The sequence below is a fragment of the Haemaphysalis longicornis genome, unplaced genomic scaffold, assembly GCF_048455015.1.
Source record: "Haemaphysalis longicornis isolate Haplotype H1 unplaced genomic scaffold, Haemaphysalis longicornis Haplotype H1 scaffold_1, whole genome shotgun sequence".
NCBI classification, from domain to species: Eukaryota; Metazoa; Arthropoda; class Arachnida; order Ixodida; family Ixodidae; genus Haemaphysalis; species Haemaphysalis longicornis.
This window is the reverse complement of record NW_027526203.1, coordinates 457086435-457210255: the sequence shown is the minus strand read 5'-3', so window position 1 is coordinate 457210255 and position 123821 is coordinate 457086435. Positions and strand designations below refer to the sequence as shown.

At 47.0% G+C, this 123821-nt stretch overlaps 2 protein-coding genes across 2 annotated transcripts; one reads left to right on the top strand and one right to left on the bottom strand.

Moving 5' to 3' along the window:
* Positions 1-4061: 4061 nt before the first annotated feature.
* On the bottom strand, positions 4062-17781 carry Vps24 (vacuolar protein sorting 24). Its single transcript, XM_077687876.1, has 7 exons — positions 17752-17781; positions 17097-17249; positions 16947-17007; positions 16640-16819; positions 16439-16560; positions 16221-16335; positions 4062-6063 (listed from the first exon to the last, which is right to left on the bottom strand). The coding sequence occupies exons 1-7, from the start codon at positions 17764-17766 to the stop codon at positions 5921-5923; spliced, it is 789 nt and encodes a 262-aa protein (XP_077544002.1). The 5' UTR covers positions 17767-17781; the 3' UTR covers positions 4062-5920.
* Positions 17782-18518: 737 nt separating this feature from the next.
* On the top strand, positions 18519-118549 carry Mino (glycerol-3-phosphate acyltransferase mino). Its single transcript, XM_077687877.1, has 22 exons — positions 18519-18868; positions 78854-79041; positions 82510-82620; positions 90827-90900; positions 91008-91112; positions 91176-91219; positions 91306-91384; positions 91439-91535; positions 91606-91742; positions 91815-91911; positions 93189-93318; positions 93402-93484; positions 93583-93696; positions 93761-93956; positions 94032-94102; positions 96164-96464; positions 99528-99670; positions 99749-99826; positions 100133-100246; positions 103472-103595; positions 112465-112533; positions 117438-118549. The coding sequence occupies exons 3-22, from the start codon at positions 82606-82608 to the stop codon at positions 117608-117610; spliced, it is 2244 nt and encodes a 747-aa protein (XP_077544003.1). The 5' UTR covers positions 18519-18868; positions 78854-79041; positions 82510-82605; the 3' UTR covers positions 117611-118549.
* Positions 118550-123821: the final 5272 nt, after the last annotated feature.

The window sequence follows — 123821 nt, the reverse complement described above, 5'->3', positions numbered from 1 at the left end:
TGTGGGGACCAATGGTTGGAGACACAGAGAGAGAGAGAACAACTTTATTTGGCCAAACAAAATTGAGGCGACTACGGGCCGGATGGGGTGCTTCCCTCTTCACAAGACCCATATGCTTCCTCAGCTGCCTGGCCGCTGGAGATCAGGACGAGCTGGTCTTCCAAGGCGGGGCTGGTTAGCAAGCTCTCCCATCGCTCGTTAAGGGGTATGGGAAGGGTGGTGGAGGGTTGGATAAGGGGTGGGGGGATGGTCTTGGTGAACTTGCACTCTCCGATGACGTGCCGGAGCGTGCCCAACTGCCCACAGAAGCTACACTCTTTTTTGTATCTCTCGGGGATACATTCTGCTTTGGAGATAGGGGTGCGGGAAGGATCCTGCTTGTATTAGCCTATAGATCGTTTGCTGCGCTCTGCTGAGCGGTCTGTGCGGGTCAGGGTACCGCCGTCTGCCTTCCCTGTAGTGGCTGGTATGTCCTTGTAAGTCGTTATGGCCTGCGGCTCATGCTCGTCTGCCCGGTGTTCAAGTTCTCGGGTGAGCTGGTGGGCGAGTTCCTTGCCCTCCAGCCCCAAGCCGGTGTCCATAATTAGTTCGACTTTCTGCTCAGGTACGCGGCGTATTCCTCTCTCTAGTATTCTGAGTGCCGTCAAGACACCTGCCCTTTTCTATAGTTAGCATACGCTTTTTGCATGTCCGTGATTATTTTGCTCGCGTTAGGCAGCGTGAGCGCCAAGGCTATTGCCGCCTTTTCTGCTTCTTCCAGGAACGCCGTTTTGAGAGAGGCGCACGTCACCAGCACGTATTGCGCCGTGACCGATATCGCGGCTTGTGTCGAAAACTTGGGTAGAGAGGCGTCCGTGTAGAGGGTGACCCCCTTTGAGTCTTCTTGTTCTTCCGCTTGTCTTAGCATTTCGATGAGGGCCTTGACCCTGGTCTCTCTGCACCCGTCGTTGCGACCCGGTCTCATGTTTCTGGGCAGGGGTTTGCTTTCGATTTTCTGAGCCCAAAGCTTGGGTAAAGGTCCCATTTCTTAGGACTTGTTGGTACCCGGATGGTCACTGCTACATATAATGGCCTGCTGGAACCAGCAAATCATTAGCAGAAACCAACTAGGACTAACTACAGCTCAACTTTCTGCACAGTAACATGAATAACCTGCTCCCGAAACAAAAGGATACAAGAGAGCACTGTGTATTCGACATCAAAACGGTCGGCATAATGTCATCCGGAGTTGTTCATAAACATGAACTCGGCCACATTTCGCTGCATCGTTGTGTACATGGTACGTAGGACTCGCTGCTTCGAACTTCTTTGTTAGAGTTCGCGTGTTCTTTTATGCTGTGTACTAAATGCCTGATGACGAAAAGACACTGCCTGCATGACTGCTGTTCTGATATAATTTCGTAATGGGAATATTCAATGGCCATTGTACAAGAACCTTAACTAGGGAGTAACGAAACTGAGTCGCTGTAAAAACGAAAAGAGAAGTGTGCATGGCAGTTGCAACATTTGCTGGTGAATAAAATATATCCGAGTGCATCATGTGTAATGTGAACGCCATGCTGTTCTCGCTGGAGGCACATGCCACTGGCGATATGTTTTACCCACCAAGTGACTAAATTCTAGCTGGGACCAGCATTACATTCCCAGCTGGGACCAACAGCTTGCTGGTGCCAACTGGGACCAGCAGAAACCAGCACATTTTCTCTTTGGGATACCTTTCATCTTCTATGTAATATCTGAAAGCCAGCGTGTGTACGCTGAAAATTTCTGCCACATTATATATATGTGATTTTAATAAGTGCAGGTTTAACAAAAGTACCCTGATGAACCATCCTTTTATTTTCTCATTGCAGTGCTCCCACGCGCCAAACGCGGCGTTGGAAAAACAACGCGCACTATGGGCAGCTGATGAGTGCTGCGAGTTTTTTATTGAATAAATTAAAAAAAAAAGCCCACTAACTACAGAACAAGCATCAATGGTAGGACTACCCCTGAAGAAGGCTTTTTCGATATTTTTGTTTCAAGCAGGAACATAAAAAAACCGTTAACTTTTTGCCGCCTATAGAATGTACGCGTGTGCCTCGCCGCATTTGCTTCAGGCGCACAGTCAAGCGGGGGAAGGGAAAAACTTTCCCGGTGCCAGTCCGTCAAAGTAATTCCTCTTTAACTAGAACTCGGCATCAAAACTTTTTCTCTCCATGCATGCGCGCTATGCATTTGCCCCCCCCCATCTCAAAACGTTTTTTTCGGGGGACGGCGGATATCTCAAAATGTTGACAGAGAGGAGACAAGGCAACATCCGCTACAGGCAGGTATTAAGGACCCCGTTTGAACGCTTAGCTCCCACTACGTGCCGAACGTGTGGAGCGAGTATGCGCGGTGCGAGGTCAATGTCCCCATTACCGGAATGCTGTCTGGTGCTTACATTGTTGAGATAACTGTGGGCGACGCAGCTGATCATGCAAACAACAAGGAGCCTCCAGAAGTGCGTACAATGACAGAAACAACAAGCATATGCGGCGCCTGCTTCGCAACACGATCGAAAGTAGCAGAGGCGACCAACTATTGATGCGCTGCATTGAGCAGCTCGAGAACGCTTCTGGGATGCAGATCCCAACGCAGAACAGGCTAGCATCAAGCAGTTCTTTCTTCTGCAATTAAAAAAAAAAATTTCCTGCGAATCATTTTGCCTTTATTATGAAAGCTCCCTTGTGTGGTGGAGCTTTTGTTAGCAGCTATTTCAGTGACCCGGCCACAAATTTTGGGCACTTCACTTAACTCAAAACTCCGCTTTTCTCAAAATTTTCAGATAATTTTGTGGCTTTGAGTTAACGAGAGAGATTAGCTGGTTATCAAGAACATTTTCAGAATACACATCAGGTCAGGAAATGTGAGGGAAAGTAATTCTATGTCGGGTCATACTAGTTTAAAATTTGCACAAGCGGAGTTATAACGTTCTGCGCCTACTTTCTAAATTAGCTGCCCAAAGGCACAGGTTCGATTCCCACCTTGGCGGCTGCTTTTCTGATGCAGGAGAAAAGAACACCCGTGTGTTCGAGATTTCGGCTGGTCAAAATTAATTTGGAGCCCTCCACTGCAGTGCGGCTCATTGCCTGTACAGCATCAGCGCGTTAAACCTCATAATCAATCAATAAATCAGATGCGCGCAAGCACAAAACACCGCAGCGAGCAGCGCAAATCTTGCCCGCGCAGGCTGGGAGCTAGTGCCGAAAAGTGGCGGCTGTTCAGTGGTTGAGGACAGCGGCGCCGCCGCTACACCGGTTTTATTTTCTGCACGAAAGTCGTCCCGGCAGAACAATGGTAAATGCCACCACTCAGGCCACTCAAACTCCTTGTACACTCCAACGCAGCCTCGAGGTCCTCGAGGGCAACGAAGCGAACTGGGAACAGCGCATGGTGTAGCGTGTAGTTACCTACAGAAATGCGTGGGCCTATGAATACCAATGAACCAGCGACACTTCTAGTTCAAACCTAATTACCGTGCACCATACCTGAGAGGTCCTTTCCCACTACATAGTCTATACGGACTAAACGTGAACAACCACCTGTAACACTTCGAGTGTCACACTTTCGCTAAATACGAAAATTGTATTAATAGGTAACGCTACGGCCTTCATACGTTGACATAAAATTCCTTAAATTGCTCCTGGAAGAGATGCTTTTCAAGCAATTCATTCGTGTATAGCAGTGCAGCAGACTCTAAAGGGGCTCGGTGTATAGCACTCCGCAGTGATACATGGAGGTTTGTAGCGGTATTAATAAAACGTGCACATCCTTTGTGCTTGAGCACAGAACATGGAAAATAACAGAAAGCGAGCTTTTAAAGAACACATGTGTAGGTCTAACGTATGAACAGATTATCACAGCCTCAGAGCCTTTGTTTTGGCACGTTGAAAATATATAATCAATACTGCCATCCTGATGATGAATCGATGAAGGTCACTGAACAATATAACACTTAACAGCAGCACGCTTAACCCGGCTGCTAAGCTACTGTTCCATGTTCCACTGAGCTCCATGTTCCAGAAACAAGTGAAGTGTGGCATTTAAAACAATTTTTATTCAACAGCGTAGTAATTCCTTGGAAAAACAAAACAATCTAGTAACTCAATGCAGTGCAAGTTTTTCTCAACCCGCGAGAGCATCAAACAAGTTGCTTGTCACTTCACGGAGAGATGGGAAATCTGTTAGTTCAAAAACAATGCGCAGTACTGATGATACCCATTGCACAAGATGCAAGCTACTGCAGGCTTAATTTTCTTTGTACAAGCAGCAGCGTTCTTGTGAAGTGTGGCTGTTTTCACACTTGGCCTTGAATGCGCTAGAAGCAGATGGGTTCCAAAATGACACCCACAGGCACCTCAGGCAAGAAACTTTACACGTGCCAGTATGCTACAACAAAGACGTTCATTCGGCCTCTGGTGTGCACGGACTACCGTTTGCAAGCAAGGGCAACGCACGCACAGCTGCTGTCAAAAGTCCCCATACCATGGCACTTTATAGGGGCCGGAAAATGTAACTAAGGCGACAAAGCTAGGGAAACCATTTTCCTTGATTACTAGCCCTGTTTTAGCATGTCCTGGAAACTTCTGACAGACTATGCTACTGGCCACAAAAGCTTGCAGGAAGCGAGCACCAAATACCTACACACAGTAAGGGGCACTCTCATTTGTTGGTGAACTGTGTAGTTATACACGCATAACTGTAAATTTTACTATGTACCTACTAGAAGTTTATTTCTGAATCTTGAACAGGAATACCAGGTGCCATTCACAGCACCACCTCACCATGGCACACAGCTTTACAGTGTGGTGGTTTCATGCTACTTCAGTATATTAAATGTTACTTTATTCTGTAGTCAATGCCAACTTTTGTCCTTGTACAGGCATCGTTTGTATCATATAGTACACACATTTGCATTCTGTTAATTAAATGCTGGCCTGCTGACTTGCACAAGTGGGTAGCAACAGTTGACTGCGTCAAACTTGACGAGGACAGTGGAAAGGGGATGGCACTTTTTCAGTACACACTAAAATGTGCAAACTGGGGTAGATTGACCACAACACAGACTACACACATCTAAGTTGAACCAAATAAATTATTTAGACAATTTTTACAATGGTCCTCAGCATCCCTTCAATGACGTGCTGCAAGTTTTTGTGGCCGGTGGTGCTTTCCCCTAGTTACATGTTTAGGAGTGGAATAAAAACTTGTGGACATTGATGGCTGCCCCTTTCTCCCTGTACCATAAAACTTGTGCGTTTACACAGCATTTGTATAAATTAGTAAATGTGCGCAGAACTTTGTGTAGGGTTCGAAAGGGATCCAGTGAAGAAAATAGCTGCAAACTTCAGCAACAAGCTTTTGCATTCGAGCAGTCCGCTCGAGTGCTGCTGAAGAAATTCACATTTTGCCCATAGTAAACATATGTACTATTCAGAATGACCTTTCCTTCACTGCCCAAAGGAACCACACTGTCCACATCATTTGGCCCAAGCAAGCAGTGTGGCTTCTTTTTGGTTTCTGACTTCACAACTTTGCTTCGTGTGCACAGGACACAAATGCAAAAGCAGACAAAAACCAGGAGGAACAATGTAGACCTTGAGATGTGCCCCCACAGGCTTTTTTTCTTCTTCCACTTCAAAAGCCTGCGCAACAAGCTTTGCCTAATTTCGAACAACAGCTATCAGTGGTTCGGAACTGCATGTTTCCAGCACCAATTCCAACCTGCTGACTGCCTGCAAACAGCTTGTATGCTGCAGGAGAGAAGCTGTGCGTGCGGGTAGTACACGTTTATCACACTGCCAACAAGCTAAGACAAGGAACCATGAGACTACTGTGTCAAGATCAACTGATAACAACCACCATTCGGATATTGCCCAAGCCTTGAAGTGAGGCTTCAGCTCCGCAGAGCCTGCAACCGCTCTTGCATCTTGGTCACGTCGTCTTCGTCGTCAGATATGGCAGATGATGGACCAGCCTCTTGGATGTCTTGCGACGGTAACGACTCCGTGACAGCTGTTGGGGCCTTTCCGAGTTGCCCTGAAGAGGGAGAAAAGACGAAACTTCAGCGGACACTATTCTGACGCTGGTTATCCTGTGCACGCTATTTTTTGAAGATGCAGTAGCCCCCCTCCCCCTCCACAGTAATTCCAAAGTTTTAGCTGTGCACATCTAGTATCAGTCAGAATTCATGACTGATGCATGGTGAAGGCGACAGCAGTTAATTTGTACCACCTGGGCACTCTGTGTACACATAGGAATGTTTCTTCAAGTTATTATAAGGCAAAAGCAGTATTCTGGTGAGCATGTTCCCCAGAATGCTGCTGTGTCCCAGAACCCAGCAAACAATTTTTAGTTTTGAGTTACCTGCAGATACTAGAGCTTTAATTAGGTGATTGAGGGCAATTCTTTTTGTTGGTTTAAAGGAATGTAAAGCTTTACCATACCACACTTAGCGAAGTGAAAGTGCTGCTATTTTTGTGCAATGTCTCCGAGTTTTAAAGGTTTGGACCATGTGCAGGACATGCCACAATTGAAGAACTCTTCGAATATCTGTGTAAAAGGCAGTGAGAGGGTATTTGTGTTGCAACTGTGGAAACTGCTGTGCTACCAGTTCTCTGGGTGCATTTCATTTGCCGGTATGTTGAAACAAATATCACACGCAATAGGGGACAGCTCCTACGGTGGGACTACATCAGAAATGGATTACTTTAATCTATCGCTTAACAAAACTGCTAATTCGTCTACATAGGCTCTCATGTGCAAGGAGAAAGGAGGAGGTATTGATGGACGTTTTGAGTATGCAAGAACAGATGAGGTATCATTTACAATAAAAGCATATGGGTGATACGGGTGATTAGACATAGAAGTCGTCTTAATGGCATACACCAGTGATGTGTAAGTGCGCTTGTTTTCGAGGCTCCACTTTAAACTCTCTACATGAAAACTTTCACCAGGGCTCACCTGGAAAGCTCCGGTTGCAAGACGGAGCCCCAGGTGCAATACTGGGTCTAACATTTTTAATGCGCTTTTACACGCTGACCCATATACACTACCGTAATCCAAACAGGACCCTACAAGGCTTGTAAAAACTTGAAGCAACAGTTGTCTGCTCCATAGGAGAGGTGTGAGAGCACCTTCAGAATGTTCATTGTTTTTAAAGGGGCCATGAAGACAAAATGCAAGTTTGGTTCAAGATTGCCTCGTTAGAATCATGCTGACCCCACTTTCAATGTTTGGTGCTCATTTGGTGCTCATCGCGTTCGAGAGTAGGCAGATTTAAGGTGTTCGTGAAGGCAGTAAGGCATTAAAGGAGCCACGAAGACAAAACACAAGTCTGGTTCATTCAAAAGATTGCCTCGTTAGAATCAAACTAACACCACTTTCAACGTAAACTTCGGTCAAACAAGCTATACAATTAGGAAAAAAGGGAATGGCCATGCGACCCACTAGCTCATTTCCTGCAACAGAACCTATAATGTCATACCAGACAGCTCTGCGATTGGCGGCGGCCGGAAAAAGTAAACACAAATTAGGCAGAGCTTATAAGCTCGCCGAACGAGCTATTTGCACTTAAATTTAAGGCACATTCTTCTTATATCAGTACGAATGGCGGGACAAACAGTGGAAGTTACGAAAGCACACGTAAACATAGAAGTACCAATGCGTACTGCTGTTGGTACTGTGCACACTATGCTTGGTTTAGATGCACAGAACTGCGGGGCTTTGGGGTTGTCTCAGACGACACTGGCCGACTGGCGCAAGCGACGGTGTCTTACGTGGCCATATTTGCCGAGCGAGCACCATGTTTCGCGAAACGATTATTTTCCACATGAACAAAAACAAGTCAGGTTTAAATACAATCACAAACAAACCAAAGGCAGAAAACGGCTTGCCGCAGTGTGGTGGCACTATCTAGGTTGACTAACAGTAAACAAGTCTCCGCTCCACACCAAGTTTAGCTGAAAGGCCTGTTCTTATGATGTCATTGCAAACGTCAATCAAACACACGTTTTGGCACGAGCATCACAATTTTAGCTTCACTTGATTAATCTTGCAGTAAATGAAGCATCGTGTGCTTCCGGACAAGCGCTGAGGGCAATATACATCACGAAATATTTCGAATAAAACAAACTCGTATTTTGCTTTCATGGCCCCTTGAAGCATTTTTGTTTAAGCTTTTTAATGTGGGGAATGAATGTAAATTTCTCATTGAGTACTATGCCTGAAAACTTGTGTTCTTTTAGTACAGGGATTAACACACTATTGAGCTGAATATCAGGACCAGGGTGAATCCCACATCTCCTTGAGAATACAGCGCAAACACTCTTTCCTGGGTTCAGTTTGAAATCAAACCGTTGTGGTCTACCCAGCTAGCGAGATTGTTGATACCAAGTTGGGCTTGGCGTTCGGAAACTGACAGGTTACATGATTTAAAGGATATCTGAATGCCGTCTACATACATAAATAAGGAAATGGTTGGTGGTAATGCCTTTTGGAGCAAGTTCATCGTAACGATAAACAATGTGCAACTTCAAACTCCACCTTAAGGCACACCATTTTCCTGCACATGCATCCTCAAAAGAGTTGAACTAACTTTAACACGACATATTCTCTCAGACCCGCAACTAGCAGGCGTGTTCAACATGTTACCTAACACACCAAAGGACTTAAAGGGGCCATGCAGACAAAACACGTTTGGTTCATTCGAAAAAAATTGCGTCGTTAGAATCATACTGACACCACTTTTAATGTAAACTTCGCTTAAATAAGCTCCATAATTAGGAAAAAAAAGGAATGGCCATGCGAATCACACGCTCATTTCCCGCACTAGAACCTATAACGTTATATGCACAGCCGTCCGATTGGCTGAGGCCGGCAAAAGCAAACGCAAGTTAGGCAGGCCTTATAAGCTTGCAGAACGAGCTATTTACACTTAAGTGTAATTCATATTCATTTCACAGTAGTAAGGATGGTGGGGTGAAATAATGGAAGTTGTGAAAGTACACGTAAACACAGACATAAACATAAACACACATAAACATAGTACACACTGGTACTTCTAAACGTAAACAGACGTGCCAGTGTGTACTGCTGTTGGTGCTGCATGCACTATGCTTTTTCTGCCCAGCGGTGCGATGCTTGGGGGTTGTCTCAAGCGACACCGGCTGACTGGTGTAACTGACACGGTCTTACGTGACCACATTTGCCGAACATACCCTATGTTTCACGAAACGGTTACTACCTACCGTAACAAAAACAAGCCAGGTGCAAATACAAAATTTAAACTTAAATTGATTGATTTCTCAGCGAACAAAGCATCACTTTCTGCCAGAAAAGAGCTGGGGGCACTATAAACACCAAATCTTTCGAATAAAACAAACGTGTATTTTGTCAGCATGGCCCCTATGAAGGGACACTGAAGTGAATTTGTCAAGCTCCTGTTTTTGCTTGCACTGCGTAGACCGGCTCAAATAAACACACTTTTCACCGTTTATCTGGGCGATAAGGCGCTATTTATTTTATAAAGCCTGAAAAAAGAACGACTACCATGCGTGGTTTGCGGAGGCCGCCCCAACTAACAAAAATGACGTCAATACAAAGTGCAACGTGATTGGACGATGTCCAAGATTAGAAATTAAACCAGTTTTGGTTCTGTGAAACAACACGCTTAGCATCCAACGGTATCGTTGGCTGGGCATTCTCGATATCTCAGTAATCGGCACACCATGCTTCTGCCATGCTGTCGGCTGTAAATTGCGTCCGATAAGCTTACCAGCACTGCTTTGAATAGTAACAATCACTAGCCTAGGCATGCGCAGTGGATGAACGCCCTCCACGTGCTCCACCTTTGGAGCTTGCTTGGCTCATGCCTGTATCGTAAGAGGCATGTTCGCACCAGGCCAAGGGTCAGCTGATCTGGGACTGTGCCCGCAAGCAGTCGGTGCTAATAGCAACACCACACCAACGAGAATGCGCGAGTGCGCCAGTGTCAGACTGCCCGCATTCTGCGAACTTGCTCGTGGAGCAATGAACGTTACAGCGCAAAAATGGTGAATTTAGTACAGAAAACATTGCCTAAAAACAAATAAATCACTTTAAAAAAAACACGTGCTATTGGGGATTCGATTGGGCAGACGTGACAGGTGCCTGTCACGTCTGCCACCATATTCGTCTTCATAGTGCTAAGTCTCCCGTTAAAGAAAGTGCCCCGTGCGGGGAGAGTGCTTGGTGAGCATGGTGGCACTGCACAACTGTGATTGCGATTGGTCTCTTATTTAATATTGTAAAGGTGCCAAGTGAACTTATGGTGGCCTGCTTGGAATGTGGATCCCTTGAAAGGTTGGTGATCCTGCCTGATAACCATCAAAGGGACACGAGTCAGTTGTAAACATTTTCCCATTATTTTACAAGATTAAAATCTAGGATGCGTTGGCCATGTTCTGGGCTTTTTCAACTAATTTACATGCGCTTTTTAATAAACAAGGTGCACTCGAAAGTACCCTGTCCCTTGCACCATACTCCCCACTAATTTGCTGACTTTGGCTGCGACAACACGCTCACAAGTCTGCAAGACTAAATTTAACGGGTCGCTGGCACGTTTAATCTGTACAAACTGCATGTGAATGAAGAAATATCGATATAAGCCATGAAATAAGTGAAAAACTAAAATTTTAAGGGTTGAGATAGCATGAAAACACATCCCAGACCATCGTGATGTCCTTTCGGTAGTTGGTGCGGCGTAGAGTGCAAAGGAAAATTATGGGCTCAATAAGAAAGGATGGAACTATATCTAGCACTAGTCCTGTTCGTTATTAATGTCCATCATATGTTTTGTGTCTTTTCTTTGTTTCTGTAAACATAAACCAACTCATTTATGGCACGAGTTATTACGTCAGTTACAAATATTATGCACCAAGCCCCGAAACTAGGTCTTTAAGCCTAAGTGTCAGTGAAGGTGCAGGCCAACGAGATAATGCAGCAATAAAGGATGGAAATATATTATTTATTTTCATTTCGCAGAGGACGAGCATTTTTTGAGCCTGTCCATTCGAGCTTTTTTTACCTTCAGGTGGTAATGATAACAGCAGAGCAGGCACATTTTACCTTTCGAAACCAGACTGGCAAGCAGCAAGAATTTTCCTGGTGTATGCCACTGGTCTGTGGTGTTTGGCACAATGCTTATGCCACTACACCACATCATAGTTTGCTATAGGCACAAAAGTTATGGGAAGCAGATTATCGCTGGGAGAACTCAAATGAGTAATAGCTACTGGACGCATCTAGCACTGCTTTCATGGTACAAGCACCTATGTTATGCTTTCATGATAGAAATGCACACAATTGTGCTATATCACAGAGATGATGGGCCGTATCCTGAGTCCCTCCTCCACTCTGTTTGCTTCCTCCACTCAGCTGAGGGGAGGATTCCGCAATGCATATGCACGGGGAAACCGATTTCAAGGATCTCCTCCACTGGAGCTCGAGTGGAGGAAGGACTCAGAAAACCAGGGTATGCCTCTGCATTTCACGCATTCAAATAAGTTCAGTATTCAGACTTCACAGTCATCATACAGTCCTAAGTTTAGTCTCAAAGTGCAATACAAGTCTCAGAGAAGTACCTTTTAAAGGGTTCTTATGACACATCTTTTCAAACCCTTCCATGTATGTGTGACAGTCCTAAGCTTTGGGTGACACAAGTCTCAGAGGAGTACCTTGAGAGGGTACTCCCCTAAAGGCCAGTTCCCACTTGCAATACGAGCGAGCGATTTTGGCCTTTATTACCGATTGGTGTAACTTAAGTCACCCAAGACACAGCAACTAGAGTGATTGGTTTCAATCCATTTTAGCTGCCCCTGTCAATTTTGTAGCGGAACAGGGAGGCTGACGTCACAAGATTGCCAGGTGTCACATCTTGCCAAAGCAGCCAGATATTAGGTCTCTTCGATTTGGCCTGCACTTTCTGCATCAGTTTAGGATGAGTTCAGCCAGTTCAGTGCAGGCGCCGCCACTGCAGAGCAGGTCCTGCACTTTAGTCGTCTGCTTCTGCACCTCCTCCCTGGGAGGTGCAGGGAAAGCCGTGAACTCATCCTGCACTCCCTGCACCGTCGGTAAATCGAAGAGAAAAGTCCAGGCGCCGCGCGCTGCACTCGAAAATCGAAGAGGTGAGTGCTGCACTACCTGAATAAGTGCAGCGAGTGCAGCAAAATCGAAGACACCTATTATTTACTGGGAGGACATGGCAACGAAAAAGCAAAAGTGTACGCTGCACGCGTCAAATTCAGTTATCTCTGGTGATTGAGTGCTGCCGCAAACAACTGCCATGCCATTCTCTGTTGAGGCGATGAATACAATTAGTAAAAAATTATCCATTTCTGTTTCACAAGTGCAACGACACAAATTTCCATGATCATGTCTTTGAGAAAATTGGTGCGAGGTTGGAGTACTGAGCAGTACGTGCACATATGGAGTGTTTTTGTGAGGCCTAGTTCCAAAGCCACTTTCGAACAATCGTAGACACGCACTACTACTAGCATGAGCCAGAAACTGAGCAAAACTCCCAATGAGTGAAGCTGCCAAAAGCAAAGGCTCCACCATGTCAAAACTGCAGCTTCTGCAAAGTCTTATTCATAACCCAGAAACAATAACTAGAAGAAAAAAAATGCCGCAACTGTCGCCCGTGCCACATTCATGCAAGAGGGAGCGCCTCGGTGGTGGTTGCTCCAGTCACATCGCCAAGTGGGAACAGAGTCTTAAAACTTTTTTTATCTCATACACGCACGTGTGGGTGTGTGTGCGTGGGGAGGGGGAATCTGGCTGCATAGTTTAATTCCACACCTGCACTCCTCACCCATTCACAATGAGTCTGAAGCCTTCATTTGTGTCTAAAGCATGGAAGAACGGAAAACGCTCTGCGCCGTTTGCAGCCACCTCATGAACTACTGCAGTGATGTTACGCTGGTTTCCAATAGGGTTTGGTGCTTTCCCCGATTCCAAATGTTGGCGTTTTCATCAGTTCTTGTTGGCTTCTTGTTATTTTATAGACAGCTTGTGCCAATTAAAGTGGTTGCAGTCCCGTAATAAATTCCACCTGGCTTACTTGCCAGTGTGCCCTCACAGCAGAGGTGACATCAGCAAGAAAAGTGGCAAGAGGGAAACGGCACTATTGAACACAATTTTCATGTGGAAAAATAGATAAAAATCTGCGGGACAAACTCTAAAATAAACTACATATTCTGGAATTTAACCTAATAAAGGTAGCTAGGCAATATTTATAACTCTCCCCAGTGCACCTTTAACCCCTTAAGGGCTGATTAAGCAAAATAATTATGTTCCAAAATGGCCAATTTTTTTAATGATGTGATATTCTTCAAAAACGCACTGAAAACAAAAAATATCATCGAAAAAATTTTACGGCATATTATAAAGTTTTATTGGTCATTCTTCGCTCCACATAATACACTATACTTGGGGCACATCAGATGTATTTACAAATAAATTTCTGCAAATCCAAAAAGTAAAGGTTGGGTTTCAATTGCCGTGCAGATAATGCACTATTCCTTGACAGTTCCCCTGAAGCTAGGTGATGCTACCATCTGTGTGGTAGCATTCAGAGCGTGGCACTGAGCATTGAGCCTCCTCAGTATCTATCGGGTACCATTCACGGGAGCTGCCCATCATATCATCGCGGTTGTCTTCCCGTTCAAAGTCGCTGTCCGTAAAAATGTCATCACTATCTGCTTTACTCGAAGAATCAAACACACCGCTGCCATCCTGATCGCTATCGCTTTCATCACCTGAAGAAGACAAATTTATCGCACCAGAACGCAGCACGGATGAAGCCATGTTTGTAAAATGTGCGGGAAACAAGCCACCCATTCCGCCATCTAGTGTGTAAACTCTCATTGAATACAAGCGCCAATGGCAGACCCCGTGCTGCCATCTATGTTGTAAATAGAAAAGCACCGTTTGACGAGCTGGGCTCGTCACAAGCCTCTTGTAGCATTGCAAGAGACCCATGACGACCATAGCTCGTCATAAGCAAAATACTGGCAACTGCTCATGACATTCGCTACAGCATACGACAGTCGGCATTGTACACATGGAACGCATTAAGTTAAAGGAGCACCAATTCCAAAAGTAGCAAAAATTGAAAGATCACGACGATCAGATCTGTCATTGCAACCAGCAGGTGTATCACAGGACGTAAAATTTCCGCCAAGTGCACCAAAATTTGCACCAAATTTCTGCCAAGTGCACCAAAAGCATGTAGACACAAATATGTATGCAGATTTTTATGTTCAACTTCTTCACTTAAGTGTTTTCTGGTCAAACACTTTTAAAGGGGCCATGAAAACAAAATACAACTTCATTTAATTTAAAACAACACGGCTTTAGTACCTCACTTAACCTCATTCCAACCACGAAATACATTTTCTAACTGAAAAAAAAAAAAAAAAAAGAATGCAGCTAGAATTAAAGAACTTTCAAATTTCACGCCACAGTGACATGTTATGGGCAGGAGTGACATCATATGGGCCAGCACTAAAAACAATGTTCAGACTGTTAACTGCATGTTAGCATTCAAATGGTGCGATCAAACGGGACTACAATCGCCTAGTCATGTGTATTAGCAATGGCTCAGCTCGGCGGCTGCCAATCGCACAATCCAGATTCTGTAACATCATACAAGAGTTGCCAGAAAGTGGCTAGGGAGTCGCCACTGCTCCACAAGTTTTCATTAATATCTACATTATTTGTAGCAAGTTTGCAATAAAGCTGGTATCACTGTTATCGGGAAAAAGAAGTCTTTCTAATAAACCAAACTTGTATTTTGTCTTCATGGCCCCTTTAAGTGCCTTGTCATTCAATCACAATCTACCCAAAATGTGTTGCAGGGTTTAAACAAATACCATTTTTGTCCCGAAGCCAAGTTTTTCCCGAAGAGCAGTTCCTATGGTCTATTATAACAATGCTATCAGCGACTGCATTTACTTGGTTATTTACCAATCTAATAAATGCTTCTTTCCATCTCAGCTAGATCACCCTTGTTTTCTGCACGGAACAGTAGAGCCCTCTACCAGAGCAAAATCAAAACACGTTACGTCGATAGGCTTAAGAGTGAAACGTTGCGTACAAATTGTCATTTCATAAGTCTCTTGTCTCTGTTTTATACCCCGGCTACACTAGGGTCCGAATGTCATTTAAACTAAATGTCATTTGACTCAAATGGGGTGCTTCGAATGCCATTCAGAATACGCCGTGCTGCACTACAATTTCGATGGCATTTGAAAGCTTTAACAATCGCTCGCCGTGCTGCATGGCGCTGCTTCTGTCGAGTTCTGTTTTTACACAATAATGCAACAATCAAATTTATCAGCAATCTTCGGCATTAAAATGATGCCAAACTATCAATAACGTAAGCTTTGACATGGTTTTTGCTTAATTCTGAATTGCAATCGAGGTTTTTTTGTGCTGTCTGGCCACACAGGTTTGTCTCTTGCTCACACTGATGCTGAGAGTACGGCCTTATTACATCTTGATATCACGATTTAAGTGAACGAGAAGTAAACTAAGCCCCACAATTACGAATATTTTGTTTGTTTTAAGCACTCCAGTAATGTATTTGTTTATTCTGACTTGGAACGCCGTGTGAGAGAGTGCTAGAAATGGCATTTGATAGCCCCAAATGTCTCTCTGGGAGCTCATTTGGCTCGAATGTCATTTGAGCCGAATGGCATTTCAAAACCCAGTGGAGCAGCACAACTTCGCATTTGAGTCAAATGACATTTGGTTCAAATGACATTCGGACGCTAGTGTAGCATGGGTATTAGCTTGAAACATATTATAAACAGTATTTCTTTATTGTTGTGTGCAAATAATGCAAGTTGCATGATTGTGATTTAGTGTCATGGTTACCAGCATTCTTTTTGGCCGCATACTTAATCCGGTGAGGCTGGTGGATCTGAAAATTCTGGTTTCAAATATTCTACGACCTCGTCAGCAAAGCCGTTTCGCTTCAAGGTGTTTTAAGTGATGCCTTTTTGTATGGGATAGAGAACATATACTTCTCAAAAAATAGATGGGCAGTCTCTTGAACTAGCAAAGCATCGTTTATTCTATTTATATATATAAAAAAAAGCTTGAACCTGCGATTACGTAGGTTGACTGCTCAAGCATACTCATGCAGGGCTCACCTGCTGTCAGCTCCCACAAGACTTTGTCAACTTCTTCCTCAGCCTCTTCCTCCAGTCCCTCCTGGTCGTCCAGGCCTTCCATGGTGTCGTCGAGCATTTCCTCTATGATCCCTGCCTTTACAAAGGATACACACAAAAATAGCCCCATTACCGCGTGCTTTTAACACAAAACCCGCGTTATGCTAGCATCTCAGGATTATCTGTTCAAAAGCACTCACTCGCATCATTTCCTTTGAAAGGTCTCGCATCGTTTGCGCCACTTCTGGAACTTTGATGAGCTGCTGCATGCTCTTCATAACCTCGGTGCTCCTCTGCATTGAGCCTGCCAACCGAAGTGTCGCTGGAAACGAAACTCGGGTAAGAGGCAGCTATGACCAGCGCCGCTAAGCTGTGGAAAAGGGCAGAGGCCATCGAGTTACCCAGCTGGTGATTCATGCTCATCACGACGCTGTTCAGCTGCGCCTTGGAAGCATGGATCCGGTTGATGGCTTTGCGAGCCCGGAGCACTTCTTTAGCCAGGATGAGGCACACTTCTTTGTCATTCTTTTTTGCAGCTTCTTTCAGCGATTTTTTCACGCCTTCCTCTTGTCGCTGAATAGCTGCCGAGATGTGGTCAATCAGGAGAAACAGTTCAATATTTTACGTTCAACTCCTGCTCAGATAAAATGACATGCAGCGGAAAAGCTATGTGGCACAAGAAAAATCACAGGGCGACAAGCAGCAAACCTCTGATCTGGCGATCAAGCTGGTAACCTTCTTTTCTGAGCTTAGACGTCCATTCTCGGACCTACAACAGAACAACGCCAACGCTAAAATGAGCACTTCCCGTTACTATTCACTTGCACGTATGATCAATTAAAAATTTACAACCAGTACCTGTTCTTTTGGTGACCGCTCTGGCGTTTTTCCGAAGAGCCCCATATCCTGTTCTAGCACGTTTAATACCACAAAGATCACATAAACGGTGCTATCGGCCACTTCTTGCTGGCGATTGACGCAGCCACAGGCCACAACAGCACGGATTTGCGGCTGCAAACAGGAAGATGGCAATACAGCACAGCAGCGGAAACTTCCGGTCATTTGGTGGGGCGGCGGCCACTGGCGGCGCCGTCGCACCATGAACAGCACATTGTCGTCTGCTTCCATCTGGCTCTCTCTCTGCTGTATCTTTGCGTTTACTTGATACCTAATTCTTGTCTGCGCCGCACCTTACTTTTGCAAAAATTTGATCATGATAAAAGTTTCAAACGATAGAGCCATTCACACACGCCGCTTAATTTAAATACGTCGTCATTGAGCGTGTGTCATACGGTGGGATAAAAGTTTCTTCCCATATGCCTTCCGCACGGCAGTACGTGCTTTTTTTTACGTCGTTGTTGAAGATGCATAAAAACACTTACGCTGTACGGAGAAAGATATTAGAGTTCAGAATAGAACAAACTTGAAACCGGGTTGAGGAAGAGGAGTGTTGGAGACCGCAAGCACTTGGTCTCCTTGATTAAATGTCATTAAATTTGGACTGACAACTTACCGAAAGCAGCTTCATTTTTTTTTTTTTTACTGCGTCGTACCTCCTCGAGAATTCCTCGTGTCGGGCTACGTCAGCAGAACATGCTTTACGGCAAAGCGAACTTTCACGCGAATGATATGTTGAGCTCTTAATCTAATATGTAAAAATTCTGGGGGAAAATTGTAACGCGATTGGCCGCCAAGGTGCATACGACTCTATCATTACGCCGAGTTTCATTTACTTGTCTTTAGTTTTAACGATTGGAAATGCCCGTCTGTTGCCAATGCATGTTGGGCTTATACGGGAGGAGTTTTGTTACATAAAGCCTCTTTAATTCGTACGTGATTTCGGAACTATCCCGAACGCGAGTACTGCGCTACTCCATATTCCGGGCAAAACCGCAGCGTAGCGTACAGTCCCACGTTTGCTGCTCGGATAATTAAGCTGTAGTCCTTCCAAGTTTCAGTCATAGCTAATCGAAAAGCATGTTGAAAAGAGTGACGTTGGGACTGCGTCCGGTCAATACGATTGTAAATGAAGTAGTAAAATTGCGAGTCAAAGCGAATTTGTCAGCCTTCAGCCTTTTTCATTTTGTTCCAAAGCGCATTTGTCATTAATTTTGTAATGCCATTTTTATTAGTTCGTTAACCATTTATAAATAACTTTGTTTTGTCTGTTGCATGCCTGTTGCAACGCCTCCTAATTGCTGTTGCAAGCGATCGAGCGCCGATAGGCTGAGCAGACGACATTGGTTTCTGTGCGGGAGAAGTCTTAACCAAACGCGAACTGACATTTCTGAGATGGTCAAAACTCAGAATTCTGCCCAGAACTGAGTACCCATGAGTTCTTATTGCGAGGGCATGCAGCTGTCGGACTGCCGGCGAATTTGTGTATTCCCGTTTCCTGTCCCGCGAGCACCGCCCTCTCGTGGTCGCAACGTTGCAACGTGCTCGTGTCGGCAAGCGTCGTTCATGTGGTTGAATTCCTCATGGTCCCCGCCGTGCACGTTCAGCATGTAAATGAATGGAGTGGTACCTGTGGGAGTCTCACGATCCTGTGATTAACTGTGTCTTCCAAGCGGTGCTGACGACGTCCCCTGCTGTCTCCTGACGAAGGAACGCCTGACAACTCGAGCAAGGTAACGTGACACGCCATTTATTGCCTGACGTTTAATGTGCGCGTTTTGGGGTTGAAGTTGCGATAGTAACAAAAGCTCGTGAAACAAGCTAACCAAGTTTGCAACACAAATGAAAAAAAAAACTAAAAAGGCTGCACAAGGGGACATGACTTGAATTTGCCTTGTCTTCGTACCTTGCGGTATGCGCGGTACGCACCACTAGTGCCAAACGCGAGGAACAACCGCGTATGATAGTGGCTGGTCTGTAAAGACGTGTTGAGTCGTTTCACTGCCTTTGTGAAACATTCGCGAGCTACTGGCTAACAGAAATTTTGATTGGCAATTTCTAAGGACGGTGCTATATATGTGTTAGAGCTGTGCATGGGCCAGAAATTTGGGACCGAGCCCAGCCCGGGCCCGGGGCTTATCGCGGTGTGCCCTGCCCGGCCCGTTAGAGAAAGCCAACGGGCCGGCCCGGGCCACCCCGGCTGCGTATTTACAACCGAAATACTGTAGGGGCCCGCACCGGATTGGGGCACGTTTGGCAACAAAAACCTATCTAAAGCCGATAAGAAACATATCCTAAGGGAAATGACAAGCAAAACTAACCTTAAACGGGCAAAAGAACCCCAATTAAAACTAACAACCATGCACATATCGCTACCGCAGCTGGCTTTCGCTCAGCTAGATTACCGGAGAGTCCAACCGACCTGAAGGTGACAGAACCGCCCAACCTAAAAAAATATGAACCCCCCCCCCCCCCTTCCCCCAACCACGGATAAATTCATAGTAATATCGAAAAATATTCACGAAAAGTAGCCGAAACCGAAATGGACCAAACCACTGAAAAGTAAAAAAAGAAAGCTGGAATCGACCTAAAGGAGGAGAAGACCGCCCGAAATTTTGTTTATATAATGTGCCATAAATGGATTACATGCATGATAAAAAGAAAGTGGTCTCAAATAATACATTTGCTTTGAGTTTGCCATGGAGTGCACCGGTTCTAATTAGCTGCTCAGCTACTTTTGCAAGCACAGTGCCACTAACAATGTTGTAAGCTCGCATATCATTAGCACAAAGATGAACCATAGAAAAAGTCACCTTGTCTTTCGCAGCTGCATGAAGTTCGACTCTTATTGGCTTCAAGAAAGATGTTATGCTTGCGTTTCCAGAATTATGCTTGCATCAGCGTGTCTGCAGGTGTGACGAGCCGGTCTTTGAAGATCTCTACATGAGGAACGACTTGCACTGCACATGTGCCACCGGTTGCAAAGTCGCACTTGTCCGGCACTGCACTTTTTCCGTCAACTTTCTCTACTGTCTTGTAGCGGCCGGTTGAAATACCTACCTTCAACACTTCTGAGCTTTGCGTGTCCATTGCTGCCATCAAGCATTCGTTTTGCGAACGTCGATGGCGAAGCTCAGACTGAGAAATCGCTCTCGACAGACAAGCTAACAAAAAGATCACTGCGGCTGCAGTGTACTGCTGACAAGCTATGACAAAAAAACACCGGCCTTCTGAATGTACGGGAAGGGGCGCAGCTTCTGAGGGAGTCATCCGGGCCCCGTGCCAATCAGTGTTCCCTGCGAGAAGGCATGCCCTCTCGCGATGCATAGCCTGCTTTCTTTTCAAGCAGAACACAACCATGCAAAACACCGCGGGCCAGACATTGGTGAAGCTAATTTTTTTTGGGTGAGCTATAGAACTCAGCTCATGGCTGTTCTTCCAAAGCAGACATCGAAGGTGGCACAGGATGCAGTCGGTGGATACAAAAGGGAAGAGGCGTTTTCTCCTGCCGGTTCTAACTAAAGCCGGAATGGGCTCGAGCAACTGCGGAAAAAAACCAATTGGATTGCGGTCGTGGCTTGTGAAAATTGCCAGGACAACTGGTTGACAGCAGCTCCAACAGCTGAAGCTGTCTTCGAACAAACCAGGTGACTCCGAAGAGTCACCACTACCCTTCAAGAGAGGCTGGCATCTCACAATGCAAAGCACTGCCCCAGCACCGGTAGGGAAAGCTGTGCCTCCAGCTGCACGTGCAGACAACCATCTCCCAGCTACTTTGGCCCCCCGAGGTAGCCGAAAAATGGAGTATCACATGGCAGCGATGGCCCCTGACCGCCACCAAGTGCTCTTCAAAGGAAGGAAAATATGTCTGTGCGGCGTGGGAATGCGAATTGCGAGGGAGGTTCCGGGCCTCCACGCGAAACAGCGTTTGTTTGCAGTACCGGAAAAGCAGCACTCGCTGCTTTTTTTTTTTTCCCCCGAATTAAATAGTCTTTTTTTTTTAAGTGTGCCTGTGCGTCAGCTTATCACTGACTTTTCGGATATAACATGCGACCAGGCATCACCAGGCTGAACAGCATGCACGTTTGGCTTCAAGGCGAGGGTCATATTGTTAACATATACTCCTCTATGAAACAAATAACGGTGTGATCTCGGAAAGGCCGTAGATTTTATACACCGCCAAGCCCGTTTTGCGCTGAAACTGAAATCGCTCCGAGTTGTTTTTTTTGTTGATGTGTACTTGCTTTGCTGTTTCGTCCTTATACGTTTCCAATCCTCAAGACTTTATAGGTCTGTTGAACTCGGTCTCTCTTTTGTAGCGATAATGAACTTACACGCGTGCACTCGTGCACATTTTCTCGTACCGCTTCACTATGTTCCATCCCACCTCGTATCGCTTATGTATGAAGTTTTAATAATATTAAGTGTTACTCTTAGGCGACTGTTGGCGCATTTAAACCACCCTACCGCCCTTTGGCACTGCCTTTCATGTTCGTCTGACAGCCACGACTCCTGAGGGCACCAGTCATCTGCGACCACCAGCTACACTCGTCACGATGTTTTATTTATTTTTATTTATTTACAACATACTGTGGTCTTGAAAAGACCAAGCAGGAGAGGCACAAAAATTCAGTGGCAAATATGTAAGCGTGATAGATGACAGTGACAACAGAAACAAAGAGCAAAACTAAAGTTGAGTTGTCACCTCAGTCTTTTGTTTGCTGAGGGCAGGGAATGCAAGTCTGAATAGGGCATTGCTACAGAAAACAGATGGAAAGGCCTCTCTACCTGTTTTCTGAACTGCAAACATTGCTATAGCAGTTTGCAGTTCAAAGTGTTCTGTCTTGGAAAACTTCTTTGTGCTATCTTAGAGCTAGAAATTAGTTACGCTGAGTTGGCGTTCATTCCACTTCCATAGGCCCTGTGTCGCTCAGCCCCATGGATTCTACAGTTCATCCCAAGACATGCACTTTCAGACCTCTCTCTAACTTACCGGCCTGCCATATGCCCATATATGCCTCAGAGCCTAGTGATAAGTCCCGTGGAATGTAAAAAAAGAGACCTGATCCAGGCCTTTACCATGTAAGCAACGTGTAGGTTCTCTGCTACTATAGAAGACATAAGTATCGCTTCACTGTACCGGGCGAACCTGGGCCGTCAGAACGGCCCGGCCTGGCCGTAGCATTTACATTTAGGTCGAGTCCGGCACGGGTGAAAAGATAGTCTGGCGGCCCAAGCCCGGCCTGCGGGTGGGCTGGTCTAGGGCTTTCGGGTAAGCCCCAGCCTGTGCACACCTCTTAATATGTACTACGTAGTGGAGTCCCTCCAGAAATTGCTACACGACGATGATGATTAGTGGCTCTCCCTTTTAATCGGGACGTTGGTTGCCAGCAACCGACATTGTGCGTTCCTGCACGTTGTGCGTCCCTGCAGCCATGAGAGATCATGCGAGATGAGCAATCTGGTGCCTGAGAAATCTTACTAAGGTGAATAAAGCCACCATGTGATATTATTTAGAGAGTTGGTGATAATCAGGGATGGGCAGCATTGGGGTTGTATAGATACATACTTGCTTACACAAAACTCAAAAGTAAAATAAGAAAGAATGACTTGGCAGGCCGGGCACAATATGTACAGGGTGTTGCGACGATAATTGGAACACTGTAAAAATTTTTCCTGAGCGAACCACCGCTCTGTTCGCGCTCAAACTTGCCACGAAGGTCGCATTTTGTGGTCTATTTTGTTTGATATCGGGAACAACGATGGTGCTTACCTGTGTATTCTGAAAATAAATAAAAACGATTTTCGCCTATGGGAAAATGGCGGCTGATTTGGACGTGCGAGCCAGCGCAAGTTGATGCTTGAGCGACAGAACCACCTGCAGAGTGAAACGCACGTTTGGGATTCACGTATGGAGCTAAATGGTGCAGCAGACGATCAGAAAATTCACCTAGAAATGAGCTAGCAGACGATCAGAAAACCCGGTTTTCGGGCTCGCACGTCCAAATCAGCGCCATTTTCCCATAGGCGAAAATCGTTTTTATTTATTTTCAGGATAAACAGGCAAGTACCATCATTGTTCCCGGTGTCAAACAAAATAGACCACAAAATGCGACCTTCGTGTGTAGTTTGAGCGCGAAGAGAGCGGCGGTTCGCCCATGAAAAAATTTTAAAGTGTTCCAATTACCGTCACAACACACTGTGGTGCTGAAGTTGAAGTTTTTTTTTTTTTTTTTTTTTTTTCTGTATGCAGGGCGAAATGACGGAAAGGCTGGGGGAAAAGCAAAAGGCTAAAAACTTGACAGAGGCTTTCCCCCCGGCAGCAGTCTTGGCTGCTATGCATTTGCATAGGAACATAATATGACAAGTTACACATCACACATCTTTGATACAGCACACCAAAATAATACATATTTCAGAATGGCACACATGTACAAAAAACAGTCCCTAAAAAAGCATACATCCCGTAATAAACCAAAACATACAATGTTAGCATGGTACTTTTATATAAAAGCAAATAAAAAATACAAGTTTTGCCCAAAAGTGAAGCACCTGAAAAAAAAAAAGACAAGTTCGAGCATGCTATTTACAGATACACAGTCTGAAACATTACTAGAATTGTATGTCATTTTTTATAAGTAGTATTTTATATTTCTTCTTTGATCTTATATTACTAAGGTCCATGAGGTGGCCCACTTTATTTAAAGGGTGGGAACCAAGTAGTTTACGTGTTGCTTACCATAGTTCGTTCAAATGATTGGTCTCTTTACTTGCGGTTTACAGAAAGTATAATGCGGACTTTGGGCACAAGTGTTGCTGACATATAATTTGTTGCTGCTGATGTAATGGAATAACTTGAGATAGTAAATTTGGGTTGCTTGCAAATTTCATGTTTTTTAAATAGTGGGATAGTATGCAGAAGTCGAGGTGGGCCTATATATCCTTCAAATAGTCTTAAAATCTTTTTCTGGAGTATGGTTAGTCTGTTGTAGTTTCTACAGGTCGTGGTTCCCCATACTAGTGTGCAGTAACTTAGACTATAACAGCATGTAATACAGAACTTTCTTTAACCATAAAGGAATAAGTTCTGACAATTTGTATAAGCAACCCATTGATTTACTAAATTGTACAGCTAGTTTATCAACATGAGTGTTCCACCTTGAACCACATGCCTAAGAATTTTTCCGTTTTTACATGCTCAAGCTTAGCCCCAAGAAAAACTATCAATATTTTTATCCTTTTGTTTGTTAACAGGTGCAAGGATTATGTATTAGGTTTTTTTTTTTCGTGTTCAGCTGTAACTTATTTATGTGAAGCCAGACGGATAATTGTTTGAGGCAAGCATTCACTATGTTTTGGAGTTGGGTAAGCGACGATGCTGTAAAAAATATATTGGTGTCATCGGCATACATGATAAATTTGGGGAAGTCAGGAATATGGCACAGTTCATTTGTGTATATGAACAGCAATGCCCAAGTTCGGATCCCTGGGGTACACCATTTCTTATGCCTAACATTGATGACGACGTTTGGTTCACTTTCACAAATTAATAGCGGTTAGCTAAGATGCTTTCAATTAATTTTAAAGCAACACCTCGAACACCGTATTTATGTAATTTAGTCAAGAACATCGTGGCATACCGAATCAAATGCTTTGCGAAGGTCAACAAATAGCCCTAAAGTGTACAGTCTATCTTCAAAATTAAGTATAATGTCATGTTTGATACTTAGCAGCGCTTGTTCCATTGATTTCCATTTCTGAAAACCATACTGCATATTGCTACTTACCTTATATTTATTGAAAAAATTCTCTAATCTGTTATTTATGGCACCCTCAAATGCTTTCGACAAGACAGGCAGGACAGAAATCAATCGATAGTTTGACAATTTCTTTACGTTACCGCTTTTATGTATGGGAGATATTCTGCTATTTGAAGACGGCCGGGGAAAATTCTAGTTTCAAAAGTTGCATTTAGGATGGCAGTTAAAATTGGAGATATGATGTCAGACACATATTTAATAGGGGTTGCTTTTATCTTGTCAAAACCGGAGGCAACAATAATCGTAATGTTGATGCTTGTTTAAATTTCAGATGGTGTGACAGGTGTTATAGCTACTGAATTCATAACCGCAAACTAGATCAACTTTAGTCTTTGCACATCGACATCAGCAAGAGGTGTTTCATTGTAATTATCACTATTTACAAAATGTGCTCATTGCTGAAGCAGCACTGTCACCTGTCAACACTCCAGTGGGCGTTTTTATACGAAGTGTAGGGCTACTATGCTTCATTGAAGTCAGATTTTTTTTTACCTCATTCACACTTTTTTTGGATCATCACTAATTTTGGAGAGTAAGTTTTCATAATATCTTACTTTCTCTTTTTTTATCTCAGCGTTTAACTGATTCCGAAATTTTTTATAGGAGTTGAACATATTTCTGTCATGAGTTTTTACTAAGGAATGATGCATGTTTCCTTCCTTTTAATTTCTTAAAGAAATCTGCGCTAATCCAGGGATTTCGTGTTTTACTAAGGCCTGCTATACCTCGCTTGAGAGGAAATGCTAAGTCATAACATGTAAAAGCTTTTCAAAGAACTTGCTGTACGCAGTGTTTGGGTCTTTTTCACTGAATATGTCAACACTATATTGTGCTTCGGACGCCCGCGTAATTCTGGCCTCGATTGGAAGCTCATATGCCTCCTGTGGACAGCCATAACCTATTTCATCGCCATGACTACAGCGCAAACTTTGTCCTACGGAAACCAGGTGCGGTACTGTTCGTACGAAGGTCACGTCAGCCCGCCACCGCCGCCACCATGGCCGCCACCAACCTAATCTAAAAACGTTGGCCGCCACCAACCAAGCTCGTGGCACGTGACAACATATAGAAGGCGTTTCTGACAGCGCCTCATAGATGGCGCTATATGGGTAGTGCGGGGAGAACAAAGACAGGATGAGCCATACTGTGGGCGGTCGGAGACCCACCGCCGCCGGAAAAACCCCAGAGTAGGAGCACGATCCAGAGCCAGAGCAGCGGAAACACATAAAGACCTTACCCTCTCTACGAATATGCACCCATAGATTCACAAGGAGAGGAGGAAGGCTAGGACGGACGTCATCCGGAGGAGATTTAACAATCACGACAGTAGTGTATGTCGACGCGGCAAGCTACCATGCCACTACGATGGCCTCAGTGGTAACTGCCAAAGAAGGAAAAATTTTAGACTGACTCTCCCAGAGAAACGCCACAGTCAAACAAGCCGAAGTGGGTGCAATACTTTTGGCCATTCGGCTGGGAGAAAAACAGTTAAGAAGCCTTAACTCCTAAAATACGGCATGACTAATCACCGCTGGTAGAATTCCCAAACAGCTCATATACATACTGCCACAAAAAATGGGAACGTTCCACGATATCACATGGACCCAGGGACATGAAGGACTGGGAGGGAATGAGGCGGCCAATGCGGCTGCGTGTGCACTCACATACCACGCAGCCGACGGGACCACCACGCGTCCTTATACACAGCGCCCACCTATGGTGAAACTCTACGCATAGCCCGGCAGCTGAGGGTTCAATTTCCACATCCACACAAAGACCTCACGGCCTCGGAAGCGCAGATCTTGCGAAAAATCCAGACCAATACGTACGTACACAAACCAGATGGTCCAAGATACAGCGACACCAAAATCGAGACCACGTCGGCATCGGGGTATGCAGTGTCCGCTGAAGGTTGATCTACTGCGCATTTTTTCGGGGCTGATGGGCTGTCTGGTTCCATAGGTGTGTTGCATGGTACAGCAGACGGAGACTGGTGTGGAAGGATCCTGCCTTGGTTCTTCATGATGGCGGCATGGAGCGCAGGCGATGGCGGCACCCCGCCATGCCACCAAGCGGCCCACTGCTCCAAGCGAGCCGCTTGATGCGGTGGGTCCTCCTCCTGGGGATCGCGGCAATGCTAGGAGGAGACAGTGCGAAGGAAGGTGGCCCTGAAGGGTAAACACAGCCAAAAAAAAAAAACGAAGAATTTGGAGAGCGGCTACGGCAACCAGCCTTCAAACCGATCTTCACCTTCTTCCCCAAGTTTAGTTAGAGTAGAGTCGTTGGACCGCAAGCTGCCCCTCTTCGATAAAACGTGGTTGTTTGGGGGAATCCTGTCAATCGACGCACATACCCACAATAAAAGGCTGATGGCCGCCAGGGAGAATTGTCAGGAAAAGGTTTGACCACCCAAGCAAGCGGGTGTTTGCCGTGCTATGCACAGCGCAGCAGCTGCACAGAATGCACAGAATGCACAGAGGCGGAGGTTTGCTCATATTTACGTGGCCTCATTGTGCAGCGTATCGCAGTAGTTCCATGGGCTGGCCAAGTACTTCGACGGATGTGACATTCGGCGTCGCGCTGGTCAAGCTGAACTGCAGCGTGTTTGAACTTTCATTCGTGTGACCAAAAATTCAGTGGCTAGTCAGCGCATGAACCGTTGCGTTCGTGTCCTTTATTGTCTGTTCGTCTCGAAAATTTCAGCGCTCTCCGTTTAAACATGTACCGGTACCAACTAGCCCAACCCCAAGCTTTACTGAGCTCAACATGTTATGTTGACCATGGAGTAACAACTAATTAAAAAAAAGCAAACAGAGTAGCCAACAGTAACCAAGCGGCGCTTCCCGCGACCATTCGCATTCTCTTATATTCAGTTCTTCTGTTCCCTTCCCTCCCTCCCTCCCTGTTCCTTTTTCCTTTGTTTCCCTGGCACCTTTTTTTAGTATTCTGGTGTGTGTGCGTGCGCGTGCGGGCCCTCATGCGTGCGCACATATTATTAGTAGTAGTACCTTGTAGCCTCTCTCTCCTTTGCCTCTCCTATCTGTCTGACATCCCCTTCCCCTCCTCTCCACACCAGCGGGCGTTCCGGTGTCCGCCCCTACGTGTGACAGATTACACCTGCTGGTGGACCTTTCTTTCAACTTTCCTGGCAAGAAATTCATTCATTCTTGTGCACGCGCACGACATGGTGCCTGACCCCAATATAAATGCATTTCGTCACCGCCAGGGGTTTCAACTTTTATGCAATTTTTATTTTACGGCTTGGGGTAAGGTCCAGGTGTAGGAGAAAAAAAATGCTTCTAGCCTTGTAGATTTCGCCGCAACCAGCGAAATAAAACACGCCTTTCCTGCCCCAGACCCTTGCTGCATGTACAAATACCCGTGCTAGTGATTGGTTAGATGGAGGGTCACCTGGCCCGTAAGGCGGGGAAACGCTCACTGCACCCAGCGATGAACCGCGCAAACTGAGGACGCAAGGATGGCGGGATGGCGCAGCGATATGGCCTACAACCGAATGCTTTATTTCCACAATAGGCTTCTAAAGGCACGCCGAGTGTAGTTGATGCGTGATTGATGCTGCATCTCCTTCGAGGATGAGTGCAGTCGCCCAAATCTTTAACTAGCGGGCGCGAGCTGCGACTTTTCATGCCTGAGCGTCGAATGGCGGAATCCAAGTTGTAAACAGGTCAATATGAAGTTCATGCTCAGGAACCGCGATCAGCTGGGCCCATCGTCTCTCACTCTGTTCCTTCTTACGAGCAAGACAGAAAAATCGCCGCTCGCTCACGCTAGTTAACGATTTGGCCGACTGTACGTGCTTATGCGTGCACGCATCTCCAGATGTGTACACTGCCAAGTCCCGGAATCAGTGGAACATTTTTTGTTTTGTGCATTACCGCCGCTTCTCGGCACCTTGGAGCTTGCTTTCGCAGGAGCCGATTAACCGTACGGGCCTGGCGCTTTCTGTGCTACTGATCTTGTTTTTGGGACGTGAATAGAGAGATTCGTAATTTAACACCAGTTCATCTTTCTACGACAGGTCGCCTGTATTGATAGGGAAGCCACAACTATTGAGTTATTCAAGATTTCATCGCGGTCAACTTTATTTCATAAAGCGCCCATCTGATTGATTGATTGATTGATTGATGGTAGGGTTTAACGCGCCGACGCAACGCAGGCGACGAGGCGCGCTGTAGTGGAGGGCTCCGGATTAATTTTGACCACCTGGGGATCTTTAACGTGCGCCGAAATCTCGTACAGACTGGCGTTTTGGCTTTTCGCCTCCATCAGAAAAGCGGCCGCCGCGGATATTGTGTACTCTAGAAAATAGATTCAATGTACAGCGCCCAGAGTGCGGAGCCCGCGACATCCAGCGCCCCCTTCGGCAGATATGCGCAACGCTGGGTCGGTCCCCGCAAACCGTTATGTTTCTGGCTGGGGAGCGCTCCTCTTTTTGCAGCGCGGATGAAGCATATTAGTTGCCCCTTTTGGGTTTAAAACGAAGTAAGAGATTGTACAGTAATCTTGCCACATAGTGCAGGTGAATGGAGAAGGATTTATCCGGTTGAATTCGCGTATGGGAAGGTATACAGGGTGTCCCAGCTATCATGCACCAAGATTTCAAAAAAGAGTAATCGCGTGACTCGAAGAAAACCTAGTGCACAATGTTTGCAGTACTGTGGAGAAGCGGGCCGCGTTTTTTTCGTTAATGAGACTTAACTAATTAATTGTAATTAATTATCTAACTCGAGAAGTACTGTCCTAATCACTAAAGTGTCGATGATGCACTTGTAAGGTACCCACGAGGGGCAGCTAACTGCGGTATTTTCAGCGACGAACTAATTGCGTACTCATTTATTCTGACTGATAAAGAAAACCCGCGAAATATAAAAAATACCGCGTGACGGCGCCTCCGCGCGCATTAGCGCGCACCGTAAAGCAATGCCCTCAAACAGGCTACTGAGTTAGCCGGAATGAAATAAACAAACGAAAGAAAGAATAAATGGCGACCGAGTTTGTGCCTTATCTGCACACGCGCCCCGCGAATCTTTCTGCTGTTGCTCCTTCCATGCATTCCATTATCAAGGTGATGCGCTGTCTCTTCAGGCGGGTGACAGGCGAAGCAGTTGCTTTCAATCAGCTTATTTAGGGACGCTACTTTACAGTGCGCGCGGAAGCGCCGTCACGTGGTATTTTTCATATTTCGCGGATTTTATCAGTCAGAATAAATGAATATGCAATTAGTTCGTTGCTGAAAATACCGCAGTTAGATGCCCCTCGTGGCTACCTACAAGTGCCTCATTGACACTTCAGTGATTAGGACAGTACTTCTCGAGTTAGATAATTAATTGCAATTAATTAGTTAAGTCTCATTAACGAAAAAATTACTACCGGCTTCTCCACAGTACTGCAAGCATTACGCACAAGGTTTTCTTCGCGTAACGCCATTGCTCTTCTTTTAAATCTTGGTGCATGATAGCTGGGACACCCTGTATAAAGGCCGCATAGGTGTCATGCCCAGAAGAGAAACGCTTGTACAGCCTGCACTCTTAAAAAAAAGGTCGGCGCACTTGCTAACAGAACACCACTAACAGAACACCAACCAGTTACTTGTCCCAGTATTGACTAGGTACTTGGTTGCTTTTACTAACTGGTCATGCATGACCCAGTAGTAAAAAGCTACGCGTAACAATGTGGATCTGCTGAGTGCGCAGCGCGACATAGACACACTCATCACGCACATATCACACGTGGACAATCAACAACTGAATTGAGCAAGAAAGCCAACGGGATGCGCGAGGAATCCGCTCTTCTTGCTTTTATAGCCAGCAGCGGAAAGTCCCCTGAGACAGTCGGTGGGCTTGTCGTAAAAATCAAATAATGTGAGCGTATACAAGACAGCATGTGTGGATTTGCAAAAACTTTTTAATCGGGATTTGGTGTGGAAAAAGAGCTGTAGCTATTATGTTCAATAATACATAGAATTTGTTACTTCAGTGAATGTTAGTATCAAACCAGCAGCAGTTACTAAGTGCACGGTCAAGACTAGTAACGGTTCCACGCTTAGTGGTAGGACCTAGCGTCACTAAATAAAAGCCTTTATTTAGTGACGCTAGTAGGACCTACCTACCGTTCTGGGGGGGGGGTAGTAAACTCCGTAAAGAGCGTTAAGTAAACTCCGTAAATACAGCCGTTACTACCCTTTTAGGAGCTTTTTTGTTAAGGGTGTGCCTGCGGGCAAAACTTTCTCGAGGCCACCATGTTTCCCTTCATAAAAAAAAAAAAAAAAACGTAATTGGTAATGTTCAATCCACAAAATAGGAGGCTTTGTCTGCAAATATGTCAGACGTTGCGCGATGTTTCCGCGCGAGGTATTCCATCCGTGTGTATTTGCGACTGCAGAACTACTAACTGGACCACATGGGTGTTACATATGGGTCTTTGATCCGAATGGGATGTTCCATACATGTAACAGTATGAAATTCACATTTGTTTGTGTATAGCGAAAGTTCTGCCGCTAATAAGTGCCCACTCCACCAAGAAACTTTTGGGCTTCCAGGTGTAGCCGAGTACGCCGGCTGTATAAAAACACGCCCTCAAAAGAAACTCTTCACGAGAAGGCTCTCACAAGAACATCTAAAGGCGTATCGGAATAAATTACGGAATATTCATATTCGAGTATTTTTTTCCTCTCCACGCCAACGGGTCTGGCGTGACACCTCTTAGAAAGAAATACTTGTAGCGCTTTTATTACCGTCAATACCTTTGCAGCAAAAGTCAAGGGAGAAAAAATTAGTTCCCTGAGGACACCCATCACTGGTCCGGAGTGACCGCAATCACAACGGATGGGATAAATAAAGTTTATCCTCCTCCCCACCTCCCCGAGCGCGAAAATATTGTCCTGCGTTCATATATTTCCAACTTTTATTGCGGAACGTCTTATCTCTATTTTTCTTTGCTTTTCAGTGCGTTAGAAACAATTTCATTATTCTTTTTGGAAGAGGCGGTTATTTTATCCAATAGCTTGCGACACATTTGAGAACGTTAACGCCTATACGTGTCCGCACCATATGTGTTTATATGTATTCAGTACGGCGACGTAAGCACGTGAAATATCAGGTGAAGCCGAGTAGAACTGCTGTGTGATAACCTACGCTTCTATAACTGTGTCGGGGGCCCTCTTTGTTACCAATTTAATGCGCACTTATGTGTATTTACCACCTGCTAACAAGAATACTAACAAGCTGCTCGTACTCCACGGCATCATGTTATCCGCTCGCCTAGTGTGGGCTTTTGAAGATTCAGTGACCATACTTCGTATCTGCGAAAAAAAAAAAAAAAAAAAAGACCAGAAGAATCTGCGGGAGAATGCAAAACCTTGAACACACGCTTCCCAGTTGCGTCAACCTACGGCCCGGCAGCAAGGCGACAGCATTTTATCGGCGCCCCGTTTTATTTGGAGGATTCCCCCTACTATAATAAATTTCTGCATGACTCCGTTGCACTATGTAGTATATATACATGCAAATAACGTTATGACACACGTTTTTGCGAAGTTGCGTTCACCGACGCTGAAGGCGGTGTGCGCGGCGGGACCGACCCTGAGTTGCGCGGGTCTGCCGCGGCTGGCGCTGCGCTCGCCCGGCAAACTTCGCTGTCCAGAGCCTATTGACATGGTATTTGGATTGGATTGGAAAACCTTTATTTGTGCCTGCAGTGAGCGCTCGCGGGCTCCGACGGGGCCTAAAATATCTGTTGTACGTTCCGCTCCTTATCATAGCCGGCGTTAACGATTCTCCTGGAAGAGTCAACTGCCTGCCGTTAGGTTAATGTAAATAAGCTGTGCAGTTTAGAAACATCATCTCGTCTCTCTCTTTTAACGTCCCATTAAGTAAAGCTACCGTGGCTTTTTTTTTTTAATCGTTACAAACACTTTGGCCTCGGAGTCCGACGGGCTGAGCCTAGGTCTCTAACCTCAGTATACTTTTATCCAGCGTGAAGCGCCAAGAGCGCCTTCGTCGTGCCTGTCAGTGGAATCACTCTGGTTTCCGAGGGAAGCTGTAGCCTGCGCTCGAGAGGTATGATGCAAGCTTTCATTTGTAGGAGACGAATTAAAGTTATCGCGATCTTTTTTTTTTTTTTTTTCCGTCACACTTTTTTGTGTGTGTGTGTTGAGACGAAGCAAACTGTATAGCCACTGTTCCTGCGGTCCCCCCCAGCCTTCGGCCGCAGTTCAACGAACCTCCGACGGAGTGTATAATGCATGCTTTACTGATCGGGTTGTAAGAGGGCCAGAGCTGGGGCGCTGTTTCCGGTCGTAACGAGTACCGATCGCTCGGTCTAAGGAAGTAGCAGTCGGTGAAGGCAGCCGGCTCACGAGCAATCTGCCGGTTCTGTCCCAATTTGTGTTTTCACCCCTCTGAACAAGTATTTTTTTTTTTTTTGGAATAAACGTGCGCAAGGATTACTGACTATGAAGCGCACGTATAGCGTCCACGTGTTCGCGCGCGCGCGTGTCGTGGTTAATCTCTCGAGAGGCCACTTGACAAGGGTCGCTCTATGTTTAGTGCGCCTACCGGCTATCTCGTCTGTTTGGATCTGAAGATAGGCTGCCGGCGAGTGGCCAGCTCATATATCGCCGACAAGTCCGCGATGCCTTTCAGGGGGCCACCGAAAGTCTGTTGTGGTGGTGTCTAGGATTCCGTTGAAAAAGCCATTGGAATAGGGCTCCTGCGCTGGAGTTTGGTAAGGCTCCTAAAACTTTAGGAACCTTAGAATTTGGCGGCATGCAGCGCCCCCTCGTGTCCGACACGTCTAGGTAGTACAAAAGCAGACGACCGTCGCCGCCCTCCATGTGTTTTCAATTACAAGCCAGAGTCAACATTGGTTGTACTTAGTTTAATCGCTTTGTCGCGCGTTTAAATGACTGCATACTGAATGAAATTTTTATTTCATACCGCTGTATCCTTCGAAACGCCGTAGGAGTAAAAAATACGTTAAATGTAACCTACCAGGGCATCCAGTCGGGGAAAATTTATTACGTGTCGCATTTTGCGACCCGCATTGCAGCACTTTGCAGTCGCAGCCTTCTAGTATGGTCCCTAGAAATATGTGCTAGTCTGCCGTCCGCCGGCCGCGAAGGGGGCTCCTCCGTGATGCATGCAGCGGCGGCGCTGTAGTCAATCGGAGCGCGCTGCCGGCCGGCGCGATGGGCAGCTGCGGACGGCTCTGCCGTGCCGCTGCTGCCTTCGTAGTTGTGCCCTATTTCTGGGCGGATTCAGCCCATTTTAACTGCCTCTTTTCGAACCCTATCCGTTTCTGTCGACAAACCAGATAAGCCAAATAAGTTGGTTCTTACTAGCACGAAGAGTTTTAACCGAAGCGTGAAGTGACAGGAGTACGTTTTCGCGTATGAAGGATCGAGCTTTGTAAAAACCGCGGAATCGTGTCGCTACGCTAGCCCCCGAGTATGTGTCGAACCGATTTCGACACATACACGGGGGCTTCGGGAACACTGACGGCACGGCATCGTTTTCCAGCTTGGAAACATCATGCGGGACTTCAGCTACATTACCAAGCAAACAACCGTTCTTTGTGAATACTCCCGCCGTTATTAACTGATGGATCAGTCAGCGCGTGAAAATGTGTGTGTGGTGTGTCGGCGCTCCGCTTTTTTGTATGGCTCTTTGGAACCGTGTTTCTTTGCAAGTTTACCAAGATATTGTCCCCCGTTCGTGTATGTAAATAAAGCAGCTCGAACCGGTGCTTTCTGACCTTTCGCATCGTTGATCCGGAGGCCCTTAAAGGAGTACTGACACGAAATTTTTATGTTACGTTTTTTTCGCTGCTATGCGTGCCCACCAGCCCACTAATCATAGAATGACAGATTAGACGGTCGAGCGCAGCGTAAACATTCATTTACGGCGTCGTTTATTCGTGCCAGTTTCGGTTTCGACTGAAAAACGCCGAGCGGCTGCCATGACCGCATGTATAACATGACGTCACCATTCTTGCCGTATCGCTGCCTCTCTGGAAGCGCTCGCGAGCGAGCGCACGCGCGCGCCCAGACCGGCCGAGGTTTTCGCCGTCCCCACAGGCCCGGGCAGCATGACGTCAGTCCCAAAACCATGACGTGTACAGACGCCCGAGCAGCGCGCGCCAACCACAGCCAGCGCGTCGGCTTCGTCACGGGAGCCCCGACGTCGGCAGTTTGGGGCACGTAGCAGATGATGTCACGTCAGCCCGCTCTGGGCTTTCTCGTGCGGGTGAAGATTAAAATGGATTTTAAATATGTTTCGCTGAACGGTTGCTGTTGAAACTTGCTGGGAGATATCTCCTGATAAAAAGGAAGCGTTTTACATAGTTATCTCAGCTTTGAAATTTCGTGTCAGTACTCCTTTAAGCGCACGTCTTCGCGACCCCTCAGTTACGTCCAGTCAACTGGGAATCTGTTAAATGTAAATGCCGAATAAAAAAACAAGACGTGTGCACATGCATACGAAGTTTTATCACCTTCAGTCATCAGATACAGTGATTTCTCCATAACTCGAACTCGGATATCTCGAAATGCCGGTTAAGTCGAAACCTTTTTTTGCCGTGCATATACCTGCCTAGGCGACATTTTCCACCCTTTGTCTAGAAACTTCTTTTCGGGGATCACGGATATCTCAAAATGTTGACAAAGAGGACGCAATGCAACATCCGCTGCAGGCAGCTGATAAGCTCTCGGTTAAAGCTTAGCTCCCATTACGCGCCGAACACCGTCGCGAACGGCAAATTTGCGCGGGGTACGCACTGTGCGCGGCCGATGTCCCGTTAGCGGAGTGCTGTGTCGCCTACGTCGTTGATATAGCTTGGGAAGACGCTTCTGATCATGTGGACGACGACGTGGCTCAAGAAGTGCCAAAAACGGCAGGAACAAGAAAAACATATGCTTTCCCAGCTTGACAGGAAGATAGAATATGGCGCTGGCGACCAACAATTGATGCGGCATTGAGAAGATCGAGAACACTTTTTGGGACCAGATGCGAAGGCGAAACAGGCGAGCATCACGCAGTTCTTTTTCCGCAATACCAAAAAAAAATTGTTTTTTTCCGCAAATTATTTCGCCTGTATTCCGGAAGCGTCCCTGTGCATTGGAGCGTTTGTTACCAGCACTAGCTCTTATTCCAGTGATCTGGCCATACATTTTTCGCATTTCGCTTAACCCAACACTCCGCTTACCTCGAAATTTTCAAAAATTTCGGTACTATCAAACCTCTTTTGCGTGCCTGTAATTTTCGTGAATAGCACGATTTGAAACATTCGCCAGCATTGGGTACGTGAAACTTATTTTTAATAACACCCGGCTGCAAATCAGTAACTTCGCTTGCATTCCTCATTGCACAGGTTAATTCTTTTTGATCACCCACACACTCGGAGCGAATTGCGAGACGCACGCGGGGAAAGCAACACGGGAGAATATTTGTGTTATGGCCAATCATTATAATCGCGGCTGTTTGAAACCAAGGAGTAAAAATATTGAGGTTTATTTATACTGTCATGACCATATATACCTTGCTTTATCCCCCCTCCCCCCGCACTCTGCCCAAAGTATATAGGAACAAGTTTTTGCTGGCACAGCATTTTACTCAAGCTTTCGCTTTTCTTCTTGTCAGCCTACCAGCCGGCTGTGCGCTTGTCACCGTCAATGACGTTCGGGAATGACCCGATGTGGATCAAACGCAGCTTCTGGTGCCACAGGGAGCTCTTTTTGAACGGGATCTCAATGTCTAAACATTGATGGTTGAACGCGAAGCTTCCTTGTGAGCGATTCCTTGTCGTCTGAGTTTTGACTTTGACTCTTTCCGCTTTAACTTTTACTCGCACGCATTTTGGACGTATGATCGCGCCGGATTTGACATCGACCCTTTGCCGTTTGATTTCACGCGAAGAAAGCTTCGTGTTCAACCATCGTTGCGGAGTGGATGAATGGATAATTTTTGTGACTAATTACATCTGCCCGCCCATGCACTCCTCTCCAAATCCAAACTGCTTTGACCATGTTGGAAGTGCGAAATGAGGTAGACGTCGGCTTCATAACGCGATGGAGCCAGCTTCGATTCTGACCACGGGAAGCGTTTTTTTCCCTCTCACTTTACTCACAAACATCACCGTCGTCAGAGACAGTTGGCTTTCCCGCAGTGCTTTTTCGAGGCGACATAGGCCATCAGTGAGACATAGAAAGCTTTACTTTATTAATTGTCCAAGCGGTGGTAGTGAAACGGCTACGCTGGTTGCTGCGGTTTCATCTTTCGGTCTCACTCGCGAAATTCAACGGCCGCAAAGAGGCTCCGTAGCCCAATTCGCGAAAAACTCGGGGCGTGAAACTAAAAAGTCTTATAGTACTATTGTGCCTTAAATTGTGAGCTGATGTACCTCGTACCATTCGATTTCACCGCTCAAAGTGGCCGAAAAACGCCGATGCGCGCTCGCACTCCGCGGCAGTAGCGCGCGGCACAGGCCGGCCTGCGGCCGCTCTCGCTCCAGCCGCTCGGGTGCTCCGATTGCTCGCAGCGCCCTCTGCGCAGCGCTGTGCGTGCATCAGCGGCGCGGACACGCCTTCCCATAGAGAAAGCGCGCGGACGGCAGACTAGCACATATTCTAGGGACCATACTTCTAGGAAAAGCGCGGGAATTTCACTGTTAAAAAAAACATGAAGAAAGGCAAGCACTGTGTGACGAAGAATGACCACGAAAGCTGTTTAGTGTTCGCTTAGGTAATGCGAGCAATTTCGGCGAGGAATTTTTTTGCTCATTTCAGCCTGTTTGTGGCCGGAAGATCCACTAATTCCGCATGCACTGTATTGGCGTCACATGGTTGAGGACGTCACCGGAAGTGGATGTTGCGTCATTAGTTGAAGTGATGATTACTTTAAGCTACTGTAGCGCTCGTGGCACCAACTTCGCGCGCGCGCGCGAGAGAGAGAGAGAGAGAGAGAGAGAGAGAGAGAGAGAGAGAGAGAGAGAGAGAGAGAGAGAGAGAGAGAGAGAGAGAGAGAGAGAGAGAGAGAGAGACTTTATTCTCTGAAAAGCAGTGGGCCGCCAAAAGTTCTTGCGTCGATTTGACATCCATGCCAGAACCCGGGTTCAACCAGTCCTCCCAGGAAACGATGCGGGAACGCAGGTGGGGGGTAGGTCTGGCGGATGACACTCCCAGTAAAGGTGTCGTACTGACGGGTAGGAAGGGCAGTTGGGTGTAGGGCAAGTGGGACGCGAGAGGATGTCATGTGTGTAGTGGATACGGGATGGAGTGGTAAGAGAGGAGGTTTGTGCTTTCCTGACCACAGATGCGGCTTCACGGGAGAGGGTGAGGTGGGGGACCGGGAAGCACTGCGCGTAGCGCGCACAGATGCTGTCGGCGTGGCTGATGTGAAATCTTTTGAGTGCCAGGGTGGTACACATTTGGCCACTACATGGACGGACCAGGGGAGAGTACTCGGATAAGCGCGTGTGCTCGAGCATTGCCGTCCAAGTTGGCATGGCCGGGGACCCATACCAGCGCTATCTTGTGGTGAGGATGCGCGCGAAGGGCGCAGTTGAGGGTATCAGACGTATGAGGGTGTGTGGTGTATCGAGAAATATTTCGTAGCGCCTCCTGCGAGTCACTAAACACGAAAATTGGGGTGGCAGGGGGTTCGACTTTGACAGCGTATTCGACGGCGGCGGCTATGGAGAATTCTTCCAGGGTTGTACAAGTTGAGGTGTTTTTGAAGTGGACAATGGTGCCTACGGATCGGGTAGTGTTATGGAAGGCGATAGCACCGTCTCTAGAAGTGGAGTCAAAACTGGAGTCCGTGAAGAATACGGGACCATGGACGTGCGCGTACAGGAACATGTTGCTTCTCATTTCAGTTCGTGTTAGAAAAAAGAACTTGACTGCGAGATAAGATCTCTTCGCGGCACTTGGTGTAGAAGTGTTGGTTTCGGTGTAAAAGCAGAGTAAGTAAAGGGTCGGTTCTGCACGTTGGCGTCGCGGACACGAATTCATCGTGAACGTGTTCACGTAGTTCAGGTCAAATCAAGGCTACTGCTCTCACTAACGCGCTCTCAGTCGCGCAGGCTTGTCTTGGTCGAGTTTTCTGTTGCTTGTGGCGTGCCCACGAGCAATTTTCTTTCTCGGTTGTCAGGACGCGCGTTGGCAGTTTGTTCCTTCTTCATCTTTCCCTCTAATTTACACGTTTAACTAGTCCTCTCGGCGAGAGCTTGTGGTTTGCCTGTTGATATTGCGTTTCGCCTGTTGCCTGTCCGGACGGGATTGTGTTGTCGCAACCAGCTGTGACCAGCTCAAGAGACAGCGCTTGCTTATCCAGGCACCTCCGCTCCGGCACCATATGTTTATGCTCATTGAATTAACTGCCAGACATTTTCCGACTCTGCGGGGCTGCGTCTGCCGTGCGGTATCTGCAGAGTTCGCTGGCCGACACATGTGCGCTCTCCCCTCCGGTATTTTCCTTGCCGTTATTTTATTTTCCGCCGCTGCTTAGTGATTTGATTGAAGTGTTTGTATCCGCAGGCCGGAGAGAGCCCAATGTACTGCATGCGCATTTCGTTTTTATGCGGCCGTTCGCTTGCTGGATGGAGTTGTATGAAGTGATTGGTGCCGTCACAAAATCTGGCGCATAATGTTCAGGCTGGAGTGTAAGATTGAGTATGCAGAATTCTATTTCAGCAACTAACGCGGTGAATACTGTCGAATGCTCACCAGACAAGGGAGTATCATGTACCAGCATATATAGGCCTTCGCTGCACAGGGCGTCTGTAAAAAACACTTCAAAAGTTGATTTTGTCCAAGCCGCTCGCTCGTGCAAAAATTTCGCACCATCGAAGCTCTCGTTTTGTGGTATATTTTATTGAGCACCACGATTGGCGGCTGCATTCACTTTGTAATGTTGAAACAGAATGGCAAAAATTTTCGCCCGTGGTAAAATTGGTTGCGAAATGGTCATGCTCACCACTTCTTGAAACAGCGACACCATCTATTGCGGTCAGACAAATTGCCTCGCGCGCCCGTTGACTGGCGTCGAACGTTTGATTATGTGTGGACTAGAAGGAGGAGAGAGAAAAAAGAAATCGGCCCAGTTTTTCTCACTCTTCTCTCTGCAGCCGCTGGGAGGAGGTGTGGAGGGAAAGGACAGGAAAGTGCCCTCCTCCTCATCGATGTCCCGTCAGATCAGCCTCTCCACCATGACCGTGAATGCGAGGGGAAGCATCTTGCGCTGGACAGAGCTGTCAGTTTTTTCTGGCTACATTCTTCCTGTCCTTCGCGCCTGTCGCAGAGTCCGGTTTCGTAGCCTCTCGTCGGGCAATGATTCTTCGCCCAGGTTGCTATCGCTGCAATAGACGAGCCGTGGCGGTCGTTCTCGATTCATAAAACAAGTTTCGCAAACAGGCGTCGCACTGCAAGTGCCGTTCTTGTAGCTCGTCGTAGACTCTGGCTTCTCTTGTACTGCACTTGAAATGTGTAGTCGGCCGTAACAGTGCGGGATAATTGTCTCCTGGACGGCTTTACTCCCTCCCTCCCTTTTGAGCCATCACAGGACGCACTAGCCGAGAACCTTTTGAAAGGAGGGACACACGTAAGCGAGAGAGCTAAAAGCACGAGCATACCGGGCTGTGAAGAGAGAAAGTAGCTGAGGCGGAGAGCACAGCTAGCATATCTACGCTGAGCATATCTACGATTAGTGCGTGACGTCAGAGTGGCAATAGGTAGTGTCTCCTGCTCATAGCAGTTCTGAGCGGTTCCTGGGCAGCCCAGAACTGCCTTCGCCATAGAAATGTTATGCGCAAATAGCAGCAGTCGCTAGCGAGCCAGGGGCTCTGCGCGGCGCCCACAATTAGCGGCTGGGTCCTGACGTCAGCTTAGAGACTCGCGCCGCTGTCGTCTGCTACACTCCGCTTGTGATGGACAGCAGTGCCTGTGCTAGAAATTACCCGCCTTGATGCTTTAGTGCATTAAAGAGTGCATTTCCAGCAATTCAGTTATTTGCCGGCTTCTTGCCCCATGAATAATTTCAAGTTGTATCCCGCCCAAGTTTGCAACACACGAGGAGAGTGAGAACAACCTTCTTCAGAGCATCGGTCAGGCGATCGTAACTCGTCCTTATAGCTTATTTCAGAGGTTCAGTGCTCAGAGCACCTCGATAAGTATTCGAAACGCGTAGGCTTTCCTAAAATATTTTTGAGGTGCTCTTATGAAGACTGAACAGTCTGTAATGCTACGCACCTAGCAGGGGGCCCCCCCGCAGGGGGCATCTGCTAAAGCAGATGTTTGCGTGTACTGTGCGACACCACGGACCCCGAGCACCCACGTTTAGCCGTGCGTGGCAGCGCCGTGACCGGGGAAAAGAGGGTCCTGGTGGTTGAGCCGACGCCGAGTGCTTGGACCTTTAAGGCCCCTTGGCGGAGGCAACACACCACTTTGGCCTCCGCTTCCCGTAGACGGCACCTCCGGTCTGACCCGCCCGGGGGGAATCGGCAGTCGCCTTTTCCTGTCCTTCCCTTCACCTTTCGCTTTCCTGTCTCCTTTCTAACAACTTTCCTGTCGTCTCATTCTTTCTCAGTTTCCCTTTTTCCTGGCGGCTAGGGTTAACCTTGTGTGGCGGACGACCCTGAGTTCAGCCATATTAGGTTATAGTCGTGGTGTACAGCTGGCGTGGGCAGGACTTGCTCGCGAGTTCCTGTCCCGTCCCCTTGTTGGGCTCCATGGTGGGCGGCTGGCACCATGGCCGAACAGATTTTTCATTTTATGGCTTCTTTTTTTCGCACGACTGATCCCTCTCGTAAAAGAGGGGGCACCGACGTAACTGCTAAGTTTTTCACGAAGAACGTTACGAACTTCCCACGCTTCCACGTGGTTCACAGCAACGATGAAGAGAAAACTGCCCGACTTGTCTCACCATTTCTTGTCGCAAAAACCCTAACTGCCACCATTGGCGAAGGCTACAAAGTAAAAAAACTAGCTAATGGAGACCTCCTACTCGAACTGCTCTACAAACACCAGTGTGACAAACTGCCAGGACTAACATCTTTTGGTGAGATCCCTATAGCTATAAGCGAACACAGGTCACTCAACACGGTCCGCGGAGTCATATCCGATGACGACCTGAAGTACGTGTCTGAGGAGGAACTTCTCGAAGGTCTGAAAGAACAGAACGTCACAAATGTGTATAGAATCAAAATCAGAAGAGAAAACAAAGAAATCCAGACTAAACACATGGTCCTTACCTTCGCATCCAGCATACTTCCAGAATCCGTAGAGGTAGGATACACAAAAATGAAACTGAGACCGTATATTCCAAATCCTCGCCGATGCTACAAGTGCCAACGATACGGTCACGGCTCGCTAAGCTGCCGGGGCCAAGACACCTGCGCCAAATGTGCCTCCAATGAACACCTTACTGAGAACTGTGAATCCGAACAACAACTCTGTGTGAACTGCAAGGGCAACCACGCAGCATACTCTCGTGTTTGCCCAGCGTGGAAAAAAGAAAAAGAGATCATCACGCTGAAAGTGACTGAAAACCTTACATTTCGTGAAGCACGGAGGCGACTGACACCAGCGCATACCCGATCCTACTCCGTTGTGGTGCAACAGGGCGCGGCATCACAGCTGTCTTCGGCGCCTGCTGAAGCCACACAGAGTGAGGCTGAAGCAAGGCCCCCCGCGCCCCCGGTGGAAGCAGCTAGTGCTGCTCCACCACCCCCAAAGCGGGCTGCACGGACCTCTGGTTTGGCAGTCCCGAAGACCTCTGCCCAAACGGCTAGGTCCAACACTTCAACACCCGTGCATTCTGCACGAACCTCCAGCGTCTCGGAGGAGACAATGGACACAACTGAGGGAGGTTCTCGGCCGTCTACTTCGGTGGTGCGGCGGAACTCCCTTGAAAATGGAAAGAAAGGCAAAAACCGTATCACGGGACCGAAAACGTAGTTTTCACCTGATACAAAAATAACATGGCATTCCTAGTCCACTGGAATTGTAGAGGACTTTTAAATAATTTAAATGACGTGAAAGAAATATTCGCGACTCATTCACCTGCAGTCTTGTGCGTTCAGGAAACAAACTTGGGTCCTAAACATAAGAACATACTGAAAGGATACCAGGTCTTTCGTTGTGACCGAGAGCAGGCGAATAGGCTCTCTGGTGGTGTCGCCATAATTGTGCAAAATGGTATTGCAGCTAAAGAACATAAACTGAAAACTAGGCTAGAAGCAGTAGCTGCCACCATGCTTGTATTCAAAACAATCACAGTCTGCTGTGTGTACTTGGAACCACAACTCACGGTAACACTGCTTGATTTAGAAGACTTAGTAAATCAGTTACCAGAACCGTTCCTAATAGTAGGTGATTTTAATGCCCACTCATCCTTTTGGGGAAGTGAAAAAACTGATGTAAGAGGCCAGATTTTAGAAGATTTGATTTTGACCAATAATGTCTGCTTACTAAATACTGGTAAGCCTACATACTGCTCCCCAAGCTCAGGAAAGATGAGCTGCTTAGATTTATCCTTTAGTTCACCATCTGTTTTTAGCGATTTTAAATGGGATATCACAAACAACCCATATGGGAGCGATCATCTACCTGTACTCATTAGCGTAACATCTTCACCAACTATTATCCCGACGAAACCACGCAGGTGGAAACTTCAGTTTGCCGACTGGGGACTTTTTGCTTCGGAAGCAAATTTAGACCAAGTTTTTTCAGACACTCTTAGTATTGACGAATTGAATGAAGTGTTTACATCCCGCATTGTTAATGCTGCACGCATAGCTATCCCACAGTCCACGGGAGTGGTGAGGCAGAACCACAAAGTATGGTGGACTCAAGAATGTAAGGAGGCAAAAAAGCAGCAAAATAAAGCATGGGGAGTCTTTAGAAGGTACCCAACCCAGGAAAATTTAATAAATTTTAAAAAGGTAAGAGCTAAAGCAAGGTACATTCGCCGAAAAGCTGAGAGAGCCTCATGGCAAAATTATGTCTCGTCCATAAACAGCTCCGTAACATCAAAGAAGGTATGGGAGCAAATTCATAAGCTAAACGGGACGTACTCCCCCTACACACTTCCCCTTTTAACAGCACCAGATGTGCAAACAAGCATAGAAGAACAGGCAGATATACTGGGTGAACACTTTGCCAAAGTATCAAGTTCCGCACACTACACACAAGCTTTCTTAAAGTATAAAAACACAGCTGAGAAACAACGACTGCCAACATTTGGTGGCACAAACGAAACGTACAACAGTTTAATTACACTCCAAGAATTAAAGAGAGCTCTTTTGGCTGGTAAGCAGACCGCCCCCGGGCCAGATGATATACATTACGAAATGCTCGCTCATCTGTCTGGTCCTGCTGTAGAAGCACTCCTGAAGTTTTTTAACAAAATTTGGGTATCGGGAAAAATGCCGGGAGCTTGGAAAAAAGCTTTTATTGTAGCATTCTTAAAACCCGGAAAGCCGCCAACCTCCCCTAGTAGTTATAGACCAATAGCCCTTACGAGCTGTCTGGCCAAAACGTTTGAACTAGTTGTAAATACCAGGTTAAATTTTGTCCTACAATCAAATGAACTTATAGACGTTCACCAGTGCGGCTTCAAAAAAGCATGCTCAACAACTGACCATCTTGTCCGCCTTGAAAATGCCGTACGAGAAGCATTTATACACAAACAACACTGTCTTGCTGTCTTTTTTGATCTCGAGAAGGCCTATGACACTACATGGAGGTTTGGAATAATGCGGGATTTAGTAGAATTAGGCATACGTGGAAGAATGCTGAACTGCCTGAATGATTTCTTGACAAATCTTTCATTTCAAGTGCGCCTGGGCTCAACCCTGTCGAGGAATTTCGTACAGGAGAACGGGGTCTCTCAGGGCTGTATTCTTAGCACAACATTGTTTGTCGTCAAAATGAACTCCATATCAAAAATAATTCCAAGGTCGATTATGTATTCTGTTTATGTTGATGACCTTCAAATAGCTTGCACATCGTCCAATGTAACGACATGCGAGAGACAAGTGCAGTTGACCATAAATAAACTGACAACATGGGCAGACAGAAATGGTTTCCAGTTTTCACCACACAAAACAGTCGCCATTCTTTTCTCACTCAAACGAGGCCTGCAGACAGACCCCACCCTACACCTAAAAGAAATAAATTTGCCCATACAAAATGAACACAAATTTCTCGGCGTAACATTTGACAAAAAACTCACTTTCCTGCCTCACATCAATATCTTGAAAAAGAAAGCATCCGGGGCTCTAAATATACTTAAGGTTCTGTCTCGTAAACACTGGGGTTCCGACAGGTCATGCCTCCTACAGGTTTATCGCTCCGTTGTACGCTCTTGCTTAGACTATGGTTGCATTGTGTATGGCTCAGCAAGGCAGTCCTACTTAAAACGACTGGATCCCGTACATAATTTAGGTTTACGACTCTCGTCTGGTGCATATAGGACATCACCCATTAGCAGTCTTTATGTTGAAACCAATGAACCGCCACTTACATACAGAAGACTCATGCTCACGTGCTCATACATCCTAAAGATCCGTTCACTACCGAAACATCTGTGCTATCCCATAGTCACGAAATGCCCATCTAGGACACTGTTTAATAACAAGCCCCAAGCTATTAGACCGTTGCTCCTTCGGTTTGAAGAGAAATGCCAAGAACTTGGTATGCTGGACACATTACCTGGGACTGCCCATAGAACAAAACAACTACCACCTTGGTATACATTCCCTGCTGTGTGCGATTTTACACTGACACACTTTCAAAAAAAGAAAACACCGCGTGAACACATATTACAGGAGTTTTTGGCATTAAACGAAAAATACAAAGGCTACACCTCATTTTACACAGACGGTTCCAAAACAGCATGCTATGCTGGGAGTGCAATAATACAAGGTAAATGGGAGAAGGTGATCAGACTACCTCAGTGCGCCTCGGTTTTCACAGCGGAGTCTTATGCAATTGCTGTTGCTGTGGAAAGAATAAGGAAGGAAAGCATTCCGAAAAGTGTTATATACACAGACTCGCTCAGCGCGATCACAGCCCTACATTACAAAAATGCAGCTCAACCCATAATAGGAGACATAATACACAATTTAGTGACAGCAAAAACACAGGGACAGGAAATTAAGTTGTGCTGGGTTCCTAGCCATGTTGGGATCAATGGTAATGAGAGAGCCGATGCATGTGCTGCGCAGGCTGGTAGTAAAACAGTAACACAAGTACATATTCCTCATAGCGACTGTATGAAATTTATACGGAGTAAACTCAGAGAAACATGGCAGTCCTCATGGGATAACGAAACAGACAACAAACTTCACATAGTTAAACCCACTATAGCAGAGTGGGAATCAAGCAAACATGAGGAGCGCTACACAGAAGTCATTTTATGTCGTCTCCGCATCGGACATACACACCTGACACATAACTTCCTTCTAATGAAAGAAGATAAACCGAGATGTGAGGAATGCGACCAAGAGCTAACAGTAAACCACATGTTACTCTCATGTACGAAATTTGAGGTCCTGAGAAAAAAGCATTTTAGGCTGTTCTACGACGAACACATTCCATTTCACCCCAGTCTACTTTTAGGAGAAAACGCACTTGTTAAAATTTCCTCCGTTTTTAGTTTTATCAAGAAAGCAGGGATTCTAAGCAAGTTGTAAAGCTGTAACGTGATGTAACCGTTATTATCCACAAAATACACAAAACCTTCTGTTTGGCGCATGATAGCCTAAGTTGCTTATGTGCCATAAAACACAACACAACACAACACAACACTAGCAGGGGGCCCTGTTAAGTTCGGGCTCCGCATGTAATTAATGAAGGCCGCCGGTGGCCCATGTATTGGCGTCGCCTCCGCTGGTGGCTACTTTCCCGTGTCCCTTTCATGTAGCCGCGCGGACGCCAAGTTCGGAGCCGCGGAGAGCTGTTGTGCCCGTCCTTTTGTGTGTCAAAGGATGGGGGCGATTAGCCTGAGTGCCTCTGTCGCGTCGAGGGTGGCAGGGTCATTCGGCATAACAGGCTGACGGGCGGCCAGATGATCGTATCTCTTAGTGTTGAAAGCGCGCGCGGTGTAAGTTTGAAAAATCTTCGACTCCGGCGGCGGGCGCTCTTCGTCGACGGGTCGTTCGCCTCGACGATGGTCGCCTCGGCTGGCAGCGTCTCTCCCCGTGGTCTGTTCAGGTGGCCGGCGGCGCCCCTTTAGTCTGGGAGGGAATTAGCAACCCTCATTGTCACGCCGCGAGCGCAGACGCCCGACGTCGTGGGAGGCGTCGCGCGGAGGGAGGTCAGCCGTGCGAGGACCGCTCCGGGCCCTCGGCTTGGCTGTTGTTTGTGCAGATGCCGCTCGCTGAACGTAATGGATGGTGCGTCCACTCCGCGCGGTCGGTGACTTTAGGCCGCAGATGTCCTGTATTTGCTGGTCGGGTGCAACAGCGTGCGTGGGAAACGCACTACGAGTGCATAAGAGAGAGGGTTGGGTCACGTGACCGCAGGTGGGGACATGTGTGTGATTGGCTGGTTGCTGTGGCCAATCAATGGTTTGTAATAATTGTGTTGAAAGGTTTTTCTCTCTTTCTTGTACGCCCCCTTCTTGGAGGCGGGGTTTTTCGTATCAAAACCGGAGTGTTTGGTTTTGTCGAGGGTCGGTCGAGAGGGGATCTAGTTCAGGATAGATCTCGGCCGAACAGGCTGCTGTTGTCAGAGTGACAATGTAGCCGTCACTCTGACGTGATGTAAACTTGGAGTCATGTAGATAATGTAAATAAACCTAATATCCAGCAAGGAAGGCAGTCCTCATCCCTCACCCGCTCCAAGCATCGGTCGTCGGTCATCGGAGCGAGTCGAGATCGTCCTCTCGGCTCGCGCATCAAAAGAACATCCCTATTTCGCCTCCATCAGTTCGCCAAGAAGATGGAGAGGCGAAATTTAACTGGCGCAGTCGACAGGATGACCACGACCATCGGCTGGAGCTGGTGGGGCATTGCGGAGAGACTCCTTCAACGCAAGGTTCGGCTCCGACCAACGACGAGCCAGACTCCAAGCATTGATGGGGCGACACCTCAGCGGGAGGCCTCGTGAGTTCCGGCTCAGTGCGGCAGCAGCCGCGATTCAACGGCAACGGGGCGACACCTCAGCGGGAGGCCTCGGGGGCTTCGGCCCAGGGCGGCGTAGGCCGCGGTTCAACGGGGCGACACCTCAGCGGGAGGCCTCGTGGGCTCTGGCCCAGGGCGGCGTAAGCCGCGGTTCAACGGGGCGACACCTCAGCGGGAGGCCTCGGGGGCTTCGGCCCAGGGCGGCGTAAGCCGCGGTTCAACGGGGCGACACCTCAGCGGGAGGCCTCGGGGGCTTCGGCCCAGGGCGGCGTAAGCCGCGGTTCAACGGGGCGACACCTCAGCGGGAGGCCTCGTGGGCTCTGGCCCAGGGCGGCGTAAGCCGCGGTTCAACGAGGCGACACCTCAGCGGGAGGCCTCGGGGGCTTCGGCCCAGGGCGGCGTAGGCCGCGGTTCAACGGGGCGACACCTCAGCGGGAGGCCTCGTGGGCTCTGGCCCAGGGCGGCGTAAGCCGCGGTTCAACGAGGCGACACCTCAGCGGGAGGCCTCGGGGGCTTCGGCCCAGGGCGGCGTAAGCCGCCGTTCAACGGGGCGACACCTCAGCGGGCTCTGGCCCAAGGAGCACGGCCCCATCCCAGCGGCGAGAGCGGCGCATCGGGTCCACTAGCTGCTGCATCAGCGACACTGCGACCCGACCGAACCCGGAGCGAGCACAGGTGGGCCCTGATTTGTTTTCTCCGGGTTCACCATGGCCACTATGCTAACGGGATGTCGCGGCACCGACCGTAAGGTTAGTGCCATTGTGCTCGAGATTGAAGAGTTGAGAGCGGAGTTAGCTCTCAGGAATGCGCTGCACGCTTTAGAAAAAGCAAGGCTAGCGGGTAGCCGGGGCGCGGGTAGCCCGTCCGTGTGGACGGCTGAGGAGCTTAGCGCTCAATTAGCCCAAGGGAGAGCGGAGATCGCTTACGAAAAAGCCAAGCTCCGCAGGATTGGTGAACTCGAAGAGGACACCAATGTCTTCACAGTGTTCGTTCCCTCGTGGGCGCTTCGAGCGCCACGGGAGAAGGAGAGTGGTATTGTAGTGGAGGTGGCCGAAGCCACCCCAGTTGTTGAGCGACACCGTAGCATTCCCACTGCTGCCGATGAGATCGTGGAATCTCGCGCGGCAGATGTCTTAGCTGCCGAACTTCTTTCTGTGGAGGCGGACAATGAGCAGCCGTCTGTCGCCGAGGCAGCACAAGGGGCATGCAAGGGCAGCGGAACGGCGCGCCCAATTGTTGAGCTTCCGTGCGCAAAGCATGAAAGTGCAGGCGGCCCGCGGCGTCTTGCGCGTAGGGCAATTCAGACGGGCCCAAGAACGCGGAACGCGGGGGCAGGTGTGGCGGCGCAGGTGCGACATCGTCGTACGCGTTACCGCCGGGTAGGGTGTTCCTTTTCTCCTGGGAGCAGAGGACACCGCGAGCCAAACCAGGGTTCGTGTAGAATCAGCTGGTGGCGCACAACACGGAATCAGCTTCCGTGCGACGGTCGGTGTGTGCCGCCGCGGAAAGGGGCGTTGGCGCTGAATAGTGTGCAGTGCGAGACAGGGACGGTTGAGTGTTGTTTGCCGCACACTTAGTGGTTAGCGTTTTGCGTTTTTTTTCTGCTGTTTTTTTTGTGTAGGGTTCGCTCCGACGAGCGTTATTCTTAGTTGTCCCTGTACTGTAGTTCTCCCCCTTGTTGTTAGTTTTTTTTTTTTTGTGCATGTGTTGGTTGTGTTCAGCTGTCGTAAGGCGTGTGATTTACGAGTAACGCAGCTTGGCGGGTTTAACTGTCTTCTTGAGGACTATAGCCGCTGTTACAGCACGGTAGGGAGTTTACGTCTGGGTACAATGGCGAGTGCCTGTCTTTATTTGCGCTTGTTGGCATGTGGTCATGGTGGGCCATGGAATGTGCAAGTAGGGCCCACTTGTGGCGCTTGTGTGCGAACTAGTGTTTGAAGTACTGAAAAATGAACTTTCAGTACATCGAATGTGGACAGCAGGTGAACCGCAACAGGGACGAACAATCTGTGTCGCATCCCGAAAGAACCGGCGTCCGCGAGTGCGTGAAGAGAACTTTCTTTTAACGTTTTGTTATTGGTACAGGAGTAGCCTCGTTTGGTACGTTTGGGTTTGTTCGGGTGTTTTTTTTTTTTCTTTCCTTAGATTGAAAGAATGTTCCTGCATGCGCTTAACGTCTAAGAATGGATGGTGTCATTCATTCAGTTGTCAAGTTTGAATATGTATACACTTCGTGGGGTTTGTTGCCTTTAATGGTAGAGGGTGCCGCGAGTTTGTTCTAACGGGCCTTTTAGCTGAGCGCTTTCGTTTATTGTTTGATGTTGCCGAAGCCATGGCTAGGCCAAGGCACTGAGTATGCCGTGTTGTATCCGTTTTTAGTGCAGTTGGCCGGCGCTTTGTGCTGGTTGGGTTGGTGTGTAGCGGGTTAATTTTTTTTATTGTTGTATTGCATTGTATTTTGTAGTGTACCCGCGTAACGGCTTGAGCGCGTTTCGTTTAGTTCTTGCTCTGCAGTAAGACATAACGTGCAGTGAGAGTTAATGTTGTACGTACAGCTAGTGTACGGACAACATTCTTAGTGCGGAGGTGTTAAGTTCGGGCTCCGCATGTAATTAATGAAGGCCGCCGGTGGCCCATGTATTGGCGTCGCCTCCGCTGGTGGCTACTTTCCCGTGTCCCTTTCATGTAGCCGCGCGGACGCCAAGTTCGGAGCCGCGGAGAGCTGTTGTGCCCGTCCTTTTGTGTGTCAAAGGATGGGGGCGATTAGCCTGAGTGCCTCTGTCGCGTCGAGGGTGGCAGGGTCATTCGGCATAACAGGCTGACGGGCGGCCAGATGATCGTATCTCTTAGTGTTGAAAGCGCGCGCGGTGTAAGTTTGAAAAATCTTCGACTCCGGCGGCGGGCGCTCTTCGTCGACGGGTCGTTCGCCTCGACGATGGTCGCCTCGGCTGGCAGCGTCTCTCCCCGTGGTCTGTTCAGGTGGCCGGCGGCGCCCCTTTAGTCTGGGAGGGAATTAGCAACCCTCATTGTCACGCCGCGAGCGCAGACGCCCGACGTCGTGGGAGGCGTCGCGCGGAGGGAGGTCAGCCGTGCGAGGACCGCTCCGGGCCCTCGGCTTGGCTGTTGTTTGTGCAGATGCCGCTCGCTGAACGTAATGGATGGTGCGTCCACTCCGCGCGGTCGGTGACTTTAGGCCGCAGATGTCCTGTATTTGCTGGTCGGGTGCAACAGCGTGCGTGGGAAACGCACTACGAGTGCATAAGAGAGAGGGTTGGGTCACGTGACCGCAGGTGGGGACATGTGTGTGATTGGCTGGTTGCTGTGGCCAATCAATGGTTTGTAATAATTGTGTTGAAAGGTTTTTCTCTCTTTCTTGTACGCCCCCTTCTTGGAGGCGGGGTTTTTCGTATCAAAACCGGAGTGTTTGGTTTTGTCGAGGGTCGGTCGAGAGGGGATCTAGTTCAGGATAGATCTCGGCCGAACAGGCTGCTGCTGTCAGAGTGACAATGTAGCCGTCACTCTGACGTGATGTAAACTTGGAGTCATGTAGATAATGTAAATAAACCTAATATCCAGCAAGGAAGGCAGTCCTCATCCCTCACCCGCTCCAAGCATCGGTCGTCGGTCATCGGAGCGAGTCGAGATCGTCCTCTCGGCTCGCGCATCAAAAGAACATCCCTATTTCGCCTCCATCAGTTCGCCAAGAAGATGGAGAGGCGAAATTTAACTGGCCCTAGACGCACTTCGCACACCAGGAAATAAAACGTATGTCATCTATTTATTTCCTTGTTGTTGACTTGTATCAGATAAATGTTTTTTCTGTGCTCAACGCCTCATTTTTTTTGCACCGTCACAAACGTTCGGTCGGATAGTCTACGTGTCTTGTCACGAGTGCCGCAGGGTTCAGTGTTGGGACCATTGCTCTTCTTAGTGTACATTAATGATATTGCAAAAGATAATGGTGATGGTATAAAGGTCAAATTGTTTGCACATTGCGTTGTTTACTCTGTTATCAAGAGTGGTTCTTGTCAGGCTGTACTGAATGAAAATGTTTGTAAGCTCGTGGTCTGGTGCGATAAGAGGGGAATGGAAATTAATTTTTCAAAATCAGTTTCGATGGTGTTTACAACAAAAAAGAATCCGTTTATTCACACTTAAGTTGTTAAAAACCGTGATCTGGAAGTTGTAACGTCTGTGAAATACTTGGGCTTAACAATTACTAATAATCTGAAATGGAATGCGCACATTGATAATATTTGCAACAAAGCCTTTCATAAGCTATGCTTTTTGAGAAGAAAACTGAAAGGATGTCCCTCAAATATTAAATTAGAAGCTTATCGCACCTTGTTTCGCCCGGTCCTCGAGTACTCATCAATAGTCTGGGATCCGTTTTATGCCAAGAATATTACCAAGATTGAACGTATCCAGCGTCTTGCTGCACGGTTCATTTTGTCAGACTACAGGGCATCGTCATCAGTAACAAATATTATAAGGAAACTCGCCTTGCCGCCACTTCAACTCCGCCGCCAGGTCACCCGCCTCAAATTTTTGCATCTACTGTACGACAACAAAACCGGCCTGTTACGCGAAGATTATCTGCTTCCCGCACCACAAAGGTCATCGAAGATCAATCATAGCAAAGCCATACGACCGTACTTCGCCCGCACTAAAATATTTCAAAAGTCTTTTTTTTTTTTTTTCTAACACCATAGAAGAATGGAACTGTTTGCCCCTATCGATTATGGAATGTACAAGTGTTGGTGCATTTGAACATGCATTGTATAATGATCTTTTGCAACCCTCTCCTGCTTGGGCAGCGATGCTGCCTGCCGTATTTCTAAATAAATAAAATAAAAACGTCTTATTGGAGGTTTGGAAATTTTGGGAGGCTCACAAAGTTCGTGTGGATATTTTCTACAGGCTGTACGGCATACACGCCCTTCTTCACAAATTGGCTTTCATTATGGCTGCATGCAAGAGCATATCCGCAGAGTGCGTTGTTTATTTACGTGCAAATACCATGAGAAGGCTTGTGCTACGCCACCGCGAAACGGCGCAGACAACGCTGTCCAGAATACTCGAAGGCGGCTTTTGTGCCCAAAAATTCTACCGTAACCATCGTTATCGTAAGGAACTGTCTCACCCTGAACGGTTATGACATAATTACTGTGTTAAAGGCTTGATGTACTCGCTAACGAACGCAATAAATAGTATACGTGCCGGTTTCCAGTATAACAAGAATCGACACCGATGAATATGTCCAAGCAGCCCCTTATTGTTTTCCAACCCCTCCAGGCTTAAAGAACAAATCGTGGCCTATCCGGGATAGTGTTCCATGAATTGAAGAAAATTACTCCGGCTTTCTTGTCATTGACTGAGGACCCCGCCCACTAATCAGCTATATTTTACTGTTAGAGTTTTCGCCTCCTCCTCCTCCTCCTCCTCCTGCCCTTGAGTGCAGCTTTACTGTAACGCAGTGATATGGCTGTGTGAAATGTACTGTATTGATTTGATTTGATTGATTGTGGGGTTTAACGCGCCGACGCAACGCAGGCGATGAGGCGCGCCGTAGTGGAGGGCTCCGGATTAATTTTGACCACCTGGGGATCTTTATCGTGCGCCGAAATCTCGTACACACGGGCGTTTTTGCTTTTCGCCTCCATCAGAAAAGCGGCCGCCGCGGCCGGGAATCGAGCCCGCGACCTCGTGCTCAGCAGCGCAACGCCTTAGCCACTGAGCCACCGCGGCCGGTTGAAATGTACTGTAAATATCCCTCCAGGTCTGAACATACTGTTACTGTATTTTTACCGTACACGTAACCAGCGTGCGTGCGTGCGTGCGTGCGTGCGTGCGTGCGTGCGCGCGTGCGTGCGTGCGTGCGTGCGTGCGTGCGTGCGTGCGTGCGTGCGTGCGTGCGTGCGTGCGCGCGCGCGCGTGTGTGTGCGTGCGTGCGTGCGTGCGCGCGCGCGCGTGTGTGTGTGTGTGTGTGTGTGTGTGTGTGTGTGTGTGTGTGTGTGTGTGTGTGTGTGTGTGAGAAGAGAGAGAGAGAGAGAGAGAGAGAGAGAGAGAGAGAGAGAGAGAGAGAGAGAGAGAGAGAGCGTGTGTATGCGTGTGTGATATGGCGGAAACACGTTATGTCAGCGCATGTCAACGTTATGTCTTTGTTTGAAAGATTCGAAAGGAATGGGGGAACGCCAGCAATGTTTCTTCCGGAGCGGTAGCTTGTGTATGCGATTTTAAGTCTTTTATTAAGATAAAAAGTTATGCATATGTAAAATCTGGTGCGGACAAGCATCAAAAGTAAACCGAGCGCAAAGAAACAGCATTGATAGCGAGCCCGAGTGAAGCAGACGACAGATGCGAGAATCCCTAACCGACGTCACGGAGATGCGCTTCGCAGCGCCGCCCGTAGTCGCGCTTACCACCGATACCCGCGTATCCGTTTGCCAGCTGGACGTTCAAGCTTTTGCATTCGCAACTCGTAAGACCTGCTTAGGTCTCCACGTAGTGCTTTCTCTGCGCTCGTTTTGGTGGCTGGTTCGAATATATTTCTGTCAACCGTAAGCCTTACAACATGCTACCTTCAGTAGAGAGAGAGAGAGAGAGAGAGAGAGAGAGAGAGAGAGAGAGAGAGAGAGAGAGAGAGAGAGAGAGAGAGATCAGTGAGAGAGAGAGAGAGATCAGATTAGTGAAGGGCTAACGCCTCTACAAGAGAATAATTTTTTTGCTCTTGGCATCCCCCCCCCCCCCTCGCTGAAGTTTGTTTGGTGTGTGCGTGCGAGAGAGGGGGGGGAGGGAGCTTTTGTCTACCCTCTGAGAAGCGTTGTGTTTTGTTTGATGGTATTGCTGGTGTTTACTGTCTGTGCGTTGTGGGCGACAGTATAAAAGCCCCTGGGATCCTGTATGTATTCCATCGTGCTAGCGCAAGGCCGTGATAGAAGCACTGACCGAGGTTTCGGCTTACGAGTGGCGCAGATCTCGTTCAGGGGAAGTAGGGGCTGGCGAAGTGCAAACTCAACTCTCTAGTCCCATCTGGGAATCTCTGGCAAAAAACAAAAAAAAAAAAACAAACAAACAAAGAACTTGGATTTCAAAGGTTGAAGTGACCACGAGATCTGTATGATGTTCTTGAAATGTGGGGAGAATGAGCGGTGTACCGGGTGCCGTCTTACAATCGTGCACCCTCGCCAGTTACGATAGTTATTAGATGATTTTGCCTATTTGCGAATTAGCTAGCGTAGGGAAAATTTGTACGGTTATAGTTTTATCTCAGCAGACGAGAATGGCAATACTTGACTTACGAAGCCGCGTTACTACTTAATTTGTCGCCATTTTGATTTTGTGTTTGGCCTCCGTAAAAAGTACAACCTCCGTAGCCGTTAGGTAACGAAGCATACCTTGGCCGAGGTTATTTGGGTTTGCGTGTCGCACGGGGAGTGGTAAGAAATTCCGCTGCCCCTATACCAGAATGCGTAATTGCGGAGCATATTGCGTATAAGGGTGGGAAGGTAGGTCTGACGTTTTTTGTGGTTAAGAGACTGTCCCGCGATGATAGGGCTCCGTGAAAGGGTTCGAGGCTAGGGCCTGCTCGGACGGTGAGCTCTCGAGCGGCCCTATGTGCTGCCTCATTTCCCCCCACGCCCGTGTGGGCCGGAGTCCAGATCAGCTCTATGAGTACGGTAGGAGGATTTTTGAGAATTCCGAGCGCCAGGGGCGAGATCATGCCTCTTGCGTAATTTCGAATGGCCGTTTTCGAATCCGAGATGATAGTGGTAGGCGGCGGCCTATGTGTAAGGGCTAGGGCGATTGCCGCCTCTTCCGCCTCAGCGGGTCGGATGGTGCGATTTGTTGGGAGTTGAGAGGAGGAGTGTTGGGATGGTTGATTAGTGCGGCAGCGTATGCGTCCTTCCGTCGATAGCAAGCTGCGTCCACGTAAACCGTAATGGGGTGGACGGGGTATTTCTCTGTAAGCACTCGTACCCGTTGTTCCCTACGCTGCGTGTTGAAAACAGGGTCCATATTGCGCGGTAAAGGGCGGATAGTGAGGGAGCCATGAATGTCGGGTGGTACCGGGAGCCTGTCGTCACAGAGAATGGGGGCTTTAAGGTTAAGAGTAGCAAGGAGAGTGCGACCGGTAGGCGTGGATGAGAGCCTATTTAGCTGACCGATAAGGTGGGCTTCAATGAGTTCCTCCGCCGTATTGTAGATGCCGAGTTTCTCGAGTCTGGCAGTGGTAGTGCTCTAAGGGATTTGTAGCGCCGTTTTGAGGAGCAGTAAGCCATTTCGGCAACACTGCGCACCGCCATTACAAAGGAAGCGAAAACAGCGAAAAGGCAGCAAACGCAAAGCAGCGAACGTCCGCGGCGGCGTAATAATGGCATGCGCTTCTCGTAAAATCGTTTTTCCCATAACTGGTTGGGAAAATACCCTTGCTGCTTTTCCTTTGTTTGAAGAGCAGCATATTCTGGACTTTTATTCGACGAGGTAGTTGACTGACAGACCCTACGAGATCCTACAATGTCACCTGGAATACCGTCGTCTGGGATGACGAACAGCAGTAAACGAATGCAGGATTTGCTTCTAAGTACAGTGGTGATCTCGCTTAGGGTGAACATGGGAGCGCGTAGCCGCCGGTACTATCAGAGCAGCCTACCGTGGGATGCGTGAAGCCGCACGCATTCGCTGTACGAACACGAACTCGCAAGATCCCCAGGTGGTCAAAATTAATCCGGAGCCCTCCACTACGGCGCCCCTCATCGCCCAGGTGTAGCTTCGGCGCGTTCAACCCCACGATCAATCGAAGACTTTTGCAGTTGTAATGGACCCAGTTGAGTGCTGAAAATGAAACAGTCGCCAAATCGTATGCAGGCGTTCTTGCTCCAAGGCCGCGTATCTCTAGTTCGTTTCAGAAGCTGCGTGCAGCACTGTGGAGACTTCATTGATGTCAACAGTCCCTTGAAAGGGCTTTTCCGCCTCCCCTCTCGGCAGGTGGAACCGCAAGGCCCCGGCGCCAATTCTCACTTAGACGCCCTCAGTGGGCGGACTGTTGACAGCAATTTAGCCTCCACAGTGCTGCACGTAGCTTGTGGTATGAACTATAGATTATTGAAAGCGAGTGATGTAAACTGCATGGCTTGTGCAAAAAAAGGAAAAGCTGGGGCAAAGTGATTTTTGAGAGTCGGTGCCGTGGCCTCCGTTTCTGAACTTCCGAGTATCGCGTCTATTTCTGGACAGTCGAGGCTTGCGAGCTAATCTCTCTCGGTCTTGGGCAGTTGGTGTCTGTTGCCAGCCGGGGGAGATAATTATAATGTTCGTTCAGTGCCGCAGGCCCTCGCGGCGGCCGTAAACAGCGCTGATTTTGTTGTCTGCGTGCGATAACGGCCGCGGAAGCCTGTGGGCTGGCGGGAAATACTCTCTCTCGCTCTCTTTCGAGTGGCTGAATGGAAAGGACCCCTGCTGGCTTTTCTGGAAATGGGCACTGTTACCGCGTATTTTTCCACTAGGCTGTGACCTATCCTTATCGTTACTGCTAGTTGCGGATGCTACTCACTCGCTCAGTCGTTCTTTTACCACATGCCTGATAAATACCGCCCGTAACGGGGTTACGATACAGGCACGCTTGGGAACTCGACACATTGATGCTTTCGTGCGTCGATGACTTGAATGGGGCCTGTGTGAACAGCCTCCCGTCTTGGAAGAAAAGCATCCGTCTGCGCTGTTGGATAACCGGGCCCCCCGCTTGCTAGCAGCTACAACAAAATAGAGCCACCTATGGTTACAGTGCCGGTTTGGGTAGTATCTTTGTTGTTTCGAAAAGCTTGCAAAAATGTCAGTTTCATTGTTAATGGCGACCTATCCTTATTGTGGCGGTATTAAGACTGGCACCGTGAAAACGTCTTGGGGGGGGGCAGCGTAGAAGGCGAATACACGAGAAAGGAAGAAGCCAGAACGGCGCTGATTCTGTCTTGTCTCTTTCTCTGTATCAACTTCCGGAACAGTAAGTTCGTTTGCACTTTGTGGAAGGCAAAGATTGTGGGATCACACGGTAGGTCGCTCCAAATAAAGCACTCTGAAAAGCTGTACTAATTTTAACCTTTCGGCCTGATCCTTGACAAAGTACATTAAAATAAGTGCCCTTAAGCATTTAACAATGCCTTTCATCACTGTGAGGACCAGTTGTCAAGAATATTGCATATTTGTTTGAATATTTCATATTTTGAATATGAGCATAACTGATTTCATATACTTAGGCTTAACGCCCAGCGGTAAATGGGGCGCAAAGGAAGCAGTAATAAGTTCCGACTGAGTCAGGTTGGCTAAACCTAAAGCCCCTTCATCGAGTCTCGTCCACAGCCGCTTTTTGACGAGAGCATTATGTAGGAGCTGTAACTAAACCGAAGCTGTCAGCACACTAAGGAGGAAAAGAGCCTGACGTGCGGGCTCGGAATGAGCGCATCTGATGGAGTGCACACGTCGGAGCCATTGTGAAGGGGTCGTAAGGAGCAGGAGCTTAATTTAGAAGTCGAGGAGGCAGGCGAAAGGAACTGAGTGGCGAAACCTCGGTGATAAGGTGAAGGGGGTCACTGATCAAACCAAAGGGGAACCAGTTGGGATCCTGTATAAGAAGCTGCTTGGAGAAGATACATATAATCTGTATCAACGTTATTTCATTGATATATATTGGCTGGACGAGTGGGAGGCGGGACTCGCCGAGGAGGACGAGGAGGAGGAGAAACAACTTTATTTAATCAACAATCATTGAGTTGTTTCATTAATGATGGGCTTCTTGACTCCGTGAGGTGGCCGGAAGTGACTTCCTAAGCCCAGTCCGCGGCCTGAAGCGGCGCGTTGCGTATGAGGTAAGATGTACTGTTTGTTGCTGGCCAGATGCCCTTGCGCCCGAAAACCCTTCTAAAGAAGTGTTTGTTGGTGGCGAGTCATACCACCCAGAAACTGCGGCTCGACTACAAGGCGGGATATAATAGAGAGCTTAGCATTAATTCAGGCTGTAGACCTTCTGTTTTTTTTTTTTTTTTTTTTTTTTTTTTGTGAACGAACGTAACGGGAGTTGTCTTTTTTTGTTTCCGCTAGAAAAACAGCAGCCACCGGGGCTTTTTTTGTTTCGAGCCAACCACACAAACGTAAACTGTACAATTTACATGTGTGGCGCCGAGGGGCTCGTTAAAAATTTTCCGCCTTAAAAAAAAACTGCGAGTTTTTATTGTATGTGAAACTATCTCCACGTACAAAAGTACATCTGTATAAAAAATGAATGTTACATTAATGCGCCGTTTCTTTCTGGAGTCTGTTTCTGTGGTAGCAGACTCTGGCGGTACGGAAGGCGTTGAAATATGTGATCTTGGTCGTGCCTGGGCATTAGTGATGCATGTAATGCCACTGCTAAAAAAATTAATTGTATTAGTGGCTATTTTTGTCCAGTTATTTAGTGTATGAAGGTTGGCTATGATGGCATAGCAGCCATGGCATGGCATGGATATAGTCCCGCGTGGTAAATATTGCGGTGAAAAATAGACGTGCTATTTCTACTCACATTAACCCACTGATGTGAACATCCGTCAGTATACGTACAGTAATAGCTCGTTAACACGAACTCGCATATCTCGAAAAAACGGATAAATTGAAATTTTCCGCGGCACCGAACCATTTCCTATACTTCCCATGCATTTGTTGCCCTTTATTTCGAAGTATTTTTGGGCCAAACTGCGGATATCTCGAAATCTTGACTGACAGTGGCACGAAAATTTCACCCCGCGGACCGTTTCACGTGATTCGCGCGATGCTGCCGCGCCCATTTCTCGTTTAGCCGCGCCTACCACAAAGCCGATGTTTTCCCCAAACGTGAAATCTGAGCCTAGAGGCATATCAACTCCATCAAGTCATGTGACGGTAAAGACATGCGCAGAGGTGCAGCAGGATGCGCCCGTGTCAGAAGAACTTATGGACGCCGAAATCGTTGAAATGGCCACAAAAGAAGGGGGCGGGGAAGACGACGACGAACCTCCTCGAGAGGTGCCGACATCTGCCGATACAAGGAATTTGCTGCGCTTGCTGCGAAATAAGGTTCAGTGCAGGGGCGGGGAAGATCGGCTCATGCAATGCGTCAAGCAGCTAGAGGACTCCTTACTAGGCCCTAGTGCGACCCCACAGCAGACCAGCATGACGCAGTTCTTTTCTGCTACGTGAAATTGCAGTGCCACAAAACCCAGCCGGTGAACGTCTCTTGCATGTTTTTTTTCCCTTTCGAAACTTTATGAAAAGCAAGATTGGAAGCTGTTGTTGAAGAGCTGGTAAGTAGTAGCGCCTTTTTTGCAATGAACTCGATATTTCATGGCAGTTCGCGCAACTTTGCTTATCTCGAAATATTTTCCGGTTTTTACTACTTCGAGTTGACGAGGTATTATATATATGCCACAGACATTGGCCGGGTACCAGGTATGGATATAGCATCTATGACCTCCTTCCGGCCCGGCGTGCTTTAGTAATCCCGCGCATGCATGCTCGCCTTTCCGCAGAGGCCGATTCGCCTGCTCGTCATTCTGTCGCTTTAGACTTCCGGGCATCATTGGCGCAGAGGCGACGTAAACACGGGGTGGAAACGCTCTGTGATGCAATCTAGTGGCACAGTTGTGCACATCTTTTGCAGTCGAAACATCAGGCGGCGTCGAAAACAACAACAAAGAAACTGGGGCTTTTCGAATTGGCTAAAGCGAGGGAATAACTCTCTCTCTCGCTTTACATAGCCGTATCGTTTGATAGGCCTTCGGGAGCGATGTGGTCGAGCCTGAAATTACTCCATGCCCCCTCGTGTGCACGCCAGAGTGCGAGTGTCGTTGCGGGCGCGCAAGGCCGTATGTAGCGCTCTCGAGTTGTCTGGCAGTATGGACTACTCCATATCGCCATTCCTGATACAAAACGACTGGGTGATGAGTGGATCTGAACGTTCCAGCGGACACGGTCAGTGCAGTTGGCGGTCCTCACGAAGTAGCCCGTCTTTCGTTTAAATTTTTCTAGGATTAAATGAGAAGAAGCAGTTGGCGGCTGTCTAGCCCTTCTCTTCGTGCGTTTTTAGTTGGCCGTTGCACCAGGCCCGGACACACACGCACACGCACGCACGCATGCACAAGCACGCACGCACAAGCACGCACACTCTTATTCAGTTTATTATTTTAAAAGTTTACTGATTGCGAATTTCCTATTGAGAGAAAGATAACTTTTAACGGAATAGTCTTCGTGCTGGTGGTACTGGACATTGTTTGGCGGTGGAATCCGCTTAGAAAGCACTCGCACGCGCTTCAGCTAATCGGGTTTGCGCTTCCATGATTTGAAGTTTCTGAACGTTTGACAACACAGAGAGAGAGAACAGACTTTATTGTCATCCCTTTTAAGACGAATGCACCGTGCGGAAATGTCCGGTATCTTCGTCCCATCAGATGGCGGTCAGGAACCCGTGGTCCCTGGCTGCGTCCTCTGCCAGTTGGATGACAGCAGCTTGTATCTCGGGAAGAGAGCTGAGCAATGCGGCCTCCCACTGCTCACTATACTTCTTATATGTATTAGCCCGCAGGGGCACCTTGTACGTTCAAGGTGACGGTAGTGGCGACACCGCGGACCCCGAGCCCATGTGGGTTGGACCCACCCACGCTTTAGGCTGTGCGTGGCTTAGCCGTGTCCAGGGAAAAGGGGATCCTGGTGGCTGAGCCGACACCGAGGTTGTTGTGGACCTTAGGGCCCCTTGGTGGAGGCAACACGCCACTTTGGCCCTCGCTTCTTGTAGACGGCACCCCCGGACTGACCCGGCCGAGGGGGAATCAGCCAGTCGCCCTTTCCTGTCCCCCTCTCCACTCTTTCGCTTTCCTGTCTTCTTTCTCCATCTTTCCTGTCCTCTATTTTTTTCTGCTTTCCGATCTCCTCTTCCAGGCGGCAAGGGTTAACCCTGTGGGAATGGCCACCCTAGGTTTCTTTATGCAGGGTTATAGTGGCCACGTATGGCTAACGCAAGTTTGCGTTCCCGTGTTGGGCTCCGAGGTGGGTGGCCAGCATGGGTGCTGAATGTTTATTTGCTAGTTTATGGCTACGACAAAACCTCCTCATGATCGGGCTCGGAAACGAGTTCGCACCGCAGTAAGCTACCCTGTATCAAGGGTCCCATTCCTACTAAAAGAACAAAGCTTTCCAAGATTTCTTGTTATTGAATCCACCGACAGCCAGTGCCCCCTACGAAAGGCCTCGCCATTCATAGTCGCTAAAGAACTGGAAGCTGTCCTCGGCGGTAAATGCTAAGCTACAAAGATGTCCTCTGGAGGTATCCTCATTGAATGCGAAAACAAAGCCCAGACTGATGCAGTGTTTGCAATGCAAAGGTTAGCAAACCTAACTATAAAAGTATCGGCTCACCGAAGCCTAAACTCATGCCAAGGAGTGATTTCAGATCCTGACCTCGCAGACCTCACGGAGGATGAAATCCTAGAGGGTCTGCAAGAGGAAAATGTTACTGCTGTCAGGCGTATCATGATCCGACGTAACGACATTGACATCCCCACTAATCACCTTGTCCTGACTTTCAACTCCACCAAGCTTCCTGAATCCCTGAAACTTGGCTATGTAGTCCATCGAGTCCGTCCATACATCCCAAACCCACGCCGGTGCTTTAAAGGGAAGCTGAAGCGCTTTCCAAAAAAATTGAGTTAGATTAACAGTTATATAGTTTCTTGCGCGCTGATTCCGAATATCACATTGAAATTTATCGTATATGAGTCCGAGTGGCATTTATCTTGCAAAAACGCGGCCCCGTTTGAAAGACGCGCGCTTTTCGTCTTTTGACGCCCCTGATTGGTTGCGCCCGTCATGACGTCAAAGGAGGACACCCTTCAGCCGCGCGGGTTGTCGGGAGCATTGCGAACGATCGCACGGTTGCCTTTGCGGCAATTAAACTTGCAGTTTAATTTTCGCACATGCCTGGAAGTTTGTTTTATAATTTCCCGTGCTGTTGGTTCAATTATCTTGGAGCTTAAATTTGCTTTACACGACAGAGAACCCCAAAGCAGTGACTGTGACGTCGACTAGTGGGTTCCATCAAAGTATTTTTGAATTAGGCAACCAGCATAGGGGGATTTTATACCTTATGTTAAGGTACTGCCTTAACTGTTTCTTATTATACACAAAACCATTTATGCCGAAGATTAATGGACGTTTTATAAATAATCTACCAGCGAAAAGCACGTACGTGCACTGCGCGAAAAAATAGCGTTCATGCGCTGTAAACGTATATGCGAGACACATCTTGCCGGTACACGCATAAACCAACAAGCAGACTCTGCTTCCGCATTTACTTTGTTCGTTGTCGCCCACCCCAGCCCCGTTACTCATCCCCGTACACAGACCCACACGCGCGCGCCATTTCGGCAGCGGCACTACGGCGCCTCCGCGATTGCTAGCTGCAATTCGATGAGTGGCGTCTTACTGCTTCACATGCATTTATTCTGAAAACACTGCAGCATACCAGTGCCTGCTCAGCATTATTGGCTGTAGTAGGGCTTGATTTTTGCTTGTGCATTGCGCATTCTGCTACAATATTACGGCCACCTCGTTATAGTTAACAGACCAGTCGGACAAGGCAGTTACGTTGTAGTTACGTTACTTTAGGTAACAATCAACGAAGGTTTGTGATAATGAATCGTTGGCCTGTTTCAGCATTTCTAGATTTAACCATTTACCGCGCTAGTCGGATAGAGGCCGTATATTTACTCTTCGCTCCTAATTTTTTTTAGTATCATCATTATATATATCACCGACTATCACTGGAGCACACTTGAGGTTCAGTGACAACAAGTGCTTGCCAGGTTATAATATGCAGCCAGACGGAATCTTGGGCAAAATATTAGGTCGACAGTCAACACAAATTATGGCACGGTGGTGGTTTGGAGTGGTGTTTTTTTTAAATTCAAGACAAACATCACCTTATCGTGGCATGTATACTTGCAAAATAAGTAATCTGGTTGTCTTGGTTCTTTTACTTTGTAGGAATACTGTTTACCTCTTAGCCGGGACAGAACTTCTATCAGGATTGGCCCCTTGTTTTAGTTTCGCCAAAAAATTGTTTTTTTTAGCACTGTCCTGAGCCCATAGGGAAAGAAAACCGACGCGTTTAACGAAACAAGTATTTCCTGAACAAATGTGACTTGGTTTCTGTAATGGAACGAAACATCCCCGGCCAAAGTACAGCAGTATTCCACATCCTTCCTAAATCTAGAATCTAATGTGAACATGCACGTCCGTCGCATCAAAAAAAAAAAAAACAAAAACAAAAAAAACGCATTGGAGCGGTTTACAAAGTATTCAACGTAGTGTAGTATATTTTCTGTCATCAAGCACAGCCACCTCGGCTGTCGCTTCCGTATGTTATCAAGCATCCCGGCGTGCCATTATTCTGCTTAGGAATACGGCATGATAACGTATGCCTCGTTTGGCGTTCGTGCATACTTTTTGAACACGAAAATTGTACAAATGAGTGCTATCAACCACAACAACAGGTATCATTCACAAGGAAACACGGCGAAAAGAGCATGGCCGAGGCGGCCGATCCGGCCGGAAGTCCAGGTATGACGTTTTTCAGCCGGTTTTCGCCCGCGCTCTTCGGTCTTCCGGCATCGCGCGGCGAGATGGGGGCGGAGCATCGGGCCACTTTTGTTTGCTCATTGCGCCGCTTCTATTGCATGTATTGCGAAAATATTTCGTACATATGAACTATTCAATGTGTACTTGCTGCTAGTGAACTTTTCTTTTAATTCTAAAACCGCTTCACCTTCCCTTTAAGTGCCAGAGGTTTGGTCACACTGCAGAGCTGTCGGGGCAAAGAGACGTGCGCCAAGTGCGCGAGTACTGATCATCACGCGAACTCCTGCGCAGCGCAGGAAGCAAAGTGTGTCAATTGTGCAGGGCCACACCCTGCGTACTCACGGAAATGCCAGAAATTTCAAAATGAAAAAGAAATAATGTCTATCAAGGTGTAAAAGAAGGTCTGTCAATTCAAGAAGCGCGAAGACGCTTCTCGTTTGTGCAAAAAGGCACTTTCGCCGAGGTGGCGCGCCGGGGGGCCGGGCCGCCTCGGGCATCGGTAGGGACGCAGTTTAGCTCTGCTGACCTGGCCCTTGCCCAGTCTCCCCCCGTGCAGCAGCCAGCACAGCCACAGCCGACTGCACGCGCTCCGGCCCCCGAGGCTGTGCAACCACCGGCCCTCTTTGCTCCGGCTGAGGAGGCCATGGAGGCTGTTCCCTCCACCTCGTCCCTTTCAGGGCCCCAAAGGGGCACTGGAAGACACTCAACATCTCTCCTACCCGTGCCTTCTAAAGGTACTGGGAAGAACGCATCCAAGACCCCTGCAAGGAGTGAACCTCTTGCAAGGAAACCACCTGACAAAAAGTAGAAAAAAAAAGTTTAATTGTACCTCATCCAAAAAACTAAAATGCCGGTTCCCTTCATCCACTGGAACTGTAGAGGTTTAATTCACAACATTGACGACATACACAAGTTGATAGATGAATATGAGCCCCAAGTGGTGGCGTTGCAGGAGACAAATTTAACAAAAAGACATGATAAAATTCTCCGCAGTTATCACCTCCTCAGAAAGGACAGAGAAGACAGCACCCGCGCTTCAGGGGGTGTGGCTTTGGTTGTGGCACAGGGCACAATTCTAAAGTCAATACAACTTGACACTACACTGGAGGCCGTTGCAGCACAAGTTTATGTCAACAAACTGGTCACTGTTGTCTCACTTTATCTGCCACCATCTGATAATGTGTCATTACAGGAACTTAATGACCTTATTGATGAGCAACTGCCTGCACCATTTGTTATTATGGGGGACTTTAATAGCCCATCACTGCCTATGGGGAGGTGACAAAATCGACAGTCGGGGAAAACAAATCGAACAGTGGTTGACTAATAACAACCTTTTTGTGTTCAATAATGGAGACAAGACATATTTTTCTGCGGGTACGGGAAACTTTTCTGCGCTAGACCTTTGTGTTGGGTCGCCAGAGCTCGAGATGGACTTTGAGTGGAGTGTAGTGAACGATCTACACGGAAGTGACCACTTTCCCGCTTTGTTGCGAGACGTGCAGCCTCTTCCAGCCCTCAAAAACTGTCCACCCCGATGGAGGCTCGAGAGAGCAGACTGGGGAAAATTTAAGGATCTGGTCAGTTTTGAGGGAGTTGACATGAGCAGTATGTCCATAGATGAAGCAAATGCCTACATTAGCGAGGAACTTGTCAAAGCTGCTAAAGTAGCCGTCCCACAATCATCTGGCCGAATCCCTAAGCAGCCAAAGCCGTGGTGGAATGATGCCTGTCGCGAAACCCGGAAAAAGCAAAACAAGGCCTGGGGTGTGTTCAGACGGTACCCCACCACGGACAACTGCCTGAGCTTTAAGGCTGCCCGAGCTGCTGCCAGAAAAATCAGAAAAGAAGCAAAAAGAAACTCGTGGCAAAACTTTGTAAGCACAATTAACACTACCACTCCCGCAAAAAAAGTCTGGGACCATGTACGCAAAGTCAGAGGCATCTACAGACGGTTTACGGTACCACTTTTTTCTACCGACGGTGGGAACGATTTGTTGCAAACGCAAGCGGATGTTTTAGGTGCCCGCTTTTCAGATGTTTCTAGCGATACAAATTACACACAAGAGTTCATGAGACATAAGGCTAGTGCTGAAAAGCTCAGAATTAAAAATACTAGCAACAACACTGAAGACTATAACCAAGAATTTACATTGTACGAACTTAAAAAAGCACTAGCTCAGTGCAAGGCTACTTCTGTTGGCCTTGACCTCATTCACTACGCTTTTCTACAACACCTAAATGATAGCTGCTTAGAAGTGCTTCTGAAGTTCTTTAATAAAATCTGGGAAACGGGTAGGCTGCCCAAAGCATGGAAAAAGGCTGTCGTAATTCCGTTACTGAAAGATGGCAAGCCACCCGACTGTCCATCAAGCTACCGACCCATAACGTTGACCAGTTGTCTGTGCAAGACATTTGAGCGGATAGTCAATTTTAGATTGGTCTTTGTTCTCGAACGTTCAGGTTACTTAGATAGGTTTCAATGTGGTTTTCGGCAGTTTCGGTCTACAACCGACCACCTTGTTCGGCTTGAAACAATGACACGAGATGCTTTCGTTAACAACCAGTTTTGCCTTGCTGTCTTTTTTGATATGGCTAAGGCTTATGATACCACTTGGCGGTATGGAATTCTGCAGGATATGGCAGCAATGGGAATCAGAGGGCGAATGTTTTCATGTGTACAAGATTTTCTTCAAGAACGAACCTTTACTGTGAGACTGGGCAATGCAGTCTCCCGTTCTTTTAGCCAGGAAAATGGAGTACCTCAGGGCAGTGTGCTAAGTGTGACACTCTTCGCCATTAAAATAAATTCCTTGGCAAAGGTTATTCCTCGACCGGTTATGTACTCCCTTTACGTCGATGACCTGCAGATTGCCTTTTCGTCATGTAACCAATCAGTCTATGAAAGACAAATCCAGACTACGGTCAATCGGTTGCATAGATGGGCAGATGAAAACGGTTTTCGCTTTTCTCCTGAGAAGTGTGCATGTGTGTGTTTCACGCGGAAACGAGGTATTCATGCCAAGCCTGAAATAAAAATCAGGGATATGCTCGTTCCAGTACACAGTGAGCACAAATACTTGGGCATCATTTATGACTCCAAATTAACGTTTGGGGCTCACATAAAGACACTCAAAATGACCTGCATGAGGACACTTAACATATTGAAAATTTTGTCGCACAAGTCATGGGGGGCCGACCGCGCATGTTTGCTCAGAATTTATGGCTCACTTGTACGGTCTCGTCTTGATTATGGCTGTATTGTTTATGGGTCAGCTCGCCAATCTGTTCTCACCTCACTCGATCCAGTGCACAACTTGGGCCTCAGACTTGCCTCAGGTGCATATCGTACCTCCCCTGTTGATAGTCTTTACGTTTAGTGCAATGAGTGGCCTCTGCAGTACCGTCGAGCGTACCTAAGTGGAGTATATGCAGCCAAAATAGCATGCATAAATGACCATCCTTGTGCCGGAGAATTGTTTGAAAATAAGTACAAGAACCTCTATGAGAACAAACCAAGAGCGGTCCGCCCTCTTGCCCTCTGTTTGGAGGAACACATGACTCTGTATTCTTTCAAGATATGCCCGCCAACTCTTCTGAGTTTCTCGGATGCTTTAGCCCCTTGGGACTATAGTGCTGTCAAATGTGACCTGTCGCTGTTAAAATACGACAAGAAAGCTTTTCCCCGTCAGTTTTCGCGCCAAGAATTTCTTGCTCTTAAAGGAGCCATGAAGACAAAATACAAGTTGGGTTTATTAGAAAGACTGCTTAGTCCCGATAACAATGATACCAATATCATCGCAATCTTCGAACAAATAACGGAGATAATAAAGAAAACGTGTGAAGCAGTAGCGACCCCTTAGCCAATTTCCCGCAACTTTTCTATGACGTCACGGAACCTTGTTTGTGCGATTGGCGGCCGCCTAACTGACCTGTCGCGACGACACATGACTGAACGTCTGTAATGGGGCCTCTAGTTTCATTTGACCGCATCAGTTGAATGCTAACGTGCAGTTAACGCACTGAAAATTACGTTTTATTGTTGGCCCGTATGACGTCATTCTTGCTCATAACACGTCACTGTGGCGCAAAATTTGAAAGTTTTTAAATACTTCTTGCTTTTTTTTTCGTTAAAAAACATCTTTCGGGGCTGTAATGGAGCTGAGTGAGATACTGAATCCTAGTTCTCTCAAGTTAAACCAAGTTGTATTTTCTCTTAATGGCTCCTTTAAGGATAAATACAGTAGCTATTGCCACTACTTTACTGATGGTTCAAAAACTGCTGGTCATACTGGTTATGCTTTTGTAAACTCATCGGCAGTTACTGTAGCTGAGAGGATAGCTGATGAGGGCAGTGTCTTCACTGCAGAGGTTTTTGGTATAACCTCAGCTATTGAAGACGTAATAGCAAATGGACCACAAAAAGTGGCAATTTTTACAGATTCCTTAAGCGCCATACGTGCTTTGACCTCCCTTGTCCCTTCAAAAAATGCGGCTGTAGGTATGCTAAAAAATCGACTGTGCCGCCTTACATCGGCAGGGGTTAGTGTCGTCTTTTGTTGGATACCAAGCCACATTGGCATTCCAGAAAATGAAACTGTCGATAGAGCAGCATACGATACTAAGCATTGTGCAATAACGAAGTCCAAGGTTCCTTACCAGGACCTTCGGAACACCATACGAAAGTCCATTACAATGTACTGGCAAACTGAATGGGACAGACAGACTGAAAATAAGTTGCACCTAGTGAAACCATACTTATCTGAATGGAAAAGTTGCAGACACAGAAATCGTTTTTATGAGGTTATTTTATGCCGACTGCGAATAGGTCACACTGTGCTCACACACGGCTTCCTGATCCAGAAAGAACAGAAACCCGTGTGTGACCACTGTGGAGATCCTCTTACTGTACTCCATGTTTTAATAAGCTGCCCACACCTTGAAGCAGCACGCATCAGACATTTCAAAGCATTATACACCTTTTGCATCCCTTTACACCCTGCGCTTTTACTTAGTGATGAACCGTTGGTGGATTTTAGTAACGTTTTCAAATTTTTTGAGGACACCGGCCTTCTACACCGGTTTTAGCTATGTGCATCTTTGAGTCCTTTTAAAATGTTTTTAATCTTCACAACACCTTGAATAACATCGTTTAACCGTTGCATAACTATTCTACCCTGCGTCTGGCGCATTATAACCGAAAGGTTGCTGTGCCAAAAAACCACAACTTCTCTCTCTCTCTCTCTCTCTTATATGTATTACTTGTTGAAAGGCCCGTGGTCTATTGGGGCATTGCCTGACCATACGTTGTATGGCTGCTGCAATGTTGCACCACTTGCATCTGTCCGTGTACCTATCCGGATAGCTGCGGTGACACAGGGCGGGGTAAGGGAACGTATTTGATTGCAACCTGCGCCAAGCAACGGTTTGCCATTTGTTTAGCGCAGTGTTGGCAGCAGGAAATTTCAGTCGGCTCAGCCTATAGTGTTGAGTAATCTCTCGGTAAGTGGCCAGTCTCTCTCTCTCCCCCCCCCCCCCCCCCCCCCCCCCCCCCCCCCCGTCACAGACGGCACGTTGTCGGATTCGAAGTCAACCTGGTTCGTGTATCCTCGGGCTGCTTCATGTGCCATCTCGTTCCCCGGGAGAGACGAGTGAGCTGGCGTCCATACCAGGCGAATGTGCCTTGAAACTGGGGTCGCGCTGTTCTTAAAGGGGCACTGACACAAAAATTTTGCATCTTGTTTTTTTTGTTGCGATAAGTAGCTAGTGACCTACTTATAACCTGTAGAAACCTCATTTGCTTCGGCGTGCGACGGTTGTTTAATTAGAGGCATTTTCAATGCGGCCAGTCGCAGTTTCGGTTTCAGCGAGTGCCGCGAAACGATGGATTTTGTGGATTTTGTGTGAACAAAGCTGACCACGTGACCGTCGGAGGGATATCACAGAGCAGAGCCGCCGTAGCACTGTCGAATCCGCATCGACGGCAGTTTCTGCGAATGCCCCCACGTACTGATCTCGTGAGGCGCTTAATTAAAAAGCGACCGTGGATGTGACGCAGCCGCTGCGAGTGCAAATGCTACCGCGGCTAAAGAACGACGCGGCTAAAGAACTAAAGAACGCGCGCTGGGAGCAGCCGGCCGGTCTGCCTACAGGTCCGCCTACAGATGTGTTCGGCTCAGCACTGCGGCGGATATTCGAGTGCCGTTCTCGTAAGCGGTACAGATGACAATTTTTAATGCAACCCGCCATCGCATCATTAACTCCTTTCTCATGAAAGCCACCATGGTCGGGACTTGGGGACAATTTCGTGCAGCGGTAACAAGCTATCACTCGAGCTACCTGCGCCGGCCTGGGCCACATCGCGGCCGTGGCCGCCGCCTGCACAGCGACCGTGCGGCTAGCTCAGTGAGCTTTTCGTGCCTCCGGCGCGTTTTCGCATCCAATGGTAATAAACAGTAATAGAAACAGAGTGCGTGGAATCGCTGTAGAACTTTGGTCGCGGCCAGCTGCCCGATTAGCTGACGAAATCACGGCGCCTCCGCCGCCAACGATCGGGTCGTTCGTTCTCGAGAGCAGAAGCTCCGCCCTCCGGCCCTCCGATTGGAGCGGCGAGCCGGGCGAGCCGGCAAAAAACGCTGGCAATACGGAAGCGGCAAACACAAACTCGTGACGTGTTTGGATGTTGTTTATTTACAATTGCGCGTGGTCCTCTGCTGGCTGCTCGGTTGCGTTTCGCACACTTCAAAATTGATTTTAAATATGTTCTAGGCTGTATTCGCCGCTGATACTTTGCAGATGATGTATATGTGTTCCCACCAATCTATCTCCGAAGTTATCTCGCCTTCAAAATTTTGTGTCAGTACCCCTTTAAGGATTTTGGCGGCTGTGGTGGAGATCCTACCGTGCGCATAGTTGCGCAGGGCGGCCTTGGAGTCCGAGATGATGGTAGTAGCCTGCATGGCTAGTAGCTATATATGGCCACCTCTTCACCCGTTTTTGGGTTGGACGTAGGGTTGAGCAAGATGAGGTTGCATTTCCCTGCTGATTTACCACCACGGCCACTACCGCACGTTGGCCAGGGTAGTTCGCCGTGTCGACGTAGCATACCGCTGGGTTTGAACTGTACTGCTTGTACTGTACTGCAAGCCGTCGGTCTTGATGGTACTCCGGATGCATGTTTCTAGGCAGTGGGGCCACACCTATTTTATCTATTAGGTCTTCGGTTCCATTCTGGTCCGCGAAAGGTATGTGCAGCGACTCCAGAATGGCCCGCCCAGTTGGGGTCCCCGCCAGCCTGTTGTATCGGGCAATGCGTTGTGCTTCTATAAGTTCATCCAACGTGTTGTGAATGCCCATCTCCAGTAATTTTCTGTGGAGGCAGCCATTGGAATGCCTACAGCCGCCTTGGTGGCTTTGCGAATAATTCGGTCTGTTTTCTCTTTCTCTGTTTTCTGGAGCTTCAGATACGGAGTAACGTAAGTTATTTTGCTGATGATAAAGGGTTGAACTAACCGAAGGAGATTATGCTCCTTGAGGCCATGGTGTTTACTGGCTATCCGGGCGATGAGTGTACCAATTTGTACAGCTGCGTTGTGCTGGCCCTGTATGGTAACCGTGTTGGTTCCTTTCTCATGTATTCTAAGCCCTAGAATTCGTACGCTTTCAGTTCTGGGTATTGGGCTGCCCTGCAGCAGGATTTCTATGTTGGGGTCATGTCTTTGTCTCCTGCCGGGCCTAGCTGGATTGTAGAAGAGGACTTCCGATTTTTGTGGTGAACATGCGAGGCCTCTTTGGGTTACGTATTCTTGAACCGTGTCAGCGGCTGCTTGCAGGCGTTCTTGTATATCCCCATCGCTTCTTCCTACGGTCCAAATCGTGATGTCATCAGCATAAATGCTGTGACTTACATCCGGAATTTATTGTAGTAAAATCATTGCCACATTAAAAAGAAAGGGCGATAAGACCGAGTCCTGTGGTGTTCCGCGGCTGCCCGAGCGTATGGGGTCCGACTGGAGGCCTGGTACGGTTAGTTGTGCGGTTCGTTGCGCTAAGAAATCCGCGATATAGTTATAGGCCTTCTTGCCCACGTGGAGGTCGCTCAAGTTGTGGAGAATAGCGCTGTGTTGCACGCAATCAAAAGCTTTGGTGAGATCTAAGGCCAAGATTGCCCGAGTGTCTAGTGGGAATACAGCGGAGTTATCGATGATTTGATGTTGTAACTGGAGCATGACATCTTGCGTTGATAGTGATGGCCGGAAGCCCACCATTGTATGGGGGAAGAGTTGGTATTCTTCCATGTGCCGATGCAGGCGGTTCAGCACTACGTGTTCGAGCAGTTTTCCCAAACACGAGGTCAAAGAAATGGGCCTAATGTTCCCAAGCTTCAGTTGCTTGCCGGGTTGGGAATAAACGTAATGAGAGCGCTTTTCCACGTAGGAGGCAGACGGCCGTTGTCCCACACTTTGTTCATGTAAGCTGTGAGGTCTTCTATGGATGAGTCGTCCAGATTGGTAAGTAGCTTGTTGGCGATGCCATCAGGCCCTGGCGCAGAGCGGGTGTTCAGTTTAGTAATGGCTTCACAGATTTCGACTTTGGTAATAGGCCTGTCCATTTCGGGATTGGGATTACTAGCATATGGGTCTGCTGACTCCTGAGGGGCTTCTTGTATGTAAAGCTCCTGCAGTTTCTGCAGTAAAGTAGATCCCTCCCCTTTGATGGGCATGTAGGATGGTCGGAAGGTTGCTACGGTGGGTTACCCGCCGCCCGTCCGGGTTCAGAAGGCTGCGGATGGTGTGCCATGTTTTAGGCGTATTCATTTGTACGTCCATTCTTTCGCACAGTGCATTCCAGTGTTGGTTAGTAAGGTATGCCGCGTGCTTCTCGATCTCCTTGTTTAGGCGCGCTATCCGGCGGCGTAAGGCCCGGTTGTGTCGCTGCCCGTGCAGCCGTTTCTTAAGGCTGCTCTTCGCTTCCCACATGTGAAGGAGGAGAGAGTCGACCTTGTCTAGGTTCGCTTCCTCTGGGACGATTCGAGTAGCCATCGTGGCGTGTTCCTGCAAGCATTCGACCCATTTTTCCAGATCTTCAATGCCGGAGTTTTCGACTTGAAATCTCTGCCCTCCGTATATTACAGACAACATCCCAGTCGATAATTTTTTGTTCCCGGCCGCTGTACTTTGGCGGCCCCGCAATGAGTGCGGTTTCCACTATATAGTGGTCACTGCCTAAGTCTTCAAGGGTATTTGTCCACCGCGCATCGGAGACATTTTTCACGATGGTAAGGTCAGGGGTGGTGTCGCGTTGGACACTGTTACCTCGTCTCGTGGGATGGGCATGTTCCGTCAGAATTGTCAGGTTTAGTTGTTGCATGGTGTCCCATAATGTCTGGCCCCTTTTTGTGGGCCTTGCATATCCCCAGGCGGGATGTGGTGCATTGAAATCCCCCACCTTACGCAGCTCCTCCAACAAGCCCTCCACACATCCCATGGTCATCCATTCGATAACAGAAAGCGGCGCTCTTCGATCTCGCACCCACCGCGGACAAGCAATGCGGCATTTGTTTTTCACGGTATATTTCTGTGGCATGAAGAATCCGACTATCCGCGCTGAGTCCGATACTGTAAATCGAATTCTATGCCGGTTTCTCATGTGTGCAACTTACGTTAACTCTGGTTTATCAAAAAAAAAAAATTATATTCGGTTTTCCACCCTAGCGTAAAAGTATAGTCCATTGACGGGGAAGCGAGGTCGTGGGAAGTGTGTATCCGATGGCAGAATTTGACTGAGTCAAAAGGCGGGAGGTGTTTCGTTGTGATTTTGTTACGAAAGGCCAGGTGATTGTTTTAAAGTGTGCAATTGGTTGAACTACTTAAAACAAAATAATTAATGCAAAGAAAGTTTGCAAACCGGCGTCTTTAATTCTCAGGAAAGGAGCTATTAACTTATATTTTTATGACCCCATCGTATAACTAGTTTAGTTGGTAAAATATTAGCCCGTTTACGGACTATTATGTCGCTAACAAAATAATGAACTGAATTTAATTCATCTACGCGGATTACGTGCTACAAAAAACATCGACAGAATGTCTAGCTCCCAAACGTTTTTCCGTACTTTGTTGTCATTTCTTTTAAAGCAGATAATGGTAGGGAATGGAAAAAGTAGGGCACGTTTCTGGAGTATCGCACGATTTTCTGCCGATTTTATTGTACACGCTTTATTTAGCGTTGCAGCCATTTTTACGACCGCGTTCGCCGTTTTGAGCAGCAAATGGAGCCTGGTAGCTGTTTGATGCGATCCGACCCGCAGGAGGTGCGTCTGTTTTGACGTTTTCCCCTCGTCTTTCCCCCCTCCCCCTGGCGGTGGGCGGCCGCTTTACCCGCTAAGTGGGCCAATCAAAACCCCTGCTGGCGCGCGTGCTTCCGGCACGCTGGAGCGCGCAATGGAACATCGTCGCTCTGGGCCGGCCGTAATCTGCCACGCGCTATCGCAACGCTGGTCGTCGTGAAGAGCATGATTGTGCCGGCTGGATTCGCCGCCTGCGCTGTCGTCCCGTTCGGCCGCCGTTGCTTTCGCTGCCAGGACCGCGAGTAGCAGCAGCGGCAGACCCCCGGCGACATGCTCACTGCCCTCGTGCTGTTTGTGTCGGTCTACTTGGCCGTCAGGTGAGCGCCCGGCGCGAGCCGTCCCCCGCTCGTGCCAGAGCCTCCCGTGGTGCCTTGCCGTTCTTCTTTGGCCCCGAACACCGCGCATGTCTGACCGTCGACAGTTGTGCGCGATGTTGCCGGTCGTTCAATCTCAGCTGGAGCCGGAAAACACCTGGAGTTCCGTAGGTGAACGGGACAGGTAACCATCGTGGTCTCGCAGGAAAAAAAAAAAAAAATAACGAAACGGTGAAAATTTTAAACGGGACGCGGGCGGATTGCGGGAGGTGCAATGTGTGTGTGTGTGTGTGTGTGGGTTTGCCCTCTCGTAACTTGACCCCACTCAGCGTGCCAAACTCAGCGTGCCAAATTTGTGCTCGATTACCCGGCGAACATGGACGGAGCTGCGTACGCGGTTCGCTTGTTGACGTCGCGACGTGTTTCGTCGCTAGCGAGATTGAATGCGGGCGAGGTCGGCGATGCCCGGCCGGCGCTCGCGAGCTGTCTGTGGAACGAACGCGAGGCGCTGTCACGGGTGAGCACGTATTTCTATTAACGGCTTGCAAAAGAAAAACAATCAACCAGCTAGCCCAAATGGAACTTCGCTGCCATGGGATTGCTTTCGGATAACGTGGTGCATGATATTCTAAATAGAACGCATTATTCTTTTTTTTCCTGATTGCGCCGGCAAGCACTCGCTGTCAATTATAACCTGCTTCGATTTATTTACGTGTATCGGAATTTTTTCATTGCTTTTATCACTTGTTGCTTCGGAACAAGCTAGCTTGCAATATTTGGTCTCTGAGGTGTAGCGTTGATACCCTCGTTCGATCCTGTCAGGCCTTCCGGGGCCTGTCATGATGAATGAATATGAAAAGTCAATAACGCTCCGAGGGGGTTACGAATTAAAAAAAAAATAAAAAGAAAGTTTCGCCGCATTAAAACGCTGATGAATTAACGTGGCCGGTTCTTGTACAATGCATTGTTGCTTTGAAACAGCAGTCGCTCGTTTGCTTATTACGTTCGTTATAGGCGTCTGTTCGTGCACTGACCCTTTAGGATATTACGCGGTCGGTCTGCGCCAGCCTTGTCGTTGTGGAGGACAGAACAATCGCCGCTCCATTGAAGGAAAAGAAAGCGTCCGCTTTTCGAGGACTTCCCTCTCTCGCTTATGCGACCTCAAGTGGTAATGGGCCGGCATTAGGCATTTCACCCGAGGTGTCGTGCGCCGAAGCGCGCTTGCGTAGTGGCAGTGCTGTGTCGTACTACGCCACCTTTCCTCGTTGCGACATCCTCGTACGCATTCCGCTCCCGCCGCATCTCTCTTCTCGCGCTTTTCGGAATGCGCGCCAAAGGGGGCCAGCCCGCTTCCCCCTCCGGGGCTCCTCTTCGGGGGTCCCCCTCTTACTAGCCGCCGTCCCGGTCTGGTTGGCCGCGCCGTGGCCTTGACATGAATGGCCCGAGGTGGCCGGGCGTTCACATTCACGTGCGGCTCACGCGTTATCCTCCTGCTGCCGTTATCCTCTTTTTGCGTGCACCGCTGTGCGGGTGCTCGGACGGTGCGCTTTTTTCTAGTAGAAAAAGGCGCCCAATTGCCAACAGATCATCATCTTGACGAGGCAACGGGAACATCAAATCCGGGAGCCTAGAGGGCATAATTTGCTTAAACAAAGGACGCCCAACAGTGATGAATGCAAAATACAGTGCAGGTGAAGCGGTTGGTGTTTTGTGTGGTATGTATTAGTGGCACGCTTGTCTCTCGTTTCCCTGCCGACCTGGTCGGAAAGAAATAGCATGTGTGGCATGTCCTTCCTCGATCTGCTCCCGAAACTTGCACCTCAGCAGTCACCTTCTTTCCTTTCAGCGGAATGGCAGGAGGAATGGCAGTTATCTGCCATTCCTCCAACACAGGTTGGGCGCATAGAAACATGTGGGGTCGACTAGCACACCTGCCTGCCATGCATGAGGCTTATCTCGGTTCTCACTGCCACAGAATTCATTTTCATGTTTGTGAGAAATTCTGGGAAGACAGGTGACATTTCCACAGGAGTTTGGGAAGAAAACCTAAAAGAGCAGTGCTCCTAATGGGACCCAAAGCCGCAGTATTTGGATCCTTGTTGCGCAAATAGGTGGAGCGCTGGGCAGGATATCTGCAGGTTGTGGGCTCAGCTCTTGTCAGACATACGTCAGATAAGATTGACCTCTTTCCCCAGTTCTTTCTGTGGCACTTATTGCCCATGGCTCTGTTCACAGGAAGAGGGCAGGGCGGGAAATCAAATGAGATTGATTTTGGCCTGTCCCCCTGGAGTTCGCTCACATGCCTGATACAAGTTCAGCGAGAATTTTGCCACAGTTCTTGAATACTGTTTGGGGGAACAAAAAAGGAAAATGTGGAAAAAAAGGGCCTATCAAAATTACACCATGAACAATTAGCAGCTAGGTTAAATTGAGAAAACATCTCCAAATTATCCTGTTGGAATGCCGAGAGTTGTAAATGGGAGAAGTACCTTCAAAATTGTTTCTTTCGTTGGTGTTGGCTACAGTGACACACTGGAAAGTCTGCAGGGCCAAATTGAGCAGGTTATTGCTCAAAAGAATATTGCTCCATTTTTTAGCCACATCAATTTATCTCTGATTTGTTGGTGTGGAGTCGGTGCATAGGGTAAAACAGAGTACAATGGTGTGTTGCTTGGGGTCACCTAGCTGTCTGTTCTTCTAACTTTTGCTTAGGGAGGGTGTTAGTTTTTCATTTTATATTTCACAAATCTGCTTTCTTATGAGCAGGCATTCCATGTTTTCTATCTTGCGCTTCCTTTAGCATTGTCAGGGAGGCGGGGGGGGGGCTGTGCTACAGAAACTGCATCCTATCTCGTGGTCTGTAGCCATGATCCTGCCTAGCAGTGAGAAAAATGTCAGCACACATCTCTGGTTGCAATTCGCTTGCAAGGACCAAGGTTGGTGATGGCAGTTTAGTGGATATCAACCGACGCCATCAACATTCATTTTTTTTTTTTTTTTTTTTCCCTTTTCGAGGCTTGCTGAATTTCACTGGCCTCTGAGCAGACCTTTCCTGGAACTTTGTGGGGGGAAGCTTGGGAGTTGTTTGTATTGAAGCTGCTTTTTGGAGTCCACCGTAGTCAGCCATTGTGAATTGCACCACACTGCTACAGCTGCAGTACTTTCGGGCTGGCCATGGAATTTTTTCGTACAGGGTCGCTCAAAAGAAATTGGAACACCATCTCAGTAACAAATTTCTCCTGTATAGGCAGAGCTGGTTCACGGTGTGGGAGTGTAGAGTACTCCTTCCAAATACTGTCGCAGTAGGTGCCGTGAAGCCGCTTTGTAAAAAAGGTACACTGAACGTCCTTGCAAACCCTTGTTCTAAGTACTTTTGAAGCCCCCCGTGTTTTAAACCTGGTGCAGTTGGTGCAGAACCAAGTGGTGCAGTTTGGGGAAAATTTTCTTGCATTTCTCTTGCAGGGCCATAGCATCAAGGCTGATGCAGAACCTACAGGAAGTGTACGCCAAGTGGGAAGCCAAGTCGCGGCCTCGTCTTTCGGGTGCCCCCCCTCGTGGCCAGCAGCAGCACAGACCACGCAATAAGGGCCAACAGTCATGGGGTGGACTCGATTCATGTGCCCAAGATTCGGAGCAAAAAGCCCAGAGATGTGAGCAGGCTTTACTTTGTTAGGTGCCAACGCAGAAATGTCCTCTTTTTCTTTTTGTTCCCTGACTTAATGGAAGTGTGTGGAAGACCAGGTGCACGATACAAGGGGTTTTTCTTTAGGTACACCTTGGCATATGTAAATGCCTTGGAATGTGCAGACCTGGCTGCTGTTGCTAATGACTGTTGAACTTCGTGTGATGGCCAAGGCCTGTCACTGGCCTGCGCTTAAAAAAGGAGCCTTATGCGGGTATTCATACAATCATTTGTATCCATAAAAGCCAATGTAATTAAATTTATCTCAGCTGACAGCGAGATTATAGCTAAGGAGAAAGCAGACTCACAGTTGCCTGGCCCGTTGTGTGCACTTTGTCCCAAAGTTCCAGGCATAAGTAGCTTAGAACTACTGTAAAGTTCTGAAAGAACGCCCACCCAAATAGAGATATCAAGTAAACACGCGATGGGCGAACTTTTGAGTCAGGCGCAAAAAACTTCAAAAAAGTGACCGCACCGCCAACCAAAACTGGAGGTATAAAGAAAAAATACGAAATGTGCAAACTTTCGGGTCAAGTGCAGAAAGGACAAATTATTGGATAGTTGTTTTGTTCACTCATCAGCGCTAAAGCCATCGATTTTAGGGGGTGGGCAATCTTTGGGGTCTTGCTTGTTGGTTGAACATAATTAGGGGGCGACAGCGCAGCTCGAGCACGGACAGAAAGGGAGAGATATAGACGCACACGCGTGTGTGTATGAACGAAGCGTGCTCATGTTCGAGCGAGAGCATGGGCTGGCTTTTTGTTTAACGCAGCCTTCGACAGCAGCATTTTCCGGCTCTCGTCAGCTCTGCGGAAGGAGCGTGCCATAGCAGACAGGTGGTTGCCCCTCCTCCTGAGGCCAGCGCACATGTGCCAACTGCTTCCGATTCTCGCCACTTCTCAGCACTTCGCAGAGAGCTGCGTCCACGCGCTCGCCATTCCCCTTTAAAGGTGCACTGACACCAATTTTTAGCGTTAATATTGTTGCACAGTTCGCTTCCTTCGCTCAACAGAATACCCGCTGAAATATGAGCGGCCTGCGATGCGAAGAACATAGTTCAATTGAATCTCGTTCATCGCACCGACAGAGCAGCGCGCGGAGCGGCACTCAGCAAATGGACATCAGCGTGACATCACCCCGTGAAGCCAAAAAAAGTGACATGACAGTGCTCGTCAAAAACTCTTGATGTCACTTCACGCGCGCGGCCCCACGAGCGGCAAGCGGGCACCGGTGACGTCCACACAAAGCGGTGAGGTCAGGCCGGGATTCGGTCATATGCGCCATTCGGGATGAAAGCGCGGGAATTTGAAACAAACGATTTCAGGCCGTTCAATGTAACTATCGCGCGCTGAAATATTTGAAGTGCTGTTTCAGGTTCTCCAGACCATTTAGCATCGATAAAAGCAATAAAAGTGTAACATAAAATTTTCGTGTCAGTGCTCCTTTTAAGAGTGGACCACACTGTACATTTGGTAATTTTCAAAATCTGGTTTCTTGGTAAATTCACGCTTCAGTCGTACATCCTGGGCCACATTTATCGGCAGAGCTGCTCTAGTACTACAAGAACTGCTTGGTGAGATAGTTGGATTTGTTAACAGCTAGTCCGGTTATCTCAACCTGAAGTGCATGAAGCTGCTGCTTATCTGTATCATCACCATCTTCATCATAATTCGCCTAGACCACTGCAGGACAAAGGCTTCTCCAATAGACCTCCAACTGCTCCTATTTTGTGCTGCCAGAGCAAAACAAGAGCATTTGCCTTCGAATTTACTTATTTCATCCTTCCATCAAGTTTACATTCTGTGTCTACTTCTAGTTTTGGGCAGTTTGCAAAGAAAAATACTTTCAGAACCTGAGAAAGTGCAGCAGTCATTCATAGCAAAAACATAATTATGTGTATAATAAGCCTATGACTGTGCTCAGTGTAGTGAGCAATTACTGTTTCGGAGGGCTGAATGCTCATCCTGAAACAGCTGTCTGGGGAGAACGCCTTGTTCAAGATGTCACTCATTTCTTCTGATCTATTTTTTAAATAGTTGAACAAATGCTGTCATTTTTCCCAGTTGAGAATGCTTAGATTCGTTATGAAATCCAAGTTTATTTGGGCAATATATGAAGTTGTGGCTCCCTGTCAGTGTTTCACTAACACGAGGCAAGTCCTCAAATACGTGCATGCAACTAAATGACGGTGACACTGAGGTTCCAAGTCACTATATTTTCAGTATTGCACTGGTACACGACCTCTTGCTTTGTAGAGAACTTTTTAAAACTGAAATAACTTTCAAGTAGCAGCCTTTCTTCATGTATATGTTGGAACATCTTTTTCCTTCAGGTATTTCAGTGAATACTTATTAAATTCTTGAACTAAGTCAGATTACAACTAACTCTTTTTGTAACATTTGTTTGGGATAGCAGGTATCATGCCGTTGTGCTGCAATTTAATTGCTTGTTTTTACAGAATGGCACTAAACTTTAAACTGCAATGCATATCAACCTGTGTTGACAGTTCCAACAAAGTGTCTCTAATAAGATGTAGCGTTGTGCAGTGTGCAGTTAAGGCACCAAAGGAAAGGTACTTGCTAAAATTATGGTGTCACAACAGCGAAGAAAAAGTAGGTAGTGTAGAAAAGAAGAGAACAGAAAAGCTGCATCAATAGAAACTATACATGTTAATGCATTATGCTGCATTGTGTTTTGTTGGAGAAAAGAAAGTGGGGTTCTTGAGATTTTGTGACTCCAACTTTTGTCTGTACGGGTAGGGTAAAAAAGTCATTTTGTTTTTCCCATGCAATTCTGTACTACCTAGCCTAATTGTCAGTGTGCATATGTGCGATTGACTTCGTGCAAACCTATTTAAAAAAACTTGCTTTTTTGATGATAATACATGTGTATTATTTCCATGATAGCATTTATGCAGAGCTTTGGTACCTGTGTTGCTTAACGCCACTTCTAATGTAAAGTAAAAAATGAGCTTCGGATCTTTTGGGTGGTCCTTGAGTGTTCATATGGATAGCAATGTGGTGATGTAGTTGTGCAAACAGGTTTTGCTCCCTTCCCTCTTCGCATCCGGGGATTTTGTGCCGCTTTTTTTTTTTTTTCCAGCCATACTATAGCTTGTTTCTGCATCTTTTTCCCTTTAATTTTGTCCCCAAGTGACTTCTGCATCCTATTTGTGCACTCCCTGGCAGAGTTTCTTTCTTAAATACTCTTTCCTTTCTAGCATTTCTGTGCTATGTAATTTTACATAGTATATGTGGTTTGTGAGTATGTTCTCTTGCTGCTTGGGGTGTTCAGAAGCTGAGGAGGGTGATTGTTGCCTCCCCCTGGACCCAAGGCAAAAGTTTGTAGAGAGAGAGAGAGAGGCAGGTTATTCTGGGCCCAGCTATTTTCTGATGGCAGCGGTGTGTGTGGGGGGGGGGGGTTTGGTGGTTCCCAGGTTGTGCCGCCGTACAAGAATTGGGCGCCTCCGAGGCTGCGTGGACGCAAGCCTGAGACGCTGAGCAACTTCATTCTGGATAACTGCTTGAGGTGCATGCCGCTGGGCCAGGTAAGGGGTAGTCTGCTGTATGTCTTTTCACAGTGTTTCTTAGCAGCCTTGGTCAGTCCCTTGAATAGGCTAAAACAGGACACGAGGGCCCCCATAGAGGGCTGTTTTACAAAGAAGGGGCCAAAAGGGAGCACCATTGTCTCTGCGTAATTGGAGCTGATTCGTCGGCGTGCCTGACGAGATGAATGAGATGCTGTGGTTGTATGGATGGTGGGCGAACTGTTGACATAGGAGAAGCATTTTCTATCTAACAGAATGATTGAAAAAGAAGCATTTGATCAAGTTAGCTGCAATAAATTTCATTCATATGCTCATTGAGGAGCATTGCTCCTCCGTACACCAGTGTGCGGAGGCCAGAAAGGTTACTTTGTCACTCACCTTTTCGTCTCAGTGCAAGCAAGAATAGTTTTGTTTGACATGCTAAATTTGTACTTCTTTGCTGAATTTTTTTTATTAACTTCTATGTACATGTGTGCATGTCTGGCATACCAAGCCTGCAGCCAAAAGCTTGTTTTTTTGTTACAATATTGTTGTTCACCATAGACATTGCAATTTGACCATAGACATAGCAGACAGTGCAAGGAATTTTCTCAAGAGACTGAACAAGGCATTCCACGACAAAGCCCAGAAAGTGAAAAGTGCTGATTAAAGCAACATTGCTGATACGATGTTCTGGCTTCCTACCTCGAAGCTGACTACCCACTTCCTATGGCACTGTCTCAGGGAGTCCAGGTTCTTATATTAAAGGGGTCCTGAAAGGCATTTTGAGCACACGGAATGAACTAGTGCAATCATTAGGTTGGGTGGTTATCGTCATCTGTGCCAAGTATAATGTCTTTACGTGCAGCTGAAAGTTCACACTTTCGTTGCCAAGTTTGTTGCCATGTTCTCACCCTTTCCCGTGTGTTTTTGGGCTCCACCATCCTCCCGCATGTACGTCATCAATTCTCCCAATGTGCATCACGAAACAGAACTCTTCCAATTAAACAGCTTTTTCTCTCACTTCCGGCGAGGAGAAGCGTCGTCTGCTCAGTGTCATGCCGTGGTGGCACCATTGGTTAATTAGCACTTCCTGCAGCAAGCTTAATGCCATCGTGTTCATCCATATTTACTTTTTTATCCTTTTACCACCCTTCTCGTTAAGGCATGTTGGCTAGGCCGACAGGATGCCGACACAACGGCGACGCTGACTTCCGAGTTGGCAGGCTGCCTTGTCACACGACGCCGACGGCAGCAAAGTCCGCGTGGTGTGACTGGGTCTCTGACCGAAGACGCCGACAATACCGATTGGCTGAATGGTCATCAGAAATCGGATAAAAAAGCAAAAATTGCACGCCGACGCGGCTCTGTTTGGTTAGTTGCTAGAGTGTAATGAACATAGTAAGGTCCATGAAGTTTATTCAACTCAGCACTAGCGCTAATGCGATCCGTATTTCGGCTTACGGCCGTTCGCTTTGGCAACAATTCGTTTCCCGGAGTTGCAAACAGCATATTCGGGTGCGACCAGCAACTCTTGTAGAAAGTATAAGCTCAGTTAAAAGCTGAAAAGGAGTTACAGAAGGTTTACTAGGTAATAAGGAATCAATATCGACCAAAGTTAATAGCATAATGCGTAAAACAAAAGCACAGCAAGCACTATTCCCATAGGGCGAAATTGCAGTCTCAGCCGAAACAGTGCTGTTGCTGGAGACCAGCTGCGGTTCATGATTTGTCGTGGCGCAGTGGATTAAAGCCTTGTGCCCATTCAACCAGTCGCCGATTCAAATCCCGGCAGGGTGTTGCTTTTTTTCTCTTTTTTTCTCCCTTCTAAGTTGCATGGTTTGTGAATCGTATTTGCGAATTCAAAACAAAACTTTTTAGTTGAACTGTGAAACTACAGCACCAAACTTCAATTCATCGTTTAAGTCATAGGAAAGCTTTGTTCAGTTTCAAACTCGTGCTTTGTATATATATAAAAAGGCGATTGTACTTTCAGAGGATAAAGTACTAGTTTATGTATTTTGCAAAATTGGTATTTTTTTCTATAGAGTAAAGTACACATAATTTACTCCAATCCACTTAAGACACAAGGTAAGCTTGGGGGAGGGAGGGAGGAAGGACGGGAGAGTATAAGGCCGTGGCCGGCAACCAAACCCTCCACATATCGCAATTGGCAGCACTTATCATGTAAAAAATGTACGAACAGCCTTTGTAGAGAGAAAAGGGGCTCCAGGCTATCGGGAAAAAAGCGAGGGTGGAATAATTGCTTCGTGCAATCATATGCCAGTTGAACAAAGAGGCAGGCGCACCCGGCCCCGAAACTCTCACTACACTTCCGAGACTGCTCGTAATATCTGTTATGGCGTACTTGTCTAGTAGTTGATAAACACAGTGCCGCGTAGAAGTTCCCGGAAAGTAAAGGGGGAGGGGAAAGTGAAATGCACGACACACTAAAGGTCCCTGTGCCATACCGTGCAAACCTTCGGCTGCTTTTTTGTTACGGTTATAAATGTTTGGAACCATCGGAATAATTGAATGGAATACTATACGGTAAGTGCCTGTGTTCGCGCACGCATGATGTCACCACAACACGACCAAGCTTGATATTGGCGCGAATGAGCGGCCACTTAAGCAATATATAAACTGACGTCGATTCGGAACCCATGTACCTGCTCACTGTAACAAATTTTAGGCGATTCTTTAGCCATTCGCTCACATATTTTGCACCCCCATATGTGCCAAGACATGTCGTCGCCGCAAATGCGTCGTGACAGGGTCATTCTCTTTTTGCGTGATCTTTCGACATGGTGTGAAAGCATAAAAGTCTCACCCCATTTCTTACATAAGCTTTTCCAGCCATGAGCGGAGTGCAGTATTCATGAGCAAAATGATAAAAGAAACGGCCCAAACGGAATGCAGAAAGTCAGACGACCCTGTCCCAGAGCGATGCATTAGCGCAGAATATTGCAGGCAGTTGCAGACGATGCCCGCAACCGGATGTTCTTGCAGGCGTCACTGAGCAGCGAGGCATCATGGGCAGTCACACTCGCGTGGTGCAAGGAGGTGGACAAAACGAAAGAGAATCGCGGTGCGGGCGAAAATGCAATGTTTGATTTGCAATAACTCCACTAATACTTATCGCTTTAACAAAATTCTTAAAGGAGGTGATTACTAGGACATGATTTACCAGAAAATGTGAACACCCATGTATTGGCAAAACCTCTTTCAGGGCCCCTTTAAAGGTGCCATGCAGACAAAATGCAAGTTTAGTTCATTTGAAAGATTTCCTCGTTAGAATAACATTGACACCACTTTTAATGCAAGGTTTACTACTACAAGCTTTACAAGCTTGTAGTAGTTTTACTACTACAAGCAAGCTTTACTACTACTACTACAAGCTTTACCCACTACCTCATTTCCTGCACTAGAGCCCATGACGTGTTATGGGCAGCTGTGCGATTGCGGTTGGCATAATCCAACGCAAATTCAACAGGGATTATAAGCTCGCAGAACGAGCTATTTGCACTTAAATTTAATGCATATTCATGAACACGTAGACATGAAAACACTGGTGCATACTGCAGGCACTATGCTGGTATAGCTGTTATTTCGTTTTCGTTAAGCCATTAGTTCGCGTTTTCATTTGCGATGTTGAATTGAAGATGTGCTCATGCATGTTATGCTCTTGTGGTTGGGACTCGTTAGATCGCGCTCTTTTGCAGGTTGGCAGTGTTTTTATAACTAAAGGACAGAATTGAGTGACAAGAATGCATGGACGAAAAAGATATTTTACGGTGTGCCAATAACAAAACTAACTGCATGCTGCCCTGGTACAAAGGAGGGAATGGATTGACCTTCGCACACCTATCAGTTAAAAGCTGACTGGCCGTCCTGGATGAGCGCGTTTCTGCTGGCAGGATATGGTCTAGTTATCTATCACAATGGTGTTGCAGACATAATACACCGAATATCTTTAGGGCCAAGCATTCTCTGCTTCCTAATCCTGATTTAAATGGCCCGGCTGGCTTTTTGGCCTCCTTTCACTACTGAGCTTGAATACTATGTTGCCGCAGTTGCCCTTAACATAACACACACTCGTCTTTTTTGCTCTAAGCCTCTCATTCAGTATGTACCAACTCGCCCAACAGCACGTTATGTTAAAGTATCATGACATCCTCCTCACTGAATGTGGGGTGTGTAATTTTAAGTAATTTCAATTCATTCAGGGGGATTTCATGTAATTTTGCAAGCAATTCTCCCATGCCAAGCCATCTTTGCATCTAAGGCATTTACTGGCGGTGGAGTTTCCCAGTAATTTTCAGATAATTTATGCCTAGTGTCTGTGTAGAGCTAACAAGGGTGAGATAAAGAAAAGCAGCACAAAGGGGCAAGGATCATGATGACAGTGAGAAGACGCAATCGCACCACTGGAGGCCTACAGAAGTAGCTGGAGCGTGCTAATTACAAAAGTAGCTAGCTAGAAAGGTTTACATAGTAGCATGTGTGTAGGGCTAACGAGAGCGACTGGCCCCACCTCCAACGCGTAGGGATGGAGAAAAGGAGAAAACGACGCAATGCCAACAGGATCATGACTGTGGTAACGAGGGGCACAATCTCACCACTGAACACGTTTCTGCCGTCTCTACTGCGACGGACTGTGGAGCGTCTACCTCAGCAGCAGCTGTGATACGTGGTCGCCAACAAAATTACACCTGAGAAGGTGATGCGAGGTAGCCCAAAAACGCCACATGGCGAGCAAAGGCTGGCACTTCCTGCAGCTGCACCAGCCAATACCACCGCAACCATTACAGTGCGGAGATTACCTGCTACCCGTATATCTCATTGATGATGAAGGCATTGTTGCAACGGTTGACGTAATCACGACAGACATAGCGGATCGTGTAGCTTGAAATAAAATTGTAGTGCTTTCACATTGCCACACATCAGCTGTCTTTAACGTTTTTCTGCATTTTTTTTTATTTCGTCGCAGGACACAAAACTTGCTTGAGGCTAGTTCATTCTGGTGCAGCTTCTGGTTTCAAATTTTAAATAAAACTTATACCTATACCTTGCCCTGTGCAAAGCCCCAAGCTTGTAAAAAACCTGTGAAAACTAGAAACAGTAGGTCACCCATGCCAGATTAAGAACTTTTTTTCTTGCAGAGTACGGGCGTTCTGGGGAAACGATTAACAGGGTGTCTACCAACCTGGAAAGCAGGGAAAACCTGGAGTTGTCAGGGAATCTGGGCACATCTGGAAAAGTCGGGGAATTGTCAGGAAATTCTTCAAAAACATGGCTCGGTCATGGAAACTGAGACGGTTAATTACTTCTATCTCCCAACTGACTGCCAACTGCTGGCACAGCCCTACGCGTGAGCTAGATGATGCTACAAATTCTCTGGATGGTCTAAAGGACCTATTGTCCGTAGTGCTAACAGAAGATGGAAGAATGAATTGAACAGGAAGTCAGGACATGGAGGTGCTAGCCAAGATTTGGAGCAACAATCATAGGATGGTTATGTGTATAATAAGGCGAAATCTCAAAAGAGAAAGAGGGTACACTAGTGGAACGTAGCAAATCCACCATGGAGTCGGGTATAGCCAGGATGCAGGAGCTAAAATAACCTTTCAGAACAAATTCGCGCTTTTAATTGATGAGAACAAAAACGTTGTTGACACACTAATTAACAGTCTAGCAACAGCAGTCACGAACCCTGCAGTAGCTGTGGGAGAAGCAGCAAGCAGAAAACAAACTAGAAAACTAACACCGAAAATGAAGGAAGTTATTTCCAAATGTAAGAACATGAAATTGTGAGTACAGTGGATCAAATTGAATTAGCAGGGCTGTCGAAATTAGCAGATGTAAAACGAAACATTTGTGCGTACAACATGGTAGTGATCGAGGAAGCACTGGAAATAGGAGGAAGCTTAAGAACAACTAAGAGGAAGCTAGCTATCAGCAAAGTCAGTGTATGCACTGAAAGACGAGTAGGGTAGCATGACACACAACATTTACGAGATAATAAAAGTAGCGGAAAGATTCTACACCAGGCTATATTCATGTGAGGTTACACCAGGGAAAACAACTAAGAGTACAGGCTTAGCTCACAAAGTCCCACTAGTACCAAAGACGAAATTGAAAAAGCTCTCAAGAGCATGAAAAGAGGAAAAGCTGCAGGTGAGAACGACATAACCAGTTGCCTTTTAGAGGAGGGAGAAGATGTCGTTGCGGAAAAGCTTGCTAAACTAATCAGAATGCTTAAGGACTCTAGATTGCCAATAGCCTGGAAAAAAATCCAACTTAGTTCTGATTCACAAAAGGGGGGACACCAAAGACCTTGAGAATTGCAGACCAAGCAGCCTGTCAGTTGTGTACAAGCTGTTTACCAAAGTAATAGTTAAGTGCAGAAGTGACAGCCTAGATTTCCAACAACCCAAGGATCAGGCTGGGTTTAGAAAAGGATAACCTACAATGAATCACATCATGTCATAAATCAAGTAATAGAAAAATCCACAGAGTATAATAAACCTGTTGACATGAAATTTATATTCTATGAAAAAGCATTTGATTCAATAGACACCACAACAGTATTGGAAGCATTAAAGAAACAAGGAATGGAGGAAACCAACGTAAGGCTCCTAGACGAAATATATGAGGGATGTACAGGCAGGATAGTCCTTCACCAGCAAACCGAAAGGTTCCCGAACCTAGAAGGAACTATGGCAGGGAGATCCCATCTCACCAGAATTGTTCTAGCATGTCTGGAGGGGCTATTCAGGAAGCTTGACTGGGAAAATTCAGGTCTATGGATAAACGGGAAATACTTGAGCCATTTCAGGTTTGCAGACCATGTGGTCTTGCTCGATGAGTCTGCAGAACACATGCAAAAATGCTTGAACTACAATCAGAAAGTGGGGCCATCGAACAAAAAATAAATATGAACAAATCTGAAGTAATGATGTAACAAACATGCTGAATGCACCCTACTCAGCGTAGGTAACACAACGCTTGAACAAGTTGCAGAATATAACTACCTCGAACAGGTGGTCAGTGCGGATTCCAACCATGAAAAAGAAATACGGCGCAGAATAGGAATAGAATGAGGTGCACTCAGCAAGCACTTGCAAATAATGAAAAGTAAGCTACCTCTATCCCTAAAAAGAAAGTTTAACGAATGCGCTTTACCGGCGATGTCAAACTGAATGCTGTCCAACGGGCCATGAAGCGAATAATGATAAACACTTAGGATCCTGGATCGGGTAATGACAGAGGAACACTTCGCATCATAGATCAGGGAGCAAACTCGAGTAGAAGGTATCACTTAAAATAAAGAAAAAGAAGTGGACCAAGGGGTTAACAGAATGGGCACCCAGAGACAGGACTAGAAGAAGGGGAAGGGCAATAACACGATGGAGGGATGAAATAAGGAAATTCGGGGGCAAAGGATGGACTTGGGCAGCGCAGGACAGGAGTGGGTGGAGGTCAATGGGCGAAGCCTTTGTCCTGCAGTGGGCATAAATAGGCTGTTGATGATGATGGTGGTGGTGGTGATGAAGAAGGAATGGTTGTATTTGTGGGACTTTTAAGAAAGAAGAAGAGAACCGCTGCTCTTGTAAGAGAACTTGCATTGAAAATGCAAAAGCTCATGAAAAATGCAGAACTTAAGAATTTTCTGCTGCAGCAAGAAATCAAGTCTCTGAAAGAGTGAAAGGTGTTCCATTTGTTATTGCACATCAGTTGTTCTGCCTAAAATTTTTAATACTGTATTTTTGGCTAAAGGTTCCTTACGAGCAAGGGATTGTAATCAGGTAGTGTGTTCTAGTTAATGCAAGTGCCCTGTCCTTTTTTTAACCACTGGGTGGCTCGCTAGCTATCTGTATTTGGAGTTTTTGCTGAGCAGGCATATCAGTCAGGGATTATGCTTAGAACTGTCAGGGAAAACCTGGAAAAGTCAGGGAATTTTAAATGTAGAATTGGTAGACACCCTGGAAAAATTTTCAGGCTGCTAAACGATGGGTGCATAACTTGAAAAAAAAAAAAAAAATCAGAAGAAAAAGGAAACTAGAAATACAAGTGTACATGCATGTGCGCTCTATCATGGAGTTGCCCTGCGGCTAATCAAAAAGCCTCGGGAGAATTTTGAGACCCAAGTTCAATTTTTTCCTGTGTTGTAAGCATTACCATCAGACTGTGCACTTATTGTGTTCACTTGACATATTTCTTTCAGTCAAGCCAGTTTGTCGACAGACACGATACTTCTATATGCCTTGAGAATGCTCTCCACATACCATCCCATTGCAGGTAGGCTGCATATTACCATTAACTTTGGTGGAGGTCATTCCTGGTTCTTGTAGTTCCATTTTTTAATTTAATGTCTTTTTCTTTCTTGCATTTTTTTTTTTTTTTAGGAATTGGCTGACACCAGTTGAATTTCTGAAGAACATTTGCCTGACATTCAGAGGCGCACATCATGAATACAAGCCCATTTCCAAAGACATCCTCCAGTCTCGAAGGTACCTTTAGAAGCCTCCCCACAATAATACCTGGGTTGCAAATGCGTGCCACTTTTGTTCCAGTGTTGAGGATGCCATCAGCCGGGCCATCGAGTGTGATCCAGAGAGTAAGTTTTCAGCAGCAATCTGCTACTGAGTGGAGTCTTTCCTTTGAGTGCAGTCCTTTGAGTGCAGCGTGAATGGTGCCTTGCAGCCGACAGAGACGAGCATCGAAAAAGGGCCGCCAGCATCTTGCAGCGTATGCAAGCGTCCGTTTCGACCGTGCTGCTCAGGTGAGCTGATTTGGCATTCCTTTGGGCCTATGTAGAATTGAGACTGGATTGCAGGGTGGCCGTGTGGCTCATGCACCGCATCATGTCCCGTATGCTGACTGGTGTCTATGTGCCCAAGGGCCAGATCGACATGCTCAAGGAAGCCAGCGAGGTGAGCCCTTGGGTGGCTGAATTCAGGGAGGGGGGACGTACATAATGCATACACAAACTGTTGCCTCCAGAGCAACATTCCCATGGTGTACCTGCCTCTGCATCGGAGCCACCTGGACTACATCCTGGTGACCTACCTGCTGTACCTGAACGGTCTAAGGGTCCCACTTGTGGCTGCAGGGGACAACCTGCGCATTCCGTTCTTTGGGCAAGTACTGTCGACAAGTTGAGTACCACTTGTGTGCGCTGTGTTGCTCACAGTTGCTTTGTGCACGTTCAGGACACTGTTGCGAGGCCTGGGGGGCTTCTTCATAAAGAGGAGACTGGATTACAAGGATGGACGCAAGGATCATGTGTACAGAGCAGTTCTTGAACAAGTAAGGAAAACTGTCCAATGTTTGTCTCATCCTGCTAAGTGACCTTGCCTTAGGCTGCAACAGGGGGGGGGATTATGGTTGGCTCAGGTGTGGCAATGACGCTTCACAACAGTGTGCTTGTTGAATTACTTCAACTTTAAAAGGGCCATGCAACATGATTTGAGCTTTCAGTTGTACTGGGCTTTGTGTGTGAACGAAGGTTCAACTATGACTGTTAGTCAGTCGAAACAGTTGATGTGTTTACATTTAGCGTTTAAGTACATATATTCGTTAGAGGTAGAAGGGTGACAGTTTGAAGCAACATCTTTATTGTCTTTCACGCATTTAGATGCCTCAAAATTTTTGCAACTTCTCTTGCTGACGTAACCAATTTTCATTGCCTTGTTATGTTTTGCTCTGCAAAGCATGGACCATTGATTTACATGTTAACAGAAACACTTCAGGAAGCACTGCAGTTTTCCCTTAAAGGAGTACTGACACGAAATTTCAAAGCTGAGATAGCTATGTAAAATGATTCCTTTTTATCAGGAGATATCTCCTAGCAAGTTTCAACAGTAACCATTCAGTATAACATATTTTAAATCCATTTTAATCGCTGCCCGCACGAGAAAGCCCAGAGCGGGCCAGCGTGACATCATCTGATACTTGCCCCAAACTGTTGACGTCGGGGCTCCCGTGACGTAGCCGGCGCACTGCCTGTGGTTGGCACTGTCTGCTACACTGTGTGTACACGTCATGGTTTTGGGACTGACGTCATGCTGCCCGGGCGCACGCACGGATGGTGAAGACCTCGGCCGGTCTGGGCGAGCCCGTGCTCTCGCTCGCGCGCGTGTGTCCGGACCGGCAGCGATGTGACAAGAATGGTGATGTCAGGTGCTACCTTCTGTCATGGCGGTCGCTCCGCGTTTGTTTTGTGGAAACCGAAACTGACACGAATAAACCACGCTGTAAATAATTGTTTACGCGGTGATCGGCCGTCTAATGTGCCATTCTATGATTAGTGGGTTATTAGGCATTCATAGCAGCGAAAAAAACGTAACAAGAAAATTTCATGTTAGTACTCCTTTGAATTGCAATGAGACCAGGTCAGCGGCTCTGGCAGTAACTGGACAGTGGTGCATGCTGCATGCTATTGTGTGTGTGTGTGTGTGTGTGTGTGTAAGGAGTGTTCAGTTTTGCTTACCAAACACCTGAGGGATTGGTGTAGTGTCTGATCTGTGGGGGGAAAGGGCACACATTGATGCACCTTGATCATGGGGAGGCCTTCGTCATTGCAGTACTTGAAGCAGATTCTGAAAGACCAGAACAGCGTGGAGTTTTTCCTTGAAGGAGGGAGGTCGCGAACTGGAAAAACTTGTCTTCCTAAGGCCGGTCTCCTATCGGTCATTGTGAGCTCCTTCGCCGAAGGTATTCCCATACTCAGGTTTTTCTGTTGAGAATTCATCTTTGTGCAAGTTGGAGTGTAAAGGCAATTTTTTTTTCTTTTTCAGGTGCGATTCGTAACGCCTACATTGTACCGATTGCCATTAGCTATGAAAAATTGCTGGATGGCAATTTTGTCAGGGAGCAGCTGGTTAGTTCTCTTTTCTGCTTGTGCGCTTTCTGACTGTTCATCTTCTTTGTGCTTGCACTTCTTTCTATTCATACTTGTTTCTGTTCCTGTGGCTACAGGGAGAACCCAAAGTGATGGAGACATTCACAGCGGCGCTTGCATCTATCTGGAGAATACTGCATTCCAACTATGGTGCTGTTCGTGTGGACTTCTGCCAGCCCTTCAAGCTGAAAGTGAGTGCATAGCAAATTCTGCTCTTTGCAACTGTCACGGCCTGAGAATCTTGTTTGGTCGCAGGACTTCCTGGCAACTGCCAAGACACAGTGTCCAGATGACTCTTCTTTTGAGTGCCCGATCTCCCTTCCGGGGATTGGGAAGCCCAGTCCAGATGAGCACGAAGAGTGCTCGAGCAACAGTTCAGTGTGTAGTGGAGACAGTGCTGCGGAAAAAAGGCGGCTTATCATCAAGAGCTTGGCCAGCCATGTTGTCTACCGTAAGTGCTTCTGCCTGCCCACATGGAATGTTTGACGACCGTGTGTCAATTTTTCTTTTTCTTGTGATTTTTCAGAGTCTTCAATGTCTGCAACTTTGATGAGCACGAACTTGGTAGCATTGTTGCTGCTCACAAAACATAGGAAGGTAAGGGTTCGCTTCATTGCTATTTCTTTGTTGAAACCTTAATTTTGCAGAGTGTATTACATCCAAATCCAGCGGCATTGTGTACTGTTAATAGCTGTAGCATGTTGCTTGCTTCTGTCCTTAAGTTTGACTATTAATGTCTGTGTGGGTTCATATACTTGCTCTCAACTTAAAAGGGTTTTCAGGGGCTCAAAATTAATTTGAAGACCTCAGTAACAGCATATTTAGAGGCTACATGTTCCTTTTAGTTGCACAAAAGATTTGAATTTGTTTAGATAGTTATGTCTGATATTGTTGGAGTGAACTGTTCCTCTTACTTCACTGCTCATCTATTAGTGCAGAGTGTTTGTCAAAGGAAATCGGGTCGTCTGAGCATAATCCTTATGTCATGAAAAACATATTTGGTGTAGAAGAGTGTGCAAAAAAAGTGTTCTAAATATGTATTAATTTATCACTTCTCACTTCTTTGTTACTGGTGGGGAAGTGCTTGGAGGTCGTTAGGAAGCATGGTGGTTATTATGCACGGTGGTCGCACTGCCTATCAGAGAACTGTGTCGGTGGTTGAGAGGAATGGGCGGTACTTCGACTTCAGCACACACTTAATTGAAACCTGTTTTCGTCTCTACAATTTCCCAGCTTAAAAAAGTTCATCAGAGTGGTTTCTTGGGCGAGTTGGTCATTCATCGTATAAGTACCGTAAAATACCGATCAAGCGCCCCCACCCGTGCAAGCGCCGCCCTCTCATTACCTGAGTACTATTTTGAGTTTTCACTCATTACCGAACAAGCACCCCCCCTACCCCAATCACCGTTGATGGCCCAAACCAATGAAACTGAAACCGCCCAGAAGCACTTTTGACTGCGCTCTTGGCTAAACCAGAACCCAATCCGAGAACACAGGGTAGCTGTTAATTCCGCACACGCTCGCCATTTTGTTGTCATCTGACATAGCCTAATGTGCTTGTGACTGTGACAACGGTGGTTCGTGACAAGCATTCGTAACGAAAGCCAGAAGGCACCTGAAGATTTCTGAGATGCACCTAGGACTTTTTGCTCCACCGTGAACGAACTCCGAACACATCATGAGTACACCTTTTTCAACATCTCAAAAATGGACAGATGATGGCAAGGGGCAAGAATGGATTCTCTGGCTAAAAGGACCAACAACGCGGTTGACGGGAACACCGTATAAATTGCTAACACTGGTTGTGGCAAGAGCGGCTTCATAGACTGCATCTTTACTAAAAATGTTTCTTTTGAATGAACTGCATTATTTTTTTTTCTTTTTCAGGGGTGGGGGAGGTAAGGTTGGTGAACATTTACACACCACTATTTTGAATTATGGGGCAGTTCCTAGCAAGGACCCCCCCCAAAAATTCCCTGAACTATTACTTTATCGTGTGGCAGGCAGTACGTCGGACAGTCAGGTCGTTGCTTAAATGATCGACATAGAGAACATAGGAACAATGTAGATAAGACGATTAAATGGACATCTGGGCATACACTGCAGAGATTGTGTGTAGGCCACATTTTGATAAGACCAGCATGGTACCTCGACACGAGGATCAGCTAACAAGAGAAACCATCGAGGCCTACCAGATTGTTTCTTTGAAAGACAAATGCGTTAGCACAGCTTCTATAACACTGACAAAGAAAGAACTGCAATTCTTATCCAATCATTAGATTTTGCCTTGGAAAAGTTTCTGCCTTTGTAATGCAGCCGTTTGAACTGTCATCCTCCCTTTTTTGTATTTGCTTGTGCTTGTCCCCCTCTCCTTTTTTTTTTTTTTTCATTCGCTGTGTATCTTCCCATACAAAATCGGACATCACAGTGAAAATAAACGAGTTGATTGTAGCACCGTGTCCCGTCCACTTCGTTTGTCCTTGTTCCTTTCGCGCTTACTTATACGTTTAAAAGGTTAGATGCTGCCTGGTGTGTCTTCAGTTAAGAAAACCAGAGGTGAATGATAAAGCAGGTGCAGTTTCTTGCAGTGGCTGCTTTTTCCGGAGATTGCCAACTCTGCAGTAACATTGCTCTCGCCAATGCACCGTTTTCATGCAGGGCGCTGCACTGCAGCAGCTAGGGTCCAGTCTGAGCTGGCTGTGTGAGATGGTTCGCGAGCGGGACCACCACGTGATGGGCTACGAAGACATGGCCGAGACGGTGCGGCATGCGTGCGCTCTGCTCGGCAAGGAGCTGGTCACCACTGAGACGGTCCAGATGGAGTGGTCGTCGGGCGACACGGAGAACAACAACCTCAAGATCTTCTTCTGCCGGCCATCGCTGCACCTGCCAGCAGTGTTGGAGCTGCAATACTACGCCAACGCGGTGCTTCCCGTGTTTGCGTGTGAGGCTGTTGTCGGTGAGGGGATGCTTCTCAAATGCCTGCTTACTGCGAGCCTACCCTTCTCGCTGGTTGTAGGGTACGAAACTGCAGCCTGCCTTATAAGCTGGCTCTTAGGGGCACTGACACGTAATTTTGAAGCTGCGATAACTGTTAATAGCATTTTGTGTATGTGGGTGCATCTCCCAGCTGATTTGTATAATGTATTTTAAAACAGTTTTAGTTGTCACACACCCTAGAAAGTCAAGAACGTTGCCTGCCTTCAGCATAAGGATCAGCGTTACAGGATGTGTGCCTAACAGCCAAGCTGATATTGGGCAACATCCACGAAGTGGTGAGCAAAGGGTTGATTGTGGTGTGCCACGAGGGTGGAGCCTGACACATCTGCCAGTAGCTACTGAGAGAGGGTTACACTTACAACCTTGGCAAATATTTGGAGGCACTAGCGGGGTGGATGAAGATTCATTGCACAAGCAGTTGGTGGGCAGTCCAAACCTGCTCTGGCAACAGAAATTCTATTCTATGAGCAAAGAGAGACAGAGAGGGAAAGGGGGTTCTAAAGTTGTTCTAAGCAGTCCAAAACAACAAATAAATGAGACATTTTTCTTCACAAGCTCCGTTCTGCCAAGCAGTAACGAGCTGTAGCCAGAGCTGGGTCTGCTGCTTTACAGCTGCTGCAGTACTATGTTGCTGCTGCTTGCACCACACACACTGTGTAAGACTGATGTCATGTGGTGCAGGCACCCCTGTCCAAAACAGCGATGCCATGAGGGTTGCCATTGTGGGATAAAACCAGCGCGAACTCAGACGGAGGAAGTGCAACACAAGGACAGCCGCTGGTCTAACAACTAAATTTTAATATCAAGGAGGGTGAATATAAATACTCAACACAAACAATAAAGTAATAAAAAGACACTGCACATGATTGAAACAAGCTTACAAAGGTCACGGTGATAACGCGACTAGATATACACATGTCACAGTCAAGGCACACGCAGATATGCAATCTCTTTACGATGGAGACACACGCTTGTTTGGCTTACACACTTATCACCTCGTTCTGCTATGTGGAATGCCTCCAGGATTTCGCGGGTTGTTTGATTACGGTGCCTAAATAAAATGTTAGTGGCAGGAAAATTCGATTCGCATTCGCTGCACTTAGCACAATGCGAAGAAAGATGGGATGATAGAGGGCCCTTCAAAGACAATTCATGTTCTCTCAAACGCACGTTGATACAGCGGCCAGTTTGTCCAACATAAGTTCGACCACAGGGTAAAGGAATGCTGTACACAACTCCCATTGCGCAGGCGACATACCGGTTCTTGTGGTTAACACTAGCGTCACTAAATAAGCTACGCTTAAGAGTACCGCCACTTCGCGCACCCGGAGGCGTCTGGGGGCCATTTTGTTTCTGGCTTGCAGTGTTGCCATCTCTCCGAACGAAACCGCCGCCGGTTGTGACGGGCAGAGTGCGACCGGCCGCTCTAGCGCCCGCACAGCCGAGAGAGAGAGAGAGAGGAGAGGCGCCCAAAAACAAAATGGCTGCGCCCATGTGTAAACTAACATCACGTGGTGTCGACCGACCAATGGAAATCCCGGCGGCACATAACAATGAGAGAAAAGAGTGCCGATACTCTAAAAGCCTTTATTTAGTGACGCTAGTTAACACCACAACCAACCCCTTTCTTATCACTTCCCCGCTCTATCTTTCTGTCAAGCCTGCCACCTACAGAACGCAACTTGTTGCGAGCTATAATAGCCACTTGCACTCCATAGCGATGGCCCACTTTTTTTAGGTGGTGCGTGATTGCGTGAATGTATGGGATGACAGCAACTTTTTTGGGCTTTTGTGTGTCCTCTGCAACATCGCGGCAGCCGGACTTTGTTTTTAGGATTTTTACGAGTTTTTCACATGACCATGACAAGAGGTCCTGTAGAAATCCTGCCTCCCTTAACTTTTTAACTTGCTCATTGAAACTGTTTGTCATCAAGTGTTGGCACGATTTCGAAACGACTGAGGAAAAACATGACAAGGCAGTAGTGTTTTTAACAAGCTTGGTATGGCCTGATGACAACACTTGATGACAAACAGTTTCAGTGAGCAAGTTAAAAAGTTAAGTTAAGAAGTTTATTGTTTGTGTTGAGTACTTATATTCACCCTTCTTGGTATTAAAATTCAGTTGTTAGACCAGCGGCTGTCCTTGTGTTGCACTTCCTTGGTCTTTGTCCGAGTCCGCACTGGTTCTGTCCCGGAGTGTCCTCCCAGCCAGCCCAGCTTGCAGCCCTCCTGCTGCTCATTGTGTCGGCTGCCCTGGTGCTGGTTTCAACAAAGCCAGCACCTGGATGGCACTTTTTACATTTTGTCTGTGAAGCTGTCAAATAGAGCCTAATCACATTCTCGCAATGTGGATAAAATGCAAGAGGTATAGTGGTAGCCACGGCCAAGTGAGTGAGCTGTTATAAATTGTGATCACCGTTAAATTGTTGTTCAGTGCAATTAGGAATTGAACCAGTGACGGGATGCGAGCACAAAAAGCAAATGCGTGCATCACGCCTTAGGCCAACTGTATTTTCTTCCTCTTGTTCACTTGCTATGATCCCCAACACTTGGTAGTGTGGGTGGCACCAAAAAAAAGGTTAGGCTAGAGTGTGTGTGTATAGCTCCCCTGGGCATGCAGAGTCGTGTGTCTGTCTGGCACATTGAGTTCCAAATCTGTGCGGAAAAGCATGTAGGCATGTAGATAAGGCAGCTCCCTACGTGCCTGTGCCAGCAGCTGCGGTAGCAATGGCTCAGCCATACCGAAGGCCTTTTCAACGGTATCAAGTTGGTTATTGAAGGGGAAGTTAGCATGATTAGCTTTTGAAGTACTGTTAGAATTGGTGTTTTTGAATCTAACTAGTTTGTAGGGGAATTCAAAGTGTGTAATGAGCGTACGCAGGTTGTGCAGAGCAGTGGTCTGCTTTCTAGCAAATGTAAGGCAGCTTGTGTCTGGCCCTCAAAGGAAAGCAACGGTTGGGTGCTTGCGGAAAGGGCCCTCACCGTGCTGGTGCCTGTCAGTTCATAGCGGCCCTTGTTTCAGCCACATCCCTGTTCTCCGTGGCTGGTGAGAGCCTTCCGGCACTGCATGGCTCTAACAACGTGGTGACTGTCTCACGCTCCGAGCTGGTCAACAAGTGCCTGGAGCTGATGAGTCTCCTCCAGCTTGAATTTGGGATGGTCTTGGTAGGTGCTCTTTCTGTGCTTGCCAGGAGGCAGATTTCAAATGGCGCACGTCCACCCCCTTCCCACGTCTATTTTCAGCCGTGCAGTGACGCGCGCACAGTAGTGATTAATACCCTGGACCTCTTTATCCGAGAAAGTGTCCTCACCGAGTCTGGGGTGAGTGGCACAGTTTTCCACAGCTTAGGAACACAGTGTTTGTATTCATGTGCTTTTTTTTTTTTAATTGCTACAACCAAGGGTATGCAAACTGAAAATTTTTCACTTTCTGTATGACCTGTGATTGAATGTAGCAATATTGATTTGTGTCTGTCTGTATTCTTTACCAGCAAACTACCAGAAATGTTACATGGATGCACATGTGGTGAACCATTTTGTGTAACCCAGTCCCATGTTGTGATTTCTCAGCACAGTAGGCTGTGATGAAGAGTGCACAAAGCCAATCAAAGTTTAATAATCTTTCAGAGGGGTGTGCCGACAGGAACAGGGAGGAGATGTCCACATGCGGGTTTAGGTAACTTGGATTGGGAAGACGTGCACGGAAGTGGGGATGCCAGAGTCCCGGACGAAACATACAAGGTCTGTGCAAGCCATATAATTTTTTTCCTTGTACCTTCGTATTGGCAGATGTTTGGGTCGCTTTCCCATGAATGTGCTGCATGTTGTGAGAGGGCTCCAGTGTCAACTTAAAGCTGTTTTTGTCATACAACATTGCACCTGACGTTTTTTGAATACCTTGCGTGCAGGCCTGCAGCTGTAAGTCGTCAATATACTTTTGCTGCTGCTTCGTTAGTGCAACTCTGACTGTGGCATTGTCAAAGACATTTAGTTGTGGGACATGTAGCATCATCGGAGAAGTCACTTTGTGCACGCCTGTGGAAACGAAAGCACCTTATGAAACAAAGCTGCATAAATTGAGGGTTTTTTTATGCACCGAAGTTCCACTTGGGCTGAGGCAAGCCAAAGTGGAGGGCTACGGATTAATTTAGGCCATCTGGGGGTTTTTAAACAGCAGAAACTTGACACACGGGCATTCTTGTTTTTGCTTTCGTCAAAAAAAACAGCCACCATCAATTGCTCTAGAGTGTACTGGAAGGGTGTGAGTGGGATGAACGAAATGCTCCACCTGAGGTGGTCTTGTCTTTTGAATAGAGGGCGCTGTGGGCAAAGTAGACTCTTGCCGACTGCAGTCGCCAAGAAAAAGCGCGGGTAGCGCTCTTTTTTTTTTTTTTTTTCCACCCAATTTTAACGTTAACTGTAACGCCAAAGTGACCGCAGGGTAGGAAAGAACATGTTGGAATAAATTAGAAAGGATGTTTAAAGGCTTTGTGGCGGAAGCATGCCCTGTTTGCAACACAGAAAAAAGAAACCGGACGAACGGAGATGACAGAGATGTGTTGGATAACCAACCTTCTCGTTAATAAGCTGTTTCACTCTTATTTTTGTGTTCGCTCTTAACACTCTCGATGTAAAATGCGATGAATAGAAAACACGGGCAGTGCTGTAACTTTTTCTGCATCTGTGTAATGAAGTGGGGCCATTTTATTGCAGCATCAATGAAGCCAATCTATGAATCAGGCTATATTTTTCATTTACAGTAACTTTCCAGCATGTTCCCTATGAGATAAGGATTTTTAAAATGGCGCGGTTCCCCTTGAAAGTCCCCATAGAAACCAATGTATTTAAAACTTCATTTTAACAAAGTAAAATTTACCTGTTGTGGGATATAATGAGCGAATTTCGTTCAAAAATGAAATTTTAAGGCATTTCATGGCAGTGCACAATGCGGATTTGAGACAGTGCACAAGGCGACAACTATTTTTAGCAGTTTGAAACTCCTGCCATGCGCACTCCTGCAGCGCGTGCAAAGCCGGTCGCTGCTGCGCCCGCAAAGCCATTCCCGCCTTCCTCTTGTTGCGCACAGCATGCAGCCAATGCACTCGGTACGCACAGCCGTGGCATGCTCACCTGCAACTGTTGTCACTCGTTCGTGCGCACCGCAGGAGCTGCGTTGTTGAAGTTGTGTGCGTGTGTGTGTCCCCCTCCCCCCTTTTTTTTACTGCTTCAGCCTTATCTTTTATTGCACTGCACGCGATTCGAGCAGCATAAATGCGCCAAACGGGAAGGGAAAGACTCTAGGTGTGAAGTCGGCTGTGATAAAAGCCGTCACGTTGGGCACGAAGCTGAGCAAGCAGTCGTTCACATCAGAAAGATGCATGAACGTCCAATTGCAAACTGGTGAAAAGCAAAAACACCTGTGTGTACAAGATTTCGGCGCAAGGGGGTCAAAATTAACCCGGAGCCCTCCACCATGGAGCGCCTCATCGCGTGCTCTATTTCACCCTTCCATTTTCACTCTTGTCAGTGTGAAAATGGAAAAGGGAAATATCTCAAGTGTGTGCGCCCCTGGCATAGAAGTACCGTTCTTGGAGCAATATGAGCTGGTGTGAACGTTTGCGCGGTTTGCGCTTGTATGGAGAAAGTCTACACAAGGCCTAGTTAGGTCGGGTGTTTAAAGGAGCCATGAAGAGAAAATGCAAGTTGGTTTTATTCGAAAGATTTCGTGTTTTATAGTGCCCCCAGCGTTTGTCCGGATACAAACGGTGCTTTATTCACTTAGAAATTAAACAATTTAGGTTAAAATTTTGATTTTCCCGCTCAATCGTGCGTTTTCGTGGTCCCAAGTGACATCACGGGAACCGACCGCTCTGCAGCCTAGAGTACCTTCATTCACGCATCCGCCGTACAGGGTAGAGACACGTAACGCTGGCGCCGCCATGTTCGGTTGCTCGCTCGCCGCCGAAGCAAGTCATTGTGTCAAAACCGCGCTAAAATTATCGCCGCAACGCGGTTTACTGAAGAAGTTTGAATCATATTGTCTGTTTCGTGTTGCTAGGTCTCGTGGGAAATGAAAAGAATAACGCGTTGAGCCCGTTGGCCCAATTGCGGCGGCACGGGACCGTTCAAAGGTTGTCTCCACCCTGTAGCGGTGTTGGTTTGTTCCCGCGTTTCTTTACGTTCCGTAACCTAGATGGCGCCACCATACCGTGGCAAGCGTTTGGTTTGTTTTTGCCCGCATTTAAACCTGGCTTGTTTTTGTTCTGGGAGAAAATATTCGTTCCCTGAAACAGTGCTCGCTCGACAAATGGGGTCACGTAAGACACCGTTGCTTGCGTCAATCGTCCAGTGTCGTCTGAGACAACCCCAAGCCCCGTAGTGCTGTGCAGCTAAACCAAAGCATGCTGTGCGCAGTACGAACAGCAGAACGCATCAGTACTTCTATGTTTACATGTGCTTTCGTAACTTCCACTGTTTGTCCCATCATTCCTATTGCTTTGTAAAGAATGTGCCCTAAATTTAAGCGCAAATCGCTCGTTCGTCTAGTTTGTAAGCTCTACCTAATTTGCGTCTGCTTCTGCCAGCCTCCGCCAATCGCAGAGCTTAGCCCATGTGACATCACAGGTTCTGTTGCGGGAAATGAGCTGGTGGGTCGCATGACCATTCCCGTTTTCCCTAATTATGTAGCTTATTTGAGCGAAGTTTACGTTAAAAGTGGTGTCAGTATGATTCTAACGAGACAATCTTTTGAATGAACCAAACTTGTGTTTTCTCTTCATGGCTCCTTTAAATTCTTTAGCTGTGTGTGACAAAAAATTTTCAGGCATGTTTTGTTTATTTATGTTCATTCAAAACGGAACTTACGTCACTTAGCAAGTGTACAAAAACTTGGTTTGCCATTTGTGTGTACTGGTCTTTATTCCCCTTGTTACTGAGATACCACTTCTCATTTCTAAACTACTGTAGGTGTCCGTGGAGGAGGAGGACTATGGCTTTCTGGAGTTCCTTCGCTCCTTACTTGCAAGCTATGTGGAGTCCTACTGGGTGGTGGCCTGCTCTCTTCTCAACCTGGTCGGAGTTTCAATGGAAGGTGGGTTGTCAACATTTAAGTTTGAAAGAATCATGGAAGTAGAAGAGCTGCATAAAAAAGGCATAGAATATTGGAAATTAAGTTTAGTAATGAAGGTTGAGACATTTTTCACTCTTATTTTGTGTTTAGGTTTTAAAAAGGTGTTGGTCGGCTATTTGGCGTTTGCCACTTGCTATCAACTGGTTTATTTCTAAAAGCAGACACGGTAGTATAAAGAGAAGCCCACACGTGCAAAAAGCATCATCTGACATTTAAATGACATATCTCATACACGTGTTATGCGGGACTTTTGAAGGCCTTGAAATGCATTGTATATCGACTCGAGGGAGTGGCAGATTTTTCATTGCTACATGGCGCACCTTGAAGGCTTCGGAGTAAACTGCTACCTCGGTCAAAAGGGAAGCCTGCAACTCCCTTGAAAGTTCCAAAGGTCACTAAAAGAATATTTATAAACAAAACATGCCTGAAACCAGCAAATAACAAGTTTTGGAAATTTAGGTGAGAGGCCTTTGTCCTGCAGTGGACTTAGATTGGCTGAGTATGATGGTAATGCTCAAAGAGGCCACCAAAAATGCACCGCTCCTGGGGATTCACCTGGCAGAAAAATCTTTGCAGCACCATACTGAAATTGTGCATGAGCAAATGACATTGTACAGCTGCTTGTATGTGACACGCATTTCAATATTGGCCTCGTCTTGTTCATGTTATCACTAGAGACCAGATTTTAGGAAAATGCCGTTCCTTGCCTTCCTGTCACACCATTTTGATTTTCGAGCATGAATTAAATGTCGAGGAGGGCTATAATGGTGTTTCTATTGTACCTATAAATGCCTATTTTGGCATTTGGGTGTAAATGCCTATAAATACCTATAAATGCCTATTTTCAATATCAGTGCCTATATGAACAGTGTTTAGCCTAAAGTTTCGGTTTCGTGTGCAGTTTGAGATTGTTATTTATGTTACCAGGCAGCATTGACTGTTCAGGACTTAATAGGTTGCATTCATTAGCGTGGCGTGCATGCCGGCAACCATGTGTGTGCGCTGCCATGCCGGACCTGCGCATCCCCGTTGCTAAGGCGAGGTTGTACATACATGCTGAGTCTCTTGCCGATAGATGTCACTCGTTTCCCAGCTAACAATACACTCACTGCTACACTATCGTATCTCATTCGGCGTGTGCGCGCGAACAGTCAATTTTTTTGGAAGCATTATTTGGCTTTCGTACTGAACGACTGTACCGTGGGCAAGGTGCGGACGAGGTGTTGACCGGGACCAGACTGCGCCTGCGCGCGGGGGAAGGGCGAGGAGGCGCACCCCACCATGGCGAATATGCGAGCATGGCGAGGGCAGGCCCGCGAAACTAATCCACCCTACCACGACGAATGTGCAAGTGCCCAGACAGGTCCCAGTCAACACGGTACGCACGTACAACACGGAGCATATGGAGCGCTAAAACTCTCATATCCAATTCTCAAGCAATTGCGCAGCAGTGTAGGCAGTTCGTGCGTCGTGCCACTTTCTTTACCAAGTGTGGCTCCATTCTCCAGTGCTGATGCGGAGTTCAGTGAATAGTGGAGCATCACCACACAATGTCACTGATTATTCACATCTGTTGACGCCACGGCCAAGAATCAGGCGGCAGCAGTGCAGACGATGGACGCGAGGCCTTTTTTTTTTCTGCGAGATGCAGACGCATGCGCAGACACAGCGGGCACTGTCATGGTGGTTTTAATTGTTGCGAAGAGAAGTAATCGCCCTCTAAACTTCTATGTGAATACCGTCTGTAAAGTTCAACCTAGTCCTCTAGTTCAACTAGCCCCCATAAAACAACTGCTAGCACCAGGAGAATTGGACGCTCATTCTCAGTGACAAGAGGCACAGTTGTGAATAATAAAATCCAGAGATGGTGGTACAGTCAAACTGTAAGATAACGAAATCTCACTACTACGAAATTCCCGTGCCAGCAAAATATTTTAAAGGAGCCATGAAGAGAAAACACAAACACAAGTTTGGTTCATTCGAAAGATTGCCTCGTTAGAACCATACTGACACTACTTTTAACACAAACTTCGCTCAAATAAGCTACATAATTAGGAAAAAAGGGAATGACCATGCGACCCACCAGCTCATTTCCCGCAACAGAACCTATGATGTCACACGAGAATGCTCTGCGATTGGCGGAGGCCGGCAAAAGCAAACGCAAGTTAGGCAGGGCTTACCAGTTTGCATAGTGAGCTATATGCCCGTTAAACATACTGCACATTCCTTTTATGACACTAAGAACGGTGGAGTAAACGGTTGAAGTTCCGAATAAAAACACAAGCGTGTATGCCAATGCGTACGAAACTACCGCCAGCCGAACTTGACATCTCGCCGTCGCCACCGTCGCGCAGACGAATTTTCGGGTTCGAGGCTCTTCGGGGCCAACAAACCGTCCCAGCACGCACAGCCGCGACCTTCCTTGGTATCATAATCCCTTCACAGGAGGTTGGCCGTCATATCGCCAGCCAGCAAAGGTAAAAATAGAAACGAGGGGAGTAAGGAACAGCAAGCAGCAACGAGATAGTGACAGTAAAGGAAAGTTTGACATCCACCTAAATGCAGCCATACGGCTACAAAGGAAAGCTATACAGCTTTCTCGGAAACTTCGCAGTTGAAGAAAAATTCGTCCTGGTCTAGGATCCTAGACCAGGACGAATTTTTCTTCAAGTGCGAAGTTTCCGAGAAAGCTGTATAGCTTTCCTTTGTAGCAGTATGGCTGCATTTAGGTGGATGTCAAACTTTCCTTTACAGAAACTTACTCCACCTTGGGGATTTCCCCTAAATCTGGTCGATTAACACCTGTCCTTCACTTCGAGTTGTTGATCAATTCGCTTTCGCGCTACTAACAACTAGCTTCCTGGTTAGCTCAGTCGGTAGAGCGACTGCTCCGGTTAAGCAGTGGTCCTGGGTTCGGATCCTAGACCAGGGCGAATTTTTCTTCAACTGCGAAGTTTCCGAGAAAGATGTATAGCTTTCCTTTGTAGCCGTATGGCTGCATTTAGGTGGATGTCAAACTTTCCTTTACAGAAACTTACTCCACCTTGGGGATTTCCTCTAAATCTGGTCGATGAGATAGTGACAGTCGTCGCAGAAGTTTCGGAATGATGTTGGCTTGCTGCTGTTGTTAGGAGCTCGTTTCCAGTTTACAACCACTGAAAACTTCAGTTTGTTCGAGTACTTTACAATGAAATTTCGTTTCTGCGTTTTGAAATGCCCATGTAGTACGGGCAAATCGTCGAGGGAGTGCGACATCCCCGCCGGTGAGATCTCCTTTCATGTGCTGCCCAACGACGAACCTCGGCAAAGCAAGTGGCTACGTTTTGTGAACTTTGCAAACGGAGGAGAAAGAGAGCTAAAGGAAGTACGAGTGTGCTCGCTTCATTTCCGAGGAAGTGATTACGGCAGGGACCCTTACGTTAGCTCACTCCTGGGACTTGCTGGCGCTCGTAGCTGACTTCTTCAAATCGCCGTCAAAGCGCTCTGACCTTGGGGGAAAAATGCCATACACACCGCGCATTGACGCTCGTATCTTTCTGGTCGGAGCAGAGAGCTCGCGCGAATGGCTTTCCATACACGACACCGGCCAACTGGCATAAGCGATACTGCTACTGAAATTGAACTATTATTAACCATAATAAAAATACGGTACATACGTACCAGTCTGTATTCGTCCGTCGCGACGGGGCTGACGAGGCAGCGGTGCCGATGGCTGGGCGTTCGTCTGTTGTGGCTATCGCGGAATGGTCGCTTTCCGGTCCATCCGCGTATCCCACAACTCCTGCCGCTCGTGCACTTGGAAGCATTGAGCGTTCAAGTGGTGTGAGGTTGTTAAATGCAAGCCCGAGCTTCTCGGCGAGAGTTTTGTTCTCCGGATCAGGCGATTCCATGACTAGGGCTGCGGGTGCACTAGGTTTTACTAGTATTTTTAAAATGGCCGCCGTCTCGATTTCGGCACGAGTTCAGGTTCCTGTTTGATTCCCGCTTGTGGGTGCTATATGGAGTCGACATACTAAGTATCTGTTTCATGGACCGGCTCGTATGACGCCATTGTTCACGTCACGAAATGTGCAATTTACCGTATTTACTCGCGTAATCCTCGCACTCGCGTAATCCTCGCACCCCTAACTTTGCAGCGGCGAAAGTTGCCTGCGCGCGAAACCCGCACGGTGCACGTGCTCTCCAACGCGCGCCCTCCCCCGCCGCCTCTCCGTTCGGCGGAGAGCACTGTGTATCCAAGGCCATCCAGGCGCCCTAACAACCTGCATGGCTACTCCCTAACAGGCGCTCTAACACGCTACTCACACTGTCCTTGAGCCGGTTTCGCGCATGTTTCGCGTGCGCGCAACTAGACGGTGTTCGCGCAGCCCGCTGTCGTGTCGTCGTGTCGCCGTCGTGGTCCCGTCGTTGAGCGGCAGCAGTCAGTGAGTCACTCGCGTCAGTGGTGGATAGCTCGCTGCCATTTTGAGAACTTTTTTATCTCTTTGTTTTGTCCTTGGTGCCGCTTCGCCATGGGGAGGAACGCCAGCTACACTGCCGCTTTCAAATTGAAAGCGAAAGAGTACGCGATCGAACATGGCAACCGTGCGACCGTGCCGCAGGCAGGCACTTCGGCGTCACCGAATTCAGCGTGCGTTACTGGAGTAGGCCGCGCACATACGACGACGAGATAGGGCGCGCGCCAGAAAGCAAAGGCGGCAATTTCATGATCGCTGATCGGCGGGAGACTGTTTACGTTGTAAATAATAAAATAAAAAGGGATAGCTGCTGTTGGCAACACTGAGCTTACATATACAAAAAACGACCGCTACATTTAGCGGGATTGGCATAAGGCAAATTGGCAACACTGTGCACCGGATTTTTTTTTTTTTCCCGCATAATTCTCGCACCCCTAACTTTGCATTAACTTTTCCGGAAAAAAAAGTGCGAGGATTATGCGAGTAAATACGGTAACGGGAGATTTAAAATTTTGGCTTAAATTGCCTTATTTCTCAGTGAATAAAGCATCATTTGCTTCCGGGAAAGCGCTTAGGGTACTATGAAACACCTAATCTTTCGAATAAAACAAACTTTTGTTTTCTCTTCATGGCTCCTTTAAGATCTCCGGCAAACGTCCATAGATGCCCATGTATTTCATGCCTTGTGGCAACGAAATGTTTTTGGGAAGCGACCCCGCGTTAACGAAATTCACTGCAAGTCCGGTCGGCATTTTGCCTACTCATTTGCAGCTAACAGTGTCCAAAAAGGACCCGAATGCATTCCTTTCTGATTCAGTGTGTGTAAACTATTGCCAAAGCACGCTTGCAAAGCCGCTGCTATATTTGTTTACGAAAAGGACCGTGCAGGCGGCCGTGAAGGCAGCCTCTCAGCGACACCACCAGGGGGCGATACATAGTGACTCATGGTGCGGCTTTGGCTGGGGTACGCTAGCCCACTACCACTGAGCTGCACATGTGCGCTTGTTGTGTGTGCAGCGATCGGCATGTTTGCTCTCAGTAAGACGCCTTTACCAGCCCAAAAGCAGAAGTTTTTATCGCTACAAGATAAGGCGGATCCATCATTGCCCAAGGGAGTGGCCCAAGTGGAGGAAGGTGGGAAAGCGCCAACGAGTTTGGAACCGCCTGCAGCTCGCCCTACCATTTTGAAAAGCAAGGATGCCATTCTTTAATGGCGCACTTGCGCAAAATAAAACGGTGTTGGCTGTGGCCTTTCTGGATGTCAACAGAGGGGTGCTCACTTAGTTTTGTAAACAGCATTGGAACAACAAGGTGCCACTGTCTGCCAAAATTCGTCAACAGAAGAAGCTGGACTTCGCTTGCATGCTCGTCGGACATACTCGGTGCCGAGGGCAAAGGAGAGAAAACACACAGAGAAGGCGAACCTGCGGGAGGTTTTGGATGTGCTTGACACGATCCATTCTTGTAGTGTGAGAGCTGAGCTGTAAAGTTGCTGCAATGTAAGGCTCCCAAAGTAATATAACTGACTTTCGTTATTGCGGGGTTCGACAGTGATGTTCTGTACTTGGTAGAAACTGCGGTGATACAACCACAGCTGGTATGGATTTCGAGATGATACGAATTCATACAATTCCCCAGCTGAAGTGCTCTGTATACAGTGAGCCACATTTTGGCTGTTCTGAAGGCTCACGCATGCTGGTACAGGTGATACGAATGAGCAAACCACGACTGGCAGCAGGAAAGTGGCGAGGGGAGCACACAAAAAAAGCTCCCATCCTAGGTGCACCGACACTACTGCCTAACGTGCCGTTTGTGCAGCTAACAAAAAAAAATCAAAAAGGGAGAGAGCTGTGGGGAAGGCCGGCGAGCACCCCCCTCCTGTTTTGACGAATGGAAACACCCTGGCACTCTAGTTGGTCAGTTGCGTCAGCCCAAACAGATGCATCCACAAGGTTAAGTCGGCATATCAAGAAAGGGAAAGCACTTTCTTTCAAAGAGAATTTGGATATTTTGAGAAAGGTTGATAAGGACCCGAAAGGAGGACCGATCTCTCGAAAGACTTAGGCCTTGCGCCGTCGACTCTCTGCCATTGTTGGCCAGCATGAGCAAATCATGCACAGTGTGCAACACTTCAGTGCGGATGCAGAGGATGCGAAGACTGTACACCATGTTAAGTTGGAGGATGCCCTCTTAACTCTTTCGGGACCGCCGGAAAAAGTGATGAAAAAGGATGTCTCGGTACAAATTTTTTATTACATTAAGCAAAGGCACCATCCTGCCTTAGCATATCCGAAAGAGTTAACATGGTTTAGCGATGTCAGTGCCACTGGGGTGAACGTCGACGGCCAGCTTCTTCGCCAACATGGTGTTGGCCCTTGGCGGGTATAACCTTCAGACATTTGGGGGCTGGATCCACCATTTTAAGGCAAGGCATGACCTTGCTTACAAAACTGTCAACGGCGAGGGAAAAAAAAGTTGACGGGGCTGTCGTCAGCGATTGGATGAAGAGTACGTTGCCGTCACTTACTGCAGGCTATGAGGCTCGCAGTATTTTCAGTGCTGATGAGGCCGGCCTTTCCTATTATCTGCAGCCTGGGAAGAGCCTCTACTTCAAGGGCGAAGCTTGCCAAGGCGGCCAGAAAAGCAAGCAACGCATGGCAGTTCGGTTTTGCTGCACAGACGGGTAAAAAAAAAATGCAACTCACTGTGGTTGGCCAGTACTGGAATTCGCGCTGCTTCAAGCTGGCTGGCCGTCTGCCTTGTGCCTACAAGGCAAACAAGAAGGCGCAAATGCGGTTCCCAGAGTTTTTAATGTACTTGGATCGCAAAATGTCGAGCCAAAGTCGGAGGGTCCCCCTGCTCCTGGATTAATGCACCGCGCACCCCATAGAGTTTTATACCAACATATACACTAGAGGGAAATTTGGCGCCGCTATCTAGGCGAGCCGAGCTTCAGCGAGCGTTCTGTCATGTACCAGGCAGGCACATTCCACTTGTCCTTGGCATAACTCATGAACATGCTGGAAAGTTGCCTCTGGCTGCAAAAACGCAACAATATTACTGTAGGAGATTGATCAAATTTGTTTTGTTATTATGAAGTTGAAGCTCCAAAAATTTGTCAGGTATTATTTAGAAGCTTCATGCAAGATGAACGAGAAAAAGGTGTTACCCTTTTTTGTTGATTTTGGCTTGGAGACAAAAAAGAAGCCTTGTCACTAGCCAAGTCAAGTAGGCGAGGAACGTCACTGGCGGCAATGGCGGTGCCCACGACGGCTCGCAATTGCAGCACCAGATTTCCCTCTAGTATATATTAGAATGAAACTCTATAGTGCACCCGAAGCAAGTGGTGCTGCAAATTATGAAGCCGGTATTTCTTCCTGCTAACACAACCAGCCATTTGCCGCCATTAGATGCTGGTATCATACAAAATGCCAAGCGTTACTTTAAAGGGTTTCTCGTGCATCGTCTTCTGGTCGAGATTGAACGGAAAGATAATAACCTGCAGATTAGCCTCATAGATGCACTGTGTTTCATTGCCATGGCCTGGGAACGTGTATCGCCCAAGACCATCATAAGAAACTGCTTCGGGAAGGGGAAGTGCGGCGTTGTCGTATCTGTGGTCACCACCTCGCAGGAGCCAGAACACTCAGAGGACTAGGACAAACTCGACATCGACATCACCGCGGGTGTCAGTGAACGAAGTCACGACATCGCAACCAGAAATTTCCAGAAGCGACGACAGTGGCGATGCGACCACAGCATCAGTGAAGATGAACCATCAACAGGCGAAACAATGCACGCCCTGGACATTTTGAGGCGTGCCGTGGCATCTTAGCACGTTCGGGAGAGCACATCTGCGCAGTTCAACTTTTAGAATTCACTGCTCGCCGACCTCGCAAAGAAAAAAACCCGAAAGGATATCTTTGAATTTTTCCAGCACAAATAAAATACTAGTATGTTTTACTGCCTCTCTTCCCAGCCGATTTCTTTTTTTTTTTTTTTTTGGTGATACGAATATTTTACGCAACCTTTTGAGATTCGTATAACCAAGGTTTTACTGTCATTTCCTTCAACATTGGGACAAATTTAAAGGACATCAAATCGTGTACACTTTTAATCGCTGCAATGTATGCCTAACAAATGGGTTTAGCACAAAAAAATGTTTTCTTGGGCCCCTGAAAATTTAATTTCCCACTGTAACGAAAGAGTTACGTGGTGAGGCCCTGCAGGTGCTGAAAGATGCCATCAAAATCCTTAGTAAATACATTTGAGGTTTTCGTGTCACCAGCTACCAGCTTTGCTGAAATTGGTGGTGGTGTCCCATATACACTTTGGCTGTGATGTAGGAGGCACTTGACTTCCTTTTGTTGCAGAGCGGGTATTCTTCCGGATGATACAGAAGGTGGCCCAAGACAAGCTGCAAGAAGGGGCAATACATTTTGGTAAGCATGTAATTATTGGAACTCAAAGTGAAGAAACGTATTCCTGTAAAGGGCGTCCGGTTCTGCATTGGCTAAGTTTGGTGTTCAGAGGTGGGGTCTCGAGAGCCTGATTGGAGTAGTACCTCTTACTTGGGCCAGTTCACTCACAGTGATGGAGGCTTCTTCCGAGTTTTGCTATGCGAGTCATGTGCAAGCTTTCAGCAGTACAGTACTGGAATATAGTTGCAGTGTACCGGGAGGGGAGGCAGAAATGCTGCACACAAGATATGGCATGATCGCTTAAACCAAAATTAGGAAGAATGACTTCAGGACTTGACATGAGTACCTTTTTTTGATGACCACAGTGGGGTATGTATTGACGAGGTTGTACTGTTACTGTTGTTGGCGGAAGATCCATTTGCTGGGTGGATGTGCTTGGTGAATGCGAGTTAATGCAGCAACTTAAGTTCGCTTAACTCTTTCGCTACTGCACTTATTCAAAATTGATCAATTCGATCGATACTTTGGGAGCGCCTTTTCATAGCGTTCCAGGCGTTGCTCGAACAAGTAAAGCTGTTCGGAGTTAGATCGGAAAATGGCCTTTCAAAATCAGTTTTGTTTTCATTTTTGCAACGGAAATGTGATTTTTGACACGCTTTTGAATCACCTGGGTGTGGAAAAGGGGCGTGGTCATCGCGCGTCACTGCTACCAATGAAGAATGCTGATGATTTTTTCTACTAATTTTCTACTGAATTTTTTTTTCTACTACCGGTGGTTTGATAAACACAACTCCTTTTTTATAATTTTTTTCGACAACTTGACAAAAATTTTGATTTTGATATATGGTATATAAAAACATCTTTAAAACTGGTGTTATTGGAAAGGCCGTTAAATAATCTGCATTTTGTGTTCCTGTAATTGGTGCCAAACCAATTTTTTTAGCTGGAAAAAAATGTTTCCTTGGACCCCTAAAAATTTGTCAATTTTCCAGCGGTAGCGAAAGAGTTAAAGGTGTTGTGCCGCCAAATTTTAAGTCTGTAAAAAGCATGCTGTAGGCTATCTCTGTATGCAAGGACCATCAACACGAAGTGCTGGGTACAGCAAGCACTTAATATATATTTTAATTCGCTTCTAAAAAGTACCTAAAAGCTCTTCTGGAGATAGGGACCCATCGCTAGCGCCACTAACCATGACGTCAGTGAATTGCCAGCATAACAAAGTTTGTGACGTCATACCACGTTGGCGACTCGAGCGATGTCAATGTGAACTCCAGTTACCACAGTTTGTTTGGTTGCTTGGTCGTATCAGACACACTGGGCCGACACGACGGCGACACCGACGAGTCGCCAAACCATTGGCCAACTGCCGAATTGCCAGACCACGTTGTCACACTACGCCGACAACGACACAAACACGTCGGCCGATAGAAAGTCTCCGTAGTGTGACTGGCTCACCGACCAAAGACGCCGACTGGTCGCCCGACGCGTCATCGGGAATCGACCGAGAAGCGAAAACTGCGCCCCGACAACATTCGTGTCACAATGAATGCGGCTCTATTTTGTTACTTTCTGGAGTGTAATAAGCTCAGTAAGGTCCATGAAGCTCATACAACTCAACAGTAGCGCTATTGCGATGCGTATTTTGGCGTTCGACGCTTCGGCCGTGCTTTTCGGTGACTCCGCTACCCCGAAGCTGCAAACTGCGTATGCGTGTGTGATCGGCTCGCCTGTAGAAAATATAAGGTCAGTTTTGTGCAGACGAAGAGTTACGTCGGGTAATTTGGGTAATAAAAGATCAATATCGGCCAAGGTATTTAACAAAACGTAAAACCAAAGTATGGCAAGCACTATCCCTAGAGTGCAAAATCGCTGTAGCAGCCGGGCACACTTATTTTTGCGAGCGCTTTCGCGAAGGAGCAGAGTTGATGGCGATAAGCTATTGCGGGGGCTTTGCGAAACCTTGCTGCGCAAGCGCTATTCAAGAAATTTCGGTTTACCAGCCAGGAATTCTATAAACTAGCTAGTAAATACCGACATACGACTCGAAGGATGGGCCTCCATCTAGTACACCGGCTATTTCGCGGTGGGACAATTGTGCGGTGGCGCAGTGGTCTCGCGCGTCACGCCGCTCGGTCAACGTTGCGGGTTCAATTCGCGGCGGGGACAACTTTTTTTTTTTTATTGAAACGGTTTTTTAAGGGGCATGGTTTGCATATCCAATTGCATTTCCATTGTTTGCATATCCATGGTTTTCATTTGTCTGCATCCGAGGATGCAGACAAAGAGTCTGTGTCGGAGCTGTCGCGGCTTGACATGACGAGTCGGCGTGTTTATTTCCGTGGTGAAGCACGTGCATGCGGGAGCAGACGCCGCAGTAAAGTCGCAGCGCCGCATGGTAGACAGACGTGGCAGAGCATCCTCACAACACTGTGACATCACTGCTTGAATCGGTGCCCAGAAACCGATACCGAATCCTCTTCGCATGAATCGTGCGATAACAAATTTTTTACTCAGAATATGTGCATGTGAGAGCATGTATCATGCTTTCTAAAGAAATATAAAACGTTTGCAACAAAGAATGCACAAGCAAAAAATTTGGGGGCACAACACCTTTAAGGAACAGGCTTGCAGTATAAAAACGTTTGGCATGCTGTTGCAGATCTGCTGTTGCAACTACTGTTGCTTAAGCGGACACACTGGTCTTCCTTTTTTTTTTCTTTTTTTTTCTTTCCAACCAATTTTGATGAAACTTTGTGGGCTTGTTCAGTTTTTTCTCCAGTGATTTTAAATATCCAATTAGTTTTGATGTACACTAATTAGTTTCTGGTATAATTAAAAATCATTCTTGATTGTTCTTGAGAACGGTAGAAAAAAAAACTATTCAACAAAATTACTAACAAGGCATGAATAGATACTAGAAGTTGGGGAGAATGCAATGTCGGAAGCAGTTTTTTGTCTGCCGGTCTCATGCAAGTTTACATCAATTCTAACTTCTGAGATTATACTACTCCCGCTAACCAAATATGAATAATGCTAATTCAACAATTGTTGAATCATGAAATGCGAAATCTGTTTTTCTTATTGCAAGATTTAGACATTCAACTTTGAAAAACAAATGATCTTTCTAGTTGCACTACATGCTGGAATGTAGTACCTCTCGAAAATTTATCACTGTGATGCCGCTTGTGGCAAAAAAGTGGGCAGTTTTGGAAAACGTAATTTTTTCATCGAAATTGGGTCTGTATGGCTTTTATAAGTATCTGGTACTGTTCAGGTACAGACTTTTTGGAGGAAAAACTGCGCGAAGAGAAAAGTGGTTCCTAAAAAATGCTTTTTCGGGCAATTTTTTTTACTTGTCCAGTGTGCTTACTCTTCTTTGTATTGTCTTTGGGCTGTTCAAGTAATGAATCCTAGCCAAAGAACGGCCCTTCTACTTCTAAACTGGAAACTAAGACATTGCTCCTGCATGACTGACCGAGTATCTGGAAAAAAGCTTCATACAATAAGAAGTTTAGGTTTTTGGGGGAAAAAAAAAAAAAAAGACAAAATATGGTGCGAAAACGAAATAAGTTCCTACTTATAAAGCATTGTCCAGTACACCTCTGCTGACATATGAAGAGAGAGTGCAAGCATCACTTTTGCAGAGCTTTTCTAGCTGTTTGGCCTTGTCAGGCTTATATTAAGGTAGGTAACCTTATTCGTGAGACCAACGCTATGCCAAGCAGCGTCAAACCTGTAAGTTAAAGGGGGACATGGCTGTTAAAACAATTTCCTTCCATTTTTAACTAAACTCTAAAACTTGCCGGTCTTGCTGCTTTTTCCCCATTGATTTCAAATATGCCATTATTTCTTGAGTCGGTCAAATAGTTCCCAACATAATTAATGATAATTCGCCATTTTTGGAGGAACAATAGACAAAACAGTGTCATAAAACTGTAATCTTCATAGTATATTCTAATACTATTTTTTAATAATAAAAATTAAAAGAAAAACTATGAATCCTGGAAAATGCAGTAAAGGCAGCGGTTTTTTTGCGCATCGCTTGGCACTAATTTTGCAGCTCATTCAACTTGGTGGCACCGATGCCAAGGAATTGAATGCCCATTTCAAACAGCAAAGTTTAAGTCCCCAACACAACCTGTGTTTTGATGGCGGGAAGATTGAAAAAATCTTGCAACAATCCCCAAATAGTATAAGTAACACCATATTAACGCAGCTGTTCGAGTATAAATACTTGGGAGTTTTTCATGCCTGGTCTCACTTGAAATCGTCCCGCTGATCACGTTGCAGCACAGGCCTCCAGCATGTTCGTCGGCAGGGGGCTATAGAAGGGGCACTTGCCCCTTCTGCACCCCCCCTGTTTTTTAACATAAAGCTTGCATCCACACTCCGAGCCACTGCAAGAAGGATGATGGAAGTAACTCCAGAAATGAAAAATGATTTTCATGCCTCACTGATGAGGCCTGTGTCGAAGCTATCCCAGCTCGATTGGAAAGAAGGCAGTGGAGTTGGGCAGGGCATGTAATGAGACCTGACAACCGTTCAAGGGACAGAAGGCTATCAAGGGGTGGGTCTAGAAGCAGGGGTAAAACTGTACGGAGGGATGAGATCAGGGTCATGGGATGGCTTTGGATAGGAGTGGGTTCGGATGGGTTAGGAGGGGTTGGAAGTCAGTTTGGCAGAGGCCTTTTGTGCTACTGCAGTGGACATTGATTGTGTTGTGTTCAACCCTTTCCGCATTGCCAGTTCTCTTTTTGTTTACAAAGTGTCAATTTTACGATTTACAAGGTCTTTGTTTTCAAGTGGAGCCTGGGGCTAGTTGGCCTTGATACCACTGTGATTTTCCACTGCAGAGAAAATTACCTGTAAATTTCACCTAATGGATCTCCCTCCCCTCCTTCCCCCACCCACCCTTGCGATTGCAGAAGAAAGCTTTGCTGCAGACACTTTCCGCAATGCTGTCCAGCTGTACGAGCAATGGGGCATCCTGCAGCACTACACCAAAGACAGCCTGCGCATTTTTTACTTGAGCGAACGCTGGAATGCGGACGAGGTCGTCATGGCTGTGATCAACTTTGTTCAGTCCTTCAGGCAGTGACCGGGTGGGGTGGGGCAACTAACTTCTGGGGCATTCATTGAGGGGCAGCCAAAGACAGAAATAACTGTTGTTCATCTGCATTATTTCATGTTCTCCTTGTCCTTTTGTCAAGTTGGCTGCTGCCTGTGTTGAGTTTGCTTTTGCTTTTGATCTTTTTTTTGTTGTCTCCAGCTCTGGTCATTTTGTGTGCATGAGCATGTACACTGCCATAAGGTGGTGCGTCTGTTTCTAGTTTTGATTGCCCAAAGCCATGTTCTGTGCTGTTTAAATTCTTGATGTGCTAGTGCAAGGAAGAAATGAATTGCGTTACCCAATGAGATGAGGCCTTACCTGAACAGGAAGTGTATTGGAGTTACTGTCCTCCTTCATTGGGCTTGCTAGTATGCCGCGTGTGTACAACACAAGTATCTCATTATTGTGTTCCAGGGGAGTTCAACTTGTACTTTGAGGAAATTTTAATGGTCATTTGTGAAGCATCAGAATGACATTGTGCTTTCGCATTTAGTGAAAGCACACTATATTCAGTAATTTAGCTCCCAGAGGGGTGTCTCGTGTATGGTGATTCCAAAGCCTGCATTTCTTGTTTCAAGTTGACATTCTAAAAATTCTAGTGTTCACTTTTTAAATGTTAGGGCTTGTAAAACCATGAGTGTCGTCTGTTTCTTGTGAACAGGTGGAGGTATTATGTTTATTGCAATAGAATAAACTTTTAATTTTGTTCTTTAAGTGGCATCTACTGTGTGTATATATATGCAGCCAAATTTTTCATGTGTTTATAATGCCATTTCACAGTGTAAAGTCGTGTATGTGCCATCATAGTTTCAATTCAAGGGAATGTTCTTTATTTAGTGCACAGAAATAAACTGACACCAGCGTTTCAAGTGCTCAAACACAAAGTGCCTTCAGGATAAGGTTCAAATAAAATGTTCTAGTTCGGTATGTCTGCTTTCAATGTGTTCCTGAACTGCACTTCAAAAGGAGGTTTCACTGTTTTGATACCAACCGTTAATGTGGCTGTGATTGAACTGCTGTGTCTATGCTGTGAACGCAAATCCTTGGGCACTGAAGGCCGAGTCTTGCATATTTTTAGCAACACTTACCTTACACACAAAAGTTCTAAGAAACAGCTAGGAAATATTCCACTGTCGTGCATTTTCAAAAGTAAGTTTTGGTGAAAACAGTATGATCCCTGAAATTAACCATAATGGCATGTACGTGCAAACACCACATTTGACTGCTGAGGTGACTTTATAAATGTGCCGAGTTTTATAACATTCATTGCTATAGTTAATTCCACAGCCATTCCAGCATATGCACAGGGTTCAAGAGAACTGCTGTAAAATTGGTCGTAATGCAAATGTGGTATGAAAAAGTAGCAGAGAAACTCCCAGTCATGTCACTAGCCACACTCTTCTCCATGCAATCGTCACTGCAATCAAAATCGTTACTCCTATCTCAAGCCTAGTCACTGGCATGGGCTGGTTAGTCACAATCCTCATCTTAGCTGTTTCAGCCATGATTGTTTTTATTTCAAGCAGAACAGTGTTTTCTGTGAATTAATCTAGTACATCTGGCAGTTAAACATTTTGGATCGAGCAGAAACACCTTAAAATGAGGTTCGTAGTGCAGATATTTTGTCTTCATTGGAGCTGCTGCTGCTTTGTAGCATCCAGAACCGCGGAAATGCAAAAACGGTGATGTCTATCGCAATAGGCATCATTGAACAATTCCCAGGAAAACTAGCAGTTTTGGCGTCGTTCTCAATGCACTAGAACTTTTTTGTGATGACGCTATTGACACCACCAGGGCCAAAACGGTTAAATGACCCGCCGCGGTGGCTCAGTGGCTAAGGCGTTGCGCTGCTGAGCACGAGGTCGCGGGTTCGATTCTCGGCCGCGGCGGCCGCTTTTCTGATGGAGGCAAAAAGCAAAAACGCCTGTGTGTACGAGATTTCGGCGCACGATAAAGATCCCCAGGTGGTCAAAATTAATCCGGAGCCCTCCACTACGGCGCGCCTCATCGCCTGCGTTGCGTCGGCACGTTAAACCCCACAATCAATCAATCAAAACGGTTAAATGAACTCTGTTCGACTTTTCATCATGCAATTCCTCAACAGTATCCTCCCACTGTTCGTAAGGAATCTCTTCAGCCTTCACCACTTTATACGATCACAGTTGTAGCTGTCTATTGATGCCTAGTCTATTGGTGTCTAGCCACGTTACTGGGTGGACACCTTGTCACACTTAGTTGTCATCATCTTCAAACTTCTAACCTCTTATCACAGCTCATCACCTCGTCAGTCCCATCATTAAGATCAGTGGTGCTTTTCTTGCAGCTATCACACTCCCCATCATATTGAATTGTGTCATCACCATCAGCGTATCTGGTAAACAATACTGTGGTGCAATGTTTTTTGTCATAGGTATGTGGTACATGATGAAACTTGTGCCAAAGTTTTCATGGGCGGCATGGCCACTAGTAACATCCTTCAAAAGAAATTCATGCCTGGAGGCTCAAAAGGAGCTGGCAGGCGCTGAGGAGGCTTGCCAACAGGGATGCCATCATCCACGGTGCGGTGCTTTGAGGTGCAGATGGCTAAATCACTGCAAGAAAACTGCAGGTGTGCATTGCGAAGCGGAATTTTTTTTTTCCCCAAACGAGATTTTCTTTTACGTAAATATAAGAAACTATACAGCATATTTGATTGTGTGACACATGTATAGTAAGTTATGACAGTGCAGTGGAGCCAGAAATGCAATAATTTTTCAATTTAGACAATTCCTGAAATCAAGGGTTGGACAGCAGTCCGTCTGGTCGAGATGTTATAAACATTCTTGGAGGGTGCCAGTTAATTGTTCTCATGAGACAGTTCTTGTAGAAAAGGCTGTCATTCATGAACCTTCTGTCCTGTACCTTGAAATAGGAGTGATGTTGAAAAAAACTCCCAAGCATTTCCCCGAGGGTGAACATGGTTAAGTGCGAATGCACGGGGTGATGCTATGAGGGGGAGTAAAGTTAAAATCCGTTGGCATTCGCCCGTGAGCGCGCGCGAGCCGACCCACGGAGGTCTGGCAGTTTATCGCTGCATGTATAGGGGGGTACGCCGCGCCGAGCCCGCCGAGCCAGGTGGCTGAGAGAGGAGGCGAGCGCAAGGGGAGAGGGACAGCGGCGCACGGCAGCTGCAGCCGAGCGAGGGGGAGAGGAGAGAGTGTGACGTCACGGTGGAGAGAGGCGCGCGGCAGCTGCTGGGGAGAGGAGGCGCGCTGTGACGTCATACCATGACGTCACGGCGCGAGGAGCGGTGCGGTGAGCGGCGCGCACGCGCGCAGCCAGGGCGAGGAGGCGGAGCGAGCGCGGTCACGTGGTGAAGTGACGTCACCGCGCCGTTGCTACCGACGCTCCTCTCCGCTCCACGCCGTTGCTAGGGAGAGGAGGACTGCGGACGCCGCCGCCGCCGGCGGTGGAAGGTTTGGGGTCGCTTATAAAGTGCATTCGCACTTAAAAAAGATTTCGTAAATGACAGGATTAGGGTTCTCCCACCCTTAGTTCTGTAGGACCGGTCACTTTGTTTTTATAGTGATCAGGGTTGACCCATAATCAGTGGTGGAACTGCTGCGCCAATAAGGTCACCCTGCTCCATGCTGCTCCAAAAGCGTGTTATTTTGAATATTTGCTCCATGTCTGCTCCAAAATAGTCAGCGGGTAACGGCGGTTTCTACCGGGAACGAAAACGAAACTCACGGCCGGACTGGAGGAGCGGCGAGCGCGCACTTTCATACGGCCTGCGCACCCAACAAGGAAACGATACAGCAGATTCTTGACATAGCAAGGGCGCTTCGAGCCAACCCTCTACCCTCCCAACCCTCTTTTTTCTTAGTCGACGCATCGCCTCTGGCCGAGCGAGCCGACAACGCTTGCCGCACGTGTTTTGGATCTGCCGCGGAATATCACCGGTACCAATAAATGCCTTCGCTGCTATTCGCCGCGAGCTCGACATGTAGGTGGCGACAGCGTCGCGCTGCTAGTGTGGATGCTCCGCTGAGCGGCCCGTAAGAATGCACACTGTGGGCGCGCTTCGTGCCTTTTTCTCGCCGTATGTGCGCACGAAAGGCGCAAACAAGAGTGGTATGCTGTAGTTCGGTTCCTCAACGTTCAATGTATAGCATGGAAGCGGCAGTCAGTTTTCATTACTACGCCAAAAAAAAAAGCGACGACTCATCGGGAATCTCAGAATGGCCGTAATTGTGACAATGAACTTGTACGCTGTGGCTCGTAGCAAGCTCGATCTTTCCAGACTATGGCTTTGAGCCTTCAATAAAAGCATAAATAGAAACAAATCAGGAAGCCTCGATCTCTGAAATTTACAACGGCAATCTCAACGCTTTCACTGGTAGCATGACGCATTCTTGCATTTGTGGGATGCCCTGAAATGGTAACACTACTGCACTGCCCCGAAATTCTTTCTAAGAGCTTACGATATTTTTTGTGTTCAAAAGGCAACATAAGATTACTGAATTTTTATCAGTGCAGAGATATAAATGTAACCGCTCTAACAGGTCTTTTAAATGAAACTTTAGCGACTCTGAAGGAAGGTTTGATGAATAACGGTTTCGGATCACTTATTTACGGCTTTCGTCGCAAGTGAACTTGCGAATTGAATTGTCAACGCACGCAGTACAATCAACATCTTATGTTTAGCTAGGTTTTCGCAAAGTGACAAGCAGGTTTACAGTGTGCAAACAAGCTTCTGGGACCTCACAGTGAGCACAAATTTTCTGTTACGGCTGCTCTGTTGACCATTTGCGTTCCTTTTAAAATCTAGCAGGTGCCTGCAACAGCGAGATGTGTTTGCATTCATGCGTATAAGGTCGCTTAGGAACCCTAAAGATGGCAATAAATGAAGTTGCGCTGTTGCAGATGTAGTAAAACATTTCCTTTTTATTTCTCGTTGCGAATCAGCGTAACGGGTTCCCGGTAACTACTGTGTTTTGTAAACTGAATATCGCCTTTGTCTTCGCATTTACTTCTTGAGGATTGGTTAAAAAATAAAATTCTGTGCATTTCGTTTTTTTTTTCGGGAAGGGGCCCGGGGGGGGGGGGGGGGGGTCCCGCCAACGTTGCAAGAGCAGCGAGAAGAGAACGCATGTAACGCGAAAAGCCAAACTATGGTTATCACTATTACTTACAATCGAAACTAGACTAGGCGTCGTGTTCTGTAGCGATGAAAAAGCAGTACTTTAACACGTATTTTCAAAACTGATTAACCCCCTTTTGGTCCGAGATTGTCCAGGAATTGTGGCTCGCCTTTTTCAAAATTGTATTGAAAGCAAGCATTGTGGGAAAAACTTAAAAAAAAAAAAACAAGCGAGTCATGGCACACACCTCTCACACATGTGGGCAACAACGTGCATTATATTACGCGTTTTCTCCTCTTTCTTTAAACTTAGGTCAACCTTGAAAGGTTAAGACGGGACCATATTAGGCATTTTGTTATGCTGAGTGAAACACGTTTCTGGACAAGGTGATTCATGTCGGATTTGAAAATGATATATATGAAAATGGGAATGCCACATGACAGACGCAAACTCACAACTGCTTAATTTTACTGAACAATCCCCCCTAAATACTCTTGCGCATCCATAGAAACGTATTTTAAATAATACGTAAAATTAGCAACTCGGTACACTTGTATAAATGTTTATTCCTTCTCCTTAGTATAAACAACGACTGTCCAAAAATGGTAAAAAGGTACGGGAAGGACCCGATCACACAGGCGCTTGCGGGTGTAAAATACGTGTCCGGTAATGTATGGGCGATAGCGCACGGGTCGTGTGCAGTGTAAATGTTTTTTAGCTTGTTGCTTCTTTCTATAAGGACACAGCGCAATTTTACAAGGGTGTGGAATTTTCACGCGTATGCACAGGTCTTGTCGCTTCTTACCCGTTTCGCGTACTAAACTTTTATCCTTTAAATAATCACCACGCTACCTTCAAAAAGCACCCTTTGACGTTCCTGAAACGGCAGACGACTGCTCTCAACAATACGAAAAGTGCAATGTGTGGAAGCAATTGATGTTTATAACGCGTATCACACTCAAGCGGTGACCACGGCGAAGATGTTTCGTGGAATTAAACCAGCGCATTAAACCGCAACGGCCGCTGATTATTGCGTTTCTAGAGGAAATGCGCAAGCAGAGGTAACTATGTCATTG

Excerpts from the sequence above, each read along its gene's own strand:
- Mino (XM_077687877.1), top strand. Across the intron at positions 91,220-91,305 it reads CATCGAGTGTGATCCAGAGA|CCGACAGAGACGAGCATCGA; the intron begins GTAAGTTTTCAG and ends GGTGCCTTGCAG. Across the intron at positions 93,319-93,401 it reads TGTGAGCTCCTTCGCCGAAG|GTGCGATTCGTAACGCCTAC; the intron begins GTATTCCCATAC and ends TTTCTTTTTCAG.
- Vps24 (XM_077687876.1), bottom strand. Across the intron at positions 17,008-17,096 it reads AGCGGTCACCAAAAGAACAG|GTCCGAGAATGGACGTCTAA; the intron begins GTACTGGTTGTA and ends GTTCTGTTGTAG. Across the intron at positions 16,336-16,438 it reads TTTCAAAGGAAATGATGCGA|GCAGGGATCATAGAGGAAAT; the intron begins GTGAGTGCTTTT and ends TCCTTTGTAAAG.